The 143,793-nt window shown below is 42.4% G+C and overlaps 8 protein-coding genes and 4 long non-coding RNA genes across 12 annotated transcripts in view; 8 read left to right on the top strand and 4 right to left on the bottom strand.

The window, feature by feature from the left end:
• Positions 1-1,525, bottom strand: part of LOC139554638 (tapasin-like) — a 4,782-nt gene extending 3,257 nt beyond the window's left edge. The window contains exons 1-3 of the mRNA XM_071367600.1: positions 1,111-1,525; positions 415-600; positions 1-242 (exon numbers count right to left, since the gene is read on the bottom strand). The exon at positions 1-242 is cut by the window's left edge and continues 7 nt beyond it. Of these exons, the coding sequence (XP_071223701.1) occupies positions 1-242; positions 415-600; positions 1,111-1,171 (489 nt within the window). The 5' untranslated portion in view covers positions 1,172-1,525. The remainder of the gene's footprint in view (positions 243-414; positions 601-1,110) is intronic.
• On the top strand, positions 527-6,842 carry LOC139554639 (uncharacterized). The gene is made up of 2 exons (XR_011670868.1): positions 527-658; positions 6,371-6,842. It is a non-coding gene; the product is annotated as an uncharacterized lncRNA (long non-coding RNA).
• Positions 6,843-36,110: 29,268 nt separating this feature from the next.
• LOC139554634 (major histocompatibility complex class I-related gene protein-like) lies at positions 36,111-73,637 on the top strand. The gene is made up of 8 exons (XM_071367598.1): positions 36,111-36,269; positions 46,355-46,615; positions 70,434-70,712; positions 71,062-71,343; positions 71,578-71,679; positions 71,989-72,006; positions 72,361-72,436; positions 72,563-73,637. Exons 1-7 carry the CDS (start codon positions 36,200-36,202, stop codon positions 72,408-72,410), a joined length of 1,062 nt encoding a protein of 353 aa, XP_071223699.1. The 5' UTR covers positions 36,111-36,199; the 3' UTR covers positions 72,411-72,436; positions 72,563-73,637.
• LOC139554635 (uncharacterized) lies at positions 37,093-41,110 on the bottom strand. The gene is made up of 6 exons (XR_011670867.1): positions 39,319-41,110; positions 39,181-39,231; positions 38,860-38,937; positions 38,214-38,282; positions 38,066-38,112; positions 37,093-37,851 (listed from the first exon to the last, which is right to left on the bottom strand). It is a non-coding gene; the product is annotated as an uncharacterized lncRNA (long non-coding RNA).
• Positions 73,638-79,150: 5,513 nt separating the features above from the next.
• On the bottom strand, positions 79,151-85,390 carry LOC139554656 (proteasome subunit beta type-8-like). The gene is made up of 4 exons (XM_071367648.1): positions 85,373-85,390; positions 83,699-83,828; positions 83,304-83,508; positions 79,151-79,332 (listed from the first exon to the last, which is right to left on the bottom strand). Exons 2-4 carry the CDS (start codon positions 83,762-83,764, stop codon positions 79,244-79,246), a joined length of 360 nt encoding a protein of 119 aa, XP_071223749.1. The 5' UTR covers positions 83,765-83,828; positions 85,373-85,390; the 3' UTR covers positions 79,151-79,243.
• Positions 85,391-90,810: 5,420 nt separating this feature from the next.
• Positions 90,811-94,304, bottom strand: LOC139554652 (proteasome subunit beta type-7-like). Its single transcript, XM_071367645.1, has 8 exons — positions 94,167-94,304; positions 93,756-93,849; positions 92,467-92,564; positions 92,135-92,275; positions 91,912-92,027; positions 91,704-91,762; positions 91,363-91,514; positions 90,811-91,215 (listed from the first exon to the last, which is right to left on the bottom strand). Exons 1-8 carry the CDS (start codon positions 94,226-94,228, stop codon positions 91,104-91,106), a joined length of 834 nt encoding a protein of 277 aa, XP_071223746.1. The 5' UTR covers positions 94,229-94,304; the 3' UTR covers positions 90,811-91,103.
• On the top strand, positions 94,288-96,933 carry LOC139554654 (proteasome subunit beta type-6-B like protein-like). The gene is made up of 6 exons (XM_071367647.1): positions 94,288-94,426; positions 94,941-95,011; positions 95,274-95,405; positions 95,823-95,952; positions 96,052-96,196; positions 96,503-96,933. The coding sequence occupies exons 1-6, from the start codon at positions 94,379-94,381 to the stop codon at positions 96,628-96,630; spliced, it is 654 nt and encodes a 217-aa protein (XP_071223748.1). The 5' UTR covers positions 94,288-94,378; the 3' UTR covers positions 96,631-96,933.
• A 1,150-nt stretch (positions 96,934-98,083) lies between these two features.
• On the top strand, positions 98,084-100,688 carry LOC139554633 (proteasome subunit beta type-9). Its single transcript, XM_071367597.1, has 7 exons — positions 98,084-98,187; positions 98,342-98,481; positions 98,726-98,793; positions 98,918-99,049; positions 99,274-99,403; positions 99,950-100,091; positions 100,254-100,688. Exons 2-7 carry the CDS (start codon positions 98,428-98,430, stop codon positions 100,379-100,381), a joined length of 654 nt encoding a protein of 217 aa, XP_071223698.1. The 5' UTR covers positions 98,084-98,187; positions 98,342-98,427; the 3' UTR covers positions 100,382-100,688.
• An 864-nt stretch (positions 100,689-101,552) lies between these two features.
• LOC139554651 (antigen peptide transporter 2-like) lies at positions 101,553-107,440 on the top strand. The gene is made up of 11 exons (XM_071367644.1): positions 101,553-102,181; positions 102,438-102,552; positions 102,733-102,863; positions 103,123-103,328; positions 103,769-103,966; positions 104,100-104,228; positions 104,523-104,711; positions 104,840-105,013; positions 105,242-105,401; positions 106,629-106,765; positions 106,935-107,440. The coding sequence occupies exons 1-11, from the start codon at positions 101,665-101,667 to the stop codon at positions 107,139-107,141; spliced, it is 2,163 nt and encodes a 720-aa protein (XP_071223745.1). The 5' UTR covers positions 101,553-101,664; the 3' UTR covers positions 107,142-107,440.
• Positions 107,441-108,953: 1,513 nt separating this feature from the next.
• Positions 108,954-112,028, top strand: LOC139554657 (uncharacterized). Its single transcript, XR_011670872.1, has 2 exons — positions 108,954-109,087; positions 111,783-112,028. It is a non-coding gene; the product is annotated as an uncharacterized lncRNA (long non-coding RNA).
• Positions 112,029-126,744: 14,716 nt separating this feature from the next.
• Positions 126,745-132,296, top strand: LOC139554653 (proteasome subunit beta type-8-like). Its single transcript, XM_071367646.1, has 6 exons — positions 126,745-127,347; positions 127,891-128,044; positions 128,251-128,362; positions 131,332-131,461; positions 131,639-131,843; positions 131,959-132,296. The coding sequence occupies exons 1-6, from the start codon at positions 127,207-127,209 to the stop codon at positions 132,045-132,047; spliced, it is 831 nt and encodes a 276-aa protein (XP_071223747.1). The 5' UTR covers positions 126,745-127,206; the 3' UTR covers positions 132,048-132,296.
• Positions 132,297-142,775: 10,479 nt separating this feature from the next.
• On the top strand, positions 142,776-143,748 carry LOC139554650 (uncharacterized). Its single transcript, XR_011670871.1, has 3 exons — positions 142,776-142,869; positions 143,109-143,217; positions 143,505-143,748. It is a non-coding gene; the product is annotated as an uncharacterized lncRNA (long non-coding RNA).
• Positions 143,749-143,793: the final 45 nt, after the last annotated feature.

The following is a 143,793-nucleotide window of genomic DNA, read 5'->3' as shown; positions in this document are numbered from 1 at the left end:
TTCCTTGGTTGCCGTGGGAGCACGCATGACACTGGACAGGCCCAGCTGTCCGTCAAGGCCCTGCAAGGCTGCAGAGTACCAGTCAGCTTGCAGGTAGATAGGACTGTGGGCAGAGTCAGTGAGCGGGACTGCCCATTGAACGGTGGAGGGCTGGGGCATGAAGGGGTTTATCTCACACTGTGGTTTATGGACTGAGCCCTCTGGTGGGTGCAGAGAGGAACTGCAGAGGATGGCTGCTGGGTCTGATGAGAGAGAGGGAGATTTGTCTATAGAAGTTATCCTTTCAATGAAATAACTTTTTTTTTTTTTACCAAACTGACTGAGTGCACCTTTAACAGCGACTGGTTTGTCATTCAAATCCTACATCATTTCTAAAGAGATTGTCCTATATAATGTATAATAATAAGTACTGACCAGTGATGTAGTAGACTCTATCATGGTTAATGTCTGCAGATGGTCCCTGCTGTGACTTGGTTTCTGAGTCTGTATTGATATACAGTAGTGACTTCTCCTGAATCATTGCAGCAGGGAATCCACCACCTCGACCTGGTTTCTCCTGGACAAACCAGCACTCCAGAACTGGACAGCTTGTCCCATAGACTGGAAGAGAGAAGGATGAGAAAGTTGTGTGAATATGTGAGACCATCAATGTGGATAGGTGAGAAGATAAACTACTGTAGATTAGCTTGGTAAGAATAGATATGAAAAGGCAATCAAAAGAGCAAATGGAGATGCTTAGTATTCAGACAGTGAAAACCAAAATATTGTAAGTCCCTATTACTGTAAATCTCTATTATTGAACTGTAATCAATTTAAAAAACAATTGCATTCGTATGAATACATATTTGCTGTAAGGCTGTTTATGTGTGCTTGTCATTTCACACAATGATCTAAATTAATCAGCCAAGTGCAATGCATATACAAGCTACAAAGTAACAAAGTATCACAGATCAATACAGATTAAGTAGATACGGTAGCAGCAGTTGTTTCAAATTGTATCATATATTAAGTCATGTTCAATATTCTTCAATATATATATATTTTTTAAACTACAGCACAAATGCCGGAGAGTTGAAAGGAAATACAGTAAGAAAAAGTCGACCATTTTACCGTGTATGAAGCAAGTAAAGGCGAGAAACGATAGCTTGTAAATTGTTGAAATATTGTCCATGGTTGTCTTCGACAGTGTTATCGACTGTTTGTTATCGACTGTTCTGGTGTAGTTTGGAGTTGTTAACGCATGGAGAAATATTATGTTTTCTTCGGCCTTCCCCTGTGGCCTGCAGAAACTGCTTTCACTTTCATTTTTCAGACCGACATTTGCATAGCTAGACGAGGCATAGATAATGATATACCATCACGGTGTCCAATATTAGGTTAAGTCAATACACTGATTTTATGAGGCACAAATTGCATAAACATGTTGTGAAAAATATACTGTTTTACAAACTCAGAGAGCTTCGTGCACAACATGATTTGCCGCGCAAAGAAATACGACGACGTCAACGCATTGCAAAATGCACACTCAACACTAGATGGTGCACCAACACTGACGTTAATTTCAAACGTGCCCCAGAGTTGTCAAGATCACTCGATTTCTTTGAAACTGGAATCAGGGGACATGCACACCATTAGAGTTTATACCTGGCTGGCTGCTTCTGTTCGAAATTACGAACGTCACATGGATTTCGGTACAGTGGCATGAATTAATACATGATGGGTCATTATTTTATGAAAGAGTTAGCCCCTACCTGTCTTCTATTTCCAGTCAACAGGTGAAATCTGCTACCCTTTAAATATAAAATTAAATAGCTTGTTTTTCATTCTTCCTGAATTAGAATGTCACAGAGTTGCATGATTGTTTGCAGAATGCAGAGAAACAAGATGGCAAGAAGGAATAAGGTAATCTGATCCAAGATTTGTGGTGAGGCAATTTTTACTTTGATGTCGAGACGGAGTAGGGTGAAGTTGCCCTAAAACGCTGATCTTGGGTCAGATTTGCATTTTTCCTACTAATGGTTAAGTATTGGAATGGACGAGGGGAAGCTGATCCCATATCTGTTCCTAGAGGAATCTTTACCCCAGACCGACAGATACCCAAAAGTGATCATGTGATTTCTTTGAAACAGTAGTGAGGAGAGTTACAGTCTACATATAGATGGCACTGTGGCATCGTTTATCCTTCACTGTAGCCTATGCGGCGGCTGGTTTTTGACTCTTTTCAGGGACTTTCCATTCACAAACTGAACTCGCTTTGGTTATTCCCGTCACGCACATACCAGAACACACTGAGAGTGGGCAAGAATTCCAGAACACATTTTCATTGGGGAGAGAAAATGTGAAAATATGATCAAAGATTACCCTTGACTTTTTCCAAATGTTGTTACGTTACAGCCTTATTTTAAAATGGATTAAATAAAATAAAAAATCCTCATCAATCTACACACAATACCCCATAATGACAAAGGAAAAACTGATTTTTTTACATTTTAGCAAATCTATTCAAACTAAATAAACAGAAATACCTTATTTACATAAGTATTAGGGCCATTTGCTATGAGACTCGAAATTGAGCTCAGGTGCATCCTGTTTCCATTGATCATCCTTGAGATGTTTCTACAACTTGATTGGAGTCCAAATTCAATTGATTGGACATGATTTGGAAAGTCACACTCCTGTCTATATAAGGTCCCACAGTTGACAGTGTATGTCAGAGCAAAAACCAAGCCATGAGGTCAAAGGAATTGTCCGTAGAGCTCTGAGACAGGATTGTGTCGAGGCACAGGTCTGGTGAAAGGTACCACAACATTTCTGCAGCATTGAAGGTTCCCAAGAACACCTTGGCCTCCATCGTTCTTAAATGGAAGAAGTTTGGAACCACCAAGACTCTTCCTAGAGCTGGGCGCCCTGCCAAACTGAGCAATATGGGGAGAAGGACTTTGGTCAAGGAGGTGACCAAGAACCCGATGGTCACTCTGACAGAGCTCCAGAGTTCATCTGTGGAGATTAGAGAACCTTCCAGAAGGACAACCATCTCTACAGCACTCCACCAATCAAGCTTTTATGGCCACTCCTCAGTAAAAGGCACATGACACACATCTCTGGTCTGATTAAATATTGAACTCTTTGGCCTGAATGCCAAGCGTCACGTCTGGAGGAAACCTGGCACCATCCCTACAGGGAAGCATGGTAGTAGCAGCATCATGCCGTGGGGATGTTTTTCAGCGGCAGGGACTGGGACACTAGTCAGGATCGAGGGAAAGATGAACGGAGTACAGACAGATCCTTGATGAAAACCTGCTCCAGAGCGCTCAGGACCTCAGACTGGGGCGAAGGTTCACCTTCTAACAGGACAAAGACTCCTTAGCACACAGCCAAGATAACGCAGGAGTGGCTTCGGGACAAGTCTCTGAATGTCTTTGTGTGGCACAGCCAGAGCCCAGACTTGAACCCGAACGAACATCTCTGGAGAGACCTGAAAATAGCTGTGCAGCGACGCTCCCCATCCAACCTGACAGAGTTTGAGAGGATTTGCAGAGAAGAATGAGAGAAACTCCCCAAATACAGGAGTGCCACGCTTGTAGCGTCATACCCAAGAAGAGTCGAGTCTGTAATCGCTGCCAATGGTGCTTCAACAAAGTACTGAGTAAAGGGTCTAAATACTAATGGAAATGTTTGTTTTTTTGCCAAAAACAATCTAAAAACCTGTTTTTGCTTTGTCATTATGGGGTATTATGGGTAGATTGATGAGGGGATTTTAAAAAAAATACATTTTATGATAAGGGATTAATGTAACAAAATGTGAAAAACGTAAACGGGTGAAAAACGTAAGATAGGGAATTTTTACTTGGATTAAATGTCAGGAATTGTCAGGGATATCCTTGTCCCATCACACACTAGCGACTCCTGTGGCGGGCCGGGTGCAGTGCACGCTGACACGGTTGCCAGGTGTACGGTGTTTCCTCCGACACATTGGTGCGGCTGGCTTCCGGGTTAAGTGGCTATTGTGTCAAGAGGCAGTGCGGCTTGGTTGGGTTGTGTTTCGGAGGACACACGGCTCTCGAACCCATAGGGGAGTTGCAGCGATGAGACAAGACTGTAACTACCAATTGAATACCACGAAATTGGGGAGAAAAAAAGGGGGTAAAATTAAAAAAGGTATGTGTTACCTTTGAATGGTGATTCAGAACCACACTGTGTACTGTGTTATACGCGACCCTTTCAATTATGATTTTTTACCATTTCAACTGAGACTGAGTGCGTATGTTCGTCATAGAAGGCCAAAGTTCAAATTTGTGGGTTTTTCGGGAAGTTGTCCTTTCTCACTATTAGCAGCATAGAGCAAGCTTGTGTTAGCTCCCCCCCAACAACTGGCATTACTAGGCTTCCATTTGCTGTCTTGGCTACATGGGGTAAGGGGATTTGGGATGTGTTTATTATTGGGGGGTTTTGCAACGAAAACAAGAGTTTCTATTGCACAGATTCACTTACTAGTAAGTCCCTTTTTGCTTTCGCTTGGTTTTTCTTCTTCTTCCAGTGAGGTTTTATAGCGGACTACAACCCAAACAGATGTGTTACTGCCACCTACTGGATGCGCTGAATCCAAGGTGGTTTTATTTGGCCCCCCAAGTTTTCTGAGCAAAAATAAATAAAAAATACAAAACTGTATATTCTGAACAAAAATGAAGAAGCCGGATGTGGAGGTCCTGAGTTGGCGTGGTTACACGTGGTCTGCTGTTATGAGGCTTGTTGGACGTACTGCCAAATTCTCTAAAACAACGTAAATTCTCTGGCAACAGCTCTGGTGAACATTCCTGCGGTCAGCATTCCAATTGCAAGCTCCCTCAAAACTGTCATGTGGATGGATTATCTTGGCAAATGAGAAATGCTCACTAACAGGTATGTAAAAAAAATGGTGCCATTTTTTGTTGTTGAGAAATATGCTTTTTGTGCGTATGGGATATTTTATTTCAGCTCATGAAACATGGGACCAAGACGTTGTTTGTTGTTGTTGAATTTTCATTGTCGGACATATACGAACGAGTGTTAAAACACCAGTTGAATTTTCATTTTCGGACATAAAAGAGTGTTAAAACACCAGGAAATCAGCTCCAAGTGATGTTAATTTTGGAAATCTGTTCACAAATATTCCCATTCATAATACAGAGACATACTGTATGTGATCATATACAAATAATAATAATAAATAATAATTGATTGGATTTAAGTAGCGCTTTTCTACCAACTGAGGTCCTCAAAGCGCTTTACATAGTCGGGGGAAACTCACCTCATCCACCATCAATGTGTATCACCTGACCAGAACGCTTACCACACTATCAGGTGGAGAGGTGAGGAGTGATATCTGCCAATTAGGAATGAGGGGGATGATTAGGTGCCCATGATGGAATGTGGTCAGGTTGGGAATTTAGGGATTTTGAATGAACACAGAGAGTCAGGCCACCCATTTTGTTCACCCCAATTTCGTGGTATCCAATTGGTAGTAGTTACAGTCTTGTCTCATCACTGCAACTCCCATACGGACTCAGGAGAGGCGAAGGTCGAGAGCCATGCGTCCTCCGAAACATAACCCAACCACTGCTTCTTGACACAATGCACATCCAACCCGGAAGCCAGCTGCACCAATGTGTCGGAGGAAACACTGTACACCTGGCGATCATGTCAGCATGCACTGCGCCCGGCCCGCCACAGGAGTCGCTAGTGTGCGATGAGACAAGGATATCCCTGCCGGCCAAACCCTCCCTAACCCGGACGACGCTGGGCCAATTGTGCGTCGCCCCATGGACCTCCCGGTCGCGGCCGGCTGCGACAGAGCCTGGGCTCGAACCCAGAGTCTCTGGTGGCACAGCTAGCACTGAGGCCACCAATTTTAACGTTTTATTATGAATGACCACAGAGAGTGAGGCCACCCATTTTAACATTTTATTATGAATGACCACAGAGAGTCAGGCCACCCGTTTTAACGTTTTATATTGAATGACCACAGAGAGTCAGGCCACCCGTTTTAACGTTTCATTATGAATGATCACAGAGAGTCAGGCCACCCGTTTTAACGTTTTATTATGAATGACCACAGAGAGTCAGGCCACCCGTTTTAACGTTTTATTTTGTTCCAGCCCCATGAACATTCGCTTCAGAAAAAATTAGCCCGTGGCTGAATCTAGTTGATGATCCCTGCCCTAAATGTTGCATAATCCTTATCAAATGATTTGTGAAACATCAGAGACATATGGTGAATACCTTTTGAAAGTATTATTTTAAAGTGGACAGATTTGCTGGCTTCTTGCTTTCCTTGAGTTTGTGACCAACTATACGTATTTTATCTGATTCTTCATAACTGTCTTTGTTTCAGAATTATGCAACAACGCCCAAATGTATTGTGGGAAAGGAAATTCCATTGAGAGGCAAGACTCTGAGGCAAAAGAGGCCCATTGTCCCTCAATGCTGTACCTCCAGCTTTGAACCTCCTCAGGCCCAAAGAGAGGACTACGTCCGGCTACGAGTGATACCCAGACTACCAGTGCTCCGAGGAGAAAAGGGGAAACAGTGGCTGCATGGAGAGAGATGAGGGAAAAGCTGCACAAAATCCTTGTGGAGAACATGGCCCCCCCAGTAAAATCCATCTGCTCTGTGTGTGGGATCAAGACAGAGATAATATGGCGGTTCACTGACTGTGGGGCTGAGACAATATTTTGCTCTTGAATGTGTGGTGGCTACCCATAAAAACAAAAACATTGTCCACTACATGGAGATCTGGCGTGTAATTATCATTTGCAATGTTTGATCATGTGCTCAATTAACAAATAAACTAATTTCTCAAACATAAGTTTAGTTAAATGGTCATTGTCAGAGGCCTTCGCAGAGGTTTCTCCCACAAAGGATCACTGTCATCACCTTAAAAACAAGCATTTGTACTATTTGCAGTTACACTTAAACTGATCAACTAATTGTATTTGCTCTCTATCTCTGTCTCTATCTGTCTCTGTCTATCTGATACATATTTTCACCCACAACTTACTTATTTTCCCCAGGTCATGCTTTTTAGCCATGGCTAAATCATTGAAACCTCTTAACCAATACTCTTCCGCTTAAGGATGGTCAATTTGAAAGGACCCTTCCGTTTGCTTTCTAATGGCACTGAGGGCGGAGAGTTGGCCATAAGTGATCACTCTACCACAGTAGACTTCTGAGTGTATTTGATGACATTTGTTTAATAATATCTAACAGTAAACAAAAACCTTTCTCTACATAACATTTTTGGTGTTTTTCAAAATGTTGTTCTTACGTGACAAGTTCAAGGCAATTTTGTTTTCATTTTCGAATGATATTCACTGAGTATACAAAACATGCTCTTACCATGACATACTGTAGACTGCCCAGGTCAATCAAGGGGTGCTCTGAAATCAGTGTGGCATGATAGGATGATTACACAGAAGGATTACCACACAGGCCGGAGAGATAACGAGGCAACTTTATTTAATGTTGATCGCTTTTATTAGAATGTCTAAGAGCGAGCAGTGAAACAATTAATAAATAATGCCGAGAGAGGTTCCGGCAGTATCCGGCTCAAATGAAGCACCGCCAGAGACTATAAAAAGCAGGACTCAATGCGTCTCTACTTGGCACTCTGCATTAAACAGATAGATTTGGGGTAACACATTGCGATAGACTAGCGTCCTGTCCAGGTGTTATACTTGTATATCAAGTTGCCTCTTGCTACTGAAACAGGAGATTATGTTTACTACTGTATGTGAAACGCAAAGCTTTCTATGTTGTTGACCCCGACTTATTGTGAAACTGAAATCCCGACTGCGGATTGTGCCGTTACGCATCACAGATAAGTCAAAGAAAACAATTGATAATTGCAATGGAAAATGTGTAGTTTTTGCTCCATTCTGTTAACAGTTTATTTGTGTCTTTCTAATGGAACTTTTAATGACTAACTATTTTTCAGGCTGAGTGCATGATGTGCGGGTAGAGCTCTGCAAGTGTGAGCCAGAAGCAGTGTCATTGGTCAGGTGCATGCTTTGGCCTTGCACACCCCACCAGCCTCAGACTGAAGTTGTCTGCTCACTACTCAAGCGGATAACCAGCCTGCAGCTTGAGAGTGCTGTTTCACTAAGGGCCATATGCCTGAGTGTTGATGTCCTACTCTGATGGAATGTAGTAATGAATCAGAGTGTTGATGTCCTACTCTGATGGAATGTAGTAATGAATCAGAGTGTTGATGTCCTACTCTGATGGAATGTAGTAATGAATCAGAGTGTTGATGTCCTACTCTGATGGAATGTAGTAATGAATCAGAGTGTTGATGGCCTACTCTGATGGAATGTAGTAATGAATCAGAGAGTTGATGTCCTACTCTGATGGAATGTAGTAATGAATCAGAGTGTTGATGGCCTACTCTGATGGAATGTAGTAATGAATCAGAGAGTTGATGTCCTACTCTGATGGAATGTAGTAATGAATCAGAGTGTTGATGTCCTACTCTGATGGAATGTAGTAATGAATCAGAGTGTTGATGTCCTACTCTGATGGAATGTAGTAATGAATCAGAGTGTTGATGTCCTACTCTGATGGAATGTAGTAATGAATCAGAGAGTTGATGTCCTACTCTGATGGAATGTAGTAATGAATCAGAGTGTTGATGTCCTACTCTGATGGAATGTAGTAATGAATCAGAGTGTTGATGTCCTACTCTGATGGAATGTAGTAATGAATCAGAGTGTTGATGTCCTACTCTGATGGAATGTAGTAATGAATCAGAGTGTTGATGGCCTACTCTGATGGAATGTAGTAATGAATCAGAGAGTTGATGTCCTACTCTGATGGAATGTAGTAATGAATCAGAGTGTTGATGGCCTACTCTGATGGAATGTAGTAATGAATCAGAGAGTTGATGTCCTACTCTGATGGAATGTAGTAATGAATCAGAGTGTTGATGTCCTACTCTGATGGAATGTAGTAATGAATCAGAGTGTTGATGTCCTACTCTGATGGAATGTAGTAATGAATCAGAGTGTTGATGTCCTACTCTGATGGAATGTAGTAATGAATCAGAGAGTTGATGTCCTACTCTGATGGAATGTAGTAATGAATCAGAGAGTTGATGTCCTACTCTGATGGAATGTAGTAATGAATCAGAGTGTTGATGGCCTACTCTGATGGAATGTAGTAATGAATCAGAGAGTTGATGTCCTACTCTGATGGAATGTAGTAATGAATCAGAGTGTTAATGTCCTACTCTGATGGAATGCAGTAATGAATCAGAGTGTTGATGGCCTACTCTGATGGAATGTAGTAATGAATCAGAGTGTTGATGTCCTACTCTGATGGAATGTAGTAATGAATCAGAGAGTTGATGTCCTACTCTGATGGAATGTAGTAATGAATCAGAGTGTTGATGGCCTACTCTGATGGAATGTAGTAATGAATCAGAGTGTTGATGTCCTACTCTGATGGAATGTAGTAATGAATCAGAGTGTTGATGTCCTACTCTGATGGAATGTAGTAATGAATCAGAGTGTTGATGTCCTACTCTGATGGAATGTAGCAATGAATCAGAGTGTTGATGTCCTACTCTGATTGAATGCAGCAATGAATCAGAGTGTTGATGTCCTACTCTGATGGAATGCAGCAATGAATCAAAGTGTTGATGTCCTACTCTGATGGAATTCAGTAATTAATCAGAGTGTTGATGTCCTACTCTGATGGAATTCAGTAATGAATCAGAGTGTTGATGTCCTACTCTGATGGAATGCAGCAATGAATCAAAGTGTTGATGTCCTACTCTGATGGAATTCAGTAATGAATCAGAGTGTTGATGTCCTACTCTGATGGAATGCAGTAATGAATCAGAGTGTTGATGTCCTACTCTGTTGGAATGCAGCAATGCATCAGTGCCTTTAAGTGACTCTGCTTATTCTGCCCTGACAAATGAGGCCTATGAGGAGTTCTGTCATGCCGGAACTTGATATGTTGCGCCATCTGGCCCCAGAAACTGCAGATGGAACCCAGTGCCCACTCTCTCCCAAGGTTTGTTTTATTTTTTTGGCCAATTAAATGTTTAATCACCCTCAAAAAACACTTCAATGCATAATATCAATTCTGATGTGTCCCTCTTTTATAAACACAAATGATCTATTAGAAACATCTGTTACATTTTTGTCAAAAAGTTGCACAGACTAACAGACTTCAAGTCTTTCATTTTATTTGTTTATTGGGATCCCCACGATCTGTTACAAAGCAGAAGCTACTCTTCATGGGGTCCAAAAACTATAAAGTTGTATCCAAGTATATTTGACATGTCTTTACAGGACAATTGAACAGTGTTGGTAGCAGTGGATGGGCTTTTCGGTTTGCCTTGGAAAAAGTTGTCTGGATCAAGTTATGAGCCACCAAAACATGAGGAAAAGTACTTTGCAAACCAAGTTGATGTGGATTGATTCATTTGTAAGCCCATGCCACCAACAGGGGTAAAGTGGTAACAAAATGCCTGAATGTAATATGCACTGCATTTTAAGGATAACATGCATTGTTACCTTATGCACAACTTCCCTAGAAGGGAATGTGAACGAAATCTAGAATTATTTTAACTCATGATATCAAACATTGCTACTAATTCAAATGTAAATTATGCAGTTTTCCATCCACTTCATCTGTTTGACTCAGTGGTTTTATGGTTGGAGATGGTGTGTCGGTATTGCGTATGTTGAATGTAATATTATTGGATGTCTCAGGCAACATCTATTTAGGCACTGAACCTGGCACCACTGTGTTTGATCTGCTTCAGGCAACAGCTCAGTACGTTATACCTGTACTGTACTTGATATTTAAAAAAATATGTAGGGTTGTCAGGGATTTGAAGCAGGCAACGCGATCAGGTCCAAACCCAAAACAACGGAATTCGATGAGACAGGCGTGTTGGGAGTTTCCTGCGAGCATGAGCACCGCTTCACTTCCTGAACATGAAAAAGGGTGAAAGGTGGAATGCAGTAATAATGAGTTGTTTTTTTTCTTTTTCATTATTTTTTTCAGTGTTTGGTTAATTTAGTATGCAAATAAAGATGCATATCTTCAGTAGTTTGTCAAATGCAGTGTACCTGCTGCGAGAGGAGGGGATGAGAGGCAAGAACATCAATCTCATCTTCATGTATGACATTGTATGTAAGATGCAACCACATGTGCAAGTAATTCACCTTTTTTATTCAAGATCTCGTTTACTTTAACATTTGAATAGCAGTTTTCACCCAAAATATTATTTGACATTTACATTGTGTCCATCATTTTTAAAGAAACTTTCCTGAATTGAAGCTTGGGACCAAATTCATTGTGCCAGTTTTCCCTGCTGATGGACATGACTTGCCATGTCAGGTATTTGAACATGATCATTAATATGATCAGTAGGTATTTATTCATATTTTATAAGTTTTAACCAAATAACCCTTTTACTATGGTATTACATGATCTTTTATTTCTAACTGAAATTCAACACAAGATATGTGGAAGGTGCTGGACTGGCAGATGGGGAGCAGATGGAGAGGCTGTGGTCGTATCTGAGGTGCTTTGGGAATGTCACCAAAGGGATGTTGCTGTCCCATTGTATTGACCTCCTGATTGATGCCCTTCTCCACCATGGGAAAAAGATGCACCAGAGGCAATGTTAGTATTCAGGCAACACACTTGGAATTGTAGGCTGGACAATAGAACGAGTCACAATTCACCCAAGGCTGAAAAACGGCAAAAGAACTTTGGCTAAGCTGGAACACTAGCGCAAGCCCATAGCAAATGAATGGAATCAAGCTTTTGCCTGTTTTGACTGGAGTGATGCTTACAATTCAATTTTGCCTAAATGGCATAAAAAAATGTATCCCTTTTTATTTTACCACTACAATCTGTTCATCGGACGAATCTGTAAAAAAACTACTTGTGTAGAAAGTAAACATCCGCACCTCGATGGTGTCAACTGTGCTTATGTCTGTGTAATGAAAAAGTAGGGGGAAAATTAAAACTTCTGACTATTTCTGGTCTAGTGATCAATGAGAAACGAGCTCGCTGCCCAGACTTACATAATTACAAAGAGGAGATTCTCCTGATTTTAAAATGATGCCCGACGTAAAAAAATCTAAATATACACATTGGGAAATATTTGGCGAAATAGACCGGCATGCCTCTCCATTGGAAAACAATGGGGGGAGCTCAGCGTTCCAAGGGAAAAAAGTATTTTGGCGCTAACTGTCACACCCTGACCATAGTTTGCTTTGTATGTTTTATGTTTTGTTTGGTCAGGGTGTGATCTGAGTGGGCATTCTATGTTGTATGTCTGGTTTGTCTATTTCTATGTGTTTGGCCTGATATGGTTCTCAATCAGAGACAGGTGTTTTGCGTTGTCTCTAATTGGGAACCATATTTAGGTAGCCTGTTTTGTATTGTGGGTTGTGGGTTGTGGGTGATTGTCTATGTGTAGTGTTAGTGTCAGCACTATTGTTATTTAGCTTCACGGTTGTCACTTTGTTGTTTTTTGTAGTGTTCAGTTTCTTTCATTAAATAATGACGAACACTTACCTCGCTGCGTATTGGTCCTCCGATCCTTCTCGCCTCTCCTCGTCAGATGAGGAGGACGAAGACAGTCGTGACACTAGCATTTGATGACAAACGAGCTCGCTGCCCAGACTTACATAATTAGAAAGAGGAGATTCTCATGATTAAAATGGCGTCCGACTTGAAGAAATCTAAATGTACACATTGCGAGATATTTGGCGAAATAGACAGACATGCCTTAATTTCCCCTATAGGAAACAATGTGACGACCTCAGAGTTCCATGAGTGATTTTTTGCTGTTGTTTACATTTAACTATAAACAATGTGAGCAGGTCTGATTGTCGACAATAGCGAAGCAGGCATTGTGACGTAGAACAATAATCTGGGAATAGATTTTTCGGAAGGTGAGTTGGTGACACAGTGCTCAATAGAACTAATAGGAGCTGGCAGGGTGAAAAACGCCCTAAAATAAGGCCTGTTTTTTCGTGATCACTTCAAAACTCGACGGCAAGCAACTAGGAAATATGGTCATATTATGAAACTGGGCTCAACGGTGGATGCAATGAACTATCTTTTATCAGAAAAAAGTGTCCATGTCACGCCCTGACCTTAGAGATCCTTTTTATGTCTCTCTTTTGGTTTGGATAGGGGGTGAGTTGGGGTGGGTATTCTATGTTCTATTATTTGTATTTCTATGTTTTGGCCGGGTAGGGTTTTCAATCAGGGACAGCTGTCTATCGTTGTCTCTGATTGAGAACCATACTTAGGAAGCCCTTTTTCCCACCTGTCTTTGTGGGAAGTTGACTTTGTTTATGGCACTTAGCCTACAGCTTCACGGTTTGTTTTGTAGTGTCTATTGTTTTGTTCTGTGTTTTTTTCTAATAAAGAGAAAATGTACACTCACCACGCTGCACCTTGGTCCAGTTCTTTCAACGGCTGTGACAGTCCAACCTTCTACTAGTGATGTTCCTAACATTTCCTGTTCTGTTTTAGTGGACTCTCTGCCACAGAGGCTTTCCCAAGAAACAGAAATTGCAACAGAGGCTGAAAGGGAAATGTCAGATATTGCACAGTCTAACAGGTACGCCATTGTTTCAATTCTCTAAGCATAGAATTTCAGTATTGATTAGAATTTGTTGTCACATCTGTCAATGTTTTTATGTTTTAGAAACAACACTGGACACCATTGGGGATTGTGTCAGAAATGTCAGTGTCACACTTGAGAGGCAATATGTTGCAATTCTCCAGCAACATACAATTGCAACGTATGTAATTAATTTCAGATGACTGAACAGTTATTTTTTTACAGGCATCCATTTTTATTTTCAGGGCATAGCAGGAAGGTGGCAATGGAACTGCTGTTGGTCTGCTTGTGCAGATCAATAGGTACTTCCTCAGTTAGTTTGGAACAGTGCAATATTGTTAGATCAATGAATATAATTGATCTCCCTGGTAAAAGTATTTAGAACCTTTCTGATGACAGAAAAGGCGTGGAGAGGAAGAACAGCATCCTCCATCAATGGTCCCCCACCAGTAGTGGCTTCAACTCATATAGGCAAACACAATAATACATTTTACTTTTTGCTGTTTCTGAACTTGTTTCGGTTTCGGTAATGGTCTATTGTCAGATGGTAATAGAGTAATTGTATAGCAGCTCTTGTCATTTTTCTGGGGTTTTCCTTTGTCTGTGTGTTTCTTGGTTATTGAACATATCCATTCTGTTTTAATGTATGTCATTGTATTCCTGCCTTTTGTTTAAAATGTAAGCATCTGTGGGCATTTCTGTGTAATTGTTCGATGTGATCCTGGTATACTAATGGAATAGACAGGTTTGATTCATCCAAAGTATTATATTTTCATTGACCTGTTAGTTGTGGAGTTTGTAAAAATCAATTTAGATTATTTAAAAGAAAATTGTCATTCGTAACATCTATATCACCATTGTCATCTTTAAATAAAATAACTTCTACACCTGATCCTGCCTGCCTCCTGCAACATTTAACTGTCCAAAAATGGATTTAGAATCCTTAGTTGCTATCTTCAGGGGTTTAGTGTGTAGGCTACAGAGGGGGAAAAAAATAGAGTTAAAGCCTTGTAGACTTCTGATAAATTGACTTTCCTGGAGAGAGGAGACAGGAGGCCATGGTGTGATCAGTAGCACATGTAATAAATCATTATTCTGGGTACATGCATTTAGGGCCTACATTCAACATGCAAGAAACGCAAACAAGTTAATCCTACACCTTAGATGCAAGGGCATAGTACAAAATGAATAGCATGGCATTTCCATCTACAGTTGGGTGTCAAAAGCCGTGGCAAAAAATAATTGTATCCTTTAGTGTACACTGTTTAAGCAAACCACAGAAGAGGTTAGAACTACAATTCCGGCGCCATTTCCGGTCGCCGCCGCTGGACACGATGCAACGTGAAACAGGGAGTTGTAGTTCACAGAAAGCACAGCTGTATTCGAACCATTATACTTCCTAAGCACTGAAACATTTTTGGTTTTGGAATCACAATCATGGAACACGCCTTAAACATATTACATAATGTTCTCACTACAATTTAGGACTTATAGAGGAACTTAATTTTTTATAGATAGGCCTATAGGCTTTTAGCTAGGGTGTAATATACTCAGTAAACTTGGGAAACAGCTTGATTGTAAGACTATAGATGTTTAATGATAAGATTATGCACATATTTGATTGATCAGAGGGGTTATGTACACATGCCAAGCCAACAGGCTCTGGGCGAGAGCTTGAAACACAGAAGTTTTCACTCTCTGAACGCCTGAATCACTACATGGGCTAGGGCTGAATACTCATCATATAGGCCAGGCTACACATATTCATATACAGCATACATAGGCCTACAAGATGTAGGTCATACGAGTTTTCGATTTTAGGTCAGAGGTGTTGTGTCGTGAGGTGTTGCCTCACTTGAAGCTAACTGCTGCGTGCCTGAGTGACCCGAGATAGAAGGGAGTTCAGTATGACCATCTGAACTCTGACTCTCCTACTTTACCTGCTGATGATGAAACAGGTTTAAGGTTATTCAATCCGCATCGCTGAAGTTCAGCTTTACAGCGTGACTGAAATTTAAAGGAAATGTTCCCAAATTTTTATTGGTCACATACACATGGTTAGCAGATGTTAATGCGAGTGTAGCGAAATGCTTGTGCTTCTAGTTCCGACCGTGCAGTAATATCTAACAAGTAATCTAACAATTTCACAACAACTACCTTATACACACAAGTGTAAAGGAATGATTAAGAATATGTACATATAAATATACGAATGAGCGATGGCCGAACAACATAGGCAAGATGCAGTAGATGGTATAGAGTACAGTATATACATTTGAGATGAGTAATGTAGGGTATGTAAACGTTATATAAAGTGGCATTGTTTAAGTGACTAGTGATACATTTATTACATCCAATTATTAATTATTAAAGTGGCTAGATATTGAGTCTGTACGTTGGCAGCAGCCACTCAATGTTAGTGATGGCTGTTTAACAGTCTGATGGCCTTGAGATAGAAGCTGTTTTTCAGTCTCTCGGTCCCTGCCTTGATGCACCTGTACTGACCTCGCCTTCTGGATGATAGTGGGGTGAACAGGCAGTGGCTTGGGTGTTGTCCTTGATGATCTTTTTGGTCTTCCTGTGACATCGGGTGGTGTAGGTGTCCTGGAGGGCAGGTAGTTTGCCCCCGGTGATGCGTTGTGCAGACCTCACTACCCTCTGGAGAGCCTTACGGTTGTGGGCGGAGCAGTTGCCGTACCAGGTGGTGATACAGCCCGACAGGATGCTCTCGATTGTGCATCTGTAAAAGTTTGTGAGTGTTTTTGGTGACAAGCCACATTTCTTCAGCCTCCTGAGGTTGAAGAGGCGCTGTTGCGTCTTCTTCACCATGCTGTCTGTGTGGGTGGACCATTTCAGTTTGTCCGTGATGTGTACGTCGAGGAACTTAAAACTTTCCACCTTCTCCACTACTGTCCCGTCGATGTGGATAGGGGGGTGCTCCCTCTGCTGTTTCCTGAAGTCCACGATCATCTCCTTTGTTTTGTTGACGTTGAGCATGATGTTATTTTCCTGACACCACACTCCGAGGGCCCTCACCTCCTCCCTGTAGGCCGTCTCGTCGTTGTTGGTAATCAAGCCTACCACTGTAGTGTCGTCTGCAAACTTGATGATTGAGTTGGAGGCGTGCATGGCCACGCAGTCGTGGGTGAACAGGGAGTACAGGAGAGGGCTGAGAACGCATCCGCTTTCACGGTAAACGCTGCATATGTCAGCTCAATCTGAAATGACCTATTCATTTCTATCGCCTATGTCTCAGCAGTGATTCTATCTGCATTTTCTAATTCATCAATTCTAGTTGCTCCATCGTTCATCGTAATCTTTATTTAACTAGGCAAGTCAGTTAAGAGCCAAACCCGGACGACGCTGGGTCAAATGTGCGCCGCCCTATGGGACTCCTAATCACGGCTGGATGTGATACATCCTGGATTCAAACCAGGGACTGTAGTGATGCCTCTTGCAATGAGATGCAGTGCCTTAGACCACTGCGCCACCCGGGAGCCCAAAATCGTTTTGGTATTACGACGTTGGATCGTTTAAAAAAAATGTATGTATCAAATTGGCTAACAACTTACATTGCTACGGAGTTGTGAACTACAAATATGCCGCCATTTTGTAGTTTTCTTCCTAACCCTAGCTCGGTTGATCTTCTTTTTTTTTTTTTTTTTTTTTTTTTTTTTAATTTTATCCCCTTTTCTCCCCAATTTTTCGTGGTATCCAATCGCTAGTAATTACTATCTTGTCTCATCGCTACAACTCCCGTACGGGCTCGGGAGAGACGAAGGTCGAAAGTCATGCGTCCTCCGAAGCACAACCCAACCAGCCGCACTGCTTCTTAACACAGCGCGCCTCCAACCCGGAAGCCAGCCGCACCAATGTGTCGGAGGAAACACCGTGCACCCGCCCCCCTCAGTTAGCGCGCACTGCGCCCGGCCCGCCACAGGAGTCGCTGGAGCGCGATGAGACAAGGATATCCCTACCGGCCAAACCCTCCCTAACCCGGACGACGCTAAGCCAATTGTGCGTCGCCCCACGGACCTCCCGGTCGCGGCCGGCTGCGACAGAGCCTGGGCGCGAACCCAGACTCTGGTGGCGCAGCATAGCACTGCGATGCAGTGCCCTAGACCACTGCGCCACCCGGGAGGCCGGTTGATCTTCTTTATCAATATTTTCACCAATATCATTCCAATTGACGTGTAACATGAAATGTACCTTCATTAATACCTAAATAGAATTGTACCGCATCAACAGATGCAATTTCAAGGTTTTAAGTGGTGGACTTTTTAACATTTTTTGGTCATTAAAATTCAAGCTTGAAATGTGGGGCCGACATGATTTAATAACTGTCCCGTAGTGAACCTTCATGTGCAGCTACGCTATGATATGTCAATCTATTCATGATTTACAAATCATTAAAGTGTGGTTAAAATGTACCTTTGGGGTGCGCCACTGAGCCCCACATGTGCCCCAGAGTTATGGGGTCGGAAAATTATCCCAGAATCATCCCAAAGATGTATTTGTGCCAAACCCCAAGTCTGAGCTACAAAATACAAGAAAGTCTGTTTTTACATACATGACCAGATCTGGCTTGATAAACACATACGGTATTACCGCGTCAAAAGCTGAATAATAGATCAAACAAGTATATAAAACTAAAATGATATCGACAAACTAACAAAAATATATGATTTCTGTATTATATTATATTATATGTGTAGCCATTGAACCCCCTATAGCCTATACAGGCACATTATCATGTCTATTTACGATACTGCTTGACAATGATCCACTGAAGTGCCATGATATGTGTTTTAACTTTTGATGATGTTTGCCAAGGACAAGTAGGGCTCAAGCAGAAGGTCACGTTCTCCACGCGCATAAATTGCCTATATGCTGCAGCGCCATATGATGCAAGCAGCCTAGCACCATACATGTTAGACCATAGCCTATATTAAAACCATGCAAATAAGTACATGTTGACATGTAGGTCAATGTCCAGTAGTAGCCTATAGACTTAGAGCCTAAGCAGATAGATGCACCTGTCGTATCCTTGCACCTACAATAAACTCCACTAGAAAGATGTGCTTATTACCGCATAGGCCGATAGGCTATTATTGATAGGGTATTCTTTTTTGTGTTTTGTATGTAACACTTTCCATACCAAACAGGAGAAAACCAGGAAAAACACTCACAAAAAGACAAAAACACATGCAAAATGTAAGAAAAAAGACATTAGGCTGCATCCTGCCTCCTATTTTGGTCTGGCCACAGCACCTCATCTAAATCACAAGCGATGTTTGTAGGCCTCCTTGCTCGCACACGCTTTTTCAGTTCAGCCCACAAATTTTCTATAGGATTGAGGTCAGGGCTTTGTGATGGCCACTCCAATACCTTGACTTTGTTGTCCTTAAGCCATTTTGCTACAACTTTGGAAGTATGCTTGGGGTCATTGTCCATTTGGAAGACCCATTTGTGACCAAGCTTTAACTTCCTGACTGATGTCTTGAGATGTTGCTTCAATATATCCACATAATTTTCCATCCTCATGATGCCATCTATTTTGCGAAGTGCACCAGTCCCTCCTGCAGCAAAGCACCCCCACAACATGATGCTGCCACCCCGTGCTTCACGGTTGGGATAGTGTTCTTCGGCTTGCAAGCCTCCCCCTTTTTCCTCCAAACGTAACGATGGTCATTATGGCCAAACAGTTCTATTTTTGTTTCATCAGACCAGAGGACATTTCTCCAAAAAGTACGGTCTTTGTCCCCATGTGCAGTTTCAAACCGTAGTCTGGCTTTTTTATGGCAGTTTTGGAGCAGTGGCTTCTTCCTTGCTGAGCGGCCTTTCAGGTTATGTCGAAATAGGACTCGTTTTACTGTGGATATAGATACTTTCGTACCTGTTTCCTCCAGCATCTTCACAAGGTCCTTTGCTGTTGTTCTGGGATTGATTTGCACTTTTCGCACCAAAGTACGTTCATCTCTAGGAGACAGAACGTGTCTCCTTCCTGAGCGGTATGACGGCTGCGTGGTCCCATGGTGTTTATACTTGCGTACTATTGTTTGTACAGATGAACGTGGTACCTTCAGACGTTTGGAAATTGCTCCCAAGGATGAACCAGACTTATGGAGGTCTACACATTTGTTTCTGAGGTCTTGGCTGATTTCTTTAGATTTTCCCATGATGTCAAGCAAAGAGGCACTGAGTTTGAAGGTAGGCCTTGAAATACATCCTCAGGTACACCTCCAATTGACTCAAATTATGTTAATTAGCCTATCAGAAGCTTCTAAAGCCATGACATAATTTTCTGGAATTTTCCAAGCTGTTTAAAGGCACAGTCAACTTAGTGTATGTAAACTTCTGATCCACTGGAATTGTGATACAGTGAATTATAAGTGAAATTATCTGTCTGTAAACAATTGTTGGAAAAATTACTTGTGCGATGCACAAAGTAAATCTCCTGACCGACTTTCCAAAACTATAGAAACAAGAAAATCGTGGAGTTGTTGAAAAATGAGTTTTAATGACTCCAACCTAAGTGTATGTAAACTTCCGACTTCAACTGTATATCATACTTTTTATGTTTCTACTTACCAGACATACTGTCCATTTTCATTATGTGGTTCTCAAAATCTGTAGTCGACCAGTTTAAATGTCAAATCTATAGGTTTATCAAACATTTAAGTGATCATCAATAAAGAGCAGTCTGATTAAGTAATATTAAAATGTATTTTAACAAAAGAAGACAATCATATCAAAAGTAATGTGAACATGTATTGCAATGTGATTTTATTTTTTTTCTAGATGAAACTGATAAAAATTTGTGAAAAAGTGACAGTATGATTTTGTGTGTTGTACTTAGTCAATTGAAAATGTGCTTAGAGTTTTGAAACAACTGCCTTTTTGATTTTCTGTTTGGAGTTTTGTACTACAGATGTAGGATTGTCACACCCTGGCCTCTGTTATATTGATTTTCTTTATTAGTTTAGTTAGGTCAGGGTGTGACATGGGGGATGTTTGTGTGTTTTGTCTAGTTTAGGGTGTGTGTATTGTTTAAGGGGTTTTTAGTATGTATGGGGTTGTGTTCAGTGTAGGTGTTTAGGAAAGTCTATGGTTGCCTGATTTGGTTCTCAATCAGAGACAGCTGTTTATTGTTGTCTCTGATTGGGAGCCATATTTAAGGCAGCCATAGGCTTTAGGTGTTTGTGGGTAATTGTCTATGTTGAACGTTTGTAGCTTGTGTATCCACTTACGTTTGTAGCTTCACGGTTGTTTTGTTTTGTAAAAGTGTTCGTTTCGTCATCTTTAATAAAAGAAGACGTCTTCATATCCCGCTGCGCCTTGGTCCGCTTATTATGACGATCGTGACAAGGATCTTAATTTGATCACTCTTTTGCTGCTGCCGCGAAGTAGTGTATTTGAAAAAAAAAATATCTAAAGTTAGTAATTTCCACGTAAAAACTTCTGACTTGGTTTGTCCTAACGAAAAATGTATCGACCCATACAAAAAGTCCATTAATTATAATCCTCAAAATAATGTACAAATTACCACATGCTTGTGAAAATGGTGCCAAAATGATTGGGGAAAAAACAGTAGTTTGAGCGATCTTCACTGACCTCTGTCTGTCTGTCTTCATGGGGAAAGCACAGACAAGAGAAGAAAGATAGTAAACTGTTCTAGAATTTGAGTCAAAGTAATGTGCACCCAGACACAAAGACACATTTCTCTAAAACCGAACTATCTCATGATGTCTTATATAACTGCACAATTAAACTCTACAATGACAAAAGTCATGCTTTTACAGTAACTGGGTTTGATATTGGGGTTATTGTTATTTAAAATAGTTTGAAATTCAAAAACAGATGGGGTTTTAAAGGAGAAAAAAAAGTGTCATTTATTCACCTAAATCTGTTTCTATTGGTTTATTAACACTGTCTTGATGTATTTCTGTTTTTGATTCATTCTGATTTACATACTGTAAATAAATATCAGGATGTATCTTGTCTGTTGCGATGTGATGATGTCTCCCACATTTTGAACAGAGATGACAAGTTATGAAAACAATGCTGGAAAAAAAGGTTTCACTTTTGCTAGATGTTACAAACTAAGTGCTAAAGCTATGCTGTAAAACACTGTCAACACCCTGGGAAAAGGAGTAGCACTACTGTCCTAATGAAGACTATATGAATCACTTTGAGCTTTTTGGAGCTTTAGGATTTTATTTCTGCTATACAGGTATACCAATAAAAAAAAATGAAATCTGGAAATTGTTAACATCAATGTAAAACTAGTGATAAAACTTTAATGATGCCATTTTTTTAGGCTACAAATATATCCCTGGGTTTTTGTGATGCATACTCCATTGTGTCCAGTAATGCTCCGCTACATCATTGTATAGCCGTTTTAAATCAAATCAAATCAAAGTTTATTTGTCACGTGCGCCGAATACAACTGGTGTAAACCTTACAGTGAAATGCTTACTTACAGGCTCTAACCAATAGTGCAAAAAAGGTGTTAGGTAGGTAGGTAAAGAAATAAAACAACAGTAAAAAGACAGGCTATATACAGTACCGAGGCTACATACAGACACCGGTTAGTCAGGCTGATTGAGATAGTATCTACATGTAGATATGGTCAATGTGACTATGCATATATGATGAACAGAGAGTAGCAGTAGCGTAAAGGAGGGGTTGGCGGGTGGTGGGTGGGACACAATGCAGATAGCCCAGTTAGCCAATGTGCGGGAGCACTGGTTGGTCGGCCCAATTGAGGTAGTATGTACATGAATGTATAGTTAAAGTGACTATGCATATATGATAAACAGAGAGTAGCAGCAGCGTAAAAATAGGTGTTGGGGAGGTTGGGGGGGCACACAATGCAAATAGTCCGGATAGCCATTTGATTACCTGTTCAGGAGTCTTATGGCTTGGGGGTAAAAACTGTTGAGAAGCATTTTTGTCCTAGACTTGGCACTCCGGTACCGCTTGCCATGCGGTAGTAGAGAGAACAGTCTATGACTGGTGTGGCTGGGGTCTTTGACCATTTTTAGGGCATTCCTCTGACACCGCCTGGTGTAGAGGTCCTGGATGGCAGGCAGCTTAGCCTCAGTGATGTACTGGGCCGTAAGCACTACCATTTGTAGTGCCTTGCGGTCAGAGGTCGAGCAATTGCCGTACCAGGCAGTGATGCAACCAGTCAGGATGCTCTCGATGTTGCAGCTGTAGAACCATTTGAGGATCTCAGGACCCATGCCAAATCTTTTTAGTTTCCTGAGGGGGAATAGGTTTTGTCGTGCCCTCTTCACGACTGTCTTGGTATTTGGACCATTCTAGTTTGTTGTTGATGTGGACACCAAGGAACTTGAAGCTCTCAACCTGCTCCACTACAGCCCCGTCGATGAGAATGGGGGCGTGCTCGGTCCTTCTTTTCCTGTAGTCCACAATCATCTGCTTAGTCTTGGTTACCTTGAGGGATAGGTTGTTATTCTGGCACCACCCAGCCAGGTCTCTGACCTCCTCCCTATAGGCTGTCTTGTCGTTGTCGGTGATCAGGCCTACTACTGTTGTGTCGTCTGCAAACTTAATGATGGTGTTGGAGTCGTGCCTGGCCATGCAGTCGTGGGTGAACAGGGAGTACAGGAGGGGACTGAGCACGCACCCCTGGGGGGCTCCAGTGTTGAGGATCAGCTTGGCAGATGTGTTGCTACCTATCCTCACCACCTGGGGGCAGCCCGTCAGGAAGTCCAGGATCCAGTTGCAGAGGGAGGTGTTTAGTCCCAGGATCCTTAGCTTAGTGATGAGCTTTGAGGGCACTATGGTGTTGAATGCTGAGCTGTAGTCAGCTCAGCGTTCTCACATAAGTGTTTCTTTTGTCCAGGTGTGAAAGGGCAGTGTGGAGTGCAATAGAGATTGCATCATCTGTGGATCTGTTTGGGCGGTATGCAAATTGGAGTGGGTCTAGGGTTTCTGGGATAATGGTGTTGATGTGAGCCATTACCAACCTTTCAAAGCACTTCATGGCTACGGACGTGAGTGCTATGGGTCTGTAGGTTGCCTTTGTGTTCTTGGGCACAGGGACTATGGTGGTCTGCTTGAAACATGTTGGTATTACATACTCAACCAGGGACATGTTGAAAATGTCAGTGAAGACACCTGCCAGTTGGTCAGCACATGCCCGGAGCACACGTCCTGGTAATCCGTCTGGCCCCGCAGCCTTGTGTATGTTGACCTGTTTAAAGGTCTTACTCACGTCGGCTACGGAGAGCGTGATCACACAGTAGTCCGGAACAGCTGATGCTCTCATGCATGCCTCAGTGTTGCTTGCCTCGAAGCGAGCATAGAAGTGATTTAGCTCGTCTGGTAGGCTCGTGCCACTGAGCAGCTCGCGGCTGTGCTTCCCTTTGTAGTCTGTAATAGTTTGCAAGCCCTGCCACATAAGACGAGCGTCGGAGCCATTATTCTTAACAATGCTGTACAAATTATTTTCTCATATCGTTACAGTTTTATAACAGACACATTGGGGGTGGCCTGAGTGCCAGTAGGTTTGTGCTATCATGCCAAAGAGTTGGTAAGAGAGCAGAAACAGTACCCAGGCTATTTAAAAAATATATTTTGTGTGATTTATTTTTCTATGTAACTGTTAGGTTGAGGATTACAATCATAAATGTGTATATACGGTTGATTTACTATCTGATGACATCACACCTCATCAGATACCGTCCCCTTCATTCTCTGGTACACAGGCTATACTGTAGCCCTCACAGCTCATCTAGTTACTTGACCTTTGACCCCTCAGGCCAGTCACCAACATGGCTGTTACGACAAAGTTACTGCCATCACTAATCAGACATGTATGAAAAGAAAACACACAACTACAACCCTCATTATAGTTCACTCATGGGAACAAACATGGCAGACAAGGCAGACCTATGTAATAGACAGGATTTGAATGACCAGTTGTCTACTGGAGAAAGACTAGTGAACTGGTGTAGACTATGTAAGCATTATTGATGCCTACATATCAGTGGTTCTCAAACCTCTCCCCAGGAACCCTATAATTAAATGTATTCATCAGTATCACCATTAAAACATCTCAATAATCGATTACATTTACTTGCACTTTCTCTTTCAACTTATGTGTTATGCTGGTGAATGAGGACCCAAAAGCGACGTAATAGAAACAGAGTCTTTATTCCAGTATTAAACAAACAATGATTCTCCTGGATATTATCAAAGGTAAATCCAAAACAGGAAACTGAAATCCTCTCGTCAGAAGAGAGGAACGACTGGAGACGCGACCACAGACTGCAGGTCGCTTCAGGAAGGCACAGGCCGTAGCTGACATAGACACCTGCTCACACGCAGCATCTGAAGAAGGCAAAAACACGACAGGGCGGAACAAGGACACAGAACAGCAAACATCAAACAAGAATCCGACAAGGACAGAAGCGGAAAACAGAGGAAGAAATAGGGACTCTAATCAGAGGGCAAAATAGGGGACAGGTGTGAAAGAGTAAATGAGGTCGTTAGGAGAATGAGAAACAGCTGGGAGCAGGAACGGAACGATAGAGAGAGAGAGCGAGAGAGGGAGAGAGGGAGGGGGAGAGAGAGGGATAGAAAGAGGGAAAGAACCTAATAAGACCAGCAGAGGGAAGCACAGGGACAAGACATGATGATCAAAGACAAAACATGACATTATGTTTCTCAGTTCTGCCTGGTGCCTGATGACATTGTAATTCTTTCATCTCCTATTGGATCATAATTCCTCCACTGGTGTGTTTTCATGTCATCTACTGCATCATACTCAACAGTCACTCATTATTATGTTTTATGTGTGAAATAAAGATAACACCATAGCAAACATTTGGTGGCTGTATTGGCAAAAAATAGAAATGATACAGTATTGTAATGAAACAGGCAGCGAAACAGATCTCGAACCCTCGACCTTCTAGCCAGAAGTCCAGCGCGCTATCGACTTTGCCGCAAAAGCATGCTCGAACGGCAGAGCCGATATCCGCGCTTAAGGACCCAGGGTCGTTACACTATATATAATTAAGTGATCCTATTAAGCTTCTAATGTCATTCAAAATGTAATCTTGCTGAAATACTTTTACACATCCAATTAACAGAAGAAATCAGATGCCTTTTCAGTAGAAAATGGACCCTTTTTGGGGGGAGGGGAAGCTCATCCTAGATCTATAACTAGGGGAAACTTCACCTGACAGACACCCAAAAGTGAAGTGACTCATCATGTGATTTCTTTGAAACAGTAGTGAGGAGAGTTACAGTCTACATATAGATGGCACTGTGGCATCGTTTATCCTTCACTGTAGCCTATGCTGCAGCTGGTTTTTGACCCTTTTATTGTTCTTTCCAGGGACTTTCCATTCACAAACTGAACTTGATTTGGTTATTCCCATCACACACATACCAGAACACACTGTGGGAATGGACAAGAATTCCAGAACATGGTTCCATCTGGTAGAGAATGTGTAATTATTGGTGAACAATAAGATGAGACCTAGTTAGTGCTGTAGTTACTTTACAACATGGTCAAAGAGTTTACATCTATTATCTACTGCCACTGTATTTAATTTAGTATATACGTTTTACATAGAGTGAGACAAAAAACCCTTGTTGAATAGCAATATTGTATGTTCATGACAATAACAAACAAATCATATTTATCAATGCAAAGCATCCCAGTCAGCAGTATGGATATGTAAAACCATCCATGTATAGGCTACTAGAACTAGATGATGAGTCAGTGTCGGCCATCTTATGATTGAGGATAGACAGACACAAGATGGCTGCATGCTGACGTGCTTACTGGAAAGGGTGTGGGACTTACCTCAACACTGTTTGACTCCTCCCACCTCTGTATGTACAAGGTACTTACCATTGCATTTCTATGTTGTATTATTTTATTGCTGTGTTTTTCAATGTGATGATATAAAACCATTTCCTATCAAATGGAGCTGGATCCAACACAATGCACCTCCTTCAATGGGTTACATAAGTATGCCAAATAAACCTCCATGGACCATAGCCTGAGGCCGTGTCTAGACTTGACAGTTCATGGAGATTTATTATTCTGATCATAGAATTCAGAACGTGTCATGCTTCTACAACTACATTTAAATGTGTCTACCGTGTTCGGATTCCCTTTTCCCGCACTATATTCAAATGACAGTATGCATTCTACAAACGCTGGAATAGGCTAAATATGATACTAACACAACAACAACTGATGGCAGTAGCTAACTACTGTAGCTAACTAGCCAGCTAACCTCTGTAGCTAGCCAGCAAGCTAGCAAGCAACGCTAAAGGGATTGCAAACAGGTTAGGATAACTCTAGCCAAACAAAAAAGTGTTTTTTTTCTAAATATTAGCTTGCTGGCTAGCATTTATGAGGCCAGCTAACATGTTCCTCACACGCTAGGAACATATTTCCTCCAACGTTATAAGTTTTCTGGAGACTTGTGGGAGGAGTGCTGATCAGTAGCCTGATTGCATCCAGACTGAGGAGTAATCCGCACACAATGCATCCCTGACCACCTCCTGAAGTGGTCAGCCAGATCTGAACACAATCTGACCACAAAGCGATTTTTGTGCGTCTAGACCCGTCTTTTCGATGTGATCTTCGTATTCTGATAGCAGAAGTTGCATGTAAGTGTCAAGTGTAGACATGACCTAAGATAGCTCTATTGTGCAATCCTCCCAAACCACAAGTCCTCTGAGAATACTATAGGAAGAATACATTGTTTCTCCTCTTTCTCATCAAAGTCATCCTCCTCCCATGTTATTGATTTGAGTCAAGGCCATTGTAAGAACTAAACCTACAGCAGCAGATTGCTGGAAGACCTCCCTGTATGTAGGCCTACCACAATACACTTGCAGGTTATCTAGACTGGCTTGTCTTAGATTAGAAATATATTACTTTATTGTCAATTGTCACAGACTATTTGTCTTTTTCCTTTATCCCAATACCTCTGATATATGCCAAAGATGACCTGTCAACACTTTGTGGTACATTTTAGAGGTGGGGGCCTACAGTATAACTACATGAACTTGGCAAAGATCAAGATTACATTTTTTTCATTTTATTTCACCGTTATTTAACCAGGTAGGCCAGTTGAGAACAAGTTCTCATTTACAACTGCAACCTGGTCAAGATAAAGCAAAGCATTGCGACAAAAAACTGAGTTACACATGGAATAAACAAAAGTACAGTCAATTACACAATAGACAAATCTATATACAGTGTGTGGAAATGGAGTAAGGAGGTAAGGCAATAAATAGGCCAATAGTAGCAAAGTAATTACAATTTAGCAAATTAACACTGGAGTGATAAATGTGCAGATGATGATGTGCAAAAGAGCAAAAAAAAGCAAATAAAAACAATATGGGGATGAGGTAGGTAGTTGGATGGGCTATTTACAGATGGGCTGTGTACAGCTGCAGATATGGCTTCTCATTCACAAGTCTGCCCATAATACTGGTCATTCTAAAGAGTGTAAGGTCCTCTCAGTGAGGGGGTGGTCTTTTACTGTATGTTTCTGCATTAACGCCATATAACTATCATAGACTTAATTACATTATGACATCAGACATTCTCTTCTGTTTCAAATCAAATACAGCTTTACATTAGTTTGCTTGTCTTTATGTCTGTCCTCATTTTCCCCTGCAACACGTGCTGTGTTTTCATGACAAGTTGATACTGAAACCTACAAACTCATATCCGTGCTGGTGTGATGCTGTTTGGAACACTGCTCTGTTTAGATACATGATCTCAGTCTAACAGAAGGAGGAATAGAACAGAGATGAACAACAGCCTCAAACACTAGTGCAGATGACCATGACAATGAATCAGCATACTCTAATCTAGACTTCAGAGAGGCATGTGAGGTAATGACATAGATATTGACATAAATAATTATTAACATTATTGACGTTGGTCATTTATAGGCCTTTAGTTTGTCACTATATTTGAACCTGCATGCACTCTCTGGAGACACTGTTTTGGGCCTAATGGTTGATTGAAATTCATACAACTTACTTTCAGCTACGTAAAACATTGTATTTTTTTAATCAAGCTCTGCTGGTTGGTTCCACCCAGACTTTAGGCTACTGGTGCTTTAGCTAGCTCAATTGGAATTGGTTTAAAAATGAGATACAAGCTAATATCGTTTTTTTCTGATAATTTGTGCCTGATGCCTCAAGAGGGAAAGATTGGCAGATAAAACACATCAGGAATTCAGGGGCCAATGTTGAAATGAAGGGTTTTATTCTTCTGGGAATAGGTTAATGTAATAACATTGGTTAATAACTTTTCTATTTGTAATAACTTTTAGATTTTTTCTGTAATAAAACTGGTTAATTTAATAACTTGCTGGTTAACATAATAAAATGTTGAACCGCTAAATGCTAAATGTAATAAGTTATTAAATGTAATAAGTTATTACATTAACCGGTGATAATTACATGAACCGATGAGGAACAACTTTTGGGATGAATAATGTAATAACGTCCACCGAAATACCAAAACCAATGTTTTATGTACTACTTCCCTCAATATTATTCACATCCCACCACCCACTGCCAATCACAACACAAACAAACTCATGCACATCAAACAGGAATACTCATACATAGAGACACTCAAGGACACATTGAAATGTACACACATGCACAGTCATAGCCCCAAGGCTGGGAATTGCCAGAGACCTCATGATACGATATTATCATGATACTTAGGTGCCGATACGATACGTATTGAGATTCTCAAGATTGTTTATGTATTATGATTCGATACTGTGATTTTTCTGCGATTCGATGTTCCAAACATATTGCTCATCAAGCCTGCTGCAGAGGGACAAGAGAGATACATGATAATACAAGTTTTGACCAATAAAAGTGCTGAAGACGAATTGGCTCCCTATTTAAAAAGAAGATGAATGAAAAGCTATGAAGGAAAAATACTGGAGTTTTAGTGCAGGAACAACAAACTAGCGCAAAAATAAAATGATCCGATATATTGTAAAAAATATACTAAAATCCCGATATGTAACTGTATCATTTTTTCCCCCATCACTAACAGACACACAAAACACACACATTATCTCTCTCTCTGTCTCTCTCTTTCTCATGTGTCTATCTAGCCTCAATCAGAAGATGGCCTACACACTGAAGCATCATCTAGTTCTAGTATCACACACACACACACACACACACACACACACACACACACACACACACACACACACACACACACACACACACACACACACACACACACACACACACACACACACACACACACACACACACACACACACACACACACACACACACACACACACACACACACACACTCTTTATGTCTCATTCTGTTTCTTTCTTTCAGGCCAACAGTGACTGCCTGTCTTTATTCTGCTTCTGACGTCATCACTGAAACAGAAAGAAAATGCTTCATCTTGTAGTTGTTCATCATTTATCTTCTGACTTTGGATATATTGTGTTGGAATGAATCCATTTTAGAATGCGGTTGTGTCTGTTTTCCTTGTAGCTTCTGATGTTGGCTCCAACTCCTCCCACAACTCTGCTCCAAAGACAGAAGGTTTCTCTCTCACTAATCAAACAGGTCATTATCTCTCTGTGTGTCTTTGAAACACCAATGTTAACTTTCTCCCCAATCCCCTATTGATGTGATTGCATGTCATGATGCAAGTTTGAGTTATTGGTAGATATCTCAAGTTAGGATTTGGCCCGAGTCTTTTCAGTGGAATATATTGTATTAGTTTCAGTCATCTTCTTCACTGACCTCTGTTTGTCTGTCAGTCTGTCTGTCTGGCTGTCTTCACAGCAGAGAATCACAGGCAAGAGAAGAAAGACAGCAAACTCTTCTAGAATTTTGAGTCAAAGTAATGTGCACCCAGGCACAAAGATACATTTCACTAAAATGGCACTATCTGGTGATAACATCTTATAACTAATAACTGCACAACTAAAATCTACAATGACAAAAATCTTATTTTAACAGTAACTGGGTCTGAAATTGGGGTCATAGGTATATAAACTAGTTTGAAATGCAAAATGAGATCGGTTTTATTTGAAAACTATACAGGAAAAATGGTTTTCACTTTTACTAACCTGTAACACTGAAGTTGTTACAAACTAAGAATAAGGAGTATCATAATTGTCTTAATAAAGATAATATTAATAACTTCAAGCTTTTGGATTATCTTTCTGCTACACAGGTATACCAATCAGAAAATGGAAACCTGGAAAGTGATTACATCAATGTAAAACTAGTGATAAAACTAAAATGATGCCACATTTTAATCCTCTCAAAATATATCCCTGGGTTTTTGTGATACATACTCCATGGTGTCCAGCAATGCTCTGCTACATCATTGTATAGTTGTTTTACTCTTTACAATGCTGTACAAATTATTTTCTCAGCTCTTTACAATTTTATAACAGACATATTGGAGGTAGCCTGAGTGCCAGTATGTTGACTCTCTGATTTCAGAGGGCTTGGGTTAAATGCGGAAGACACATTTCAGTTGAAGGTACCGACTGGCACTCAGGCTATGTTGGAGGAGGTTATTTATTTTATATATTTTGTGTAATTACAATTTCTATAAATTGAATTCTTGGGTGGAGGATTGCAATCATAAATGTGTATATACGGTTTAATTTCAGAAATAAATGGTTGCTAACTTACTAAATGTGTTTGTGCTTCATATTGTTGTCAATGAGCTTTGAGGAGCTTCAATCAGCAGCCAAACAGAACATGCACCCTGGTCACATGATGTAGTTCTGAAAATACTTAATTCACTAGTGTTTGCTACTGGGAATGGACAGATATTACATACTGGACTTCATACCCCTTCATTCTCTGGTACATACTGTAGGCTATACTGTAGTCCTCTCATCTAGTTACTTGACCTTTGACCCCTCAGGCCAGTCACCAACAGGGCTGTTAAGGCACAGTTACTGTCATCACTAATCATACGTGTATGAAAAAGAAAACACAGATCTACAACCCTCATTATAGTTTACCCATGGAAACAAACATGGCAGACCAGCCAGACCTGTCATAGACAGGATTTGAATGACCAGTTACCTAATGGAGAAAGACTTGTGAACTGGTGTAGGCTATTAGTGAGGCCTATATATATATCACACAGATATTTATTGTATATAACTATAAACAATATATAATGTTATTTATTCACTAGTATCACCATTAAAACATCTCAATAATCAATGACATTTACTTGCACTTTCTATTTCAACTTACGTTTCTCAGTTCTGCCTGGTGCCTGATGACATCGTAATTCTTTAATCTCCTATTGGATCATAATTCCTCCATGGTGTGTTTTCATGTCACCTACAGCATCATACCCAGAAGTCACTCATTATTCCATAATGTTTTCTTTTTTATGTGTGAAATAACATCCACAACACCACAGCAAGCATTTGAACCGTAAAGACTTTATTGCTAAAACATGTTTTTTGTTATAATGAAGAGATCCTATTCAACTTCTAATGCCATTCGAACATTGCCTAGTATGTTTTATATATCCATTCAACAGATAAAATCAGCTAACTTTTGAATAGAAAATATCTTATTTTTCAGTCTTCCCGGGTCGGAATGTCACAGAATATACTGACTGTTTGCAGAATGCAGAGAAACAAGGTAACAAGAAGGATTCCATGACCTGATACTTTCATCTGATTAACAAGCTATGGCTTCTGCTCTGATGATCTTACTTCCTGGTGCATGTGCCAAATTCCAGTTCTCTGTTGACTCCCTTTGCCAGAGGGAGCCGATAGAAGTTTCCCCCAACCACTGATACAGTGTCAGATATTTTTTTCACCACCCATTTTTTTAGTTAAGATTGGAAGTAGGGTAATCTGATCCAAGATTTGTGATGAGAGGCAACTCCTACATTGAGCATGACCGAGACGGAGTAGGGTGAAGTTGCCCTAAGACGCTGATCTTGGGTCAGTTTAGCATTTTCCCCAATAATGGTTAAGGATTGGGGGAGGGGAAGCGGATCCTAGATCTGTACCTAGAGGAATCTTTACCCTGGAGCGACAAAGACACCCAAAAATCAAGTGACTCATCATGTGATTTCTTTGAAACAGTAGTGAGGAGAGTTACAGTCCACCTATAGATGGCACTGTGGCATTGTTTATCCTTCACTGTAGCCTATGTTACTGTTGGTTTGTCCCTTTTATTGTTCTTATCAGGGACTTTCCATTCACAGACTTATTAACTAACTGAACTTGATTTGGTTATCCCCTCCACATACATATCAGAACACACTGTGGGAGTGTTGAACAATTCCACAACACATTTTCATTGGGGAGAGAAAATGAGAAAATATGATCAACGATGACTTGGTTGGACCTGTAGTTACTGTAGTTATGATCAATGAGTTTTCAGCTAGTATCCACTGGCTGTTTAAAAGAAAATCAGTAGCCTAGTCTTGGTGAGACAAAAACACTTTTTAGATGAAAATAATGTAAGATAACAAACAAAGAATGTTTCAACGTAAAGCATCCCACTCAGCAGTTTGGTTATGTTAAACCATCCATGTATACTAGGACTAGATGATGCTTTAGTGTGTCGGCCATCTCATGATTGAGGATAGATAGACACAAGATGGCTGCATACTGACGGAAAAGGGTGTGGGACTTACCTTAACACTGTTTGACTCCACCTTCCACTGTATATACAAGGTACTTTCCATTGCATTTCTATGCTGTATTATTTTATTGCTGTGTTTTTCAATGTGATGATATAAAGCAATTTCCTATTAAATGGAGCTAGATCCAACACAATGCACCTCCTTCAATTGGTCACATAAAGTATGCCAAATAAACCTCCATAGACCTTACCCTGAGATAGCTCTAAAGTGCCATCCTTCAAACCACACATAGCCCATTGAGAATACTTTGCGCAGGCTATAGGCATAGTTTTTTTCTCTTTAACATCAAAGCATGTTATTGATTTGAGTCAAGACCATTGTAAGAACTAGGCCTACAGCAGTAGGTTGTTACCAGACCTCCCTGTATGTAGGCCTACCACAACATGCTTGCAGTATCTAGACTGGCTCGTCTTAAAAGTATTTATTGTCCGTTTTTTGTCAATTGTCAATTGTCACAGAGACACTGAGATTCTATTTTTCCTTTATCCCAATACATCTGATATACTGTTTGCCAAAGAAGGATCTGTCAAATTTCAGGGGTGGAGAATTACATCTACAAGAAACAGTCAAAGATCAAGCTGTCTTCCCATTTATAAGTCTAGTCATAAATAATACAGGGTCATTCTAACAAAGGGCTAGGACTTCTTACTGAGTCGATTAGGTGTGTTAGGAGTGATGCTGTTTGGGACACTGCTCTGTTTAGTTACATGATCTCAGTGTAACAGAGATACAGCACTAACAGAACAGAGATGAAGAAGAGCCTCATGCTCTCTAAGGCTCCCGAGTGGTGCAGTGGTCTAAGACACTGCATCTCAGTGCAAGAGGTGTCCCTGCAGTACCTTTTAAATTATAATTTTTTAAATTTCACCTTTATTTAACCTGGTAGGCCAGTTGAGAACAAGTTCTCATTTACAACTGCAACCTGGCCAAAATAAAGCAAGGCAGTGCGACAAAAACGACAACACAGAGTAACACATAAACAAACGTACAGTCAATAACACAAAAGAAAAGAAAAATAGAAAAATCTATGTACAGTGTGTGTAAACGTAGAAGGGTAGGGAGGTAGGCAATAAAACAATTCTGCACCTTGGGACAAAGATCATACTTTTTGGAAAATGTCCCCTGGTCTGATGAAACAAAAATAGAACTGTTTGGCCAATATGCCCATCGTTATGTTTGGAGGAAAAAGGGGGAGGCTTGCAAGCCAAAGAACACCATCCCAACCGCGAAGCACGGGGGTGGCAGCATCATGTTGTGGGGGTGCTTTGCTGCAGAAGGGACTGGTGCACTTCACAAAATCGATGGCATCATGAGGGTGGAAAATTATGTGGATATATTGAAACAACATCTCAATACATCAGTCAGGAAGTTAAAGCTTGATCGCAAATGGGTCTTCCAAATGGACAATGACCCCAAGCATACTTCCAAAGTCAAAATGGCTTAAGGACAACAAAGTCAAGGTATTGGAGTGGCCATCACAAAGGCCTGACCTCAATTCTATATAAAATGTGTGGGCAGAACTGAAAAAGCGTGTGCGAGCAAGGAGGCCTACAATCCTGATTCAGTTACAGCAGCTCTGTCAGGAGGAATGTGCCAAAATTCACCCAACTTATTGTGGGAAGCTTGTGGAAGGCTACCCGAAGCGTTTGACCCAAGTTAAACAATTTAAAGGCAATGCTACCAAATACGAATTGAGTGCATGTAAACTTCTGACCGACTGGGAATGTGATGAAAGAAACAAAAGCTGAAGTAAATCATTCTCTCTACTATTATTCTGACATTTCACATTCTTACAATAAAGAGATGATCCTAACTGACCTAAGACAGGGAATTTTTACTAGGATTAAATGTCAGGAATTGTGAAAAACTGAGTTTAAATGTATTTGGCTAAGGTGTATGTAAACTTCCGACTTCAACTGTATCAATGATGTCGCTCTTGCTGCTGGTGATTCTCTGATCCACCTCTACGCAGACGACACCATTCTGTATACATCTGGCCCTTCTTTGGACACTGTGCTAACAAACCTCCAAACGAGCTTCAACACCATACAACACTCCTTCCGTGGCCTCCAACTGCTTTTACATGCTAGTAAAACTAAGTGCATACTCTTCAACCGATTGCTGGGTAGGCCATCATTGCAAATCAGATTTTGTTCTTAACTGACTTGCCCGGTTAAATAAAGGTATAAAATAGTAGACTAAATGACCTGCATCACTCTCTAGAGATTCCATTTCAAGGGGAATGTGAGATCTTGTTAAAAGTTTACATAAATCTTTGATGCCCTATATGCACTGTAATATTAATGATTGCATAATTTTTGTCAAATTAAATTGAAAGTATACTTTGTAATCAAAAACATCTGCTATGTCAAATACATTTTTAATATATAGTATTATATAGTACATAAAGAAGAATTACAAAATGTGTACATTTTTCATTCATAGACCTTTTGTTTCTCAATATATTTGAACCTGAACACACTCTCTGGAGTCATACATGATCTTGAGTTGCAATAAACCATCAAAGTTTGTAGTGAAAATATCTAGGACCTTGCCCACTGAGAACAACACTTTTTTGGTCCTAATGGTTGACTAACAACACACAACTTACTTTCAGTTTCGTAAGTGAACCTTTGCTGCTTAGTTCCAACCGGATTCGAATGATGCTTGAGCTGGCTAAATTATCATTGGCTCAAAAAACGATATACACGCGCAATATAAATAAGTGCGAAATAAACGTCACCACATTCGTTCCTTACCGCCGAAGTGTGTAACAGTGTTAGAGAGAGCCTTCATTTAATATATACCGCTATTGGAGACACATACTTCGGAATTGATGAACGTCAACATGAAGGCTTTTGTCTTGCTGGTGCTGGGAATAGGCCTTCTTCATATAGCATCTGCTGGTCAGTATAAAGTTATTTTAGATTTGACAAAAATATATATATATTTGCTTATTTAGGTAATTTATTTAAGGCCTAGCGTTATGCTTAAATTAATAATACGGCTGGGCCAATTGTGCGCCGCCCTATGGAACTCCCGATCACGGCCGGTTGTGATACAGCCCGGGATAAAATCAGGCTCTGTATTTACAGCTCTAGCATTGAAATGCCGTGCCTTAGACCGGCTTCTTTGTTGAATTGTGTTGAATTTAGTTGTGCATAGCTATATGATTTTGTAGTCATACTATAACGCACTGGAATGTACAAACCTGAATATTTGCTGTCCATTAAGTTACATGACTCCCTTTCCTGCCTAGTAATACCTCGATATGACTGTTCCCACACCTAACTGATCAGATGATAGTGGGTTGGTACTCGAGAAAGTGTTCACCTGAATTAAATCACGTTTTACGTTAACTCGTAATAAGCATATAAGGGGTGCAATCATGGCTTGGGAATGTGTACTGTAATTCCAATATTTTTAAGTTACAGTATGTTAAGTTTCAGTTCCAATATTTTTGTAATGAAGGTGAAGATGTAGGATATTAAGAAAGTACTTCAATTTGGCCCAAGTACCCCTTACTGCAGTGTGCAGTTTGAGGCAGGGCTCAAATGTTTGACCTCGCCCACTTTTTTGTCGGGCTCCATGTGGGCGGAGTCAACCGTTTGACCCCGCCCACCGTTTTTTGGTCTGTCAGAGGTTTGACAGTCACACACTGAATACGAACACACGTTTGTGCAAGGCACACGTTGAATTCAAACCTATTTCATTTTTGAAGATTGTAAGAAATATTATATAAAGTGGTACTGTAACAGCACATGTGTTGTAACACTTTTTGTTTCATGCTGTATTTGAGACAAGCTACTGATATTGTTGCAGTGAACAACAGACTTGTTATGTATGTCATGTACTGTTAAAATTGTGTTGATAAATGTTATGACTTTGTAATTATATTATTTAATTGAGCATATATATATATATATATATATATATGCAGTTACTACCTATCCTGATTTATAATGCTATTTACTTTCCTCGTGAGAATGGAGACAGACTATACCATATAGACATAGTGACAAGCTGAATGTGCTTTTACATTAAGTTATACCAGCACCAGTAAAGAGATCAGAGACTTGGGTGACTTCTACGTCATCTTTACTAAACAACACAATTAACAATTAAAACAATTAACACAGCAGACAAAAACAAGGTTTGACCACTCCTCAAAAATGGCTTCACTCCTGCTCCCCAAAAGAGGCAAAGACAGTAATTGTCTTGTTGTCAACTGCCTCCACATAGAACATCTCATAATATCTCTGTAACTGGAACATGAACGGTTCCTTTATGAGAATATTTTTTCTTCATCCAGGCCATCATACAACCGTAGTTCTTTAAGGGTTGTAATGCGGTCTTCCCCATCCATCCCAATTACACTAGAGAGTGAAACGGTTCCTTTAAATGTTTGGCGTTCGCACGACCTTGTCGCACCACCTTGTCGCACCACCTTGCTGCCTCTAGGGTGTCCCTTAGAAGAACATCTGCTTCCTTGAAGAAAAAGGAAGAATAAATATTGAGAGTAGTGCCTCATTGGGTGATCAAGTCAAATTACACCCCACTTTCACAATACCACCATGCAAACAAAAGTCACTATTACTAAAGGGGGTTTTCAGTGATATCTATAACTACTCAACAAGTCATCACAAATATTATATCTTGCCATGCATCAAGTATTCAGCATTACACACAGTAAACTACATACCCAGTTCACAGCTCCCAGTTGGTCGTGCATATTGTTTTCAGTATCGTCTAGAAAGAAAACAGATTGTGGTCATTAAGTAATGTAAGGGAACCTCTAGGGATGTGTGTACAAGAATGCACATTACTTTAGCTAATAGCCTATACAGTACCTGACCCTGCAGAGCTGGATGCTGATGTGACATGCTGTGGCTTCTTGGGGGGGAGTCTTCTGCATCAACCTGAAATATATTGGCGGGGGGGTTAAGTCTTTTAACATTGGTTTAAGACTATACCACTCATCATATGAGAGGGGGGTTAAGTCTTTTAACATTGGTTTAAGACTATACCACTCATCATATGAGAGGGGGGGTTAAGTCTTTTAACATTGGTTTAAGACTATACCACTCATCATATGAGAGGGGGGGTTAAGCCTTTTAACATTGGTTTAAGACTATACCACTCATCATATGAGAGGGGGGGTTAAGTCTTTAAACATTGGTTTAAGACTATACCACTCATCATATGAGAGGGGGGGTTAAGTCTTTAAACATTGGTTTATTAAGACTATACCACTCATCATATGAGAGGGGGGGGGGTTAAGTCTTTTAACATTGGTTTAAGACTATACCGCTCATCATATGAGAGGGGGGGTTACGTCTTTAAACATTGGTTTAAAACTATACCACTCATCATATGAAAGTGGGGGGTTAAGTCTTTAAACATTGGTTTAAGACTATACCACTCATCATATGAAAGTGGGGGGTTAAGTCTTTAAACATTGGTTTAAGACTATACCACTCATCATATGACACCTACCTGTAGTGTGTTTTGTTTTCGCCTCCTTTTTCGATCTTTCAACTTCACTTCTTCAGACCTTCTTCAGACCTTCCACTTCTGATGAGAATTTCATAATTTATACATACCTCAGTGAAATCATACTGTGCTTCCATTGCAATGTACAGAGCGTACTGTAAGTTCCCAAATAGGTCCCAAAAAGTGTCAAGAATAATAAACAAGAAAAAGTATGTACAATAACAACAGTGTGTGTTGCATGCTGCAAGCACAGAAATAATAACTTTTCATATGTTATAACAGAAAAATGGACAAATATAATATACTGAATAACCAGCATCTTACCTTCAAAACAAACACCCCACAGTTGTTTGAGAAACCTTGCTTTGGTAGGCCCTGTGGTGTGAACAAGGTACAATTTTCAATAAAGGAATGACAATCAAATGGTACAGTTCAGTGGAATAATAAAAATAAATATTTAACCTGAACACCATCCACACAAAAAGTCCTCCAAGGTTCAGGGGACAAAAGCTGAGCAATGTTTCTGTGAACACAGTGTATGTGAAAGTAAAGAAAAAGTACAATCCAACAGCTTTTTATACTGAGGCATGCATAACAGTTTTGAACACAGTTGTAACTGAATTAGCCCAGAGGCTCGAACTCCAATTTTTTTGGGGGGGTCATAATGGATTCAAAGAGAACTGTCCCACTGATAATGGTTCTGTTTCCATCTGTTTAATGCACCGAATGGGAAATTATGTATCATACATGTAAGTACATACATATTTTACACATTACATTTTACCTTAAATAAAACAGAGCCATAGATACAAAAAAAAAATGGACAAGTGGTCTAAAACTGAACTACCACTATCCAGATGGAATGAAACCTGGTGCCCTAAAAACCTGAATGGTTGGGTGCGACTTTAATCTCTCCAGCCAGTGCCATGGAGGGGATCTAGAAATAAACACTCCCTAGCTTGTGGCCTCAGTATCTGTTAAATGTTTTCAAATATGAACAGACACATTTTGACATACAACTTTCAAACCTATGACTTTAAAGTTGTAGGATGTATACTGAAAACTAGAGGTAGTGGTTAATGAAACATAGCTATGACGCATTGTAATTCTAGCAAAGAATAAGATTGTCAATGAGCAACTTCATTTAAGGTAAACAAACAATAACAAAGGCAAAACTAGATTTACTTACACATATTGTCCAATGTTTTTATCCATGTATTGTTAGGTTTGATTAAGATTCGCTTTCGTTGATGTTGATACCTTTGACGTGAACCTCAACTTGGGTGACCTTGAAGGGGAAGGGAAGGGTTAAACGCGTTTGACTCCGCCCACATTGGGCCCGGCCCCTAAACTGCACACTGCATGCAGTCAGGGGCTTCTCATTTGGCCTGCAAGGAAAACAAGTTTGGCATGTTATTTTGCATTAACATCCTCAAGGTGGCAGTATAATACCAGAAACAAAGTTACTCTACTGTCTCTAATAGAAGCAAGCATCCCTTTGCCTATCTTGAAAAATGTGTAAAATGCACTGAATACAACAGTTGTAGACTTTACTGTGAAATGCTTACTTAAGAGCCCTTTCCCAACGATGCAGAGTTGGATTAAAATAATAATAGAAGTTAGATAAGAGCATTTTAAATAATAACACAAGAGAAATTAAATGCACAAGAATGAGTCTATTATACAGGGAGTACCAGTACCATGTCAATGTACAGAGAGAGGTACAAGGTATCTGAGGTAGTTATGTATATATAGGCAGGGTAAAGTGACTAGGCATCAGGATAGATAATAATACGGTATTTGAGGTAGACATGTACATATAGGCAGGGTAAAGTGACTAGGCATCAGGATAGATAATATTAAGGTATTTGAGGTAGATATGTACATGAAGGCAGGGTAAAGTGACTAGACATCAGGATAGATAATATTAAGGTATTTGAGGTAGATATGTACATGAAGGCAGGGTAAAGTGACTAGACATCAGGATAGATACTATTAAGGTATTTGAGGTAGATATGTACATGAAGGCAGGGTAAAGTGACTAGACATCAGGATAGATAATATTAAGGTATTTGAGGTAGATATGTACATGAAGGCAGGGTAAAGTGACTAGACATCAGGATAGATAATATTAAGGTATTTGAGGTAGATATGTAAATAAAGGCAGGGTAACGTGACTAGGCATCAGGATAGATAATAAGAGTAAGAAAAAATTCAATGGTAGCAGCAGCATATATGATGAGCATGAAAGTGTGTGTGTGTATGTGTCAGAGACCTGGGCAGAAAATAGTTTTATTTGGAAGGCTTATTTGAAAACTTCCAATACTCAAGGTAGTCAAATATAGTTTACATAGTTTCAACTAAAAGGCAACTATTTTCTTTGATTATATTTGATAGTATTTTGAATAACTCTCAGAAAACCATTTTAATATATGCAAGTTATTTGAAAACAAAAATATATATTTTTATTTCATGGCTGCCAAATATTTGATGAAGAACCAAAAAACTGCAACAGTTAGTTGAATTATTCTAAATATATGATCATAAGTACATGGTTTCGAGGGCTCTTGTATTTGGATTTGAATATAGCTTATAGCCTAGAATTAAATACATGAGGGACGTGGAATCACCTCAACATTAGAGTAGACCACTTTTGCAGCTTCAAAATGACTAACAATAATGTTTTTACAGTAACAGTTGACATCAAGTTCTTATACATGTGTAGTAACTTTGATTAATAGCAACATTGTTGTTACATAGGACTTTGGAAATTGCTTTATAATTCCATAATAATGAAGTTATTACATCAGTGGAATAAGGAACAGTCACTGTTCCTCTTTTGTACAGTACTTACAAACACTCAGCTCATTGCTATGCAATTAAAATGCAATTACCAAAGTATTATTTAACAACATGCTAATAAAATGTTGCTCTAAAAGTAATTTGTTTTATTACACAGGCATAAGAATAGTTTAATGTTCAGTGTTACTGAGAATGCCAAGAGTAACAAAATACTGCAGTTAGGCTAAGTCTCGAAAGGAAACTAAATATCCCAAAACTGCCTTGTATCCTCTACAGCCAAGATAGATGAAAAATCATGTTTGCTTGTATTCTGAGGAAACTATCCCTTTAAAGATGGAATAGAGTACATTTGAAACAAGAACTCTTACCCTCAGATGGACAAAGAGGTTCGAAGGTGTTTTTGCTAAGCATCCAACTTGCTGTTTGCAAATGGCTTTGAATTGCTCTTCAGTATTTTCAGATATCATACAATTAATTGCAGCTTTCAACCTTTTCAGTGGCATGTTGAAAGAGTCATACAGTAGTTGAGTGTTACAACTAATTTATATTTATCTGTACAAAATATAATTTGTTAATTGTTTTGACTTGAATATGTACATCTGGGGCAATGAACATTTAGGAGAATGGATATTTATAAAATGTTCAGATAGAAATGTATTGTATATATGATGAGTTTAAGTTACCTGTGATGAATGTTGAAAACAAAAACGAATTTCTATATGCAGGAAATCCTATTTTAATAATGGGTATGGTAATAATTTTTATTTTATTTAACTAGGCTTGTCAGTTAAGAACAAATTCTTATTTTCAATGAGGCCTAGGAACTGCCTTGTTCATTCATTGTACACTTTAACACTGTTTACCACTCCTGCTCCTGGCTATTTGCTCTGAGACTGGCATAATAATGTAATAAAACAAGCAGGTTTCGAACCCTCAACATTCTAGCCCCAAGTCGATCATGCTATCGACTGTGCCCAAATGTATTAATTGGGGTTGGGGCCGATTGTGGCAAAAAAAAACTTGATCAATTGGAATCTTTAACGTGGAAAAGGGGAAAAGTATTATTATTAGTTTTTCACAAGCGTAGCAGGATGGGCTATTAGCTGAACAATAGACTATTCAACCTTTACTAAAGAATTGTCTAATAGCCGAGCTAGGTGTGAAACCCCTCCCCAACTTGCAACAAATCATTTGCAGGATTATCTAGAAAAAGCAGCGGAGATGCGCATGAGGTTTCTAAGAGGCTATTCGTCACAATGTGTGGATGAAGCTCATAATTTCTTATTAGGGAAAACACGAGATGAACTGTTACAAAAAAGACCCGCTAAAGCTACAGAACACTCCGTAATGTTCACAACTACATATACTTTGAATTCGCGAAAAGTGGGAGATGTGGTCAAGAAACACTGGCATATTATATCATCGGACCCAGCTTTTGCCAGCTGAATTTAAGAATCCACCACTTATTGTATATAGGAGAGGTTGCAATTTACGCTATAAATTGGTTCATGACAACTGCCAGCCACTTAAGAAAATTAGCCAAGCTCTTTTACGCCCTCTACCAAATGGTAGCTATAAATGCAAAGGATGCGCACAGTGCAACAATATGATGAAGTGTGAATATTTCTGTCACCCACACACAGGAAAACGGTTCAAAATAAATGACATTATTACGTGCTCCATCACCCATGTTATCTACATTATTAAATGTCCATGTGGGTTGTGCTATGTAGGTAAAACCTCTAGTTCTCTCAGACAGAATTAGTGAACATAAAAGTTCAGTTAGGAGAAACAACAGTGATTATCCAGTCGCAGTACATTTTAATGACCTAAAACATGACATTTCTACCTTTAGATTTTGTGGCATAGAGAAAGTTAAGATATCAGACAGGGGAGGTGATATAAATAATACTCTGAGTAAAAGAGAATGTTTTTGGATTTTCACCCTCCAGACATTATTTCCTAAAGGTCTTAATGATGAAATGCCTATGTCTGTATGTTATGTTGTGAATTTGAACAGGAATTATGCTCATATTTCAGATTACTCTTGACGTTTTTCTGACATTTATGAAAACTTGCTTTGTAGGTCGATGTCCTCATTGTGGTTTTACAGACGTGTTTAATACGTTTTATGTAGACACTTTATTTGAATATTTATTAAATAAATATTGTTATATTTGGTAACACTTTTTTGTTTTTCCTTTGCCTCCAACCCCTTTCAATGCGTGGAATGGATGTGGGTGTGGCTAGGTCTACATAAGGGTGCTAATTTAAATTTAAAAAACTCACAAAAGCTCTGACGAAGGCCGTGAGGCCGATAGGTAAAGCTTATTAAAGATCAGTGATACGATCAAGAGCAGTGTGCGGGTTCCTTTTTCCTCATCTTATCCGGCTGTTGCCATGAACCTGCAAAAAAGATTGCTCAGATGTGCGAGTGCCTTTTAAAATTTGAATTTGACTTTACAAACAACAAGAGGGCTTAATTGGAGTCTTTTTTTTTGGAGCCTAGACCTATATAAAATAACTTAACTGGCTGAGGTAGGCTATGAGGCTTAACAGCCTAATAGAAGTAAGATTTTTTTTATTAGGCCTACTTACAATTGCAACTGGTCAAAAATGGAGCATCCTACATAAAACAATTATTTAAAGAAAATAAGTTTGTACGTTTCCTATTAGCAGGACAATAGACTTTTTATAGCCCAACTACTGTTGTGAAAATCCCTCAATTTGCAATATATTCGATGCTTAAGTACTCTAAAGTGTTACATTTCTAACTCAAAACAAAATTTCTTCAACATCTTTATGCTTTCGTTAATCTTCTTGATCTTTTTCCTTTTTTTCTGTATCAATTTTGAGCAAATTGCTCAAGGTCCACAGTTGATTTGTCTGTGAAGATGACATTATTGAATGTCTCGCCAGCTTTGATCCATGCCTGGGCCTGCAGCACGCAAAGTTCTTTGTTTGTCAGGCGAATCATTGGATCGAAACTACAGAACCGTACGAAACAAGCGAACACACATGGTTAATGTTTTGAGATGTAAAAAAAAAAAATATATATATATATACACATATATATTATATACATTTCTTACCGGGCCGTGATGCCCGCAGATTACAGATTTCCTTTGCCGATCGCTCATCATCTTCATTCATCAGTGAGTCGATGGCTTGAATAGTCATTGACTCACTCACGCGTTGAAAGGGCGAGGAACGAGATAGAGTCACAATCCATGCCAGGCACACCTGTGAGCTCTGGAACTCCACCTCCGACAGGCAGAGTCAACATAGTTGGCGGATTTGTCAGGTTTTTGGTTCACCCTGACATTTCTATTCCACTTCTGACAAAATAACTTGACCAACTGCTCACCAGCAAGGGTTATGCTGTTCTGCTATTCCAAGGATAAGGAACCGAAGAGAGATACCACGAGTGGGCACAGAATACATAGACTATTTTAGCACCTGAGGCAAGCATTGGGACTGATCTTGATAAATCAATGATATTTTTATTTTCACTTAATCTCCATTTGGGTATTGGTTAGACAAGAATTAGAAAATGAAGGTGCAGCAATGTTATGCTCTTAGTGTAACCTTTATTTAACTTGGCAAGTCAGTTAAGAACAAATTCTTATTTACAAGGACAGTCTACTCCTTCCTCGTAAATAGAGGAAGGAGTAGACTCCTTCCTCGTATTTCCTCGTAAATAGCCCAGTACTCTACTGCCGACTGTATTTTTCCGTTCCAGCAAGTACCAGTCAAAGGTTTGACACATCTACTCATTCCAGGATTTTTCAATATTTTTACTATTTTCTACTTTGTAGAATAATAGTGAAGACATAACAACTGTGAAATAACACATATGGAATCAGTTAAGAACAAATTCCTATTTACAAGGACAGCCTACTCCTTCCTCCCCAACAGGGATTTGAACACCGGTCTCCCATGTGCCCCGCATTCTGTAGTACAGACATGGCCTTCTCTCCCTTATGTAAGGAATTAGGCACTTTCCCATATTTACTACAGTATATATTGTGGACTGCACAATAGCCTAATAAACACATTTCGTTAATAAAATAAAGATAAAAAATACTCTTTCAAAATGCAGATGTTGATTTAGTTATGGATCCATAACGAATTACTATAGAAATAAATATCACTGATTTACAGAAATATTGGAACAAAGTTGTCTAATGAAAGCAAACAATTTAGAATCCTCCAATCCTGTAGCCTACTCCCGACCGTTATGTTGTACAGCGCCATATTTTCCATTCCATCCTAACGGAAACCCAGAGGGTTTCGTTTTTCTCGGAATAAAAACAACATAATATTAATCAAATTAATTAAGCCAAATTTCTTAAAATCAATTACATATACTATGTTATTAAAAAAAGGTTTTAAATTCTCTGGTTATGCCAATACGGAATACTATAAAATGCTTCTCAAAGATGCCCTCATAGTGGTCAAACTAGCAATAACTTGCAGTAACAGAAAAAATGGCTGAGAATTAAATGAGGTGCCACAGAATGCTGCGGCAGCACGCAAGGTGTGCCGCAACTTTTAAAGGAGGAATCACTGTATAAAAATCGTCCGATTAATCAGTATCAGCTTTTTTTGGTCCTCCAATAATCGGTATCGGTGTTGAAAAATCATAATCGGTCGACATCTAATCTTTTTAATGTATTTGTTCTCTCTGTTACAGTGACCCATTCCCTGCGCTACTTCTACACTGGCACCACAGGAATCCCAGACTTCCCTGAGTTTGTGGATGTGGGAGTGGTGAACGGTAAGGTCATCAGCTACTATGACAGCATCACAAAGAGGAAGGTCCCCAAGCAGAGCTGGATGGAGGAGAATCTCAACCAGCAGTACTGGAATGAAGGCACAGATCAATTGAAGGGCACAGAGCAATCCTTCAAAGCCAACATTCAAATAGCACAGACACGTTTCAATCAAACTGGAGGTGAGTTTCACAAAAATAATAACAAAATACAGAGTTACAATATTGCAATCACAAGCCTATTGGAACTGAATTATGGTTCAACCCTTGAATTCTGACACATTGAATTACCAGGCTTACGCTGCTGTCATTCAGCCGAACACATCAACATGTGGAGATGTCTCTCATGAGGTGGATTATGTGTGCGTGCGTGGATGAATGAATGTGTGTTATCCACATGGTCCAGCTGTGTGTTCCCCCTCTTGTCCCCCACAGTAGAGCTGTAGTCTCCTCAGCCTCCCTGAGTGTCTCTGATCTGATGAGACTGTAGAGCTGTAGTCTCCTCAGCCTCCCTGAGGGTCTCTGATCTGATGGGACTGTAGAGCTGTAGTCTCCTCAGCCTCCCTGAGTGTCTCTGATCTGATGGGACTGTAGAGCTGTAGTCTCCTCAGCCTCCCTGAGTGTCTCTGATCTGATGGGACTGTAGAGCTGTAGTCTCCTCAGCCTCCCTGAGTGTCTCTGGTCTGATGGGACTGTAGAGCTGTAGTCTCCTCAGCCTCCCTGAGTGTCTCTGATCTGATGGGACTGTAGAGCTGTAGTCTCCTCAGCCTCCCTGAGTGTCTCTGGTCTGATGGGACTGTAGAGCTGTAGTCTCCTCAGCCTCCCTGAGTGTCTCTGATCTGATGGGACTGTAGAGCTGTAGTCTCCTCAGCCTCCCTGAGTGTCTCTCTGATCTGATGGGACTGTAGAGCTGTAGTCTCCTCAGCCTCCCTCAGTGTCTCTGGTCTGATGGGACTGTAGAGCTGTAGTCTCCTCAGCCTCCCTGAGTGTCTCTCTGATCTGATGGGACTGTAGAGCTGTAGTCTCCTCAGCCTCCCTCAGTGTCTCTGATCTGATGGGACTGTAGAGCTGTAGTCTCCTCAGCCTCCCTGAGTGTCTCTGATCTGATGGGACTGTAGAGCTGTAGTCTCCTCAGCCTCCCTGAGTGTCTCTCTGATCTGATGGGACTGTATAGCTGTAGTCTCCTCAGCCTCCCTGAGTGTCTCTGGTCTGATGGGACAGTAGAGCTGTAGTCTCCTCAGCCTCCCTGAGTGTCTCTCTGATCTGATGGGACTGTAGAGCTGTAGTCTCCTCAGCCTCCCTGAGTGTCTCTGGTCTGATGGGACTGTAGAGCTGTAGTCTCCTCAGCCTCCCTGAGTGTCTCTGATCTGATGGGACTGTAGAGCTGTAGTCTCCTCAGCCTCCCTGAGTGTCTCTGGTCTGATGGGACTGTAGAGCTGTAGTCTCCTCAGCCTCCCTGAGTGTCTCTGATCTGATGGGACTGTAGAGCTGTAGTCTCCTCAGCCTCCCTGAGTGTCTCTGATCTGATGGGACTGTAGAGCTGTAGTCTCCTCAGCCTCCCTGAGTGTCTCTGATCTGATGGGACAGTAGAGCTGTAGTCTCCTCAGCCTCCCTGAGTGTCTCTGGTCTGATGGGACTGTAGAGCTGTAATCTCCTCAGCCTCCCTGAGTGTCTCTGATCTGATGGGACTGTAGAGCTGTAGTCTCCTCAGCCTCCCTGAGTGTCTCTGATCTGGTGGGACTGTAGAGCTGTAGTCTCCTCAGCCTCCCTGAGTGTCTCTCTGATCTGATGAGACTGTAGAGAGAAGCAGAGGAGCAGAACACGATGAGGATAGTTATGATGGTGATGATGATGATGGTGATAGTGATGATGATGATAGTGATGATGATGGTGATGTGTGTTTGGTCTTCTCTGCTCTAATGGACCAAAGCTCCCAGTGACTCCCTGTGGACTCTGCTGCTGGAGCTGATCAGCTCTCTCAGGAACTCTACTAGGGCTGACCCCATTTAGTCGACTGGTTGATTGTTTGGTCACTAGGCTGTTGGTCGACCGAGATTTCCTTAGTGAAGCAGTTGCAAATTGTTTGTTTGTTTACACGGTGCACACGCCACCTGTCTGATTGGCTCCTGTCTCAGTAGACTAATCCATTAAGGTGATGATGGCACAGTCCTTCAAAGACATGCTGCTGAAAAGGGATATGTTTCTATTATATAAGAATAACGGTGCAACACTAATAAAAAATTATATAATTTTATATCAAATGCGCTTTCACCCGCGTTGGTAGTTGTCGCTGTTCGCGGTTCTGAAAGATAATCTACAATGCGCCATTGAATTGTTGCCTTTCCCTATATGTTGCTATGTGCATAATAGCGAAGTTAACCAGCGTATTGGTGTTGAGAACAATGTGGCGGAGGCAGCATAGAAGTGAGGAGACGAGGAAACAGCCCTTGCCTTAATTGAGAAAGAAAGGTGAGGAGAGAGGAAACCCCAATTTAATAAGGTCTGTAATCAACAGCCCAACTGTTAAACGTTCCTGGCTATGTAAATCATCCATATATATCTACAGAAATAAGACCGATCCTGCTTGTGTTGCCTGGTTGAGTGTTTGTTTAATAGCCTACTGATTCCAAGCCTCGTGCAGCTGCAACATGTTGGATAAAACAGTTTCACAAATTCAGATGTTTTTAATATTTGCTATGCTGTAATAAAGGCTTGACTATATTTATCATTAGAAAAGACTGGTATTACTTATACTTGATTTAGTGTTGTTTACACTGCTCCAAACGGGCAGAGAAATGATATTGTGATCTAACAGCACCTGTTTTAACAGCACCTGTTTTGTCACACAATATGCACGCAGCTCTCACGCCTATACCCTCCTTTTTCTTGATCATCTCCTTCCTGTTATTATTAAAGTTATTATTATGATCACCATTCTAATAATAAGTAATGAAGTTATCATTAGTAGGCTTTGTAGAGTAAGTAGCCTTACATTTACATTTTACATTTTAGCCATTTAGCAGACGCTCTTATCCAGAGCGACTTACAGTAGAGTGCATACATTTTATTACATTTTACATACTGAGACAAGGCCTTGTATAACCAGCATTGAGCTGGAGGCCTAAGAGCACGTCCTGTTTATTCTTATTACCCTAACTTACTTACTGGCCAGTGTTTTAATATATAGGCTACTGTATCAATCGATCAATCGTTCGTTCATGTCATCACGCAGACGAGTCATTCATGCGTTGAAATGCAATCAAGCGTTTTAGTTTTAAAACAAAATAACAAAGGGAGAATTTAATAATTAGCCTAAACTGTGCATGCAGCTGTTTTTAGTCTTTGCTTTTGTAGTGTTGATTCCCTATGAACAGGCTCTGACACAGGAGAGAGCTGTCCATAACACGTCCACAAGAATCAGCTTTCCAAACGTAACTCTTTTTGGGTGAAGTTCCCATTTATTGCGCATATCAAGTATAAGTAGCTCTAATACACATGTTCCTGTAGAAAAGGTGCAGAGAGATGCTTCTATCAGCTGTATCTGTGATACGGTATCAACTGTATGTCCTCTCCTCTCTCCTGTACTAACCCTTCCTGGTCACCTGTGCTAGCTATATACACACACACGTGACCAGTGACCCATCACCCCAACATATAGTCCCCTCTAGTGTACAAAACAGGTTAAAATAACCCTTGACAGACAACATACACACAACACATAAACAGGACAAAGCGGCTCCTTCACACCGGCCCTAATTGTTCTCTGACTTAAGCAAGAAACAATTATACAAATGTAAAAAAAGGGGCCAACAGTGTTTGTGTGTTCATGGAGGGATGATCTGCAGGACCAGAGGGTGCTAGCACTTAGCCCCATCTCAGCCTATAACAAGTACAGTTCTGTAGGCACTTAGCCCCATCTCAGCCTATAACAAGTACAGTTCTGTAGGCACTTAGCCCCATCTCAGCCTATAACAAGTACAGTTCTGTAGGCACTTAGCCCCATCTCAGCCTATAACAAGTACAGCTCTGTAGTCGCTTAGCCCCATCTCAGCCTATATCAAGTACAGCTCTGTAGTCGCTTAGCCCCAGCTCAGCCTATAACAAGGTCAGCTCTGTAGTCGCTTAGCCCCAGCTCAGCCTATAACAAGTACAGCTCTGTAGTCGCATAACCCTATCTCAGCCTATAACAAGTACAGCTCTGTAGTCACTTAGCCCCATCTCAGCCTATAACAAGTACAGCTCTGTAGTCACTTAGCCCCATCTCAGCCTATAACAAGTACAGCTCTGTAGTCACTTAGCCCCATCTCAGCCTATAACAAGTACAGCTCTGTAGTCACTTAGCCCCATCTCAGCCTATAACAAGTACAGCTCTGTAGTCGCTTAGCCCCATCTCAGCCTATAACAAGTACAGCTCTGTAGTCGCTTAGCCCCATCTCAGCCTATAACAAGTACAGCTCTGTAGTCGCTTAGCCCCATCTCAGCCTATAACAAGTACAGCTCTGTAGTCGCTTAGCCCCATCTCAGCCTATAACAAGTACAGCTCTGTAGTCGCTTAGCCCCATCTCAGCCTATAACAAGTACAGCTCTGTAGTCGCTTAGCCCCATCTCAGCCTATAACAAGTACAGCTCTGTAGTCGCTTAGCCCCATCTCAGCCTATAACAAGTACAGCTCTGTAGTCGCTTAGCCCCATCTCAGCCTATAACAAGGTCAGCTCTGTAGTCGCTTAGCCCCAGCTCAGCCTATAACAAGTACAGCTCTGTAGTCGCTTAGCCCCATCTCAGCCTATAACAAGTACAGCTCTGTAGTCACTTAGCCCCATCTCAGCCTATAACAAGTACAGCTCTGTAGTCGCTTAGCTCCATCTCAGCCTATAACAAGTACAGCTCTGTAGTCGCTTAGCCCCATCTCAGCCTATAACAAGGTCAGCTCTGTAGTCGCTTAGCCCCAGCTCAGCCTATAACAAGTACAGCTCTGTAGTCGCTTAGCCCCATCTCAGCCTATAACAAGTACAGCTCTGTAGTCACTTAGCCCCATCTCAGCCTATAACAAGTACAGCTCTGTAGTCGCTTAGCCCCATCTCAGCCTATAACAAGTACAGCTCTGTAGTCGCTTAGCCCCATCTCAGCCTATAACAAGTACAGCTCTGTAGTCGCTTAGCCCCATCTCAGCCTATAACAAGTACAGCTCTATAGTCGCTTAGCCCCAGCTCAGCCTATAACAAGTACAGCTCTGTAGCCGCTTAGCCCCAGCTCAGCCTATATCAAGTACAGCTCTGTAGTCGCTTAGCCCCAGCTCAGCCTATAACAAGTACAGCTCTGTAGTCACTTAGCCCCAGCTTAGCCTATAACAAGGTCAGCTCTGTAGTCGCTTAGCCCCATCTCAGCCTATAACAAGTACAGCTCTGTAGTCGCTTAGCCCCAGCTCAGCCTATAACAAGTACAGCTCTGTAGTCGCTTAGCCCCATCTCAGGATATAACAAGTACATCTCTGTAGTCGCTTTGCCCCAGCTCAGCCTATAACAAGTACAGCTCTGTAGTCGCTTAGCCCCATCTCAGCCTATAACAAGGTCAGCTCTGTAGTCGCTTAGCCCCGTCTCAGCCTATATCAAGTACAGCTCTGTATTCGCTTAGCCCCATCTCAGCCTATATCAAGTACAGCTCTGTAGTCGCTTAGCCCCATCTCAACCTATAACAAGGTCAGCTCTGTAGTCGCTTAGCCCCATCTCAGCCTATATCAAGTACAGCTCTGTAGTCGCTTAGCCCCATCTCAGCCTATATCAAGTACAGCTCTGTAGTCGCTTAGCCCCATCTCAGCCTATATCAAGTACAGCTCTGTAGTCGCTTAGCCCCAGCTCAGCCTATAACAAGGTCAGCTCTGTAGGCACTTAGCCCCATCTCAGCCTATAACAAGTACAGCTCTGTAGTCGCTTAGCTCCATCTCAGCCTATAACAAGTACAGCTCTGTAGTCACTTAGCCCCAGCTCAGCCTATAACAAGTACAGCTCTGTAGTCGCTTAGCCCCACCTCAGCCTATATCAAGTACAGCTCTGTAGTCGCTTAGCCCCATCTCAGCCTATAACAAGGTCAGCTCTGTAGTCGCTTAGCCCCGTCTCAGCCTATATCAAGTACAGCTCTGTATTCGCTTAGCCCCATCTCAGCCTATATCAAGTACAGCTCTGTAGTCGCTTAGCCCCATCTCAACCTATAACAAGGTCAGCTCTGTAGTCGCTTAGCCCCATCTCAGCCTATATCAAGTACAGCTCTGTAGTCGCTTAGCCCCATCTCAGCCTCTAACAAGTACAGCTCTGTAGTCGCTTAGCCCCATCTCAGCCTATATCAAGTACAGCTCTGTAGTCGCTTAGCCCCATCTCAGCCTATATCAAGTACAGCTCTGTAGTCGCTTAGCCCCAGCTCAGCCTATATCAAGTACAGCTCTGTAGTCGCTTAGCCCCAGCTCAGCCTATAACAAGGTCAGCTCTGTAGGCACTTAGCCTCATCTCAGCCTATAACAAGTACAGCTCTGTAGTCGCTTAGCTCCATCTCAGCCTATAACAAGTACATCTCTGTAGTCGCTTAGCCCCATCTCAGCCTATATCAAGTACAGCTCTGTAGTCGCTTAGCCCCAGCTCAGCCTATAACAAGTACAGCTCTGTAGTCGCTTAGCCCCACCTCAGCCTATATCAAGTACAGCTCTGTAGTCGCTTAGCCCCAGCTCAGCCTATAACAAGGTCAGCTCTGTAGGCGCTTAGCCCCATCTCAGCCTATAACAAGTACAGCTCTGTAGTCGCTTAGCCCCATCTCAGCCTATATCAAGTACAGCTCTGTAGTCGCTTAGCCCCATCTCAGCCTATAACAAGTACAGCTCTGTAGTCGCTTAGCCCCATCTCAGCCTATAAAGATGTCAGCTCTGTAGTCGCTTAGCCCCAGCTCAGCCTATAACAAGTACCGCTCTGTAGTCGCTTAGCCCCATCTCAGCCTATAACAAGTACAGCTCTGTAGTCGCTTAGCCCCAGCTCAGCCTATAACAAGTACAGCTCTGTAGTCACTTAACCCCATCTCAGTCTATAACAAGGTCATCTCTGTAGTCGCTTAGCCCCATCTCAGCCTATATCAAGTACAGCTCTGTAGTCGCTTAGCCCCAGCTCAGCCTATAACAAGTACAGCTCTGTAGTCGCTTAGCCCCATCTCAGCCTATATCAAGTACAGCTCTGTAGTCGCTTAGCCCCAGCTCAGCCTATAACAAGTACAGCTCTGTAGTCACTTAGCCCCAGCTTAGCCTATATCAAGTACAGCTCTGTAGTCGCTTAGTCCCAGCTCAGCCTATATCAAGTACAGCTCTGTAGTCGCTTAGCCCCAGCTCAGCCTATAACAAGTACAGCTCTGTAGTCACTTAGCCCCAGCTCAGCCTATAACAAGTACAGCTCTGTAGTCGCTTAGCCCCATCTCAGCCTATAACAAGGTCAGCTCTGTAGTCGCTTAGCCCCAGCTCAGCCCATAACAAGTACAGCTCTGTAGTCGCTTAACCCTATCTCAGCCTATAACAAGTACAGCTCTGTAGTCGCTTAGCCCCATCTCAGCCTATAACAAGTACAGCTCTGTAGTTGCTTAGCTCCATCTCAGCCTATAACAAGTACAGCTCTGTAGTCGCTTAGCCCCAGCTTAGCCTATATCAAGTACAGCTCTGTAGTCGCTTAGTCCCAGCTCAGCCTATAACAAGTACAGCTCTGTAGTCGCTTAGTCCCAGCTCAGCCTATAACAAGTACAGCTCTGTAGTCGCTTAGCCCCATCTCAGCCTATAACAAGTACAGCTCTGTAGTCGCTTAGCTCCATCTCAGCCTATAACAAGTACAGCTCTGTAGTCGCTTAGACCCAGCTCAGCTTATAACAAGTACAGCTCTGTAGTCACTTAACCCCATCTCAGCCTATAACAAGTACAGCTCTGTAGTCGCTTAGCCCCATCTCAGCCTATAACAAGTACAGCTCTGTAGTCGCTTAGACCCAGCTCAGCTTATAACAAGTACAGCTCTGTAGTCACTTAACCCCATCTCAGCCTATAACAAGGTCAGCTCTGTAGTCGCTTAACCCCATCTCAGCCTATAACAAGTACAGCTCTGTAGTCACTTAGCTCCATCTCAGCCTATAACAAGTACAGGTCTGTAGTCGCTTAACCCCATCTCAGCCTATAACAAGTACAGCTCTGTAGTCGCTTAGCCCCATCTCAGCCTATAACAAGTACAGCTCTGTAGTCGCTTAGCCCCATCTCAGCCTATATCAAGTACAGCTCTGTAGTCGCTTAGCCCCATCTCAGCCTATAACAAGTACAGCTCTGTAGTCGCTTAGCCCCATCTCAGCCTATAACAAGTACAGCTCTGTAGTCGCTTAGCCCCATCTCAGCCTATAACAAGTACAGCTCTGTAGTCGCTTAGCCCCATCTCAGCCTATAACAAGTACAGCTCTGTAGTCGCTTAGCCCCATCTCAGCCTATAACAAGTACAGCTCTGTAGTCGCTTAGCCCCATCTCAGCCTATAACAAGTACAGCTCTGTAGTCGCTTAGCCCCATCTCAGCCTATAACAAGTACAGCTCTGAAGTCGTCCAAGGCAGAATCCTGTAGCACGGAGCGTGTCGTTCCTGCGTGTCTCATGTAGATGGGGTGGGCAGTAACAGCAGGGCAGTCAATCTGTCCCGGGTTGTCACCACCTTCTCCAAAGGGACCGCCGGAGACCCACACCAATCGGGTCCCAGCGGTGTGAGGTCCATCTCCAACACTCGTCATCAGCGGGGGCGATGGCCTGTGGAGCATCGCTGCCAATCAGCAACTGTTTCACACAGTCCACAATTTGAGTCGTTTTCCATTATACATCTGTCAATATCTTAAATGTTCTGCGGATATCTTCAGTAAACATTTTCTCAGAGCAGTTGTTCTCCACTTCCTTTACAGTCCGTCTTCATCTCACGCAGCCCATTCAGCAGAATGTTTATTCAATGACATGACGCCACTCTTTGCCTTTTCACCAGTGTTAAGGTAATACAGAGCCCAACACTCTGTTCTAATGTTCAGAAATGAAGCGTCAACATGTTGGATAGCATTTCCCTATGAAACACTGGCTCCACTTCCTATTCCACAACGCTACAATTAACAAAACAGTGTTCAACTTGCATCGCGCAGCACAAGAGTGAAGCGCACGTACCAATGTCCTTTGGTGAGCAACGGCGCGGGAGATTTGGCTCCTGGATTCTTCTCGTTTCTCCGGGAAATGTTTGCCACCATCCTTGTTCATTGTCATAGGCACAGCAGGAGTGATTCCAATAATCCTACATGTTGCATGCAAAGATCCATTTGTCCAATTTCCAACAAGAGTTAAGTTCTTACTTTTGTAGTGGTGATTCCCTATGATCAGCCTCTGACACAGGAGAGAGATGTCCATAACACGTCCACAAGAACAGCTTTCCCAAACGTAACTCTTTTAGGGTGAAGTTCCCATTTATTGAGCATATCAAGTATAAGTAGCTCTAATACACATGTTCCTGTAGAAAAGGTGCAGAGATGCTTCTATCAGCTGTATCTGTGATACGGTATCAACTGTATGTCCTCTCCTCTCTCCTGTACTAACCCTTCCTGGTCACCTGTGCTAGCTATATACACACACACACGTGACCAGTGACCCATGACCCCAACATAGTCCCCGCTAGTGTACAAAACAGGTTAAAATAATCCTTGACAGACAACATACACACAACACATAAACAGGACAAAACAGCTCCTACAGCTGTAATAAAGGCTTTATATATATATTCTATTTTATTCATTAGAACAGACTCTCTGGTACACTTATCATTTAATTAGTGTTGTTTACACTGTTCCACAAAAACATGATATTGTAATGTAACAGCACCTGTTTGTCACCCATCATACTCACACAGGGCATTCTCCTGTACACTCCTTTATCTGGATCTCCTGTACACTCCTTTATCTGGATCTCCTGTACACTCCTTTATCTGGATCTCCTGTACACTCCTTTATCTGGATCTCCTGTACACTCCTTTATCTGGATCTCCTGTACACTCCTTTATCTGGATCTCCTGTACACTCCTTTATCTGGATCTCCTGTACACTCCTTTATCTGGATCTCCTGTATACTCCTTTATCTGGATCTCCTGTACACTCCTTTATCTGGATCTCCTGTATACTCCTTTATCTGGATCTCCTGTATACTCCTTTATCTGGATCTCCTGTATACTCCTTTATCTGGATCTCCTGTACACTCCTTTATCTGGATCTCCTGTATACTCCTTTATCTGGATCTCCTGTACACTCCTTTATCTGGATCTCCTGTACACTCCTTTATCTGGATCTCCTGTACACTCCTTTATCTGGATCTCCTGTACACTCCTTTATCTGGATCTCCTGTATACTCCTTTATCTGGATCTCCTGTACACTCCTTTATCTGGATCTCCTGTACACTCCTTTATCTGGATCTCCTGTACACTCCTTTATCTGGATCTCCTGTACACTCCTTTATCTGGATCTCCTGTACACTCCTTTATCTGGATCTCCTGTACACTCCTTTATCTGGATCTCCTGTACACTCCTTTATCTGGATCTCCTGTACACTCCTTTATCTGGATCTCCTGTACACTCCTTTATCTGGATCTCCTGTAGTTTCCACAACTCAGTCAAATGTCTTCCACACGTCTGACTTCCTGTTTCCCTCCTGAGCAACCAGGAAACATGCCCCCGTTTCCAGTTTCTTTTTTACGTCCTCCGCATCCTTTTAGTTGTGTTGCGGTGTTGGGCGTTTGTTCTAACCAGTGTGTTGATGTGATAGGCTATAGATCCGGCCCTGTTGGTTACGTGCATGCGATGCATACACGTGTCACGTAAAGAGAGCGAGGGTTGAGGGAACGGGGAATGTTTTTCCTTAACAAATGAGGGATTTCGGAAACAACTTCTCAGTCCGAGAAACAAGTTAGAAACTACACGGCTGTCATTGTGTGGCAGCTTCAGCGCGGACAGCGGCGATAAACGCTTGCTGTGCTGTGGTGCCTGTTCGCTGCAGCGGGGAGGAGAGAGACGATGTGCGCCAGTCACAGGTCTCTTGAGTCATTTGTTTGTCTTCAGTATTTCATCAAACAGTCTATATGTAGAAAAATACACGTTTTGACAAAGAACAGACATCTCTCGGTCGACCAAGATTTTGTTTTGTCAGGGGGCAGCCCTACTCTACACACACACCCACACACTCAGGATCTGGGGATCACACACACACACATTGTATTGCTCCAGTAGACTCACATTATTGAGAGATCATCTTCCTCATGTGAGTCTCTCCGTCTCTCTCCTGTTATTCCTGACTGAACAGAGGATCCTCTCTCACTTCCTCTATTTATCTCTGACATCATCACTAGAGGACAGTCTTCATTTATCAACAGGGTTTTATTTGTTGACCCACCTCACTGAAAACTACAGTCTTCTACAACATCCATTAGTTAGAATAACACTACTGTACTGAACACAATGTGTATCTTCAACACAGTAGATAGAACCAAGCCAACATCAGCTGGTGTAGAATAGATCCACAGTCTGAGTTTCCTCATCAACTCTCTCTGTCTCTGTGGTGAAGGTGTGACGTCATCATCACACTGTAGAGGTCTGAGCTGATCTGTTTCATTCCAGTCTGGTTGAACAACTAACACATGATGATAGAGATCCCACTGGCAGACTGAATCTGGAGGACAGATGGAGCCGTTGATATACTGTGTGTGTGTGTGTGTGTGTGTGTGTGTGTGTGTGTTATCCACACGGCCCAGCTGTGTGCGCCTCCCCTACAGTGGTTCCTCGTTTAGAAGTAGCATCATACTGCAGCACAGCTTGCAGGACGCTGGGGTACGGTACAGCATGTTACAGTGCTTGACGTCAGAGTAATTTACTGTCAGCCATCGATGCCGTTAATGCTCGTTGAAACCACCAGCGGGCATCTTTGAGGGCGTCTTCATAAAGCTTTGCTTACTTCCCCAAGTAATCGTACAGAGGTACATGCAGGCCAGACGTTTTGATTGCTGTACCCTATCAGAGGTCCATGCAGGCCAGACGGTTTGATTGCTGTACCCTATCAGAGGTCCATGCAGGCCAGACGGTTTGATTGCTGTACCCTATCAGAGGTCCATGCAGGCCAGACGGTTTGATTGCTGTACCCTATCAGAGGTCCATGCAGGCCAGACGGTTTGATTGCTGTACCCTATCAGAGGTCCATGCAGGCCAGACGGTTTGATTGCTGTACCCTATCAGAGGTCCATGCAGGCCAGACGGTTTGATTGCTGTACCCTATCAGAGGTCCATGCAGGCCAGACGGTTTGATTGCTGTACCCTATCAGAGGTCCATGCAGGCCAGACGGTTTGATTGCTGTACCCTATCAGAGGTCCATGCAGGCCAGACGGTTTGATTGCTGTACCCTATCAGAGGTCCATGCAGGCCAGACGGTTTGATTGCTGTACCCTATCAGAGGTCCATGCAGGCCAGACGGTTTGATTGCTGTACCCTATCAGAGGTCCATGCAGGCCAGACGGTTTGATTGCTGTACCCTATCAGAGGTCCATGCAGGCCAGACGGTTTGATTGCTGTACCCTACCAGAGGTCCATGCAGACCAGACGGTTTGATTGCTGTACCCTATCAGAGGTCCATGCAGGCCAGACGGTTTGATTGCTGTACCCTATCAGAGGTCCATGCAGGCCAGACGGTTTGATTGCTGTACCCTATCAGAGGTCCATGCAGGCCAGACGGTTTGATTGCTGTACCCTGTCTGAAAGAGCATAACAACGTAATGAATTTCCTTGACATGAAGCAACCCATAGCTTCAGCTACTACAGCACAGAGAAATACTTCTTAAAACACGCTATTCTGTTGTTTTGAAATAAACAGTCTTAGTATCATGTTTAGTCTGTTATGATCTTTATCTTAATGTAGGTCTACTGCTAGAGTGTAAAATACACATATTTGGGTAAATTCAGGGACAGGTGGGTTCAAGGTTTTGATTGTAATGACATGGAGCTGTAGGAGTGTTTACTGCAGCTGTCTGAACATAACTTACATACCGGCCTGAAGGACAACTTCAATATACTGGATATCAATCAATCATTCATGGATTTGTGCGTGTCATTACCCCAGGTAGCACACATACTGGTCCCGCGTGGGATTCATACCCACAACCCTGGTGTTGCAAGCACCATGCTCTACCAACTGAGCTACACAGGACTGGACCAGGCTGTTAGTGATTTTGTTTGTGGGTAAAATGAAGAGAGAAGAGTCATGTTAATGTCTAGTTTATGAGGATGTTGCTACACCATCAAGTTGTTTAACAACTCCAGCACAGAGAAGAGAAAAGAGCCTTGAATAATAAAACGATAAATAGGAATGAATTCAACTGTTATTAATCTTGGCTTTACTAAAGACTTTAAAACCTTTTTTGTTAGAATAGACTATATGGGATTGATTCTAATTTGTTAGTAAATTATTCTTGTGGTTGTTGCGTTTCCACTGTTAGAAATGCTCAGAGAAAAGATGAATCATGCGTACTGTAATGAGCAGGCAGAGCTGGCTCCTCCTACCCTCCTTGATCTCCGTCTTCACGTCATTATCATTAGTAGATAAACATCCATTTAACATCCATAAATACATTTCAAATCCCTAAAAATAGAAATCAACTTGGCAAGAGTCTGTTGTCCTGCTAATGGCCCATCGTGGGTGGATGGATTGCTGCCTCTGCCTGTCGGAGGTGGAGTTCCAGAGCTCACTGGTGTGCCTGACATTGTGACTCCCATCTCGTTCCTCGCCCTCTTCAGCGCGTCATTCTCCGCCTGACTCTCCGTCAATGCCGCCTGGCTCTGGACCAATGCATCAGCTGTCACCCGTATCTCTGCCCTCATAGAATGTTTCTCTCTCTGCTGATCTGCCTTCAATGACTCCATCTCCGTCTTCAAAGTTTGAATCTGATCCGTGTGCACCTTCATCAGACGAGCGGAATGGTACGGCCCTGAGCCCCCATCCACTCCTCTACACACAAATGCTGGGTACAGAAACACATTTTAACAATCTAGCAAAACCCTCTTTCTTGGCAACCATGTGTTTTTGGGTGCGCCCCGTTGTCCAGCCCTTTGTCCACTGATCTCCACGGATGGTTGCTGGCATGGTTGTATGCTCTGCAAACACACGTTCACGTTTTTAGTGCACAATTATCGATTATATTACACAGTATGCCTACACATTGATAGGCTATTATTTTGTATCGAAAATGCACTGAAACCAAAATACCTTTAGTTTCAGCGATCCTCTCAGCCCCGGCTCATTTTCAAGTCCTCTGGTGGTTACAGTCCTAACCCTGGAGCGGGTAGCACCACAGAAAGAAGCTGGTGGTTACAGTCCTAACCCTGGAGCGGGTAGCACCACAGAAAGAAGCTGGTGGTTACGGTCCTAACCCTGGAGCGGGTAGCATCATAGAAAGAAGCTGGTGGTTACAGTCCTAACCCTGGAATGGGTAGCACCACAGAAAGAAGCTGGCTCGCTGAAAACTATGTCCGTTTGGTCTGTTCTCTTTGGCCGCAATGAGACAATAAACAGATGATTTTTGAATGGTAGCTGTGTTCAGGGTGGAGTTTGGGGCGGGGTGAGGAGTACAGGAAAGGTGTGACTCTAGGTTACAATAGGCCATCAGTCTACAGCAGACCTCCCACTGTCCTCACTGGGATGATGCTGTAACACATAATGTAGCATCACGACCAGGATCTCTATTCAGTTAAGTCAGCCGATGTGGGCTTTCAGGAGGAATGGAAACGTTTCCTAAATACTATTAGACTTGGGGGGGATTACGGTCACGGACAGTGCTATTCTCAAACACTATCGTCAGACTCCTGTGTTACATAGTCCAGTTACAGCTTCTTCTGACAAAGTAGAAACAAAAAATGTGTATTTTTTTGAGTATGCGCGCGGAACAGAGGAAGAGTAATTCTTACGCGGTTGTTTTTAAATTCAATCACTCTCTTCTTCTTCGTCCTCATCATTCAGTTCATTCAAATTCAATTATAATACATTTTGTCTCCCGTTCAACAACTCCAAATCACTTTGCATGTGCTCCGAAGGGATAGCTTTGACATAACAGGATATAGGTTCATGAAATAATCATCCCTCTACACACTCACCTGTCACCCTCAGGACCTGGGGTTCACACACGTATAGCTCCAGTAGGCTGACATTAGAGCCTATTCCCCTGAGAGAGAATGAAAGAAAGCGACCCGGCTCTACGTATTTTACTAGTTTGTGACTCACCGACTCCGCCCCCCGGTTCGAGGGGAATAGGGGACAGCCGAGGGTGACGGGGGAGTGTGTAGAGAGTTTCCCTGAGAGGCCTGATCAGCCAGATCCCACAGGGAGTCACTGCGAGCAGTCCAGGAGTTAACACACGGGAACTTCATTCACACACGGGAGAACATGAACATGGGGGTGAAATGTGGGAACGGTAGTGGTTCTGTAATGGACAGAAACAGAGGGAATGAATACCAACATTCCCAATGACTACAGCAGGGCACAAAGGCACAGATACAGAATGTTACAGAATATAGCAGTAATGACTGTATAGATTGCGTACGCCACCTGTAGAGTATTACACCACACAGTAAACTCAAGAGGGGCGACATGCAATGGACAACAGTAGTAACTAACTATGAAGAACAATATACACACGTCACACAACTCACTATGGGCAGCACTCCAACCCATCCAGAGATATGAGGGAGTCCAGTTGTTGACGGGCAGAGACAGAGATGTTGCTCTCTGACACTGCTTGAGGGAGACTGACAGTATTGTAGAGACAGAGATGTTGCTCTCTGACACTGCTTGAGGGAGACTGACAGTATTGTAGAGACAGACTGCTTGAGGGACACTGCCAGTATTGTAGAGACAGAGATGTTGCTCTCTGACACTGCTTGAGGGAGACTGACAGTATTGTAGAGACAGAGATGTTGCTCTTTACCACTGCTTGAGGGACACTGACAGTATTGTAGAGACAGAGATGTTGCTCTCTGACACTGCTTGAGGGAGACTGACAGTATTGTAGAGACAGAGATGTTACTCTCTGTAACTGCTTGAGGGAGACTGACAGTATTGTAGAGACAGACTGCTTGAGGGAGACTGACAGTATTGTAGAGACAGAGATGTTGCTCTCTGACACTGCTTGAGGGACACTGACAGTATTGTAGAGACAGAGATGTTGCTCTCTGACACTGCTTGAGGGAGACTGACAGTATTGTAGAGACAGAGATGTTGCTCTCTGACACTGCTTGAGGGAGACTGACAGTATTGTAGAGACAGAGATGTTGCTGTCTGACACTGCTTGAGGGAGACTGACAGTATTGTAGAGACAGAGATGTTGCTCTCTGACACTGCTTGAGGGAGACTGACAGTATTGTAGAGACAGAGATGTTGCTCTCTGACACTGCTTGAGGGAGACTGACAGTATTGTAGAGACAGAGATGTTGCTCTCTACCACTGCTTGAGGGACACTGACAGTATTGTAGAGACAGAGATGTTGCTCTCTGACACTGCTTGAGGGAGACTGACAGTATTGTTAGAGACAGAGATGTTGCTCTCTGACTGCTTGAGGGAGACTGACAGTATTGTAGAGACAGAGATGTTGCTCTCTGACACTGCTTGAGGGAGACTGACAGTATTGTAGAGACAGAGATGTTGCTCTCTGACACTGCTTGAGGGAGACTGACAGTATTGTAGAGACAGAGATGTTGCTCTCTGACACTGCTTGAGGGAGACTGACAGTATTGTAGAGACAGAGATGTTGCTCTCTGACACTGCTTGAGGGAGACTGACAGTATTGTAGAGACAGAGATGTTGCTCTCTGACACTGCTTGAGGGAGACTGACAGTATTGTAGAGACAGACTGCTTGAGGGACACTGACAGTATTGTAGAGACAGAGATGTTGCTGTCTGACACTGCTTGAGGGAGACTGACAGTATTGTAGAGACAGAGATGTTGCTCTCTGACACTGCTTGAGGGAGACTGACAGTATTGTAGAGACAGAGATGTTGCTCTCTGACACTGCTTGAGGGAGACTGACAGTATTATAGAGACAGAGATGTTGCTGTCTGACACTGCTTGAGGGAGACTGACAGTATTGTAGAGACAGAGATGTTGCTCTCTGACACTGCTTGAGGGAGACTGACAGTATTGTAGAGACAGACTGCTTGAGGGAGACTGACAGTATTGTAGAGACAGAGATGTTGCTCTCTGACACTGCTTGAGGGAGACTGACAGTATTGTAGAGACAGAGATGTTGCTCTCTGACTGCTTGAGGGAGACTGACAGTATTGTAGAGACAGACTGCTTGAGGGAGACTGACAGTATTGTAGAGACAGAGATGTTGCTCTCTGACACTGCTTGAGGGAGACTGACAGTATTGTAGAGACAGAGATGTTGCTCTCTGACACTGCTTGAGGGAGACTGACAGTATTGTAGAGACAGAGATGTTGCTCTCTGACACTGCTTGAGGGAGACTGACAGTATTGTAGAGACAGAGATGTTGCTCTCTGACACTGCTTGAGGGAGACTGACAGTATTGTAGAGACAGAGATGTTGCTCTCTGACACTGCTTGAGGGAGACTGACAGTATTGTAGAGACAGAGATGTTGCTCTCTGACACTGCTTGAGGGAGACTGACAGTATTGTAGAGACAGAGATGTTGCTCTCTGACACTGCTTGAGGGAGACTGACAGTATTGTGTGACCTGCAGAGTCAAGAGGACGGGGAGATGTCCAGCCCCCTAGTAACCTCCCTAGCAACCTATCAGGGCACAGGTCATTCAGGTCGGAGAGAGTTTGAGAGGCAGGTTTATGGTACCCTCTAGATCAGTGTTTCTCAGCTGGTTTTGCCCGGGGACCCAAAGTTGACCATGACAATTGAGTCGCGACCCAATATTATGGACTGTCGATGATTACCTTTTGTAATGTTGTATTGCAGCTGCCTTCTTGGGCAGGTTTCACTTGCAAAATAGACTGTCTCAATTCTGGTGGTAAAGAAAGTCATTACACAGCCATATTAACTGAGAAAACATTTACTATCAGTTCAGGAGAATGAGACATTTAATTAGGAGACCAGGTCAGGAGTGAAGTGTAATACATGATCAGACTCAGAACATCAAAACCAGTCCAATAATGTTAATGAACAGTAACACATACCAGTGTTTATAATAGAGAAAACAACAGTCGTTAGGAATTCTTAATCATCAGTTACCATGGGAATAGTTTCACCACCTTGAAATGTTGTTTTTAAAGGTGTACGTTTTTAACCAGTTCAATAAAATGTCATGAATGTCAGAGCTAATTAACCATAATAATTAACATAGTGAACAATAACTAATGAATCTGTTTATTTAGTGTGTGTGTGTGTGTGTGTGTGTGTGTGTGTGTGACCTATCGGTGGGAAAGCTGGGGGGGTTTTGTAGTTTGATAAGTTCACTGAAGTGGAGATGGTTGACAGGGCACCTTGGAGGTCATGCTGGCTGCCCAGTTTGTTTCTGCTTTTAGTTTTCAGCACGGCCATAGCAGAGGAGCCACGTTCACACAGACAGGTAGTGCTGAACGGTAGCAGGATTCATGACAGGCGAGAGCAGGATACTCTCCCATTACGCCGCAGCAGAACTGTGGTGGTGTGATTTCCCGGGAAGCGCATGCTCAGTCCACCATCAAATGACAGCTCCACCAGCAGATCCTTCTCGTTGCTCGGCAACGGGACGCTTCCCATCTCCACTCGAAAGGGGTCACTTGTCCAGTCATCTAGTCCCCTGTTCTACTCCGGGAAGTAGTAACAACTGCAGTTTGACCAGATGGTGTTTAAGGGTTTTTCTTCAGTGTGTCGCGGTGCGCTACGTTGATCAGATTCTGAATCTCTACACCAGCGTTGGCAAACATTGTCAATCCTTCCATTAGAAACATGACTTCCCCAAACCGTAAGCTTCATCTTGGAAGGCATCCACTTTGTCCCTCTGTTCAAATCGATTGCGCCCCCCTCCCTTGCATTGACACATTGAGAGAATTCAGATGATCAGAAATATCCGCCAGGTAGGCAACCTGCGCGAGCCGTTCCTCACAATGGAAATGTCCGAAGCTCATAAAAGCGACTCAACACTTGACCCCTGGAGAGCCAGCGGACCTCTGCATGATAAAGCACCTGCTGGTGCTCGCTCCCCATATCCCTGCAGACGGCCTGGAAACACCTGCTTAACGTGGAGCTCTTTTTGATATAGTTGACACTTGATCACATCATGGACGGTGGCGTGGAGCTCAGGCACCATGTCCTTCGCTGCCAAAGCCTCCCTGTGTAGGAAGCAGTGGTTCCCTGTCGCACTCGGTGAATCTCCAGGATCTGATTTACTACTCCGGTGTGTTGCCCCGTCACGGCAGCTGCCCCATCAGTGGTCACACCGACGCACCCATCCCAGCCAGTCCCACGGAGCTCAGGTACATATCCACTGTGTTAAAGACCGCCTCTGCAGTGGTGGTGGTGGGCAAATCAGCACTAAAAAGGAAGTGCTCCTCGAGGCTGTTATCCCACACGTGTCTGACAGACCATTAGAATGGCATGGTTAACCACATCTGTGGATTCATCTGGCTGCAGTGTGTAATGGCCATTTGCACTGATGCTCTCTGATGTCTGGCGCGTTTTGTCCTCAGACACGTTCTGGATTCTCTTCCTCGCGGTGTCATTGGATAGGGGTGTGGTTTGAAGTGTGTTGGCGGCTGACTCTCCCAAGGGTTCAGTGCACATATCAACCGCAGCAGGGAGAATGAGATCCTCTGTGCTGGTGTGGGCTTTTTTGCACTTAGCAATACGCTGGGCGACAAGGTATGATGCGCAAAGTGCTTTTTCTTGTACCGTTCATACGTTGTTCAATGAATCTCGTGAGGCCTCCAGATACTGACATTTCCTTTTTTTTAAGTCAGCTCTCTTATCTTTGTGGCTTGTATCCTGGTGCCCAGATGCCTTTTCATTTTGGAGGGTTTCATGCTCTCATTAGCTAACAGCTGGTTGCGTAGGACCCACTGCGGTCTACACTCACCCTGACTGTCTTCTATATATGTAAAACCATATTTGATGAAGTCGTGGCGGTGTTTTCTCTTCTGACGGGGACCGGTGTTGTCTGCCTTGTTGTTGACGTTGGACGCAGCAGTAGATGAAGAGGGAGCCTCATGTTTTAAAAATGTTACTCTGACAGAAAGCCTACATGAGTTGAATGACAGCTGACTATCCACATGTGCAGTGCCTGCAGAACACATCTGTATAGTTATCTGTCAATCAGGAGATCTGTATTGTCTGATTGGACGGGTCACATTTAAAACTAAACAATGTTGCAGAATGACATTTTTATTGGATCAGTGTGTCAAGTCAAATGTTTATTGGTCACATACACATATTTAGCGGATGTTATTGGGCGTGTAGAGAAATGCTTGTGTTTGTGTGTATGTGTGTGTGTGTCGAGAAATCTGAAATTTCATTAGATCAGTGTGTGTGGGGCGAGAACGTTACTGTATTGGTCAGTGAGTGAGAGCGGCGCGAAAACCCTCCGAGTCTGAACGTAGCTGATCGTTTCACCACTGTGGACGCACTGCATCTGTTAAGTCAGCAACAATAAGCGGTGCAGCGGTATCCTGTCAAAATAAAAGTTTTGGTGCGACGGTTAGCTTTCAAAATAATGTTTTTTTTATTTTATTATATTCTTGCATAATAAGTCTCGCGGCCCCTTAAAATCCTCCCATGGGGGTCACGACCCCCCAGTTGAGAATCACTGCTCTAGACTGTCAGGCTCTGGTTCTGGGGGATGGGGAGTGGAGTGTGGAGCTCAAGGTTGTGAGGTGCTGATAACAGTCACCAGCAGGGAATTAGTAACAGTTAATCTTCCCCGTGTGAGTCTCTCTATCTCTCTCCTGTTGTTCCTGACTGAACAGAGGATCCTCTCTCACTTCCTCTATTTATCTCTGACATCATCACTAAAGGACAGTCTTCATTTATCAACAGGGTTTTATTTGTTGACCCACCTCACTGAAAACTACAGTCTTATACAACATCCATTAGTTAAAATAACACTACTGTACTGAACACGATGTGTATCTTCAACACAGCAGATAGAACCAAGCCAACATCAGCTGGTGTAGAATAGATCCACAGTCTCTGAGTTTCCTCATCAACTCTCTCTGTCTCTGTGGTGAAGGTGTGACGTCATCATCACACTGTAGAGGTCTGAGCTGATCTGTTTTATTCTAGTATGGTTGAACAACTAACACATGATGATAGAGAGCCTCCCTGAGTTCTCTCTGATCTGATGGAACTGTAGAGCTGTAGTCTCCTCAGCCTCCCTGAGTGTCTCTGATCTGATGGAACTGTAGAGCTGTAGCCTCCTCAGCCTCCCTGAGTGTCTCTCTGATCTGATGGGACTGTAGAGCTGTAGTCTCCTCAGCCTCCCTGAGTGTCTCTGATCTGATGGAACTGTAGAGCTGTAGTCTCCTCAGCCTCCCTGAGTGTCTCTGATCTGATGGGACTGTAGAGCTGTAGTCTCCTCAGCCTCCCTGAGTGTCTCTGATCTGATGGGACTGTAGAGCTGTAGTCTCCTCAGCCTCCCTGAGTGTCTCTCTGATTAGATGGGACTGTAGAGCTGTAGTCTCCTCAGCCTCCCTGAGTGTCTCTCTGATCTGATGGGACTGTAGAGCTGTAGTCTCCTCAGCCTCCCTGAGTGTCTCTGATCTGATGGGACTGTAGAGCTGTAGTCTCCTCAGCCTCCCTGAGTATTTCTCTGATCTGATGGGACTGTAGAGCTGTAGTCTCCTCAGCCTCCCTGAGTATTTCTCTGATCTGATGGGACTGTAGAGCTGTAGTCTCCTCAGCCTCCCTGAGTGTCTCTCTGATCTGATGGGACTGTAGAGCTGTAGTCTCCTCAGCCTCCCTGAGTGTCTTTCTGATCTGATGGGACTGTAGAGCTGTAGTCTCCTTAGCCTCCCTGAGTGTCTCTCTGATCTGATGGGACTGTAGAGCTGTAGTCTCCTCAGCCTCCCAGAGTATTTCTCTGATCTGATGGGACTGTAGAGCTGTAGTCTCCTCAGCCTCCCTGAGTATTTCTCTGATCTGATGGGACTGTAGAGCTGTAGTCTCCTCAGCCTCCCTGAGTGTCTCTCTGGTCTGATGGGACTGTAGAGCTGTAGTCTCCTCAGCCTCCCTGAGTGTCTCTCTGATCTGATGGGACTGTAGAGCTGTAGTCTCCTCAGCCTCCCTGAGTGTCTTTCTGATCTGATGGGACTGTAGAGCTGTAGTCTCCTTAGCCTCCCTGAGTGTCTCTCTGATCTGATGGGACTGTAGAGCTGTAGTCTCCTCAGCCTCCCTGAGTATTTCTCTGATCTGATGGGACTGTAGAGCTGTAGTCTCCTCAGCCTCCCTGAGTATTTCTCTGATCTGATGGGACTGTAGAGCTGTAGTCTCCTCAGCCTCCCTGAGTGTCTCTCTGGTCTGATGGGACTGTAGAGCTGTAGTCTCCTCAGCCTCCCTGAGTGTCTCTCTGATCTGATGGGACTGTAGAGCTGTAGTCTCCTCAGCCTCCCTGAGTGTCTCTCTGATCTGATGGGACTGTAGAGCTGTAGTCTCCTCAGCCTCCCTGAGTATTTCTCTGATCTGATGGGACTGTAGAGCTGTAGTCTCCTCAGCCTCCCTGAGTGTCTCTCTGATCTGATGAGACAGTAGAGAGAAGCAGAGGAGCAGAACATGATGAGGATAGTGATGATGGTGATAGTGATGATGATGATGATGATAGTGATGTGTGTTTGGTCTTCTCTGCTCTAGTGGACCAAAGCTCCCAATGACTCCCTGTGGGCTCTGCTGCTGGAGCTGATCAGGCCTCTATGGGGAACTCTATACACTCACCTGTCACCCTCAGGATCTGGGATCACACACACACATATAGCTCCAGTAGGCTGACATTATTGAGATCATTTTCCTCATGTGAGTCTCTCCGTCTCTCTCCTGTTGTTCCTGACTGAACAGAGGATCCTCTCTCACTTCCTCTATTTATCTCTGACGTCATCACTAGAGGACAGTCTGAGGCGCCACTGCAGCCTGGGGTTCGATCCCAGGCTGTGTCACAACCGGCCGAGACCGGGAGCCCCATAGGACAGCGCACAATTGGCCCAGTGCAAGCTGACTTCGTGTGTCAGTCGAACAGTGTTTCCTCCGACACATTGGTGCGGCTGACATCCGGGGTAAGAAGTAGGCGTGTCATGTTTTCTGAGGGTGCATGACTCGACCTTTTCCTCTTCCAAGCCCACTTTTGTGGGTCGGGCCTGGTTAGTACTGCGACGGGAGACCACCTGGGAATACCAGGTGCCCTAAACTAAAAACATATATTTTTTAACTAGTGTCACACAACCCAACATAAGCTGGTGTAGACTAGATACACACACTGAGTGTCCACATTAAAAGGTCAAATGAGGTGCTTATATTTGTGTAGTGTGAAATGGAAGTATGTTTTTTACACTCCCCCTGAGTCAGAGCCAGGGATCAGCCATTGACAGCTACCCTGGAGCAATTAGGGTTAAATGTCTTGCTCAAGAGCAGATGGGCAGATTTTTCACCCGGTCAGCTCAGGGTTTTGAACGAGAAATCTTTCGGTTCCTGGCCCAACACTCTTAACCTGCCGCACTGTAGGCGATCTGCCACCCATTACTGTAACTTCCTGTGTCTCTGTGGTGAAGGTGTGACATCATCACACAGTAGGGTTCTGAGCTGGTTCTCTTTCTGTTTTGTTACAGTCTGGTTAAATCGTTTGGTTTTCTGTTTAAAGAACTAATAATAAATGATAACGGAGGTCTCACTGTCAGACTGAATCTGGGGAGCAGCCAGAAGAACGCACAGAGTTGGTCATTCTCTGTGTCTCTCGTTCTCATCCACTCTTTCTCTCAGGTGTGCACGTTTTCCAGAATATGTATGGATGTGAGTGGGATGATGAGTCTGGAGCCACAGAGGGGTTTTATCAGTTTGGATATGATGGAGAGGATTTCTTAGCATTTGACCTGAAAACAACGAAATGGATCGCCCCAACGCCGCAGGCAGTCATCACCAAACACAAGTGGGACAGTAACACAGCTGACAATGAGTACAAAAAAAACTACTTCACCCAGGAGTGCATTGATTGGCTGAAGAAGTATGTGGACTATGGGAAGAGCACTCTGATGAGGACAGGTACAGAGACACATGACATGATGTAACTCTGTGATGTTGCAGGATATAATATCATAATGTATTGTATTTCAAGTCATATAAAATTGTACTTTTGAAGAACCAAATTATTATCTTAATCGTTTTGTAATTGAATAGTTTTTTGTCATTGACCTTGCGTCCACAATGCTCTGTTATTTTCTCTCCCATCTCTATCTCTGTCTGTCTATTCCCCTCTCTATTTCATACACTACGCTCTTTCTCTTCCTCTCTCTTCTTTTTAACTCTCGTGTTCCCTCTTTTTCTCCCACCCGCTCTGTCATTTTCAATCCATCTCCGTGTGTCTGATTATTCCCTCCCCACTCCTCTCCAGTCCATCCCTCAGTGTCTCTGTTCCAGAAGACCCCCTCCTCTCCAGTGACCTGCCGCGCTACAGGTTTCTACCCCAGTGATGTCATGGTGTCCTGGCAGAAAGACGGACAAGATCACCATGAAGATGTGGAGTATGGAGAGACTCTCCCCAATGATGACGGAACCTTCCAGAAAAGCTCCCACCTGACAGTGACGCCTGAGGACAGGAAGAACAGCAAGTATCAGTGTCTGGTTCAAGTCAAGGGTATCAAGGAGGACTTCATCGGGGTTCTGCCTGGCCCAGGTAAGAGGAAGAGATTCAAATATACACTATACTCAACCCTCCTACTGAATGTGCCCAATATTCTTCATTTCTAAGTTCACTCATCTGCTCAGTGACACTACCTTTCTGACTGCATGTTCTCCTTGACCTCCTGACCTTTTATTGACATTGACAAGGATGCTGCTTACAGTTCATTTTTGATGAAAATGTACCATCTAGTACTATTGTCTGAATGCTCTGTTCTGATGATTACAGATGCCCCCAACTTTGTCCCCATCATTGGAGGGGTGGTAGCTCTCCTGGTCATCGTTGCTGTTGTTGTTGGGGTCGTCATTTGGAAGAAGAAGAGCAAGAAAGGTGAGTGAGGAGAGAAAGACCCCTTTTATTTTCCTATGTAGTCTGCACTGTCACCTCAGGTATTATCAGCAGTGTTTTAGTTAGTTTAGAAGTAGTTTACAATCAAGTGTTGTAGTTAGTGATGGTAGAGGAATGTTTGATTTAATCTGATTCATGTAAATAAAGAGTCCTGTTGTATGTGATGTCTGCAGTAGGATATGCAGTAGAGATACAGGATTCAGAATACTCTCAAACTGATGTTCTCTTGTAATATTCCACCAAACCAAGCTATCAGTCAATAACAACATCACTTACATCTCTGTGTTTCAGGCTTTGTTCCGGCCAGCAGTAAGTGCCTGCCTTCATGTTGTTCTCTATTCTGAAAAGATCACACTGATTTGTGTTGTGTTGGGACTGTATGACATCCATTTTAGACTCTGACTGAACACTCATTTCATCATCACGCAACCGTTTGATGCATGTTCACTTGCAGTCTGACTTGTCTTCAACCAAATTACACAGATCCCTTGTAGATTCTGATGCTGGTTCAAACTTAGATGTCAATTGATGTAGCTACCTAGTTAATATGGAAGGCTGTATTTAGTGTGAAACATGCATTAGGAACGAGTGAATTAACCTGAACTCATGGATTATCTTTCTATCCGTCTTTTTTTCTAACATTGGGGTTTATTTCTGTTTTAGCTTCCGACACTAGCTCTGAAAACTCTGGGAGAGCTGCCCAGATGACTTGAGACCTCTGCTCTTCTGTAACATCAGAGTAAGTCACTTAAGGTGTCCTCATATTAATGAGCAAGCTGATACAACCACTACCACACTGGTACACAGTCTGACTGTCTGTACTGTGTTTATGTGTGTGTAACCTCTCTCTTCTTATGTGTTTTAGGAAGGAGCTGAAGAGGAACTTCTCAAGAACATAACACACGTATACTTGCACACACACACACAACACAGGAGGTTGGTGTCACCTTAATTGGGTAGAGCGGGCTTGCGGAATGAGTGGAATGGTACCAAATACATCAACACATGGTTTGATCTACTCCGTTCCTACTCCATTCCAACCATTATTATGAGCTGTCCTCCCCTCTGAAGCCTCCTGTGACACACACACTGTAAACACAGATCCATACATCAACAAAAAAATCTGCTGTCAAGAATATTATTTGGTGATTTTCATTTGAACAGTTTTACTTTCATTTAATCTATGGTTTGGCTTTTTAAAGTGTTGTAATGTGTTTTTAATTGTTAAATGTTCTATTGCCACTTTGTGAGGTATATCTCATTCTTACAGGTATACTAGAATCAATGGAACACCATGAAAGTGTCTTTCTGGAAAGGATTAGATTGTTGTGAGATGTTAAATTAAGATTTTAACTCAGATTATTCTACAAATAAAAAATAAATTAGCTTGATTTTCTCTTAACTGAAGCCATAAAAACAACCACATTTAAAAGATATTGCTGTAAACCAGAAAAACATAATTATTTTGTGTAGTGTAGCTGCACATGTGTAGGTTTTAGTGGGATAACATATGTGTGTGTGACATGTTCGAACTTTGCTCACACTGTCTTGTTTAATTGTATGGCCATAAACCAGACAAGGCCTATCATCCACATGTTCCATTTGTAAATGTTTCTCTTTTAACGAAAGTGGCTTTATTGCTCTAGTTTTTATGATACGTTGGATTTCTGATATGTTTTGGGGGTAGTTGGTTGTGTAAAAATAAGTTGGTGATGGGGCAAGTTGAACAATTATTTTATTGCAACTGTTTGTGCTTTGTACATTGTGGATGCTATACACAGCAATGATCTACCAAATGTAATGCAAGTCCAGAAAACAGGATAGTAAATGTGATCCATTTAAGAGATACATAATGAAGCAGCGAAACAACAAATTAGAGACCAAATTCATGCGTTCTGTCAATGTTCTTACGCCTTTCAATAAAGTCTACAAAATGTTAATCAAAGTGTCATACTGGGCCTTTTAATAATGTTTGCAGTAAGATATGTTTTAAACCGCAAAGGATTTGAAGTGAAACGATATCATTTTGTATATAGGCTAAAGAAGAAGTCATATATATATTTTGATGATCTGTATGAAATATGATGGGGTGGCAGGTAGGCTAGTGGTGTAGAGTGTTGGGCCACTAGCTGACTAGGTAAAAATCTGTCTGTTCCCTTGAGCATGACACTTAACCCTTATTGATCCTGTAAATTGCTTTGGGTAACAGCGTCTGATGACTAAAATGTCAAATATAAATGTTTGAATAAAATACTTCTTAAAAAAGGGGGATAATCTACACTGTTTATTTTGTCATGAACATTATCATATGGTACAGATTAGGATAAATCACTGGTAGTTTTCATTTTCCATTATCTTCTAATCAGGGACTGAGTCAGACCTGGAAAACCAGGTGAGTGACCTTTGGCCAATGAATCTATGATATGTATTGATCAATAAACAGCCAGACAGAAAAGCTGAAGCAGTACAACTGCCTTCTAGGGCTGAAATGAATAGTGCTATAAAAACCTGTTGTACAGAATCCTGCCTGGCAACATGACATCAACATTGGGTTCATTTTAAAACAAGCTATGTTGAACTGTAAGACTTTTATGGATTGGTGTTGCTATATTGGCTGCAATTCTCTATAATAACACTGGGACCTTTAAGTCATTTAGCAGACGCTCTTATCCGGGACCTATACTACACTCTCCATGTAGCAACTTATCTACAGTGACTCATTTAAGCTGAGAAAATGTACAGGTTTTATGGCAAATTCATTCCAATAATTGAAGCACCTTATTAGTCCATGTCACAGTAAAACGTCCTCTGATAGCACAAACATTGTGTTTGTAGAATTTATTTTGTACAATTAATTACAAAACTAGGGTGTGACTTTATGGTATGGTGCCAATCAAAAGATACCTGTGTCCCGGGTAAACAGTTATGCTGTAAACAGTGCTTGATTTGGGAAGGAGCTCACTGGAGCTGAGTACCAGCACCTCAAATGTTCTACTGCTTGACCTCCTGTTCCTCTTATTGTAAACAAGCATTTTATTCAATCGTCTTTCATACAGGGCAAAAAAATATCTCAAATTTGATTTGTCACATACTGTCACGCCCTGACCATAGAGCGCTTTTATTCTCTATGTTGGTTAGGTCGGGGTGTGATTAGGGTGTGTCATCTAGGTGATTATATTTCTATGTTGGCCTGGTATGGTTCCCAATCAGAGGCAGCTGTTTATCGTTGTCTGATTGGGGATCATATTTAGGCAGCCATTTCCCCTTTGTGCTTTGTGGGATCTTGACTATGTATAGTTGCCTGTGAGCACTATTGTAGCGTCACGTTACGTTTTGTTCGTTTAGTTTTGAGGTTCACATAGCAATGAAGACGTGAAACCCAGATCACGCTGCGCTTTGGTCCAGTTATTATGACGATCGTGACACATACGCCGAATACAACAGGTGTAGACCTTACAAACCCTTAACCAACAATGCAGTTAAGAAAATACCTAAAAAAAGTAAGTGATAGGAATAACAAATAATTAAAGAGCAGCTGTAAAAAAAACAATAGCGGGGCTATACACAGGGGGTACCGGTACAGAGTCAATGTGCGGAGACACCGCTGTCGAGGTAATGGAGATAATATGTAGTACATGTAGGTAGATATTGTTACAATATAATAGGCTTTTATAAATAACATTTTAGATATTTTGTTGACCTGTATGAAAGACGTTTGAATAAAATGCTTATTAAAATGGGATAATCTCTGCACTGTCAATTTTGTCCTGAACATTATCATATGATACAGAGAATAGAATAAATCATGTTCTGTCTCTTCACGTGTCTGGAGGTCCACAGCACTGCTCCTTACCGCCTTCTAATCAGGGACTGATTCAGACCTGAGTGAACTCTGGACAATTTTTTATGATATGTATTGATCAATAAACTACCAGGGAGAACAGAGCAACCGTAGCAGTACTTCTGCCCTCTAGGGCTGAAATTCAATAGCCTATCATAGCGTCACGTTCTTCAAAATGAGCGGACCAAGGCGCAGCGTGCATTGAGTTCCACATCTCTTTAATACAAAGTGAAACAAAACTTACAAAGACCGTGACGACGTAGTGCCCTAACACAAACAATATCCCACAAAGCAGGTGGGAGATAGGGCTTCCTAAATATGATCCCCAATTAGAGGCAACGATTACCAGCTGCCTCTAATTGGGAAACATACAAAACCACCAACATAGAAATACACATTCTAGAACACCCCCCTAGTCACTCCCTGACCTAAACCACTATAGAGAATCCAAGGGCTTTCTATGGTCAGGGCGTGACACATAGGGTATTCACCAAGACCTGCACAGGATCCTGCCTGGCATTGGTAGACTTTTATGGAATGTAGGGTGCTATAGGGATGTAATTCTCTTTTTATAATAACATGCTGGGACCTACAGTATACTCCCCATGTAATGACTGCACACAATATTCCAATATTCATATCCACAGTGACTCATTTAAAAAGCTGAGAAAATAAACATAATATGGGAGAAATACCCTACTTCAGGTTTTATGGCAAATTCATTCCATTTAATCAAAACTTCCTTTGATAGCACAAACATTTTGTTTGTAACATTTAATTTGTCCAATGAACTCCTACACTAAGGTGGAAATGTACAGAATAGTGCTAACCAAAAGATACCCGGGCGAACACATCTGACTGGTTTGGGACATGTACTGTATTTGTGTTTCAGGAAACAGTTCGAGGCAGATACGCTAGATAAAATGATAAGGACTTTACTTCCTCCAACTGTTGGTTATGATATTGTTATTTGACCCTTTTGTATGCAAACATCTTTGCCTAATCCTCTTCAAGTCACAAAGTTGTCATGTCATAATTGATTTAACGTATATTTCACACGTCTCAACCGACTACAGAGAAAAAAAAGCAAGGTTTGTAGTATTGTATTAAACAGTACAACAAACCTTTTCCATTTGGGGGGCACTGGGAAATAACTGGTAGATTCTCATATACAGGAGTTCCCCAACTGGCATTCCACGGGGGATTTTTTATTTTTGGACATAAAATACTTTAAAAACACCAGCAAATCAGCTCCAAGTGATTTCAATTTGGGAAATCTGTTCCAAAGTATTTCCATGTATAATAGAGATAAACACAGTAGGAACACCTTTCTAATATTGAGTTACACTCCCTTTTGCCCTCAGAACAGCCTCAACTCTAGGTGTCGAAAGCATTCCACAGGGATGCTGGCCCATTTTGACTCTAATGCTTCCCACAATTGGACCATCCTGTGTTAGTGCAAAGGTTAAAATGTTGTGGAATTACTGGTCGTGCTCTAGATTGGTTTATAAATTACCTATCAAATCGTACACAATGTTTAATGGCGGATGGTTGTAAATCTGAGTCCATGGAGGTGTGCTCAGGTGTTCTGCAAGGTTCTATTTTGGGCCCACTGTTGTTCATTTTGTATATTAACAACATTGGGGATGTAACGATCATCTAATGGAGGAGACCAAAACGCAGCGTGGTAAGTGTTCATATTATAATTTAATTCAAAACTGAACACTAAACAAAATAACAACGAGAGTGAACGAAAACGAAACAGTTCTGTTAGGTGAAGACACACAAAACAGAAAACAACTACCCACAAACACAGGTGGGAAAAGGCTACCTAAGTATGGTTCTCAATCAGAGACAACGATAGACAGCTGCCTCTGATTGAGAACCACACCCGGCCAAACATATAGAACTAGACAACATAGAACACAACATAGAATGACCACCCCAACTCACGCCCTGACCAACCAAAATAGAGAAATAAAAAGGATCTCTAAGGTCAGGGCGTGACAGGGGATCTTATTGAAACAGCGGATATTCATTTTTATGCAGATGATACTATTCTTTATTCAAGTGGTAGTAGTTTATCTTTAGCTTTTGAAAGTGCCCAATGCATTTAACATCATACAACAGAATCTGTATGATTTAAAGCTGGTTCTAAATTCGGGTAAAGCAAAATGCATGGTATTTTCAAATGCCAGGCATGTTACTAATCATGTCATTGCTACATTGGCTGGACATACTATAGAGCAAGTTAAAGTGTACAAATATTTGGGTGTGTGGGTTGATGATAAACTGAGCTTCACTGTGCATGTAGAGAACTTGATAAGGAAGCTCAAGCTGAAAATAGTATTTTATTACCGGCATAAGGCTTGTTTTTCTCTGGAGGCCAGGAAGGAGCTGGTACAATGTACATTACTGGCGGTTTTAGATTTTAGTGATGTTATATATATGCAGGCCTCAGCCACTACCCTGAGAGCACTTGATTCAGTGTATCATGCAGCCCTCAGGTTCATTACAAATCAGAAACGTCTAACACATCATTGTGATCTCTACAGCGCTGTTGGCTGGTCGTCAATGACCTTGCGTAGGCTTAAACACGGGTATACACTGATTTATAAGGCCATATTGGGTAAAATGCTATTTTATCTCTGTTCTTTTTTAGTCAGATCAGTAAATAAATATAAATTACGGTCCCATTCTGATTTGCTTCTAACAGTACCAAAAATTAGAACAAGTCAGGGTAGAAATAGTTTTAGTTACCAAGCTCCGTGGTCCTGGAATTCTCTCCTGAACATTTAAAAATTTGAAAATCTAGTTTCGTTGGTGGAGTTTAAACACTTGATCAATTTATATATCATAGAAGAGTGTAATTGTTTTTAGGCCAGCTGTTTTTAGTCAAGACAAAGTGTTTTTGTTGTACTGTATGTGTGTTTATAGTTTTGTTTAATGTTGTGTTAGTGTATGTAAATTGTTTTGTCTGAAACATTGTTCCCCCTGCTGCTATTGGACCAGGTCTCTCGTGGAAAAGAGATGTTATCTCAATGAGAAAAACCTGTATAAATAAAGGTAAAATAAAATAAACAATTTAAAGAAATGTTGGCTGGATGTCTTTTGGGTGGTGGACCAATCTTGATAGACACAGGAAACACATACACAATGTGTCTTAATAGTCTCAAGGCTTAAGAATCCTTCTGTAACCTGTCTCCTCCTGTTCAGGTACACTGATTGAAGAGTACTTAACACGTGACATCAATAAGGGATCATAGCTTTCACCTGGATTCACCTGGTCAGTCTATGTCAGGGAAAGAGCAGGTGTTACGATGTTTTCTGAACAGTGTATGTGATCGTATACCGTATACCGTAAGCCAGGTTTGAAATTATTGTGTTTTAGTCAAATATATGTTTGGGCTTCTTGTGGTCAATTTGCAGTCTAAAAATGATTTGTAATTATGTTCCGGCCCCCTGATCATCTGCTCAGGAAAAAATCTAGTTGATAACCCCTGTCATATACTGTACATTTGACTCGGACTGTGAACAGTTGCAGCAATTTATTGTGACAATTTATTTTGACATAAATATTGTTAGGCATGTAAGACAATAGCGGCCAGAGTATTCAGTTTGAAAACGGTCTTTATTTGGAGCAGTGTTGGGATCAGTTGAGAGAGAACACAGTGTGTCTGTGTGGGTGTGGAAACTGATCTGGGATCAGAACATGCCTTTCCTGTAGCGGTGGATCAGCTCTGAAACGTCTTCCTTACACACCTTTATCCAGCCGTCCTCCTGCATGTGGTACACTGGACAAACACACAGTTACACATACATGCATTTGATTTAAAGGTATTGTTTACATTTTATGTTCCTATTGCTTCAACATGTCTACATTCTAATATGGACAAATCCTTAGGAGATAAGATAATAATTGAATATTTAGCTATAACCTCTTACATGGAATTCACACCTGGAATTTACACAACAAACACCTACAAGTGCATTCAGAAAGTATTCAGACCCCTTGACTTTTTCCACATTCTGCTACTTTACAGCCTTATTCTAAAAAAAAAAGAAAGTTTTTTAAAAATCCTCATCAATCTGCACACAATACTGTCACGTATACTCCCTCTCCGGCCTCTAGGTCACCAGGCTGCTCATTATTATGCACACCATCGTACAGCGCACCAGCGCCTCAGACTCACCTGGACTTCATCACCTACCTGATTAATTTCCATATATACAGTGGGGCAAAAAAGTATTGTCAGCCACCAATTGTGCAAGTTCTCCCACTTAAAAAGATGAGGCCTGTAATGTTCATCATAGGTACACTTCAACTATGACAGACAAAATGAGAGAAAAAATCCAGAAAATCACATTGTAGGATTTTTAATGAATTTATTTGCAAATTATGGTGGAAAATAAGTATTTGGTCACCTACAAATAAGCAAGATTTCTGGCTCTCACAGACCTGTAACTTCTTCTTTAAGAGGCTCCTCTGTCCTCCACTCGTTACCTGTATTAAATGGCACCTGTTTGAACTTGTTATCAGTATAAAAGACACCTGTCCACAACCTCAAACAGTCACACTCCAAACTCCACTATGGCCAAGACCAAAGAGCTGTCAAAGGACACCAGAAACAAAATTGTAGACCTGCACCAGGCTGGGAAGACTGAATCTGCAATAGGTAAGCAGCTTGGTTTGAAGAAATCAACTGTGGGAGCAGTTATTAGGAAATGGAAGACATACAAGACCACTGATAATCTCCCTCGATCTGGGGCTCCACGCAAGATCTCACCCCGTGGGGTCAAAATGATCACAAGAACGGTGAGCAAAAATCCCAGAACCACACGGGGGGGACCTAGTGAATGACCTGCAGAGAGCTGGGACCAAAGTAACAAAGCCTACCATCAGTAACACACTACGCCGCCAGGGACTCAAATCCTGCAGTGCCAGACGTGTCCCCCTGCTTAAGCCAGTACATGTCCAGGCCCGTCTGAAGTTTGCTAGAGAGCATTTGGATGATCCAGAAGAAGATTGGGAGAATGTCATATGGTCAGATGAAACCAAAATAGAACTTTTTGGTAAAACCTCAACTCGTCGTGTTTGGAGGACAAAGAATGCTGAGTTGCATCCAAAGAACACCATACCTACTGTGAAGCATGGGGGTGGAAAGATCATGCTTTGGGGCTGTTTTTCTGCAAAGGGACCAGGACGACTGATCTGTGTAAAGGACAGAATGAATGGGGCCATGTATTGTGAGATTGAGTGAAACCCTCCTTCCATCAGCAAGGGCATTGAAGATGAAACGTGGCTGGGTCTTTCAGCATGACAATGATCCCAAACACACCGCCCGGGCAACGAAGGAGTGGCTTCGTAAGAAGCATTTCAAGGTCCTGGAGTGGCCTAGCCAGTCTCCAGATCTCAACCCCATAGAAAATCTTTGGAGGGGGAGGGAGTTGAAAGTCCGTGTTGCCCAGCAACAGCCCCAAAACATCACTGCTCTAGAGGAGATCTGCATGGAGGAATGGGCCAAAATACCAGCAACAGTGTGTGAAAACCTTGTGAAAACATTTGACCTCTGTCATTGCCAACAAAGAGTATATAACAAAGTATTGAGATAAACTTTTGTTATTGACCAAATACTTATTTTCCACCATAATTTGCAAATAAATTCATTAAAAATCCTACAATGTGATTTTCTGGATTTTTTTTCTCATTTTGTCTGTCATAGTTGAAGTGTACCTATGATGAAAATTACAGGCCTCTCTCATCTTTTTAAGTGGGAGAACTTGCACAATTGGTGGCTGACTAAATACTTTTTTGCCCCACTATATGTCACTCCCTTTGGTTCCTTCCTGAGGCATTATTGTTTCTGTTTCAGTTTAATGTTTGTGCTTTGTTTAGTGTTTCTTGTTTTGTATTATGGTCGTTTATTTATTAAATTACTCACTCCCTGAACTTGTTTCCTAACTCCCAGCGCAAAAAACAGAAATACCTTATTTACATAATTATTCAGACCCTTTACTATGAGACTCGAAATTGAGCTCAGGTGCATCCTGTCTCCATTGATCATCCTTAAGATGTTTCTACAACTTGATTGGAGTCCACCTGTGGTAAATTCAATTGATTGGATATGATTTGGAAAGGCACACACCTGTCTATATAATTTCCCAGAGTTGACAGTGCATTTCAGAACAAAAACCAAGTCATGAGGTCGAAGGAATTGTCCGTAGCGCTCCAAGACAGAATTGTGCCGAGGCACAGATCTGGGGAAGCATACCAAAACATTTCTGCAGTATTGAATGTCCCCAAGAACACAGTGCCTTCCATCATTTTGAAATGGAAGAAGCTTGGAACCACCAAGACTCCTAGACTCCTAGAGCTGGCCGCCTGGCCAAACTGAGTAATTGAGGGTCAAGGGCCTTGGTCAGGGAGGTGACCAAGACCTTGATGGTCACTCTAACAGAGCTCCAGAGTTTCTCTGTGGAGATGGGAGAACTTTCCAGAAGGACAACCATCTCTGCAGCACTCCACCAATCAGGCCTTTATGGTAGAGTGCCCAGACGGAAGCCACTCCTCAGTAAAAGGCACATGACAGCCTGCTTGGAGTTTGCCAAAAGGCACCTAAAGACTCTCAGACCATGAGAAACAAGATTCTCTGGTCTGATGAAACCAAGATTGAACTCTTTGGCCTGAATGCCAAGCGTCACGTCTGGAGGAAACCTGGCACCATCCCTACGGTGAAGCATGGTTGTGGCAGCATCATGCTGTGGGGATGTTTTTCAGCGGCAGGGATTGGGAGACTAGTCAGGACCGAGGGAAAGATGAACGGAGCAAAGTACACAGAGATCCTTGATGAAAACCTGCTCGAAAGCATTCAGGACCTAAGACCTCGGCGAACACTCACCTTCCAACAGGACAATGACCCTAAGCACACAGCCAAGACAACGCCGGAGTGGCTTCGGGACAAGTCTCTGTCTTTGAGTGGCCCAGCAAGAGCCCGGACTTGAACCTGAATCGAACATCTCTGGAGACCTGAAAATAGCTGTGCAGCAACGCTCCCTATCCAACCTGACAGAGCTTGCGAGGATCTGCAGAGAAGAATGGGAGAAACTCCCCAAATACAAGTGTGCCAAGCTTGTAGCTGTGAGGATTGACACTGGAGACAGGAAGCAGGTACAGGGAGTACATTTCATTAACGCAGACATGAAACAGGACAGGAAAAGCATCTGGACAGGGGTCAAAATAACAACATCAATGCAGACATAGGGAACTACTGGGGGAGCAGACAATTATCGACGGGGCAATAAACAACAAGAAGGAGTCCAGGTGCTTCTGCGCGTAATGACGATAACAGGTGTGCGTAATGAAGGGCAGCCTTGCGCCCTCGAGTGCCAGAGAGGGAGAGCGGGAGCAGGCGTGACAGTAGCGTCATACCCAAGAAGACTCGAGGCTGTAATCTCTACCAAAGGTGATTCAACAAAGTACTGAGTAAAGGGTCTAAATACCTATGTAAATGTAATATTTTAGTAGTTTTTTCAACAACAAAAAAAATGTGCGTTGTCATTATGAGGTATTGTGTGTAGCTTTATGAGGAAAAAATATATTTAATCAATTTTAGAATAAGGCTTCAAAGTTACAAAATGTGGAAAAAGTCAAGGGGTCTGAATGCTTTCCGAATGGACTGTATCTATGCTTCACATGGTCTCACATGAACTGCCTTAGTGAAATCAAAATTGTTACGGAGTATAGGTTTAGCACAAGGTCACTCACGGTTGACCACTCGTCCTGAGTAGGCGTCTCTGTGTGTGGTGTGGGTGATACCGCGGCGGCCCAGCTCGTACGCCTCCTCTACCGTCATGTCCTCACGGTAGCCGCTGTCAACCACTCCGTACGCATAGCTGCTACCACAACCAGTAGAGAACATATGACCAGAGAGACGTGTGGCGTTGTCATCCACATAGTGCAAACCAGGGCCCTGTACAGCAAGACACAAATCAATTAAAGCTCATCAACAGACGTGACAATTGGAGGCACTCCAATGACTCAAACATGTTGTGGACCATAAGGGTGAAAATGTAGGCTTTGAAATAAACACCCACACTCACACACAGACACACACATTCGACACACACAAACATACATTCCACTCCTCACCCACCCTGTACCTTATTGTCCCAGCCAACGATCATGCTGCCCATGGAGAGGCCCATGCCTCTGTAGCCCAGCATCATGTTACACAGCAGCTTAGAGGCTGCAGACACTGAGATCCTCTGCTTGTTCCTCAGTTTGTACAGCCTGAGACACAAAGAGATGGAGGGTCAGTCACTGTATGAGACAAGGCAGTCAGAGTGCTAACACACTGGTTTACTTCGATACATTTTAACACCCCAGATACGTCAAGGGTCAAGGCATTAATGTCGCTTAGAAGCAGACCAAGAAGACTAAGATAGGGAGAGAGTAACCACAAAGTCAATGGTTGATACCGATATGGTTGTAAGGTGATAACTTTATGTCCCATGCATTTGTTATGAGTGTAAGGAAACTGATTTGTACATTTTCACTTCATTCAACCCATGCCTATAAACCTGACTTACACAGACAGGCATTGATGATTGTGATATTAACACCATGTAACTGTATAGGGGGACTCAATCCCACAATGACATCTGGACATAGTCCCCAGCAGGTAAGGGTTGATTGCTGTTACCTTGTTAGCCTCCTTTGACACTACATGGAAAGATAAATGCATGGCAAAGGGGTTAGAGAAGGATTGCTTTATGTTTGGTTATAGGCATGTAAATCTCTCATGGCTCAAAGTGGAGGAGAGATTGACTATATCACTACTTGTTTTTGTAAGAAGTGTTGACATGCTGAATGCACCGAGGTGTCTGTTTAAACTACTGGCACACAGCTCAGACACCCATGCATACCCTACAAGACATGCCACCAGAGGTCTCTTCACAATCCCCATGTCCAGAACAGACTATGGGAAACACACAGTACTACATAGAGCCATGACTACATGGAACTCTATTCCACATCAGGTAACTGATGCAGGCAGTAAAATCAGATTTAAAAAAACAAATAAAAAAACACTTTATGGACAGCGAGACTGTGAAGAGACAGAGGCACAGACACATACACATGATAAGACACGCACTCTACACACAGGTACACATGGATGTTGTATTGTAAATATGTGATAGTGGAATAGTGGCCTGAGGGAACACACTTCATGTGTTGGGTAAAGTGTTATGAAATGTAATGTAATATTTTAAATTGTATATAACTGCCTTAATGTTGCTGGACCCCAGGAAGAGTAGCTGCTGCCTTGGCATGGGGATCCTTAATAAATATAAATACCAATAGATCTCTGGGAGACTGACATTAATTCTACATCTGTTGGTGTCGGATGTGTCTACGACTGCTCCTGGAACAGAAATCTAATGGACCAACTCAAAGCTGATCACATCAACCTTCCAAGGTATATCACATCAAAATGGATGATCTTACAATCGCCACTTGTAGATTTGGTTTAGTACCACAATACAGTGGTATACAGCAATGCAGGTGTAGAAACACGGTGGCTAGGAAAAACTCCCTAGAAAGGCCAAAACCTAGGAAGAAACCTAGAGAGGAACCAGGCTATGAGGGGTGGCCAGTCCTCTTCTGGCTGTGCCGGGTGGAGATTATAACAGAACATGGCCAAGATGTTCAAATAAATGACCAGCATGGTCAAATAATAATAATCACAGTAGTTGTCGAGGGTGCAGCAAGTCAGCACCTCAGGAGTAAATGTCAGTTGGCTTTTCATAGCCGATCATTAAGAGTATCCCTACCGCTCCTGCGGTCTCTAGAGAGTTGAAAACAGCAGGTCTGGAACAGGTAGCATGTCCGGTGAACAGGTCAGGGTTCCATAGCCGCAGGCAGAACAGTTGAAACTGGAGCAGCAGCACGGCCAGGTGGACCGGGGACAGCAAAGAGTCATCATGCCAGGTAGTCCTGACGCATGGTCCTAGGGCTCAGGTCCTCCGAGAGAGAAAGAAAGAGAGAGAGAGAGAGAATTAGAGAGAGCATACTTAAATTCACACAGGACACCGGATAAGACAGGAGAAGTACTCCAGATATAACAAACTGACCCTAGCCCCCCGACACAAACTACTGCAGCATAAATACTGGAGGCTGAGAAAGGAGGGGTCAGGAGACACTGTGGCCCCATCCGATGATATCCCCAGACAGGGCCAAACAGGAAGGATATAACCCCACCCACTTTGCCAAAGCACAGCCCCCACACCACTAGCGGGATATCTTCAACCACCAACTTACCATCCTGAGACAAGGCCGAGTATAGCCCACAAAGATCTCCGCCACAGCACAAACCAAGGGGGGAGGCACCAACCCAGACAGGAAGATCATGTCAGTGACTCAACCCACTCAAGTGACGTACCCCTCCTAGGGACGGCATGAAAGAGCACCAGTAAGCCAGTGACTCAGCCCCTGTAATAGGGTTAGAGGCAGAGAATCCCAGTGGAGAGAGGGGAACCGGCCAGGCAGAGACAGCAAGGGCGGTTCGTTGCTCCAGAGCCTTTTCGTTCACCTTCACACTCCTGGGCCAGACTACACTCAATCATATGACCCACTGAAGAGATAAGTCTTCAGTAAAGACTTAAAGGTTGAGACCGAGTCTGCGTCTCTCACATGGGTAGGCAGACCATTCCATAAAAATGGAGATCTATAGGAGAAAGCCCTGCCTCCAGCTGTTTGCTTAGAAATTCTTGGGACAATTAGGAGGCCTGCGTCTTGTGACCTTAGCGTACGTATAGGTATGTACGGCAGGACCAACTCGAAAAGATAGGTAGGAGCAAGCCCATGTAACGCTTTGTAGGTTAACAGTAAAACCTTGAAATCAGCCCTTGCCTTAACAGGAAGCGTGTAAGGAGGCTAGCACTGGAGTAATATGATCAAATTATTTGGTTCTAGTCAGGATTCTAGCAGCCGTATTTAGCACTAACTGAAGTTTATTTAGTGTTTTATCCGGGTAGCCGGAAAGTAGAGCATTGCAGTAGTCTAACCTAGAAGTAACAAAAGCATGGATACATTTTTCTGCATCAGTTTTGGACAGAACATTTCTGATTTTTGCAATGTTTCGTAGATGGAAAAAAGCTGTCCTTGAAACAGTCTTGATATGTTCGTCAAAAGAGAGATCAGGGTCCAGAGTAACGCCGAGGTCCTTCACAGTTTTATTTGAGACGACTTTACAACCATCAAGATTAATTGTCAGATTCAACAGAAGATCTCTGTTTCTTGGGACCTAGAACATGTATCTCTGTTTAGTCCGAGTTTAAAAGTAGAAAGTTTTCAGCCATCCACTTCCTTATGTCTGAAACACAGGCTTCTAGCGAGGGCAATTTTGGGGCTTCACCATGTTTCATTGAAACGTACAGCTGTGGGTCATCCGCATAGCAGTGAAAGTTAACATTATGTTTTCGAATGACATCCCCAAGAGGTAAAATATATATAGTGAAAACAATAGTGGTCCTAAAACGGAACCTTGAGGAACACCGAAATGTACAGTTGATTTGTCAGAGGACAAACCATTCACAGAAACTGATATCTTTCCGACATATAAGATCTAAACTAGGCCAGAACTTGTCCGTGTAGACCAATTTGGGGTTCCAATCTCTCCAAAAGAATGTGGTGATCGATGGTATCAAAGGCAGCACTAAGGTCTAGTAGCACGAGGACAGATGCAGAGCCTCGGTCTGACACCATTAAAAGGTAATTTACCACCTTCACAAGTGCAGTCTCAGTGCTATGATGGGGGCTAAAACCAGACTGAAGCATTTCGTATACATTGTTTGTCTTCAGGAAGGCAGTGAGTTGCTGTGCAACAGCTTTTTCTACAATTTTTGAGAGGAATGGAAGATTCGATATAGGCCGATAGTTTTTTAAATATTTTCTGGGTCAAGGTTTGGCTTTTTCAAGAGAGGCTTTATTACTGCCACTTTTAGTGAGTTTGGTACACATCCGGTGGATAGAGAGCCGTTTATTAAATTCAACATAGGAGAGCCAAGCACAGGAAGTGCTATAGTACTAAAACACTTGAGTGTCTCTCTTGATCCTAGGTCCTGGCAGAGTTGTGCAGACTCAGGACAGCTGAGCTTTGGAGGAATACGCAGATTTAAAGAGGAGTCCGTAATTTGCTTTCTAATGATCATGATCTTTTCCTCAAAGAAGTTCATGAATTTATTACTGCTGAAGTGAAAGCCATCCTCACTTGAGGAATGCTGAATTTTAGTTAGCTTTGCGACAGTATCAAAAATAAATGTTTGATTGTTCTTATTTTCCTCAATTAAGTTGGAAAAATAGGATGATCGAGCAGCAGTGAGGGCTCTTCGATACTGCACGGTACTGTCTTTCCAAGCTAGTCGGAAGACATCCAGTTTGGTGTGGCGCCTTTTCCCGTTCCAATTTTCTGGAAGCTTGCTTCAGAGCTCGGGTATTTTCTGTATACCAGGGAGCTAGTTTCTTATGACAAATGTTTTTAGTTTTTAGGGGTGGAACTGCATCTAGGGTATTGCGCAAGGTTAAATTTAGTTCCTCAGTTAGGTGGTTAACTGATTTTTGTCCTCTGACATCCTTGGGTAGGCAGAAGGAGTCTGGAAGGGCATCAAGGAATCTTTGTGTTGTCTGAGAATTTATAGCATGACTTTTGATGCTCCTTGGTTGGGGTCTGAGCAGATTATTTGTTGCGATTGCAAACGTAATAAAATGGTGGTCCGATAGTCCAGGATTATGAGGAAAAACATCTACAACATTTATTCCATGGGACAAAACTAGGTCCAGAGTATGACTGTGGCAGTGAGTAGGTCCAGAGACATGTTGGACAAAACCCACTGAGTCGATGATGGCTCCGAAAGCCTTTTGGAGTGGGTCTGTGGACTTTTCCATGTGAATATTAAAATCACCAAAAATTAGAATATTATCTGCTATGACTACAAGGTCCGATAGGAATTCAGGGAACTCAGTGAGGAACGCTGTATATGGCCCAGGAGGCCTGTAAACAGTAGCTATAAAAAGTGATTGAGTAGGCTGCATAGATTTCATGACTAGAAGCGCAAAAGACGAAAACATCATTTTTTTTTTTGTAAATTGAAATTTGCTATCGTAAATGTTAGCAACACCGCCGCCTTTGCGGGATGCACGGGGGATATGGTCACTAGTGTAACCAGGAGGTGAGGCCTCATTTAACACAGTAAATTCATCAGGCTTAAGCCATGTTTCAGTCAGGCCAATCACATCAAGATTATGATCGGTGATTAGTTCATTGACTATAACTGCCTTTGAAGTGAGGGATCTACCATTAAGTAGCCCTATTTTGAGATGTGAGGTATCACGATCTCTTTCAATAATGGCAGGAATGGAGGAGGTCTTTATCCTAGTGAGATTGCTAAGGCGAACACCGCCATGTTTAGTTTTGCCCAACCTAGGTCGAGGCACAGACACAGTCTCAATGAGGATAGCTGAGCTGACTACACTGACTATGCTAGTGGCAGACTCCACTAAGCTGGCAGGCTGACTAACTGCCTGCTGCCTGGCCTGCACCCTATTTTATTGTGGAGCTAGACAGTTAGAGCCCTGTCTATGTTGGTAGATAAGATGAGAGCACCCCTCCAGCTAGGATGGAGTCCGTCACTCCTCAGCAGGCCAGGCTTGGTCCTGTTTGTGGGTGAGTCCCAGAAAGAGGGCCAATTATCTACAAATTCTATCTTTTGGGAGGGGCAGAAAACAGTTTTCAACCAGCGATTGAGTTGTGAGACTGCTGTAGAGCTCATCACTCCCCCTAACTGGGAGGGGGACAGAGACAAGTACTCGATGCCGACACATCTTTCTAGCTGATTTACACGCTGAAGCTATGTTGCGCTTGGTGACCTCTGACTGTTTCATCCTAACATCGTTGGTGCCGACGTGGATGACAATATCTCTATACTCTCTACACTCGCCAGATTTGCCAGATTTAGCTTTAGCCAGCACCATCTTTAGATTAGCCTTAACGTCGGTAGCCCTGCCCCCTGGTAAACAGTGTATGATCGCTGGATGATTCGTTTTAAGTCTAATACTGCGGGTAATGGAGTCGCCAATGACTAGGGTTTTCAATTTGTCAGAGCTAATGGTGGGAAGCTTCGGCGTCTCAGACCCCGTGACGGGAGGGGTAGAGACAAGAGAAGGCTCGGCCTCAGACTCCGACTCGCTGCTTAATGGGGAAAACCGGTTGAAAGTTTTTGTCGGCTGAATGAGCGACACCGGTTGAGCATTCCTCCAGCATTTCCCTCCAGAAGCCATGAGAAAGTTGTCCGGCTGCGGGGACTGTGCGAGGGGATTTATACTACTATCTGTACTTACTGGTGGCACAGACGCTGTTTCATCCTTTCATACACTGAAATTACCCTTGCCTAACGATTGCGTCTGAAGCTGGGCTTGCAGCATAACTATCCTCGCCGTAAGGCGATCGTTCTCCTGTATATTATGAGCACAGCGACTGCAATTAGAAGGCATCATGTTAATGTTACTACTTAGCTTCGGCTGTTGAAGGTGCTGACGAACCATGTCCAGATAAAGCGTCCGGAGTGAAAAAGTTGAATGAAAAAAAGTTGAGGGAAAAACTTAAAAATATAAACGGTCATTAAAAAATAAAAACCGTAAAGTTGTCAGGTAGCAAAGTAAGGTTGGCAACAAGACGCACAGCAACACGTCTGCAAGTTCAAGAGGAAGTGACGGTGCAGAGTAGGAATAATTGTAAGGATCCTATTTCTCAGTTGCATTGAGCAACCATAAGCAACAATCTGTTGCTTATATGCGTAATTGAGCATTCTGAATACTATTTTACAATAGCATAGCCACGCGTAATCATATGGATAAACAATTGTTAATAGTCATTACGTTTTTACATAGTTTATCACAATATACAGTAAATTGACTGAAAACCTATCACACGCTTGTCCAATCGCAGAGGATAATTTGTTATGTCATCAGTAAATATGAAGATTTACCTGTAGAGGTTTTGCATGACCAAGGAGTCACTCACAAGGAGTCACGGGGAGAGTACTAAATGTTATGCTCTATTACATTTTAAATATCTAAATCCCCTGGAAAGTAATAGCAGGCACGGTGAACCATGGAAAGAATATAAAAACATATTTAAAAATGAAGATGCTGTGAGCTGAAACTGTGTTAAAAGGGAAAGCTAAAAGTGAGGAGGGAAAACTCAAAACACTTGTTCATGAAAAAGAATTAGACTTTTTATTCAATCAATCACTTTCCAATATTTCACCCACTGCATATAGGCACAGCTATAGCCTAGGCCTACTATACCTGTTCAAAATGTATCACTGACTACAGTTCATTCAACTAAAATCTTTATGTCACAAGGTTTTTATGGCTTTGCATTGTAGTGTCAGCTAGTAGTCAAGTCTTTACATTATTAAGTGCATTGTATTAATTGATTTTATGTCTGAATATTGTGATAAGCCTCTGTGTGACTGTTTCTCTGTCGTTTGGGAGTGGTCAGGTTCAGGCCGTATCCATCCGCTGGACTATCTCCTGCACTACCTCCAGCTCCAGAGGGACTATTTTCTCTGTCAAAATAGACGTTGTACCTGGGCGATACTTGTATCTCCTCTGCCTGAGCGAAAGAAAGAGAAAAGAGAGAGACAATAACAAAAAGAGAGAGAAGATAAATGAATCACTGTTCTGTCAAAGAACAATAGTTTTTGAAAATATGCTGTCTAGACTAATACTAGCAGAAGCTGAGGATGGTGACATAATTTACCTCTTATCTTTGTACTCTGACTCCTGGTATGGCCTGATGTAGTCCACCCCCTGTTTAGTGATGACACAGATATCTATGTTGTTTCCTGAGCCCAGGTCACTCATGATTCCAGAGTGGATGGCATCCCTGACCAACTCCTTAGCCTCCTCTATCTAGTAGGACACAGGGAGTGGGAGTGAGGGGAGGTAGGTCTACAATACATACAGCTTAATGTAAACAAATCTGATGCCTTCTTTATGGGGAGTCCAATGACTAAACTCTTTAGACTTTAACTTTATTGATGCAAAGGCATATAAACTAAATGTATGACAACCCATAGCCTGCCTAAGGAAGTCTCTTACCTCCATATTAGGTTTGAACTTATCCTCCAGAATCCCCAGAGCGGCCAAGTCACCAGACCCTACACAAAACACAATTCAATGTCAAACACAAATAGGAATCAACTGAATGTAATTATGTAATTATTTGATTTATTGACTAAAATGGCCCAAACTATAACAGTATATGGGTGTATGCTTATGTATGCTTGACACAGTAGCAGTCCCTCACCCATTGCAAGGTATGGCACATTGTCTATGCTCCCATAGGGCCCCACTTTGTAGAGGTGATTACCAGTGCAGTCCACCCCTCCTAGGATTAGACTGGCCCCTATCTGACCCCGGTACCTATGAGAGACATAAGAGACATTATAACCACATATTTTGAATCAAGTGAATTATCCACATAGAATGTAGCTAGTGAAAATGCATTCATCCTCTGTCACCACACACACCTGAAAAGCATGTCCTGCAGAATGTTTACTGCCATCACGACACGTGGGTTCCTGCCGCTGTCCATAGAAAAGATGGTGAGGTTGGAGGAGAGCAGGTCGGTGGTCTTCTCTGTATCCGCTGCAGTTCCTGCACCACAGCAGCTGACAGAGGGAGTAGGCAGGAGAGAGGACGGAAAATGGATCCAGCTATGAATATCTCAAATAGAAGTGACAGTTTGTGTTGTGGGAAAAGCCCCCAATTTTGTACTTATTATTCACTTGTTTCTTACAACCAATTGTGTTCCACAACTAAGCCACACCACACTACCCATTACAGGTGTAGGCCTACTCACTATATATTGGGGGAGATGTAGTGGATCTTGGCACACATCTTATCAGCCACCACTTCACCAGAGGTGGCCCGTGTGTCTGCTCCCAGTACCACTCCATTCTGCACAAATGAACAGCATACACATAAATATACTGAACAAAAATATAAACGCAGCATGCAACAATTTAAAAGATTTTACTGAGTTACAGTTCATATAAGGAAATCAGTCAATTTAAATTAATTCATTAGGCCCTAATCCATGGATTTCACATGACTGGAAATACAGATTCGCATCTGTTGGTCACAGATACTTAAAAAAAACTGTAGAGGCATGGATCAAAAAAACAGTCAGTATCTGGTGTGACCATTTGACTCATGCAGCATAGAGTTGATCAGGCTGTTAATTGTGGCCTGTGGAATGTTGTCCCACTCCTCTTCAATGGCTGTGCGAAGTTGCTGGATATTGGCAGGAACTGGAACACGCTGTCGTACATGTCGGTCCAGAGCATCCCAAACATGCTCAATGGATGACATGTCTGGTGGGTATGCAGGCTATGGAAGAACTGGGACATTGTCAGCTTCCAGGAATTGTGTACAGATCCTTGCGACATGGGGCCGTGCATTATCAGGATCGGGTCACGGTATCTCTGTGCATTTAAATTGCCATAAATAAAATGCAATTGTGTACATTGTCTGTAGCTTATGCCTGCCCAACACCATAACCCCACCGCCACCATGAGGCAGTCTGTTCACAACGTTGACATCAGCAAACCGTTTGCCCACATGCACGTAGTCTGTAGTTGTGAGGCCGGTTGGACGTACTGAAAAATTCTCTAAATGACGTTGGAGGCAGCTTATGGTAGAGAAATTAAACTTAAGACATCTGTGGTATTGTGACAAAACTGCACATTTTAGAGTGGCCTTCTATTGTCTCCAGCACAAGGTGCACCTGTGTAATGATCATACTGTTTAATCAGCTTCTTGATATGTCACACCTGTCAGGTGGATGGATGATCTTGGCAAAGGAGAAATGCTCACTAACAGGGATGCAAACAAATTTGTGCACAAAATTTGAGAGGAATAAGCTTTTTGCACATATGGACATTTCTGGGATCTTTTATTTCAGTTCAGGAAAACATGGAACCAACACTTTACATGTTGCATTTATATTTTGGTGAAGTGTAATTAGAATACACTTCACCCATTATTGCAGACACAATATGGATATTAATTCAAACAATTGAATAAAAAATTAAAGCAGAATACATTAAATGAGACCATTATCCCATCGTCAATGTGAATCATTTGTACCTTACACAAAACTCCAGCTATGGTGGTCCCAGTCTTCATCGGTTTAGGTGCCTTGGTCTGTCCTCCCTGAAGCAGACCCTCCAGAGCAACATTTCTAATTGATAAAGCCAAGATTAAGTTTATTTATCATACACACTGAAATACAATGTCAGTACCAACAGCATCACTAGAACAGATAAATACAAAAATGCAATCAGCTGAAAAACACATATACTTTCATTTGAATGAAGGTAGCCTATTTAAAACAATATAGTTTTATTGACAAAAGTATATATATTTAGACTTTCCGAGAGAGAATTACTTTCACTTTCGATATAGGCTTGGTATAAGGGATAAATAATTGCGAAGTTTCACTATTTACAAGAAATAACAACATTATTATTCTGCTCAAAGATTCAAGGGAAATCATACCTGGAGACGTTCTCAAAATTAAATCCCGATGCGGGTGTTTCGACAACATTTGATAGCGCCATATCTGGAGACGGTTACTTTGGACTCGTGAGATTTTGACTTCCCATCGATTCTGTATTTCAAATCGCTTGAGGTCGCTCTTTTCTTGATCCGATGTTTGTGACTGAGGGACGCAGTTTTATCTCTCATTTTTCTATCCGTGTTTTCCAACAATGGAAAAACGTTTTATGGACTCTCAAATCAAAGGAGTTAGTACAGGCGTAAGTAATTTGTTTTTCATATTTTGTACCCAATATTGTTACAACTTTTTTTCTAAATTGAAGCTGTGATAGACAATGCATTTTGCGACCAATTTACCTGAATTTGATGTGTGATTGATTTTAATTCTAACGTTAGCCTGCCTTGATGTTAATTAATTAAAGCCTAGAGCTGAAATTCAGGGAAACGTTTAGACATTTAAGTTTATATTAATAATGAGAACTTTACTTCGTACATTTCCTACGAACAAAGTGCTGAATTTACTTTCGTTTTCGAGTCATTCATGTCCAACTCAAGCTCAGCGTAGAAGACACTTTGCAACTGATTTAAAATCAGTTTAGCCTCCCCAAATCCCAACCATATACAAAAGGAGGAAACACTGACCTCAGATAATATATAATAAAAAAGTAATAAATATATTATATCAGCTATATATTATATTGTTTGTTCTATCCCTATCTAAATGATGATACATGTATTGATAGGTTTTGATGCTCTGCATGTGATCTCCTACAGACCACCATCTTGGCGGTGACGTTCAATGGAGGGGTTATCATCGGCTCAGATTCCAGGGCGTCCATTGGAGGGTGAGTAGCTTCAACACCTGGAATCAAGTTATTAATATTGCCCCTCCTTTCCTCTAGACATGTCTTTATGATAGTTCTACTGTCAAATACAAGTCTGTGACACGCAGCATATGAAATATATATGGCCGTCATTGTAAATAAGAATGTGTTTTTAACTGACTTGTATAGTTAAATAAAGGTAAAATAACATATAGCAATATATACATTGGAATGTGTCACCAGGAGTCTATCTAGTGTGTCTCTGTCTCCACTTCCCCCACAGGTACTACGTGTCCTCTAAGACCATCAACAAGCTGATCCAGGTTCATGACAGGATATTCTGCTGCATCGCCGGCTCCCTGGCAGACGCTCAGGCCGTCACCAAGGCTGCCAAGTTCCAGATCTCCTTCCACAGGTATAGACCACCCTGTCCCTTTCCCTATCTCTGTCCCTGGCCCTGGCTGGTTCAACATAGCTCAGGATGGTTTATATCAAACTAATTAGGCTTGAATGATGTGTGATTGATTTGAATTATTATTACCAATAGGGGGACCTCCATTTTAGAGGTGGTCTTAGTAGTAATGTGCAGCCTACGTTGACATTTTAGTCATTTAGCAGACACTCTTATCCTGAGCAACTTACAGTAACAATTAGGGTTAAGTGCCATGCTCAAGGGCACATTGACAGATTTTTTTTTGGTTACTGGTCCGAAGCTCTTAACCGCTAGTCTACTGCCTCTTGAACTACAATAGACATAGAAACAAACTGTGGAATAATCCTGATGCTAAATGATGACACCCATGTCTTCTCTGTGTCTGCTCTGTGTTGTAAGTATCCAGATGGAGTCCCCTCCTCTGGTGAAGGCAGCAGCGTCCATGTTGAAGGAGCTGTGCTACAACAACAAGGAGGAGCTGCAGGCCGGCTTCATCACTGCAGGCTGGGACAGGAAGAAAGGGCCACAGGTGAAGCCCTGGGGCATAACAAACAGTCAAACAGACAAATAGAATGGAACACAAAAGAATAGAACATTACACCATTTCTGACTGTTATCTCACCCGTAGGTTTACACAGTGGCCCTGGGCGGTATGTTACTCAGTCAGCCGTTCACCATCGGAGGATCAGGCAGCACATACATCTACGGTTACGCCGACGCCAAATACAAACCTGACATGAGCAAAGAGGAGTGCCTACAGTTTGCTACAAATGGTAAAAGTTGATTTTCCCTTTAGGCTTCCTTGTTTTATCCGAATGGCACTGTTTTTATACAGGATAAAAGACGTCAGATATTGAATAATATATATATATATTTTTGGAAAACATCTTCCAGTGGAGTGGGACAGGAGAGTGATTGTAGGATGGGTTTGCTATGGCATTATTGGCACTGGAACACAATAGACCTGTTTCCTGAAAATGTGGAAAGATATGGTCTCATACCCATCTCTGCCTGCCGTCTGACCTATTTTCCTCTCTTTCCTCCCTCCCCCTTCTTTTTCTCCTGCTCACCCCACCTAGCTCTTGCCCTGGCTATGGGCAGAGACAATGTCAGCGGGGGCGTGGCACACCTGGTAGTGATCACGGAGGAGGGGGTGGAGCATATTGTCATCCCTGGAGACAAGCTGCCCAAGTTCCACGACGAGTAGTGACACTTCAATCAGCCAATCGAATGTGACACTCTGTGAGATTAATTTGGAACCTTCACCCAACCATTCACTGTTGTTCATACTGTACATGTCGAATTTGGTGTTCATAGGCCTAACTATTCACATCAGTTTTGGGACTGTGGTTAGAAATAAACACTAATGATATCCAAGAGTCCAATGTGAGAATCTTCTCTGCTCCTGCCTATGTGTTTTCTAATCCACACTGTGTCCACTCTGTTTCTGTGCTTTATATATTTTTTTATCTAATGACCTTTGTATGGAATTAATAAAATCAAAGTAAAATATATCTACACTGCGTGTAAGTAAGTGTGTTTGATTAGAAATGTGTCAATCTGACAGTCCCCACTATAATTGAATAGGCTATTTCTGAGGGAATACGCCCCATTTACTTTGAGGCATCATTAGCAATAGATTAGTAAATATGTTCAAATCAAATTTTATTTGTCACATGCGCTGAATACATCAGGTGTAGTAGGCCTTACAGTGAAATGCTTACTTACAAGCCTTTAACCAACAATGCAGTTTTAAGAAAAATAATAGTTAAGAAAATATTTACTAAATAAACATATGTAAAAAATGTAGATAAAAGAGCAACAATATAATAGCAATAACGAGGCTATATACAGGGGGTGCCAGTTCCTGAGTCAATGTACAGGGCTACAGGTTAGTCGAGGTAATAGAGGTAATATGTACACGTAGGTAGGAGTAAAGTGAACCTGTTATAACTAATGCGTACTTAAACCCGTGTTTACATGACAGCATACAAATCATTACAATTAGTAAATATTGGTACAACTTAAAACTGTTATATGATGAGTGAGGCGCACAACCCAACATGATACCCCCAAGACATGCTAACCTCTCACCATTACAACAACGGGAGATGATCGTTTTATATTTATGCTTCTGTAACTTTCTCACTCATCATTATTCACGATTCTTTCAAGACTATCGGTAATCATGGAAGCATCCACATTTAATGTAGAAGTGTTTAGAAACATATTATATTCTTATTTACAATAAAAGTGACTCCAAAATGACACAATACATTATTTACCATTCCTTTCTATTGGGCACAAAATAATCTGAAACGCATCCAAAACAAACACCAAATGCATCCAACAACTTTGTAGAGTCACAAGTGTGATGTAGTCATTGCGTGCTAGGAATATGGGACCACACTACTTAATTTTAGACTACTCTACTACACATATAACTTAATCTGTCCCGATACTTCTGTTCCCCTAAAATGGAGGGACTATGTACACAAAGTGCTGTAATTTCTAAACGGTTCACCCGATATGGATGAAAATACCCTTAAATTAAAGCGGGAAGCCTACACTTTAACCTCATAGTCATAGTATCATTTCAAATCCAAAGTGTTGAAGTACAGAGCCAAAACAACAACAAAAATATTTTCTCTGACCCTGTACTTTTGGAGCTCTGTATGTTTCTTGTGAAATGATTTCAGCCTCTCACCGACAATCTAACTTTCACTTTCACTTTCTTCTGGAAAATGGTGGACCAGACAGAAAGGTATGACGGCTCCTTTCTCAAATATCTTTAGTAGTTGATTCTAAATACAACATTCTAGTTTAATAGCAATCGTTCGCGTATGTCCTAAATGAGGCGTCGTTTGGTTTTAAATTGCATGTTTTCTTTTTCTTTCCATTTCGCGTTGAGTCAATAGGCTTCTCACACACCGTGCTCACTGAACAGGTATCAACGCGACCAGCCACTTACTATCTATCGTGCGCAAAAATAAGGTGCTTCAAGATGTTAGAAGAATCATCAGAGCCAGGGTGGCTATCTGAAGAAGTAAAAACTGGGGTGAGTATAATTTGATGACATGTATGGAGGTGGAAATGATATCAGCCTATAATGTTGGGGTGTTCATTCTGTTTTTGCTTATTTATTTGTATGAATGTATAAATATAATCTATTGCCTTTTCCAAATGTGAGTCAGTCTCAAAGTGAACTTAGCAGTGTTGAGTCATTCAATTGAGTCATTTAATTATGCCCTCAAGACAGGTTGGAAAGCGCTTCATCAATATTGTGTCTGTTTTCCTTTCAGACCACCATCATTGCTATTGAGTTTGATGGAGGGGTGGTGCTGGGCTCTGACTCTCGAGTGTCTGCTGGGTAAGTAGCTGTTCCGAGTCTTTGAAAGCCAATCATTTATTATGAACATTCAAAAAGTGATGGTCCTCCCTAAACCCTCTGTTTTTCCTCCATCCATCCTCCCTCTTCTCTCCATCCCTCACAGGGAGACTGTGGTGAACCGGGTGATGAACAAGCTCTCTCTCCTCCATGACAAGATCTACTGCGCCCTGTCAGGCTCGGCTGCGGACGCCCAGACCATCGCTGAGATGGTCAACTACCAGCTGGATGTGCACAGGTATTACCCGTGTTACCCGCAGCATGGCTATTTATTGTGGTCGACAATAGCTCTAGTGCTATGTATAACACATTTGGTTGAGTTAAATGTATGGAAAAGGTTAATAGGCCTTCACTGCGCATTTTCTCATGTTCTCATGGGGGTTTGCCTTTATACAGTAGATGCAGTTAAACAATTCTGCTATTGAGCTGTGGCTTATGTGACTTGTGACCTCTTTAACTCAGCATTGAGGTTGGAGAGGATCCTCAAGTTCGTTCAGCTGCCACTCTGGTGAAAAACATCTCATACAAGTACAAAGAAGAGCTGTCAGCGCATCTCATTGTTGCCGGGTGGGACAAGAGAGGAGGGGGACAGGTCAGTCATTATATAGAAATGCCACATTTATAAACACTAGTGGTGCAGTGATCTAAGTCACTGCATCTCAGTGCAAGAGGTGTCAATGCAGTCCCTGGTTCAAATCCAGGCTGCATCACATCCGGCTGTGATTGGGAGTCCAGTAGGGCGGCGCACAATTGGCCCAACGTCGTCTGGGTTTGGCTGGGGTAGGCCGTCAATTGTAAATAAGAATTTGTTCTTAACTGACTTGCCTAGTTAAATAAAGGTTCAATTTAAAGAAATCTGTATTTATTTCTTTATTGTGTCTATTTCAGAAAATGTTCTTGTATCTGGAACATTTTAACTGATCCCTGAAGCTCAGAAGAGGTCATTTTGAATTCAATTGACAATTTTGTAATAGTTTAGAGTATACGCTCAAATGATATTTTAGTACAATTAGTACATAATCAAACTCACAGTTGCATCAAACTCACAGTTGTTCACTAACTTGCATAATATTTTTCCTACTTCAGAGTTTGCAAGGTTACTGTGCTCAAGCATTCCCCACTCATTGTCCCCTCCCAGGTGTATGTGACCCTGAATGGCTTGTTGTCCAGACAACCCTTTGCGGTCGGCGGCTCTGGAAGCTCCTACGTCTATGGGTTTGTTGATGCAGAGTACCGGAAGGCCATGAGCAAAGAGGACTGCCAACAGTTTGTTGTCAACAGTGAGTATACTTTAAATAAAAAAATTAAAGTATACTTTTAAAATACTCATATGTATTGATATACCTGTATGATCTAAACAGCATGAATTAGACGCTATTAAGATGTTGTGTCATTTGTCAATAATATACTCTCCCTCTTTCTTCATATCTCCTCTCGTTTAGCACTTTCATTGGCTATGAGTCGAGATGGTTCCAGCGGAGGTGTGGCCTACCTTGTCACTATCGATGAAAAGGGTGCAGAGGATAAATGCATTCTGGGCAATGAGTTGCCTACTTTTTATGATCAGTGAAAACTGGGTTGTGAAAACAGTAACACTCAAGTTGTTATAAAACAGTGAATGAACATATGGCCACCTTACAAACAAACAGTACTATTCAATCTACACAGGAAATAGAATGTTTGGATAGGGGTATGAATCATGCTGGCACAATGTTAAATATTCTCATCCCCACATCACTACACATACAATTTCAAAATTATTCATAATAGTTACGCCCTCTGTTGAAGACACTGATTTTATTTTGGGTACCCGGGGACGTCATGCTGGACTGTGTCTTTGGGTGATTCACAAGTCAATAAACCATCTCTCAATTAAACTTTCTTTGGATATTTCTCCGTATGTTTTTTTCAACCCCAAAACAACTATTCAAGAAGTGTTCTGCCATCATCAAAAGTTATGGTAATTTTTGTTATTACCCGTATATAAGCCATGCACTGGTAAGGCCATGGAAATATTTGTAGCAAATTGTATTCAGTTTAGGTGATCATGAGTCATCAGTTACCAAGTGGATATGAAGCCAGAAGGTTTTATTTATCAACTCATTGTTGACTTTTGTGTTCATTAAAATTGGACATTTAGGGTCTAGTCTATGACAGACCTACATTAGCCTACTTAGGTTCTCCTAGTTAGTGATCAAGATCAAATAATAGACAATATATCAGCCATATCTACGGTGTTAATCAGGTCACAGACATGGCCAAGTATATCTGTGGACTGTGGGAACTGTTACCTCACCTGAACACCAAATTGCGCCAAAGTGGGGAGCGCTCAAGAGACCACATGTATACACTCTTAGAAAAAAGGGTTCCAAATGGGTTCTACGGTTGTTCCCATAGGATAACCAGGTATAACCTTTTTTGGTCCCAGGAAGTACTCTTTTGGGTTCCATGTAGAACCCTCTGTGGAAAGGAATCTACATGGAACCCAAAATGGTTTTACCTGGAACCAAAAAAGGTTCTTAGAAGGGTTCTCCTATGGGGAGAGCCCTTTTAGATTCAAGATCACACTTTTTTAAAGAGTGCAGGATAAAGCTAAGTGTGCGAGCATTATTGTCTGGATTTTATTATGGCACAGAATACAAGCTAAATGGAAAAGTGCATAATATTGTGGAATAGAATTCCCCCTCTGGTTAGGGCTTATCGGAAATTGAAACTGAAACTAAAACGTAGCCTCTGAAAACAACTGAAAAAGTTATTTCAGTGGAAAGGATCTTCGCGAATTCGGGGACTTGCCATCTCTCACCTTTTAATTCATAAGTTATTGATTAAAACAAATTTTAGACTATAAAAATTATGTTTAGAACGTGCGCGTTCGCTATGGCTGTAGGTCTATGCATTGACATAACCACATTGGCTTTCGGCGCATCTATTTCCAAAACTGAACCAAGAACTTTTGATACTTTCGGAAATGTGGTGCGTCTCTGGGTTGTAGCGGGGATTCGATTAGTTCTACTACTCGGTTTATCACTACTCACACTAGGATCGATAAAACCCGCATACAAGCGCTGGTTAGCGGTGCACTGTTTCCTTGCCCCGGTCTATGAGACTGGGCGACTGATGCTGTATGGAGGTTCACCGGAGAGCGCGTATGGATCGTTGGGGGGTCCAAGTTTGTGGCTATTGTGTACCGTGGCAGCAGCTGCAGCAGCCTTGTTTTGGGAGACAACTTTCCCTGACAGCAATGGAGAAAGTAACGGGAAAGAGAAGACGCAAAAGGCACGAGTGCTGTTCATGAGAGTCCTCATCTTCTACAGACCTGACACCCTCCTTTTGGTTGGGGCATTTATATTCCTGTCACTGGCAGTCCTTTGTAAGTATTTCATTGTTGTTTTGACAAAATTACTGAGTATCATATTGTAATGAAAAAGGCCTCGAACCCTCGACCTTCTAGCCCGAAGTCCAGCGCGCTATCGACTGTGCCGCAAAAGCATGCTCGAGCGGTACAATCGATATCCGCGCTTATAAACCCTGGGTCGTAGTAATATGATGATGATGGTGAGTATGATGAAGATGGTGATTATGAAGATTACAATGATAATGATGGTGGTAGTGGTGTGTGTTTTCAGGTGAGATGTTCATCCCATTCTACACTGGAAAGGTGATTGACATCTTGGGTACCCAGTACAAGTGGAATAACTTTCTCACAGCTATCATCCTCATGGGGCTTTACTCTTTGGGAAGGTAAGCAGATACAACAGAGAGCTTCTGTTTTTCACCACTACGGTCTTTATCAATTTTGCACATTGCATATTGTAGTATGTATAATGTATGTATGTAAAGGTTATTGAATACACTGATTTCGCTGCTGCAAGTTAACATTATTTAAACACTGCTGTAGCTTATGGTGTATGTTTGTTTCAGCTCTTTCAGTGCAGGCTGCCGAGGAGGCCTCTTCATGTGTGCCATCAACAGCTTCACCTCTCGAATGAAAGTAGAACTGTTTGGGGCCCTGGTGAAGCAGGACATTGGCTTCTTTGAGACCATCAAGACAGGTAGAGACACGTGTATGATTATCCCAAACAGTAACTAATGATCAGTATGCAATCTGTTGTCTTGCTTGAATGTGTGGCACCCTTTTTTGTTCATGAAATTACTGTAATTGAAATGCACTTTCTATTTAACTTATTTTGTCGTCCAATGGACTGTACTCTTATGCGTGGCTGAACGTCTCTTGAAGACCCCACTTGTTTGTTCTTCTATGTGCCTTGGTTATTCAACGAAGTTGTAACTTTCACCTCTGAACTCTCGTAGGTGACATCACGTCCAGGCTGTCCACAGACACAACTCTGATGGCTCGGGCGGTGGCCCTAAATGTCAATGTCCTACTGAGAACCCTCATTAAGACCGTGGGTATGCTGTCGCTCATGATGAGCCTGTCCTGGAAGCTCACTCTGCTCATGATGATGGAGACACCCATCACTGGCCTGTTGCAAAGTGTCCATGACAACTATTACCTGGTATGGTACACTGTATCTGTAACCTAAAAGGGTTATTCGGCTGTCGCCATAGGATAACCATTTGAAGAACCATTTTTAGTTCCTTTTAGAACCCCTTTGGTTCCAGGTAGAACCTTTTCTACGGAGGTTCTACCTGGAACCCAAAAGGGTTCTACCTGGAACTGAAAAGGGTTTTACCTTGAACCAAAAAGGGTTATTCTATGGGGACAGCAGAAGAACCCTTTAGGAATCCTTTTTTCTAAGAGTTGTTTGTGTCCAGATCAGAAGGTCCTGAAATGATATATTGGTCCCTACAATGATTTGCTGAAATGATCTAATGCAGAAGGCCCTGACATTTTTGGTGTGAATATACAGTACATGAGAAGGTGACTGCTAAATGTACTGGGTAACCGTATAAAATAGAGTCTAGTAAATGTTATTGTGGATTGACTGTTCCTCAGAGGCTCTCTAAGGAGGTTCAGGACTCTATAGCCAGGGCGAACGAGGCAGCGGGGGAAACAGTTGGCGGAATCCGGACCGTCCGAAGCTTCAGAACTGAACAGCATGAGGCTGGTCGCTATAACGACAGGTTGATGGACACCCACAATCTCAAGACCAGGCGGGATACCGTCAGGGCAGTCTACCTGCTCCTGAGAAGAGTGAGTATGCAGGGATCACTCCCTGTCCCCTTATGCTCAGAAGCAAGAATAATCAAGATCAAGAATAAGGCAAACTGCCAGTCAACAGTTCTTGTGATCTTCAGTGCACGTACTGTGTATTTGTGTGTTACAGCTAACAGCGCTGGTAATGCAAGTGGCCATGCTGTACTATGGCAGACTGTTTATTCAGCGAGGTCAGATGAGCACTGGCAACCTGGTCTCTTTCATCCTCTACCAGTCTGATCTGGCAGACAATATCAGGGTACGCTAATGCTACTTTATCTATGTGTCTCAGCCCCAGCGAGGCAAATGTCTTATCAACAACCGTTAACGTTCCATCGACCCTTTAGAGGTGAATAAATATTACAAGTTTAATGGCAATGCATTTATTACTAAGTACATCATGTAAAGGTTGCTATAGAGATGAGAAATATCAATGTTAGGGAATACAAAACACATATTTTTAATAGTGTAGAAACTGTTAGTCCAAAGACCAACATGTATTGAGTTACGATGACACAATTATGTACAATAAATCTGCCCTCTGCCCTCTCAGACTTTGATTTACATTTTCGGCGACATGCTGAATTCAGTGGGGGCAGCTGGTAAGGTGTTTGAGTACCTGGACAGAGAGCCCCAGGTCAGCACCAAGGGGACCCTCCAACCAGAGGCCCTGACTGGACACGTCCACTTCAACAACATCTCCTTCTCCTACCCCAACCGCCAGGAACGTAAAGTACTGCAGGTAAAGCTCACCTGGGAGGAGGGTAAAACACAAGGCAATCCTAACGGGCAGTTTCATCATCACCATATTTTTGCCTTTCCTTGTGCCATTGCTGAGGTAGTGTGTCATTGGCTCTCTGCTTGTGTTAGGGCTTCTCTCTGGAGTTGAGGCCAGGTCAGCTGACTGCTCTGGTGGGGCCGTCAGGAGGGGGGAAGAGCACCTGTGTCAGTCTGCTGGAGAGGTTCTACCAGCCTCAGCATGGAGAGATCCTATTGGACGGACTGCCACTGCAGAGCTACCAGCACCACTACTTACACAGGAAGGTAATATAGACAGCAACCAGCACCACGAGCAACACACCTGAACAGCAAAGTCATAAGACTATACCTACACAGATATAGCCACTTTTACATCTCTAGAGAAAGCATAGCAGTCAACATAACTAACTTTACTGTGCCTTTATGGCTACCAACTTTACAAGAATTTTCGCAGGAGATGAAACACTGCATTTGTTTTGATTGGCTGATTGGTGATTGGTTTTGCCCTACCAGGTGGCCATGGTGGGCCAGGAACCTGTTCTGTTCTCTGGGTCCATCAAGGACAACATTGCCTACGGTCTGGCAGACTGCTCTCTGGAGAGGGTACAGGAAGCTGCTCGCAGAGCCAATGCCCACAGCTTCATCAGCCAACTGGAGAAAGGTTATGACACAGGTACACTGGCCCATGATCAATGACAAATAGGAATATTACATACAGTACCAGTCAAAAGTTTGGACACACCTACTCAATCAAGGGTTTTTCTTTATTTGACTATTTTCTACATTGGAGAATAATAGTGAAGACATCAAAACTATGAAATAACACATATGGAATCACGTAGTAACCAAAAAAGTGTTAAACAAATCAAAATATATTTCAGATTTTAGATTCTTCAAAGTAGCCACCCTTTGCCTTGATGACAGCTTTGCACACTCTTGGCATTCTCTCAACCAGCTTCACCTGGAATGCTTTTCCAGCCGTCTTAAAGGAGTTCTTACATATTCTGAGTAGTTGTTGGCTGCTTTTCCTTCACTCTGCGGTCCAACTCATCCCAAACCATCTCAATTGGGTTGAGGTCAGGTGATTGTGGAGGCCAGGTCACCTGATGCAGCACTCCATCACTCTCCTTCTTGGTCAAATAGACCTTACACAGCCAGGAGGTGTGTTGGGTAATTGTGCTGTTGAAAAACAAATGATAGTCCCACTAAGCGCAAACCAAATGGGACGGCGTATTGCTGCAGAATGCTGTGGTAGCCATGTTGGTTATGTGCCTTGAATTCTATATAAATCACTGACAGTGTCACCAGTCAAGCACCCCCACACCATCACACTTCCTCCTCCATGCTTCACAGTAGGAACCACACATGCGGAGATCATCCGTTCACCTACTCTGCGTCTCACAAAGACACAGCGGTTGGAACCAAAAATCTAAAATTTTAACTCATCAGACCAAAGGACAGATTTCCACCGGTCTAATGTCCATTGCTCGTGTTTCTTGTCCCAACCAAGTCTCTTCTTCTTATTGGTGTCCTTTAGTAATGGTTTCTTTGCAGCAATGTGACCATGAAGACCTGGTTCACACAGTCTCCTCTGAACAGTTGATGTTGAGATGTGTCTGTTACTTGAACTATGTGAAGCATTTATTTGAGCTGCAATCTGACGGTGCAACTAATGAACTTATCCTCTGCAGCAGAGGTAACTCTGGGTCTCCCTTTCCTGTGGCAATTATTTCATAGTTTTGATGTCTTCACTATTATTCTACAATGTAGAAAATAGTAAAAATAAAGAAAAACTCAAATGAGTAGGTGTGTCCAAACTTTTGACTGGTACTGTATATCACTGCTGGATGACCACAAGGAGAGACTCGATAAATGTATTGTCTGTCTGTCTATCTACTAGATGTAGGAGAGCGGGGAGGTCAGCTGTCCGGCGGTGAGAAGCAGCGTATCGCCATCGCCAGAGCTCTGATCAGAGAGCCACAGGTCCTCATCCTGGACGAGGTCACTAGTGCACTGGACACGGAGAGCGAACACATGGTACGGCATCCCTCACATGAACCATATAGCTTTAGCCTTCCATCGTTCATACTCTCAATATGGTTAGTGCTATTGGTTTCATGTACATACTACGTAGATATAGCTAGCATTTACATTCTCAATAGGGTTAGCGCTAGCTAGCAGTTTCACTCAGTTCCCTCTATCTCAGGTCCAGGAGGCCCTGGCTAGCTGCCCCTCGCAGACCCTGCTGGTGATTGCTCACAGGCTGAAGACCATTGAGAGGGCAGATCAGATCATTCTGATTGACCAGGGGACTGTCCAGGAGCAGGGCACTCACCAGGAGTTGATGGACAGGAAGGGGAGCTACTACAAACTAAGAGAGAGACTGTTCACGGAAGACGACATGTCACATTGACCAAAACAATGCTACTGTTTGAACTGTAAATAGTGATGTCATTTACTGACTCTCTCTCTCTGACCAATACTCACTACCTCTCAATATACTGTAAATTGCAATTCGATGTAAATATTGGATATCGTTATAGATTGTCTTTTTCATAAAAGATGGGCACTTCTGTTGGTGATATTTTGAGTTGTTTTGATTTCATTTATTGTCTCGTTCTTCCTTTCACTTTATTTGATTTTGGAAAAAAAGAAAAGGAGATGTTTGATGAATAAATAGAGGGGCAGTGAGTGACCCTCGTTATAAAACCATGATGTTCTGAAGCAAAGGTCTATTATATTCAAATCGAATCAAATGTATTTATATAGCCCTTCTTACATCAGCTGATACCTCAAAGTGCTATACAGAAACCCAGCCTAAAACCCCAAACAGCAAGCAATGCAGGTGTAGAAGCACGGTGGCTAGGAAAAACTCCCTAGAAAGGCTAAAACCTAGGAAGAAACCTAGAGAGGAACCAGGCTATGAGGGGTGGCCAGTCCTCTTCTGGCAGTGCCGGGTGGAGATTATAACAGAACATGGCCAAGATGTTCAAATGTTCATAACTGACCAGCATGGTCAAATAATAATAATCACAGTAGTTGTCGAGGGTGCAACAAGTCAGAACCTCAGGAGTAAATGTCAGTTGGCTTTTCATAGCCGATCATTCAGAGTATCTCTACCGCTCCTGCTGTCTCGAGAGAGAGTCCTGAGGCATGGTCCTAGGGCTCAGGTCCTCCGAGAGAGAGAAAGAAAGAGAGAGAGAGAATTAGAGAGAGCATACTTAAATTCACACAGGACACCGGATAAGACAGGAGAAATACTCCAGATGTAACAGACTGACCCTAGCCCCCCGACACATGAACTACTGCAGCATAAATACTGGAGGCTGAAACAGGAGGGGTCAGGAGACACTGTGGCCCCATCCGATGATACCCCTGAACAGGCAGGATATAACCCCACCCACTTTGCCAAAGCACAGCCCCCACACCACGAGAGGGATATCTCCTATCCAAGAGAAGAAATCATCTATTAAACATTTTAACCTCTCGCTAAACCACCTCTAATTTAATCTGACACTCGTTTTACATTTCCTGTACACATCCATATCCATTGTTGTGAATGCTTTTGTCTAAGTGTAGTATCAGTGTGACAGACTTGCCGGCAGCCATTTTGTGGCGAAGTGTAACCTAAGCATTGGTTTAGAGATAAAATGTTTGCTGGCATTTTTATTGTGCATGAGCTTTTGTCTTCTTTTTGTGGGTTGTCTGATCCACATGAGTGTGTATATGAGCACATTTTATTGTGGTATGGGATGAATATTTGTTATTTTACCACACAGAGCGCAAAGTCTTGGAAAGTCCCCAGAGGCCCGTCCCTTTTTATTTTTTCAGATGTTTTTGGCAGGCTGCCTGGCTGCACCATGGCTAAAGCCACAACACGATGTCAGTACTCCACCTCCCCCTACCAGAGGCTAATAACACATAGACCTTATGCGATACTGGCAACCATTTTATGACCAGATCTGTGACTAGTACACATCACCATGAAATGGCGGCAGTGGAGTCTCGTACAAATATTGAACATTTCCTTTTGAGAATCCTTAACACTAATCTGGAAAACACTTGCAGGTGTTTTCAAGTATTCACTTAGTCAGTGTCTGCATTGTCAGTTAGCCATACAGTATTGTCTTCTCTCCCTTTAGGTTGGTGCCTTATTAACAACAATCCACCTACCCACTGCCAAGGAGGGAGGGAGGGAGGGAGAGAGAGCACAATGGGGAAATACCAGCAGCCATTTCATCTCAAGACCTCCTGGCATCTCAAAATGGCCGACATCTTGATCTATATCTGACATGGGTGAAGTGGCAATTGTGTAACCACTCCATACCGAATCCGTTGGCTTGCAATCACACCACGTTGGTAAGTCCCTTCTGCCTTTGCTTTCTCTTTCACATTAGTACACATCACCAAGAAAAACCAAGCCAAGCCCCGGGTCTTGTGACTGCTTATCTGGTTGTACACAGACTTGCTCTGGTGTAGTCATTTGAGAATAGTCTTAGCAAATGAAGCACAACTTCCTAGCCTCATCGCTAGCATCACTTTAGGTAACTCATGTTGATGGTGAGTCACCACGTTGACCTGACAGAGGAGAGGATATCAAACATAGTGGCGGTAAATGAATAGCAGAGGTAAACTGTTATGAAAGATGAAACTAGAGTAACCAGTTTGCAGACACAGAGGTGGCACACACCGAACCAAACTAGGCAGATGATCTAAGATCTCTTAAACTAGACTGTACCATTTACTGAATTTGTTGTACATGCAGCAGCCAAAGTCCATTTCAATATCCAATAATACTTATACAGTATATTGATGTTGGAAGTGTAATAATCATGAGATACATGACATTCGTGAGATAACTGTGATGTAGCCACATTCATCAATTTCAACGATTTTACTGAGTTACAGTTCTTATAAGGAAATCGGTCAATTGAAATAAATAAATTAGGTCCTAAACTATGGATTTCACATGACTGAGCAGAGGCACAGCCATGCCCACCCACTTGGGAGCCAGGCCCAGCCAATCAGAAGGGCTTTATTACAGACAGAAATACTACTCAGTTTTGCATGCGCCCTCAAAACTTGAGACATCTGTGGCATTGTGTTGTGTGACAAAACTGCACATTTTAGAGTGGCCTTTTATTGTCCCCAGCACAACGTGCACCTGTGTAATGATCATGCTGTTTAATCAGCTTCTTGATATGCCACACCTGTCAGGTGGATGGATTAACTTAGCAAAGGAGAAATGCTCACTAACAGGGATGTAAACAAATTTGTGTACAAAATTTGAGATAAATAAGCTTTTTGTATGTATGGAACAGTTCTGGGATCTTTAATTTCAGCTCATGAAACATGGGACCAACACTTTACATGTTGCGTTTATATTTTTGTTCAGTATATTTTTTATGTAATATATATCTAAAATATATATTTTCTCAAGTTTGCATTGTCAGTAAGACATACAGTGTTGTCCCCTCTCCTGTCCCATAAGTTTGGTGACTTATCGACAACAATCCACGTACCAACTGACTATATGGGTACCAACAATGAGGGAGGGAGCAGGGAGGGAGGGAGGGGACAAAGAGGAAATACTATCTCACATACAGGAGGTGCATGCCATGCATACACATACAACATACATAAGTCCCCTTGCACAAAAGTTTCAAGACAATTCAGTCGACAAAAGTAGAGGCTGAAGACTGCGACTACCATCAGTCCACACTGAAATACATCACTGTCCTACCTTCAAATCAGCAGTGTATATGATTGAACCTAATTAAGGCAAGTTTAGAACCTGTCTTGCTCTGTTGTGTTGGTTTGTGACCGTTGGTGTCCCTGAAACCTAGAGAGAGGTTCCCTCTCCTACAGATGCTGTGGAGCTAGTGTAACAGATGGAGAAAAAAAAGCTCACTCTACAGCAAGCTTGAAATGTCACGGCTGGGGCCACTCAAGCACGGCTGGGGCCACTCAAACAGGACATCTTAAGTGGCTTAATCAGTTGGTAACGTTGTCAAGCAGGGTGGTCACGTGTGTTGCGACGCAGAACCTCCTTGGTTCAAGCCAGCAGTTACACAGCAGGGAGGGTGACCGTTAGCAGCACACTGACCTGTGAAACTGGCACTGAGGTGATACAGAGAAGACCATTGATACAGTATGCTGCACTCAAATCTGGCCCTGCAATCCCCGGTTCATCAATGAATGCTGCATGTTATGGGACTTTACTTTCAGGTGACCCTCTAGTCTACATCATAATGTTTTGTCTGACCGAGGTTGATCTTATTAGCGAAGGGAAAAAATTTACCTCTGAACGCACCAGTGGGTGTTATTGTTATGCAGTGTTTAATGCTAATTGATTTGAGTCAGCTTCCATTTACAGAAGTGTACGTCTCTGGCTGCTGTTGAAAATGTTGCATTTGGGTTCAAAAGACACTGTGATAAACTGTTCCTTGTCTACCATTCACTAAAAGAACAGGACAGAGAAAACAATTGATCTATTAGGCTTCTTAACCATGTCAGTCTATTTTGGAGTGCAGGCACAGCGGTCAGAACAGTGCCATGCTGCTTTTGGTGGAGTAGACTGCACCAGCCCACATATCTTCACAGTGGGCCCCTTTGGCTCAGTCAACAAGGCCCCATTCACCACTATGGGTTTGTCTTAATCTTCACTATTATTCTTATCAATTTGTATGCTTTCCCTGTGACATTGAGGAGTTGTTAGATACACGAAGATGGTATTGTGTTTTACATAATGTAGTATGTAAACATAATTCCCTCCTCCTCTGCGCTCCCTGTGTCTGAGTTTGAATGAAGACAATTGTAGAGTGAGGACATCTTGGTAGATGAAAGATAAAGTAACATGTCTGGATATATTTGTATGGTTAGTATGATTTTGTTCAGTTCAGGATCTGGTGACCTTGCAGCATTGGCTGTTTTCGAAGATCGTTATAAACCTAATATGAACGTAACTTTACCTATATCTATTCACGGGAGAATAACATTAATAGTGTAAATGTAGGCCAACTAACTCCTTTTGTGCCTGTGTTTATTTTGTTAGGAGGAGGAGGCAAGCAGTTTGTGCGGGACGCCATAACATCTGGTATCATGAACCAGCTGGCATCATGAACGACCTGGGCTCTGGAAGTAACGTGGACCTGTGTCATCAAACATGATGGAACTTTTTGAGACCTCCAGAAGCCAGAGGTGGCCCCCACTACTACTACACTCTTTTCTCACTATTTAGATAAAGCATCCATAACTGGTTACCAGTTGCTGTAATTCAAACACTGCAAATGGTCATTATTTTTTTATTTTTTTATTTTACCGTTATTTTACCAGGTAAGTTGACTGAGAACACGTTCTCATTTGCAGCAACGACCTGGGGAATAGTTACAGGGGAGAGGAGGGGGGATGAATGAGCCAATTGTAAACTGGGGATTATTAGGTGACCATGATGGTTTGAGGGCCAGATTGGGAATTTAGCCAGGACACCGGGGTTAACACCCCTACTCTTACGATAAGTGCCATGGGATCTTTAATGACCTCAGAGAGTCAGGACACCCGTTTAACGTCCCATCCGAAAGACGGCACCCTACACAGGGCAGTGTCCCCAATCACTGCCCTGGGGCATTGGGATATTTTTTTAGACCAGAGGAAAGAGTGCCTCCTACTGGCCCTCCAACACCACTTCCAGCAGCATCTGGTCTCCCATCCAGGGACTGACCAGGACCAACCCTGCTTAGCTTCAGAAGCAAGCCAGCAGTGGTATGCACTGAAGAAAAATATAAATGCAGCATGTAAAGTGTTGGTCCCATGTTTCATGAGCTGAAATAAAAGATCCCGGAAATGTTTGTTACTCGGATAAACTGTCTGAGTCTGTTCAGCCAGTTGGGTTCTCAGTTCATCGCGCAGACAGAAGTAAATATCTCTCTGGGAAGAAGGGCAGGGGCGTGTTTCATGATTAACTACTCATGGTGTGATTGTGATAACATACACGAACTCAAGTCCTTTTGTTCACCCGACCTAGAATACCTCACAATCAAATGCCAACCGAATTACCTCCCAAGAGAATTCTCTTCGGTTATAGTCATAGCCGTGTATATACCCCCTCAAGCCGATACCATGACGGCCCTCAAAAATTTCACTGGACTTTATGCAAACTGGAAACCACATATGCTGAGGCGGAATTTCTTGTAGCTGGCGATTTTAACAAAGCAAATTTGAGGAAAACGTTACCGAATTTTTATCAACACATTGACTATAGTACACGCGCTGCTAAAAAACTCGACCACTGCTACTCCAACTTCCGCGATGACTACAAGGCCCTCTCCCGCCCTCCCTTCTGCAAATCTGATCACGAATCGATTTTTCTCCTCCCTTCCTACAAGCAGAAACTCAAACAGGAAGTACCCGTACTAAGGACAATTCAACGCTGGTCTGACCAATCGGAATCCACGCTTCAAGATTGTTTTGATCACGCGGACTGGGATATGTTCCGGGTAGCCTCAGAGAACAACATAGACGAATATACTGATACGGTGACTGAGGTTATCAGGAAGGCTATAGGAGATGTTGTACCCACTGTGTCGATTAAACCTACCCTAACCAGAAATCATGGATAGATGGCAGCATTCGCGCAAAACTGAAAGCACGAACCATCGCATTTAACCATGGCAAGGTGACTGGGAATAAGGCCGAATACAAACAGTGTAGTTATTCCCTCTGTAAGGCAATCAAACAGGAAAAACGTCAGTATAGAGACAAAGTGGAATCGCAATTCAACGGCTTAGACACGAGACCCATGTGGCAGGGTTGACAGACAATCACGAACTACAACGGGAATACCAGCCACGTCGCAGACACCGACGTCTTGCTACCGGACAAGCTAAACAACTTCTTCGTCCGCTTTGAGGATAACACAGTGCCACCAACGTGGCCCGCTACAAAGGACTGTGGGCTCTCCTTCTCCATGGCCTACGTAAGTAAGACATTTAAGCGTGTTAACCCTCGCAAGGCTGCCGGCCCAAACGACATCCCTAGCCGCGTCCTCAGAGCATGCGCAGACCAGCTGGCTGGAGTGTTTACGGACATCTCTCCCTATCCCAGTCTGTTGTCCCCACATGCTTCAAGATGTCCACCATTGTTCCTGTGCCCAAGAAAGCAAAGGTAACTACACTAAATGACTATCAAATCAAACTTTATTTGCCACATGCGCCAAATACAACAAGTGTAGACTTTACCGTGAAATGCTTACTTACAAGCCCTTAACCAACAGTGCAGTTCAAGTAGAAGAAAATATTTTCCAAGTAGGCTAAAATAAAAAGTAATAATAAAAAGTAACACAATAGCCTCCCGGGGGGCGCAGTGGTCTAGGGCACTGCATCGCAGTGCTAACTGCGCCACCAGAGTCTCTGGGTTCGCGCCCAGGCTCTGTCGCAGCCGGCCGCGACCGGGAGGTCCGTGGGGCGACGCACAATTGGCATAGCGTCGTCCGGGTTAGGGAGGGTTTGGCCAGTAGGGATATCCTTGTCTCATCGCGCTCCAGCGACTCCTGTGGCGGGCCGGGCGCAGTGCGTGCTAACCAAGGGGGCCAGGTACACGGTGTTTCCTCCGACACATTGGTGCGGCTGGCTTCCGGGTTGGAGGCGCGCTGTGTTAAGAAGCAGTGCGGCTTGGTTGGGTTGCGCTTCGGAGGACGCATGGCTTTCGACCTTCGTCTCTCCCGAGCCCGTACGGGAGTTGTAGCGATGAGACAAGATAGTAATTACTAGTGATTGGATACCACGAAAATTGGGGAGAAAATGGGATAAAATTAAAAAATATATAAAAAAAAAAAGTAACACAATAAGAATAACGATAATGAGGCTATATACCAGGGGTGTAGCCAGAATTGTTTTTTGGGATACACCTAGAAAAATTTGGATAGGCATTTTTTCTACTTGTTTATTACATTTATTTTGCGATGTGCACCGTATATTATTTCGTAATACAATCGTTTTATACTAGTGCATAGTACTTGGAGCAACCTCGTTACATATACAAATAATTACCTATCCCAGCATATTAAAATAAGACAGTAACTTTAGACCAGTTGCCAACTTGCCAACAACATAAAACTCATCTTCAGGCGCACTTTAATCTCGATGGGCAAACAAGCCTATATTTGTTGTTACCGTTTATACCACGGCGGGCAGTAGTACTATAAAAAGGTACCTTACCTTTAGTAGATGTATCATAAGGCGTGACCTACATCACAAGGCGCAGACGGCGAGGCTTTGAGTTGAATGATGATTTCATCATAATCCAATTTATCTGTCAGTTCACGCTCAAAAGACAGCAAACTGAAGTGGTTTAGCCGGGCACTTGTCATTGATGTGTGAAAACGATTTTTTATCCTAGTTGTTGAGAAAAGTCTCTCCACACTGCATGATGTCATTGGAAGTGTGACAATGATCCTTAAAGGAGAGTTTATATTAGGGAAAATATCATCAGGGCAGCTGTCAAGTACACTCATTATGGAGGAAAAGTCACTCTTTCCCATGTTCATTTTGCGACTCAACTGCTGAATAAAAACAGTGAATTCAGCATCCTCAATTGATATTGCATAATGATCGCATGTGGTCTTCAGCTGCTCTTTAAGGCCGCAGGTTTGGGATTCTTTGGAAAAGGAGGCTGCCGCTTGCATGATCCCATATGTGTCTTTTTGAAATCTTGAGTTTAACTCAGCAATCTGTGTGTCTAGAATATTGTTCCAAAGTTGCCTCAGGTCACTGTCACTCTTGATACTGGATGTTTCCCTAATGAAGTTGTGACTCAACTGTCTGCCAATTTTACAGGCAGTTTTCGCTGCCGTGATGCGCTCACATCCCAATTACTAATATCATGCTTAATCATCATCTCTTCAGTTAGCTTGAGAACTTTATCAAAGTCTCCCCCTGAGTTATCTCTGAACGTAGAAAAGCTGCTTTTGAGGATTTCAATTAAACCAATACAGTCCGTCACAGATAATGTAGAGCTTTGTAATCCCTTCGTAGCAAGATCACTAGTGTCAAACAATTTACTAAACGGGACTAACAGGAATAAAAACTTCTTGTTCTGGTTTTGTTGTAAGAGGGCATCGGCTTCTAATTTGGTTTGTCCACAAGCCTCTGAAAAATCTGCAAGAACGTCTAAAATGACATCTAGTAGTAACAGCACTTTACTCACAGACACTGATTTTGAACTCCAACATACATCCGTGGATCTTTCTAGCTCGATTAATGATCTATCGGGATGCAACTCTTTCTGTACTTATATGAATCCAGCATGTCTGTGGGATCCACTCATAAATGTGTGCAGCTGGTTTACTGTGTCCAAAAAAGTACTGACATGTCCAGACACTTTTGCCGCGGTGCACAGAACCAAATTCAAACGGGGGAGTTGCAATGCACATACACCGCTTGCTTAAATGTTTGCTTTAGTAGGACATGTACCCCTCCTCTGTTCCCTGACATGACTGAAGCGCCATCGAAACAAAAACCCACACACGGAGTGGGATCCAACTCCAGGGGTTGAAACACTTCAAGTATTTTCCGAGAAATTCCTTGTGCAGACTAATCAGCGGTTTCCATAAACCCAACAGTTCTTTCTTTATTCATTCCAGCATGAATGTGTTGGATGCACCCAGCAATAAGTTCTCGTTTAGATTGATCTTTATATTCATCTGCTAGTATGGCAAAATACGTGGAAGGTGCAGAATGAACTTCATCTTTTATCCTCCACATTAACAATGATGGTGCACACTCCAGCAACTCGTTCTGGATTTCGGGGCTCATAAGCCTGGCATTGTGAGGTAGCTCATTAAGCCTGTTTTGTATTTCTGAGTCATACTTTGAGACGAAATTGAAGATTTCTAAAAAGTTACCTTTGTTGATTGCCTCATCGGTTTCTATATGCCCTCTGAGTTGAATATCCTGCTTTGCACACATTAGAACAATATCTATGACCACTTTAACATGTGCACGGTTTCTTTCTATAAAATCCATGTTTGCATCACCATGTATTTGGTTCAACACAGTCCCATGACTTCTAGGCCCATGGGTTGCCTTGTAGGATTCAAATTTTGCAAGAGCACTAGCATGTGATTTGCTATTCTCGTGTTTGCAGAAAATATTTATTGAGAGTTTCCAGTTTTTAAATCCATCTCGAACAAATCTGAATTCGACATTCGCCCCAGGAAAGTGCCTACAAAACTTACAATAAATTGCATATTTTGCTTTACCATACTCAATCCACACGAACTGGTCATACCACCTTGAAGAGAAGCAGCGTGATTTGCCATTTATCATACTTGAAGGAAACTTTGCTAGCTTTGGTTGACAGGCTGGTTCATCAACGGCAGACACATCTGTCGGTGGACCTACTGCAGGTTTACCCCCGCCCGCAGCATCAAGAACGAGAGGAGACGGTGGGGTAGGCAAGCATGTCTGGCTCAACGTGGCATTGGCGGTTGTGGTGGTGATTGTGGTTGTTTCTATCCTGGCGCCAACTATTAATGTCTCATTCTGGAAGCTATTGGTAGATTGATCCGAATTATTTTCTGGCACACGCTCTTTTTCCTCCAGACGTCTATTTTTGAAAAACCTAGCGATCGACATTTGGTTTGCCATTGCTCGAACTACTAAATTACCTTAGCTGCTTAGTCAATTCGAGTAAACTAGCGCGGTAGAAATTGCTAGCTTATGCACTACAAAGTTTATCCACGTGACGTTGCCAGGTTGTTCAGGTAAATCACCGTATGATTAAAAAAAAGAAATTTAACCAATAGTCGGAAGCCAACTTGATTGTCGCAGACTATTTCTTTGTTACATTATATTAAAATTACCCATAGAAAATAAATCTCACATGCATTTCTTTTAAAAATGTAATAAAATAAATACAAATAAAAATGTATATTGAATAATAATAATAATAATAATAACTTTTTGGGGGTATAGGCCTGAGATAAAACCAGGCCTACCCGTGGCTACGCCGCTGCTATATACAGGGGGCACCGGTAGCGAGTCAGTGTGCAGGGGTACAGGCTAGTTGAGGTAATCAACTACATGTAGGTGGGGGTGAAGTGACTATGCTTAGGTAACAAACAAATAGCAAGTAGCAGCAGTGTACAAAAGGGAGGGGGGGTCAATGTAAATTGTCCGGTGGCGATTTTTATGAATTGTTCAGCAGTCTAATGGCTTGTGGGTAGAAGTTGTTGAGGAGCCTTTTGGTCCTAGACTTGGCGCTCCGGTACCGCTTGCCGTGCGGTAGCAGAGACAACGGTCTATGACTTGGGTGACTGGAGTCTCTGACAATTTTATGGGCTTTCCTCTGACACCGTCTATTATATAGGTCCTGGATGGCAGGAAGCTTGGACCCAGTGATGTACTGGGCCGTTCGCACTACCCTCTGTAGTGCCTCACGGTCAGATGCTGAGTAGTTGCCATACCAGGCGGTGATGCAACCGGTCAGGATGCTCTCAATAGTGTAGCTGTAAAACCTTTTGAGAATCTGGGGACCCCTGCCAATCTTTTCAGTCCCCTGAGGGGGGAAAGGTTTTGTCGTGCCCTCTTCACAACTGTCTTGGTATGTTTGGACCATGATCGTTCGTTGATGATGTGGACACCATGGAACTTGAAACTCTCGACCCGCTCCACTACAGCCCCGTCGATGTAAATGGAGGCCTGTTCGGCCTGCCTTTTCCTGTAGTCCACGATCAGCTCCTTTGTCTTGCTCACATTGCGGGAGAGGATGTTGTCCTGGCACCACACTGCCAGTTCTCAGACCTCCTCCCTATATGCCGTCTCATCGTTGTCGGTGATCAGGCCTACCACGGTTGTGTCATCAGCAAACTTAATGATGGTGTTGGAGTCGTGTTTGGCCACACAGTCGTGGGCGAAAAGGGAACACAGGAGGGGACTAAGTACACACCCCTGAGGGGCCGCAGTGTTAAGGATCAGCGAAGCAGACGTGTTGTTGCCTACCCTTACCACCTGCGGGCGGCCTGTCAGGAAGTCCAGGATCCAGTTGCAGAGGGAAGTGTTTAGTCCCAGAGTCCTAAGCTTAATGATGAGCTTCGTGGGCACTATGGTGTTTAACGCTGCACTGTAGTCAATGAACAGCATTCTCACATAGGTGTTCCTTTTGTCCAGGTTAGAAAGGGCAGTGTGGAGTGCGATTGAGATTGCGTCATCTGTGGATCTGTTGGGGCGGTATACAAATTGGAGTGGGTCTAGAGTGTTCGGGAGGATGCTGTTGTGAGCCATGACCAGCCTTTCAAAGCACTTCATGGCTACCGACGTGAGTGCCACGGGGCGGTCATCATTTAGGCAGGTTACCTTCGCTTCCTTGGGCACAGGGACTATGGTGGTCTGCTTGAAACATGTAGGTATTACAGACTCGGTCAGGGAAAGGTTGAAAATGTCAGTGAAGACACTTGACAGTTGGTCCGCGCATGCTTTGAGTACACGTCCTGGTAATCCGTCTGGCCCAGCGGCTTTGTGAATGTTGACCTGTTTAAAGGTTTTGTTCACATCGGCTACCGAGAGCGTTAAAAAGGCATTTAGCTCGTCTGGTAGGCTCACGTCACTGGGCACCTCGCGTCTGGGTTTCTCTTTGTAGTCCGTAATAGTTTTCAAGCCCTGTCACATCCGACGAGCGCCAGAGCCATTGTAGTAGGATGCAATCTTAATCCTGTATTGACGCTTTGCTTGTTTGGTGGTTCGTCTGAGGGCATAGCGAGATTTCTTATAAGCTTCCGGATTAGTCTCTCGCTCCTTGAAAGCGGCAGCTCTAGCCCTTTAGCTTGATGCGGATGTTGCCTGTAATCCATGGCTTCTGGTTGGGATATGTATGTACAGTCACTGTGGGGACGACGTCATCGATGCACTTATTGATTAAGCCAATGACTGAGGTGGTGTATTCCTCAATGGCATTGGATAAATCCCGGAACATATTCCAGTCTGTGCTAGCAAAACAGTTCTGTAGTGTAGCATCCGCGTCATCTGACCACTTCCGTATTGAGCGAGTCACTGGTACTTCCTGCTTTAGTTTTTGCTTTAAAGCTGGAATCAGGAGGATAGAATTATGGTCAGATTTGCCAAATGGAGAGTGGGGGAGAGCTTTGTATGCATCTCTGTGTGTGGCGTAAAGGTGGTCTAGGATTCTTTTTTCCTGGTTGCACATGTGACATGCTGGTAAAAATTTGGTAAAACTGATTTAAGTTTGCCGGCATTAAAGTCCCCGGCAACTAGGAGCGCCTTTTCTGGGTGAGCATTTTCTTCTTTGCTTATGGCCTTATAGAGTTGGTTGAGAGCAGTCTTAGTGACAGTTTTGTTTTGTAGTGGTAAATAGACGGCAATGAATAATACAGATGAGAACTCTCTTGGTAGATAATGTGGTCTGCAGCTTATTATAAGGTACTCAGGCGAGCAGTACCTCGAGACTTCTTTAATATTAGACATTGCGCACCAGCTGTTATTGACAAAAAGTTACACCCCCACCCCTCGTCTTACCAGAGGTAGTGTCTCTATTCTGCCGGTGCATGGAAAATCCCGCTTGCTCTATATTGTCCGTATCTTCGTTCAGCCACGTCTCGGTGAAACATAAGATGTTACAGTTTTTAATGTCCCGTTGGTAGGATAATCTTAATAGTAGGTCATACATTTTATTTTCCAATGATTGCATGTTAGCAAGAAGAATGGAAAGCATTGGGAATTTACTCGCTCGGATTCTCAGAAGGATCCCCGATCTGTGTCCCCTTTTCCGGCATCTTTTCTTCACACAAAGGCGTGGAGCTGGGCCTGTTCCAGTGAAAGCAGGATATCCTTATTTTCGGACTCGTTAAAGGAAAACGTTTCTTCCAGTCTGCGGTGAGTAATTGCTTTTCTGATGTCCAGAAGTTATTTTCGGTCATAAGAGATGGTAGCAGCAACATTATGTACACAATAAGTAAAAAAAATAAGTCACACAAAACGCAAAAAAAACAACAAAATAGCACAATTGGTTGGGAAAATGTAAAACGTCAGCCATGTTCTTCGGCGCCATCGCCCCTTAGAACTCAATTCTGTCATCGTGAAGTGCTTTGAGAGACTAGTCAAGGATCATATCACCTCTACCTTACCTGACACCCTAGACCCACTTTAATTTGCTTACCGCCCCAACAGATCCACAGACGATGCAATCGCCATCGCACTGCAAACTGCCCTATCCCATCTGGACAAGAGGAATATGTAAGAATGCTGTTCATTGACTATAGCTCAGCATTCAACACCATAGTACCCTCCAAGCTCATCATTAAGCTTGAGGCCGTGGGTCTGAATGGCGCCCTGTGCAACTGGGTCCTGGACATTCTGACGGGCCGCCCCCAGATGGTGAAGGTAGGAAACAACACCTCCACTTCGCTGATCCTCAACACTGGGGCCCCACAAGGATGCATGCTCAGCCCCCTCCTGTACTCCCTGTTCACCCATGACTGCGTGGCCACGCACGCCTCCAACTCAATCATCAAGTTTGCAGACGACACAACAGTACTAGTCCTGATTACCAACAATGATGAGACAGCCTACAGGGAGGAGTTGAGGACCCTGGGAGTAAACAAAGGAGCTGATCGTGGACTTCAGGAAACAGCAGAGGGAGCACCCCCCTTTCCACATGGATGGAACCGCCCGCAACTGCAGTGGAGAAGGTGAAAAGCTTCAAGTTCCTCGGCGTACACATCACTGACAAACTGAAATGGTCCACCCACACAGACAGTGTGGTGAAGAAGGCGCAACAGCGCTTCTTCAACCTCAGGAGGCTGAAGAAATTTGGCTTGGGACCTAAAACCCTCACAAACTTTTACAGATGCACAATTGAGAGCATCCTGTCGGGCTGTATCACTGCACCGCCCGCAACTGCACCGCCCGCAACCGCAGGGCTCTCTAGAGGGTGGTGCGGTCTGCCCAACAAATCATCGGGGGCAAACTACATGCCCTCCAAGATACCTTCAACACCCGATGCCACAGGAAGGACAAAAAGATAATCAAGGACAATAACCTCCCGAACCACTGCTTGTTCACCCCACTATCATCCAGAAGGCGAGGTCAGAACAGGTGGATCAAAGCTGGGACCGAGAGACTGAAAAACATCTTCTATTTCAAGGCCATCAGACTGTTATTTAGCCTTCACTAGCACATTAGAGGCTGCTGCACTATATACATAGACTTGAAATCACTGGCCACTTCAATAATTGGAACACTAGTCACTTTAATAATGTTGACATATTTTGCATTATTCATCACATATGTATATACTGTATTCTGTCCTATTCTACTGTATCTTAGTCTATGTCGCTCTGACATTGCTTGTCCAAATATTTATATATTCTTAATTCCATTCCTTTACTTTAGATTGTGTGTATTGTTAGATATTACATGTTAGATATTACTGCATTGTTGGAGCTAGAAACACAAGCATTTCGCTACACCCGCAATAACATCTGCTAAACACGTGATTAGATTTTTACTCACAAAAAGCTTATTTCTCAAATTTGGTGCACAAATTTGTTTACATCCCTGTTAGTGAGCATGTCACCTTTGCCAAGATGATCCATCCTCCTGACAGGTGTGGCATATCAAGAAGCTGATTAAACAGCATGATCATTACACATGTGTACCTTGTGCTGGCGACAATAAAAGGCCACTCTAAAATGTGCCGTTTTGTCACACAACACAATGCTACAGATGTCTCAAGTTTTGAGGGAGCATGCAATTGGCATGCTGACTTCAGGAATGTTCACCAGAGCTGTTGCCAGATAAATAAATGTTAATTTCTCTACCATAAGCTGCTTCCAACGTTGTTTGAGAATTTGGCAGTACGTCCAACCGGCCGCACAACTGCAGACCACGTGTAACCACGCCAGCCCAAGACTTCCACATCTGGCGGGGTTATGATATGGGCATGCATAAGCTACGGACAACAAATACAATTGCATTTTATTGATGGCAATTTGAATGCACAGAGATACTGTGATGAGATCCTGAGGCCCTAGTAACTAACTATACTGAACAACCGGTGCAGTATAGTGTGTATACCAGGATTTCTTAAATGAAGAAACAATATTGGTGTATTTCAGGCATACAATTGTTGTTATGCAGTAATGGTAATAGTGGCTACACAGTATGGGACAACTGCCTGGAGAAAGTGTCTGATTTTGGCTAAATAAAACGCATTCACTTGAAAAAAAAATTCTGAACATTCGAGACGTGTAGTCCACTTGTCATTCCAATCTCCTTTGCATTAGCGTAGCCTCTTCTGTAGCCTGTCAACTATGTGTCTGTCTATCCCTGTTCTCTCCTCTCTGCACAGACCATACAAACGCTTCACACCGCGTGGCCGCTGCTACTCTAACCTGGTGGTCCCAGCGCGCACGACCCACGTGGAGTTCCAGGTCTCAGGCAGCCTCTGGAACTGCCAATCTGCGGCCAACAAGGCAGAGTTCATCTCAGCCTATGCTTCCCTCCAGTCCCTCGACTTCTTGGCACTGACGGAAACATGGATTACCACTGATAACACTGCTACTCCTACTGCTCTCTCCTCGTCTGCCCACGTGTTCTCGCACACCCCGAGAGCTTCTGGTCAGCGGGGTGGTGGCACTGGGATCCTCATCTCTCCCAAGTGGACATTCTCTCTTTCTCCCCTGACCCATCTGTCTATCGCCTCCTTTGAATTCCATGCTGTCACAGTTACCAGCCCTTTCAAGCTTAACATCCTTATCATTTATCGCCCTCCAGGTTCCCTTGGAGAGTTCATCAATGAGCTTGACGCCCTGATAAGTTCCTTTCCTGAGGATGGCTCACCTCTCACAGTTCTGGGTGACTTTAACCTCCCCACGTCTACCTTTGACTCATTCCTCTCTGCCTCCTTCTTTCCACTCCTCTCCTCTTTTGACCTCACCCTCTCACCTTCCCCCCCTACTCACAAGGCAGGCAATACGCTTGACCTCATCTTTACTAGATGCTGTTCTTCCACTAATCTCATTGCAACTCCCCTCCAAGTCTCCGACCACTACCTTGTATCCTTTTCCCTCTCGCTCTCATCCAACACTTCCCACACTGCCCCTACTCGGATGGTATCGCGCCGTCCCAACCTTCGCTCTCTCTCCCCCGCTACTCTCTCCTCTTCCATCCTATCATCTCTTCCCTCTGCTCAAACCTTCTCCAACCTATCTCCTGATTCTGCCTCCTCAACCCTCCTCTCCTCCCTTTCTGCATCCTTTGACTCTCTATGTCCCCTATCCTCCAGGCCGGCTCGGTCCTCCCCTCCTGCTCCGTGGCTCGACGACTCATTGCGAGCTCACAGAACAGGGCTCCGGGCAGCCGAGCGGAAATGGAGGAAAACTCGCCTCCCTGCGGACCTGGCATCCTTTCACTCCCTCCTCTCTACATTCTCCTCTTCTGTCTCTGCTGCTAAAGCCAATTTCTACCACTCTAAATTCCAAGCATCTGCCTCTAACCCTAGGAAGCTCTTTGCCACCTTCTCCTCCCTCCTGAATCCTCCTCCCCCTCCTCCCCCTCCTCCCTCTCTGCTGATGACTTCGTCAACCATTTTGAAAAGAAGGTCGACGACATCCGATTCTCGTTTGCTAAGTCAAACGACACCGCTGGTTCTGCTCACACTGCCCTACCCTGTGCTTTGACCTCTTTCTCCCCTCTCTCTCCAGATGAAATCTCGCGTCTTGTGACGGCCGGCCGCCCAACAACCTGCCCGCTTGACCCTATCCCCTCCTCTCTTCTCCAGACCATTTCCGGAGACCTTCTCCCTTACCTCACCTCGCTCATCAACTCATCCTTGACCGCTGGCTACGTCCCTTCCGTCTTCAAGAGAGCGAGAGTTGCACCCCTTCTGAAAAAACCTACACTCGATCCCTCCGATGTCAACAACTACAGACCAGTATCCCTTCTTTCTTTTCTCTCCAAAACTCTTGAACGTGCCGTCCTTGGCCAGCTCTCCTGCTATCTCTCTCAGAATGACCTTCTTGATCCAAATCAGTCAGGTTTCAAGACTAGTCATTCAACTGAGACTGCTCTTCTCTGTGTCACGGAGGTGCTCCGCACTGCTAAAGCTAACTCTCTCTCCTCTGCTCTCATCCTTCTAGACCTATCGGCTGCCTTTGATACTGTGAACCATCAGATCCTCCTCTCCACCCTCTCCGAGCTGGGCATCTCCGGCGCGGCCCACGCTTGGATTGCGTCCTACCTGACAGGTCGCTCCTACCAGGTGGCGTGGCGAGAATCTGTCTCCGCACCACGTGCTCTCACCACTGGTGTCCCCCAGGGCTCTGTTCTAGGCCCTCTCCTATTCTCGCTATACACCAAGTCACTTGGCTCTGTCATATCCTCACATGGTCTCTCCTATCATTGCTATGCAGACGACACACAATTAATCTTCTCCTTTCCCCCCTCTGATAACCAGGTGGTGAATCGCATCTCTGCATGTCTGGCAGACATATCAGTGTGGATGACGGATCACCACCTCAAGCTGAACCTCGGCAAGACGGAGCTGCTCTTCCTCCCGGGGAAGGACTGCCCGTTCCATGATCTCGCCATCACGGTTGACAACTCCATTGTGTCCTCCTCCCAGAGTGCTAAGAACCTTGGCGTGATCCTGGACAACACCCTGTCGTTCTCAACTAACATCAAGGCGGTGACCCGTTCCTGTAGGTTCATGCTCTACAACATTCGCAGAGTACGACCCTGCCTCACGCAGGAAGCGGCGCAGGTCCTAATCCAGGCACTTGTCATCTCCCGTCTGGATTACTGCAACTCGCTGTTGGCTGGGCTCCCTGCCTGTGCCATTAAACCCCTACAACTCATCCAGAACGCCGCAGCCCGTCTGGTGTTCAACTTTCCCAAGTTCTCTCACGTCACCCCGCTCCTCCGCTCTCTCCACTGGCTTCCAGTTGAAGCTCGCATCCGCTACAAGACCATGGTGCTTGCCTACGGAGCTGTGAGGGGAACGGCACCTCCGTACCTTCAGGCTCTGATCAGGCCCTACACCCAAACAAGGGCACTGCGTTCATCCACCTCTGGCCTGCTCGCCTCCCTACCTCTGAGGAAGTACAGTTCCCGCTCAGCCCAGTCAAAACTGTTCGCTGCTCTGGCACCCCAATGGTGGAACAAACTCCCTCACGACGCCAGGTCAGCGGAGTCAATCACCACCTTCCGGAGACACCTGAAACCCCACCTCTTTAAGGAATACCTAGGATAGGAGAAAGTAATCCTTCTAACCCCCCCCCCCTTAAAAGAGTTAGATGCACTATTGTAAAGTGGTTGTTCCACTGGATATCATAAGGTGAATGCACCAATTTGTAAGTCGCTCTGGATAAGAGCGTCTGCTAAATGACTTAAATGTAAATGTAAATGTAAAATAGTACTAAGCCACTGAATCAACATGGGAACCACAACCCTGTATGACAACATATGACATCATACAAAAGTAAATTTCTGGTTGGTTAGAAAATGTGATCCTTTACCTGAGTAAATCAATGGTTACTGGAAAGATAAAATCATTGGACTGGTTAATCTGTGATTGCTTTATAGTTGTTTTGCCAGTCACACCTTGCCTGACAGGTTCTTCTATAACTGCCATATAGGCAAGTCCCATTTTGGAGGCAGTGCAACTTCCAACACTCAAACAGCCGTTGTCCTTTATTGTGTTTTATTCTATACATGTTGACTAGACATATCCCTGCCATAATTGAGAAGGGATAGGGAAGGGAATAATTATGAAGGCATAGGCTGTTGTTTTTTATGGTGCTAATATTAGGTTTTATCAACACATATTTATAATTATGAAAACAATAAAATCACTTGCACCCCTCCCCTCCATCACTACCACTCCAGAGACATTTTTTTAAATTATAATGTGTTGTTTAAGACAACTTTATGCCACCACACCACCCTATTGATGGGATGTTAAAAGTAAATTGTTACAGGTAGGTAACCTGAATGGCAGTGATCTGCCTAGCAACGTCTAGGTATTGGCATAGGCCAGAGCACACGTCGGGTAGGTATGGAAATGGGGTGAATGGGCACTGTCCCGTGGGAGAAGTCAAATCCTAGCCAACATAGTTAGTCTATGATTAACCACTATAGTGCAGCTCTCAAATAAGATTTGAAATATAGCCAAGAAAAATGCATTGCATCTATAAAATACGTAGGTTGTAATTCAATCTCTTTCTAATTTGAGATTTACTTTACGCATTATTGTTACGATTTAACAAGAACAAGCCATTTGGAGACCCATTATTGTTACGATTTAACAAGAACAAGCCATTTGGAGACCTGTCATTTGGAGACCAAGGCATAACAAAGTACCGTTGCGCGTATGCTCATTTCATGGTGTTAATAGCCTAGCAGTAACATTTCAGTTTCGATTTCAAAGCGGAGGAACAGTGAAACTCAGTAGCTTCAGAATACTACAAAATGGCTCTTCTCGACGTTTGCGGGATATCAGATTGGGTTAAAGAGGACGGATTCAACGCGGAACGAGCGTCGGTGGATAAAGCCAATCACTTCAATTTCGCTTCTCAGACACCAGAGTTGGCGGTACCCGTTGGAGTTGATGTAAGTAACACCTGATTATTCGCGTGTGGGATTTGTCACCTCAGCTGTTTCCTATGGTGATGGTTGAGTTTACAAGATAACATAATTTTGAATAACCAATTGGCTTACCTGGCAGTTCTTTACATCTGTCAAAGTAATTGGAAGCAGATGTTTCATTCATTCATGTAGTAGTAGTAATGTAATAGAGTGGCAGGGAGGCGAACACCATACACATCGCGCCAATAACGTTTAACGTGACCCACTTGATGGGAGATGGAACAACATGGCTCATATAGCAATGAGCGGTTCTGTGATTGTTTTTCACCAGTGGTTCTGGGATTGTAAGCTTGGTCAAATATGTAGGTTTACTGTTAGACTAATGACCATGCATGATAGAAAAAATGGCAATAGAAAATATTGAAACAAGTTTATAAAAGGCCTAGACCTTCTGCTGGATTAGCTACTTCAATCGGAATATGCGAGTCAGCCCTATGTGTGCATTACAATGACAATATCTAGTAGCTTTTGACTACAAAATCTACTTTGTCAACTGTGTTTCCACAGCCAGCAGAGTTTCTTAGGCCTCTGGTTGACAGTGAGGAAGGGGTGGATGGGGTGAAGATCAACCTGGAGCATGGCACTACTACTCTGGCGTTCAAGTTCCAGCATGGGGTGATGGTGGCTGTTGACTCCAGAGCATCTGCAGGATCTTACGTCAGTAAGTGATACACACACACAGACAAGCACACACACTTGGATATAAGTTTTAAAACATTTTAGTTGGATGGAGTGATTGATAGAGGGAGGGAGGGGGTAGAACATTGAGTATGGAAGAGAGAGATGGTCAAATACAATAAAGAACAAGTATGTTTTGTGAATCTACTGTGGCATATGTGTAATGAATAACCCCCCTTTGTGTTTAAGGCACTCAGATGTTTAAGAAGGTGATCGAGATAAACCCCTTTCTACTTGGGACAATGTCAGGCAGTGCTGCCGACTGTGTCTATTGGGAGAGAGTCTTGGCCAAGGAATGCAGGTGAGAGAAGATGGTCACGTTATAGTGATGGCTTACTCCAAAATCAAAGCTTGTTAGACATTTTTAAACATCAAAACTCAACTGTGTTCTAGTATTGAGTCCATGTCCCATGTTTTGTTAATCAAACTATATCCCTCAATCCCAAAACAATGGGAAAGATGGGTGCTGTCTAATTTCCTTTTATTTGGTACCTATCTTTTCCATCCTACACTCTTAGAAAAAAGGGTTCTTCGGCTGTCCCCATAGGAGAACCCTTTTTGGTTCTAGGTAGAAGGCTATTTGTTGCCAGGTGGAACTCTGTAAAGCAGGGATGATCAACTAGATTCAGCCACAGGCCTATTTTATGTTGAACATATATAATATTTTATATTATATTTGAATAAAACATAGTCATTTCAAACATTGCATTTGTATACCATCACGTGTTTCTCTATTATGCTTGGGAATACTTGGGAACAGATTTCCAAATTTAAATCACTTGTAGCTAATTTCCTGGTGTTTTTACAATCTTTTATGTGAAACAATGAAAATTCTATATCAGTGTTGATCGGTGCTGTTTAAGATTAGGGAGTACGATTTTTTTTTTACTAGCATGGCCTTATTTCTATTACAGTATATTGGATGACTGTCATTCATATTCCATTCACCCAGTTCAATGTGCACAGGTATATATAAATGTGAATAATCAAGGTGACAGACATTGACACATTCAATACCGCCTTGCACAATCTTGCCTGCATCTAGCTTATCTAGAGAGTCATCTTTAGTCCAACAGTTGCAAACTAGAGTTTCTATTGGACAAATTCAGGTATGTTTATCCCTGTTTCGTTCCGTTTGCTTCCATTTAAGTTTTTCTTTCAACAGAACTGGCAGAATGAATACACCCCTGATCACACGCAAACACAGTTCTCTTTCATAGTAGCCACAAACAAAACAGCATGATCCCTTTAATCGTTGGATAATTCCTTCACACATCTACTCACTCTCCTCCTCTCACCTTTTCCCTTCGCTTGTGGATTTCAGCGCACAACACATCAACTGTCTGTGACCAGGCGACAAAACCTTTCCAAGCCAAACCTTCATATCATAACCGCTACCCACAGCCTACATTGTTGTTACCATATTAGCTAACGTCAATTCAACATAGCTACTAGAACGAACGCGTCACTAAACCTGCTACAATCATGTATATAGTGTACAGTTAGCAAGCAGTTTATCAGTTACACCGGCAGGCCCCGGTGGGAATAAATTAATAAAACCAAAAGCTTACCCTGACTTGGAGTTCCAGTGGTGGATAAACATAGCCAGCTAGCTAACAGAGCATCCCTGTCTGTTTGAGCAGGGTGTTTGAGTAAGCTAAACTAGCTAGCTGACTTCCCTAGCTAAGTAAGTGAAAGAGAAAAAAATGAAATATAGCTATCTCTTTTTTTCTCTCTTGCTTCCCCTTATTTATTTAAGAAATTAATTTGTTCAAAACTGTTCAACTATTGTCTTTCTCTGAGTCAACCACTCACCACATTTATGCACTGCAGTGCTATCTAGCTGTAGCTTATGCTTTCGGTACTAGATTAATTCCCTGATACTTTGATTGGGTGGACAACATGTCAGTTCATGCTCTGATAGGTTGGAGGACGTCCTCCGGAAGTTGTCATAATTACTGTGTAAGTCTATGGAAGGGGGTGAGAACCATGAGCCCCCTAGGTTTTGTATTTAAGTCAATGTACCCAGAGAAGGACGGAAACTAGCTGTCTTCCAGCTACAACATGGTAAAGGGGATACCTAGTCAGTTGTACAACTGAATGCCTTCAACTGAAATGTGTCTTCTTTAAACAATGCCACTTAATATAATGTTTACATACCCTACATTACCCATCTCATATGTATATACTGTACTCTATATCATCTACTGCATCTTGCCATCTTTATGTAATACATGTACCACTAGCCACTTTAAACTATGCCACTTTATGTTTGCATACCCTACAGTACTCATCTCATATGTATATACCGTACTCTATACCATCTACTGTATCTTGCCTATGCCGTTCTGTACCACCACTCATTCATATATCTTTATGTACATATTCTTTATCCCTTTACACTTGTGTGTGTATAAGGTAGTAGTTGTGGAATTGTTAGGTTAGATTACTTGTTGGTTATTACTGCATTGTCGGAACTAGAAGCACAAGCATTTCGCTACACTCGCATTAACATCTGCTAACCATGTGTATGTGACTAATAGAATTTGATTTGATTTGGATTTGGATTTGCATTTAACCCAACCCCTCTGAATCAGAGAGGTGCGGGGGGCTGCCATAATCAACATCCACATCTTCGGCGCTATGGGAACAGTTGGTTAACTGCCTTGTTCAGGGGCAGAATGACAGAATTTTACCTTGTCAGAGCTGAGATTTGATTCAGCAACCTTTCGGTTACTAGCCCAACGCTCTAACCACTAGGCTACCTGCCGCCATAGTGCTACCCTACAGAGTGCTGTTGAGGCTACTGTAGACCTTCATTGCAAAACAGGGTGTTTTAATAAATGATTTGGTGATATGAATATATTTTGTATAGTTCACTTTTTTTTAAATGTTTCACAAAAAAAATTCTGAAACTCACTGAGGAGGATGGTCCTCCCCTTCCAATTCTGAGAAGCCTCCACTGTTCTATGTAGAATATATATCTGTTTAATTTTTGCTAAGAAAATTAGGGGGGCAAATAAAACCACCCGTGGGCCTGCTTGTTGGGGAACCCTGATGTAAAAAGCTACATGGAACTTAAAAGTGTTTTACCTGGAATTAAAAGTGTTTTACCTTGAACTAAAAGGATTTTACCTGGAAACAAAAAGGGTTCTTCAAAGGGTTCTCCTGTGGGAACAGCCAAAGAATTCTTTGAGGTTCTAGATAGCACCTTTTTTTTCTAGGAGTGTATATTTTTCAATTTTCCCTCAACCCTTCACTTCATTTAAGGATATACAAGCTGAGGAACAAGGAGAGGATCTCTGTATCTGCTGCCTCTAAGCTCCTTGCCAACATGGTGGTCAACTACAGAGGGATGGGTCTCTCCATGGGCACAATGATATGTGGCTGGGACAAGAAGGCAAGTTAAAGTTAGGCCTTTCAGGTTGCTAGGTTTGTGTACCCCAGTGTTAGATGTTTTGACTACGAAGTTTTCTCTTTTAGTGGGTAATTAACAAACACTCATTAGTTGAAATTGTATTGTCAGCCTGCTACTAATAGACATTCATGATTATTATTATTGTTTTTATGATTGCAGGGTCCTGGGCTGTATTACGTTGATGACAATGGCCTGAGACTGTGTGGAAACATGTTCTCCACTGGGTCTGGTAACACCTATGCCTATGGTGTGATGGACAGTGGCTACCGTTATGACTTGTCTGTTCCAGAAGCCTATGAATTGGCACAGAGGGCCATCTTTCATGCTACACACAGGGATGCTTACTCTGGGGGAACAGTCAACAGTAAGTCTGAGCTTGTTACCTGTTTTATAATGGTGGTGATGGTGGTGTGTGTGTGTGTGTGTGTGTGTGCGTGGGTGGGTGTGTGTGTGTTTGACTTTGTCTTTGTTCTTTGCAGTGTATCACATGAGAGAGACTGGTTGGATTAAAGTTTCTCAAGAGGATGTTGGTGACCTGTACCACCGCTTTTCCAATGAGAAGAAGTGAATCTGGCCCATTCTAACTATATTCACAGTCACATCAATACCATACAATACATCATGAACATAGTCAAATAAGTATGTAAAATAATAAGTATGTATGGATGCCATGACCTTCTCTCAGGCAACATATGGCAGTCAATGTCTTCAATAAAATACTTTTTTTTAGAGAACTGTCATAGGAATTTTTTATTGTGGTTATGTGTATAAGACAATTATTTTCTTTCAAATATTGAAATAAATTAAATCTTTCAAATTGTCTTTCAAATACATGTTCACATTTAGAATACATTTTCTTCTGGCACAGAACTTAATATAATTTTTTAAATAATAAACTCTTTGGCACTTACAGATATTTGGAAAAAACAGGGCTGACATGACATTTTTGTTCCTCCATAGGTCTAATAACCTTTTCATACTACTGAGCTGAACCAAACTGAGCTGAACTGCACTGGCCTAGTTATGCATCTGGTTACGCATCCACCATAGATGCTGGAACCATTCTGAAAAGGACAATGTGAAAAGAAAATATCTGAGCCTAAACAGTTCAGGTCGGCATGATAGTATGAAAAGGGTACGTGACACAGGCAAAGCCATACATTTATGAGAACTGATGTTATGGTTCTGATATAGTATATGTACCTATTCTGTAATCTACTAGCATTGTATGTTCATCCAAGATCCTGTGGCGTACACCAGTGTCCTGGTTTTCATTGAATATTGGAATCTGGCATGAGCAATAAGAAGAACATGGACACTAGTTAAGCAGGATGGACAGATACTGGAGATAAGGAATCGGCTATTAATTATTACAGTAAACTAATAGATCCGACAGAAGTGAGTAAAGACTCCCAAGACTCAGCTGCTGTTCATGTCTGATAAAGCCTCTCCTTTTTCTAATGTTTTCTTTACATTCCTAAAAATACTCCTCAGTGTCCCTATCCAGTTTTTGGGGGGGTTTTGTATTTGTTTATTTCTTTGCTTTATTATTATTGAATACATTTTTGGGGTCTCCAGTGTTTTCAGAGTAAACTGAGTTCTTGAGCTGAGATGGACATTTCCATCCTCATTTCAATCTACCTGGCAGTGCCATTGTGTGATTGTCTGGCATCAATCCCCTTGCCTACTGGGGAGAGGAAGGCAGCCATATCAAAAATACTCACATTAAAATATGAAGGAAACTTGAACTGGTTCAATCGGAAGCTTTTAATGTTATCTAATAAATAAAGTTGAATGGTTGAGTGTCATGTAAATGCATCATAATGTAGAAACTTCAACCATAGATACATACCATTCTATATCTATGGGCACTAATCTCTAAATAAATGGCTCTTGAGGCAACCAAATCTCATTTACGGCACGCAAGAATTAGAGGCGGGTCCGGTCCACAATATATTATGGTCCGGGATTAATGTTTCTTATTTTACTACACAGAAAGTCCCTGGAGGCCCGTCCCTTGTTCTTTGTCTATGTTTTTGGCAGTCTGCCTGGCTGCACCACTGCTAAAGCCACAAGACATCAGTACTCCACCTCCCCCTACCGGAGAACATTCACCTATCGATATAGACCTTAGGTGATACTGGCAACCATTTCATGACCAGATCTGTGACTAGTACACATCACCACGAAATGGCCGCGGTCGAGTCTCATACAAATATTGAGCATTTCCTTTTGAGAATCCTTAACACTGATCTGGAAAACACTTTGTGCATTTACCTTGCAGGTGTTTTGAAGTATTCACTTGGTCAGTGTCTTGTGAGTTTTCTGCTCACCTTTACTGTTTGTGCATCTGCAGCACTGGTGTAGACATACATCATCTAGTCATCCAAATCCTCAACTCAAACTATTGATAAGAAGTAAATGCATAAATGTGTTTATTTTGGGGCTGCTATGATTTCAACACAGGACATTCGTGAGATAAGTGTCATGTGGCAACATTCATCAACTCAATTATTTTCTCAGTAGAAGTTTGCATTGTCAGTTCGACATATACAGTATATTTTCCTGTCCCTTTAGGTTGGTGACATATCAACAACAATCCACCTACCCACTGCCAACGGATACCGATAAGAAGGGATGGAGGGAGAGCACAAAGGGAAAATATCAGCGGCCATCTCACCTCAAGACCTTCTGGCATCACAAAATGGCCGACAATAACTTGATCTGTCTGGGTGAAGCGCCAACTGTAACCACTCCATGCCAAATCAGTTGGCTTGCAATCCCACCACGTTGCAAGTACTTTCTGCCTTTACTTTCACTTTCATTTCAGTATACTTCACCAAGCAAAACAAGCCAACGCCAAATCCTGTGTCTTGTGACTGCTATTTAGTCTTTGATACTCAATGCTGCTGTTAAACAAGGACGCTGGCTGACGTATTCAGTTTTACTAAAATATGTGCCACTCCAATTAGTATATGTTACTTTACGTTAGGTAACATTACATTGACTTACCAATGTAATAGCGGTCGTACAATATAAGACTAATTGTAGGACGTATAGTATCGAGTGTCTGGCTTGATTTTGACCCGTTTAGTATGATATATTACGTTCAACAGCTTTAGTCTGATATGATACGTTCTGTTTGGATTTAGGGTTAGGAGTTATGTTAAAGCGTTAGCTAACATGCTAAGTAGTTGCAAAGTAGCTAAAAAGTAGTAAGTAGTTGCAAAAGTTGAACCTGATGAGATTTGAACACGCAACCTTTGGGTTGGTCAACGTTTGCATAACACCCTCCATTAATTTTTTTTCCTTAAGTAACCTACTGTCTGAAGAATTGCAATATTTGCCTAGAACTAACCCTGCAGATAGCAAATACTGGGTGATTTGAAAAGCCATAGTCATTGGTGAGATTTTGGGGCTGCTTCTTTGCGATTTTGGGGCTCTTTCTTGGCAATGTCTCACATGGAATAGCCTTCATTTCTCAGAACAAGAATAGACTGACGAGTTTCAGAAGAAATGTATTTTTTTCTGGTCATATTGAGCCTGTAATCGAACCCACAAATGCTGATGCTCCAGATACTCAACTAGTCTAAAGAAGGCCAGTTTTATTGCATCTTTAATCAGCAAAACAGTTTTCAGCTATGCTAACATAATTGCAAAAGGGTTTTCTAATGATCAATTAGCCTTTTAAAATGATGAACTTGGATTAGCTAACACAACGTGCCATTGGAACACAGGAGTGATGGTTGCTGATAATGGGCCTCTGTATGCCTATGTAGATACAGTGGGGCAAAAAAGTATTTAGTCAGCCACCAATTGTGCAAGTTCTCCCACTTAAAAAGATGAGAGAGGCCTGTAATGTTCATCATAGGTACACTTCAACTATGACAGACAAAATGAGAAAAAAAAATCCAGAAAATCACATTGTAGGATTTTTAATGAATTTATTTGCAAATTATGGTGGAAAATAAGTATTTGGTCACCTACAAACAAGCAAGATTTCTGGCTCTCACAGACCTGTAACTTCTTCTTTAAGAGGCTCCTCTGTCCTCCACTCGTTACCTGTATTAATGGCACCTGTTTGAACTTGTTATCAGTATAAAATACACCTGTCCACAACCTCAAACAGTCACACTCCAAACTCCACTATGGCCAAGACCAAAGAGCTGTCAAAGGACACCAGAAACAAAATTGTAGACCTGCACCAGGCTGGGAAGACTGAATCTGCAATAGGTAAGCAGCTTGGTTTGAAGAAATCAACTGTGGGAGCAATTATTAGGAAATGGAAGACATACAAGACCACTGATAATCTCCCTCGATCTGGGGCTCCACGCAAGATCTCACCCCGTGGGGTCAAAATGATCACAAGAACGGTGAGCAAAAATCCCAGAACCACACGGGGGGACCTAGTGAATGACCTGCAGAGAGCTGGGACTAAAGTAACAGAGCCTACCATCAGTAACACACTACGCCGCCAGGGACTCAAATCCTGCAGTGCCAGATGTGTCCCTCTGCTTAAGCCAGTACATGTCCAGGCCCGTCTGAAGTTTGCTAGAGAGCATTTGGATGATCCAGAAGTAGATTGGGAGAATGTCATATGGTCAGATGAAACCAAAATATAACTTTTTGGTAAAAACTCGTCGTGTTTGGAGGACAAAGAACAAAGGACAAAGAATGCTGAGTTGCATCCAAAGAACACCATACCTACTGTGAAGCATGGGGGTGGAAACATCATGCTTTGGGGCTGCTTTTCTGCAAAGGGACCAGGACGACTGATCCGTGTAAAGGAAAGAATGAATGGGGCCATGTATTGTGAGATTTTGAGTGAAAATCTCCTTCCATCAGCAAGGGCATTGAAGATGAAACGTGGCTGGGTCTTTCAGTATAACAATGATCCCAAACACACCGCCCGGGCAACGAAGGAGTGGCTTCGTAAGAAGCATTTCAAGGTCCTGGAGTGGCCTAGCCAGTCTCCAGATCTCAACCCCATAGAAAATCTTTGGAGGGAGTTGAATGTCCGTGTTGCCCAGCAACAGCCCCAAAACATCACTGCTCTAGAGGAGATCTGCATGGAGGAATGGGCCAAAATACCAGCAACAGTGTGTGAAAACCTTGTGAAGACTTACAGAAAACGATTGACCTCTGTCATTGCCAACAAAGGGTATATAACAAAGTATTGAGATAAACTTTTGTTACTGACCAATTACTTATTTTCCACCATCATTTGCAAATAAATTCATAAAAAATCCTACAATGTGATTTTCTGGATTTTTTTTCTAATTTTGTCTGTCATAGTTGAAGTGTACCTATGATGAAAATTACAGGCCTCTCTCATCTTTTTAAGTGGGAGAACTTGCACAATTGGTGGCTGACTAAATACTTTTTTGCCCCACTGTATTCCATTAAAAATCAGACGTTTCCAGCTACAATAGTCATTTACAACATTAACAATGTCTACACTCTATTTCTGATCAATTTGATGTTTATTTAATTGACAAAAAATGTTGCTTTTCTTTCAAAAACAAGGACATTTCTAAGTGACCCCAAACTTTTGAACGGTAGTGTATATTATTTTACACTAATACAATTGCTAAGAGAAATATATTTTGTTTAACAACTAATATTTTTTTCTTCTTAAAAAGATAGGGGTCAAAATTATTGCCACGCCTGTTTTCAATATCTTTCAATACCTCACCTTCCAAGGTTAATCGCACTGAGCCTTTTTCAAAAATGTTTTATGAAAATGGAGAACACATTGGCAGGGATCTCAGACCATACCTCCGTACAGAATCTTTCCAGATCCTTGACCACCTTCGTCTGAGTTTATGGACTGCCCTCTTTAATTCAAACAACAGGTTTTCAATGGGGTTGAAGTCCGGAGACTGAGACGCCCATTTTGTTAATGTTGATTTTGTTGTCAATTAAACATTTTAACTTCCAGGCTATCTGCCCCTTCCAGACCCTGCTGGTGATTGCTCACAGGCTGAAGACCATTGAGAGGGTGGATCAGATCATTCTGATTGACCAGGGGACTGTCCAGGAGCAGGGCACTCACCAGGAGTTGATGGACAGGAAGGGGAGCTACTACAAACTAAGAGAGAGACGTTTCACGGAAGACGACATGTCCCATTGACAAAACAATGCTACTGTTTGAACTGTAAATAGTGATGTCATTTACTGACTCTGACCAATACTCACTACCTCCTAATATACTGTAAACCACATGTACATCACAAATTCATGTAAATATTGAATATAGTTAGATTTTGGGGGTTTTCATAAGAGATGGACACTTCTGTTGGTGACATTTTGTTATCTCGTATGAGTGGTTTTGATTTTATTTTATTGTATTGTATTCTTCCTATTCTATTTCTTAATGTTTGAATAATACATAGAGGGGCAGTGAGTGACCCATGTTCTAAAAACATTTATGATCTTCTGGAGCAAAAGTCTATTACGTTGCCTACCCAAGAGAATAAATAATCTATTAAACATTTAAATCTTTTGCTAAACCACAGCATTTTATCTGACGCTTATTTTACATTTCCTGTATAGATCCATACCCATTGTTGTGAATGATGTTGTCTAAGTGTTTTATCGGTGTGACAGACTTGTCTGCAGCCATTTTTGTGGTGAAGTGTAGCCTAAGCAATGTTTGCCGGTATTTGTATTGTGCATGAGCTTTTGTCATACTTTTTAGTGTTGTCTGGTCCACTTGAGTGTGTACATGAGCACATTTGATTCTGGTACGGAATAATTGTTATTTTATCACACAGAGCACTAAGTCTTGGAAAGTCCCTGGAGGACCGTCCCTTGTTCTTTGCCAATGTTTTTGGCAGTCTGCCTGTCTCCACTACGGCTAAGCCACAACAAAATGTCAGTGCTCCAACACCCCCTACCGGAGAACAATAACACATAGACACAGACCTCAGGAGAGATACTGGCACCCATTTTAATGACCAGATCTGACTAGTGCACATCACCATGAAAAGGCGGCAGTCGACTGTCATACAAATATTGAGCGTTTCTTTTTGAGAATCCTTAACACTGATCAGGGGAAAAAAAACTGCTACAATGTGTATTGCAGGTGTTTTGAAGTATTCACTTGGCCAGTGTCTTGTGAGTTTTCTGCTCACCTTTACTGTTTGTGCATCTGCAGCACTGGTGTAGACATACATCATCTAGTCATCAAAATCATCAACTTAATCAAAGTAGTGATAAGAAGTACCGGAGTTTGTTTATTTTGGGGCTGCTATGATTTGAGCTCAGGACATTCGTGAGATAAGTGTCATGTGGCAACATTCATCAACTCAATTATTTTCTCAGTAGAAGTTTGCATTGTCAGTTCGACATATACAGTATATTTTCCTGTCCCTTTAGGTTGGTGACATATCAACAACAATCCACCTACCCACTGCCAACGGATACCAACAAGAAGGAAGGGAGGGAGAGCACAAAGGGGGATATACCAGTGGCCATCTCATCTCAAGACCTGGCATCACAAAATGGCTGACAATAACTTGATCTGTCTGGGTGAAGCGCCAATTGTGTAACCACTCCATGCCGAATAAGTTGGCTTGCAATCACACCACGTTGCAAGTCTTTTCTGCCTTTGCTTTCACTTTTATTTCAGTATACTTCACCAAGCAAAACAAGCCAACGCCAAACCTTGGGTCTTGTGACCGCTATTGAGTCTTTGATACTCAATGCTGCTGTTAAACAAGGACGCTGGCTGACATATTCTATTTTACTCAAATCTGTGCCACTCCATTTAGTACAGTATATGTTACTTTACGTTAGGTAACATTACATTGGCCTACCAATGTAGTAGCTTTCATACAATATAAAACAATTGTAGGACGTATAGTATCCTACGTCTGGCTTGCATTTGACCTGTTTAGTATGATATATTACGTTCAACAGCTTTAGTATTGTATGCTACGTTATGTTAGTGGTTAAGTTTAGGGTTAGGAGTTATGTTAAAGCACAGGTGTCAAACTCATTCCACGGGGGGCCGAGTGTCTGCGGGTTTTCGCTCCTCCCTTATACTTGATTGATGAATTAACATCACTAATTAGTTAGGAACTCCCCACACCTGGTTGTCTAGGGCTTTATTGAAAGGAAAAACCAGAAACCTGCAGACACTAGGCCCTCCGTGGAATGAGTTTGACACCCCTGTGTTAAAGGGTTAGGGGAAGGGTTAGCGAACATGCTAAGTAGTTGCAAAGTAGCTAAAAAGTAGTAAGTAGTTGCAAAAGTTGACCGTGAGGAGATTTGAACAAGCAACCTTTGGGTTGCTTGACGTTCGCATGTCACCAACTTCCTTTAGTTTTTGCCTTAAGTAACATACTGTCCATACCAAACGTAGCATATCATACTAATTTGAGTGTCCCAAATTTACATTTGCTATGTTATGTCTCGTCAATGTTATGTAACCTAAGGTAAAGTAACATATCATACAAAATGGAATGTTTTGCTCTGAGACCAAGTTGGGACACCTAATCTTGGTTGTAATAAACAATAGGTTGCATTAGATTACATGTCCAAAATTATTGTATGCCCCTCAAAAATGGGAAAATTATATTATTTTATACTAACACAATTGCTCAGAGAAATAGATATTGTTTAACAACAAATATTATTTCCTTCTTAAAAAGATAGTGGTCAAAATTATTGCCGCCCCTATTTTCAATACCTTTCAATACCTCACCTTGCAAGGATAACAGCACTGAGCCTTTTTCAAAAATGTTTTATGGGAATGGAGAACACACTGGGAGGGATCTTAGACCATACCTCCGTACAGAATCTTTCCAGATCCTTCACCACCTTCGTCTGGGTTTATGGACTGCCCTCTTTAATTCAAACAACAGGTTTTCAATGGGGTTGAAGTCCGGAGACTGAGACGGCCATTTTGTTCATGTTGATTTTGTTGTCAATTAAACATTTAAAGGTCCAGGCTATCTGCCCCTTCCAGACCCTGCTGGTGATTGCTCACAAGCTGAAGAGGGTGGATCAGATCATTCTGATTGATCAGGGGACTGTCCAGGAGCAGGGCACTCACCAGGAGTTGATGGACAGGAAGGGGAGCTACTACAAACTAAGAGAGAGACTGTTCACGGAAGACGACATGCCACATTGACAAAACAATGCTACTGTTTTAACTGTAAATAGTGATGTCATTATCTCACTCTCACTCTGACCAATACTCACTACCTCCTAATATACTGTAAACCACATGTACATCAGGACAGTGACTTGTATAAAGCCAAATTGATGTAAATATTGAATGTAGTTCGAGATCGGCAAGTTGCCTATTGGTTAGAGAGTTGAGCCAGTTAGCGAAAGGTCTCTGGCTCAAATAACCGACCTAACAAGCTGAAAAAAACATGTCAATGTACCCCAATTACTACTGTAAGTCGCTCTGAATAAGAGTGTCTGCTAAATGTAAGATACTTTTACATCAGTGATGGAAACTTCATTTTTTTTGGTATGAGTTGTTTTGATTTTGATGTATTGTATTGTACTGTATTCTTTCATTCCCTTCATTTTGAGTGGCCCACGCTTTCTATTGTTCTTCTGTGACCCCAGTTGACTGTAAAACCATTTATGGAGCAAAGGTCTATCATGTTACCTATCCAAGAGAAAGAACTATTGTAGTGATTCTGCAATTGTGTAACCACTCCCTGCCAAATCTGATGCTATGTATTGGCTATTGAGAGGCTTTGAAGGCACTCCCCAGTAAGAGCAGTCCTCCAACAAATGGAATTCTGCAGTATTTCAATGAAATGTTTCAAGGACAAAATGACTTAAGTAATGTATTTAAGTATGTTTGTTGTTGTAGTGGGAAAGTAACATTAGTAATCCCTGAAAATGATACTTTAAGGAAGCTGACTTTAAGCTTCTGGGGCTCGTAGAGTGTTTGTGAGAGTCTCGTCTTTCCATTGAGGGGTCATAATAGTTTGTTGTACCTGCAGCAGCCACATTTGCCAAAGTCTATTTCAGTAACCAAGATAACTGAAAAGGGTTTCCAATGTATGATTCTATCATGATCTCATATGATATAGTGGATCCCCCCTCCCAGGGAAGCAGTGCTCCACAGGAATGAATGAAATTCTACAATATTTCAATAAAATGTTTCAAGGACAAAATTACATGTATTTAAGTATTTTTGTTGTGGTAGGGACAGTAACATTAGTAATTCCTAAAAATGATACTTTTTATATATTTTTTATTTTATCATTTTTATGTTTAGCTCATATAATATAATTTAAAATTATGCATGAAGGCATCTGTAATAGAATGCATGTGGCAAAAATAAATGTGAACATTAATACATACATTTCTATAGATTCAAAAAAAATATGTTTACGATAGTGGGAGAATGCCAAGATGGAGGCACGGTGGCTTCAACACATTGCCCCCTATCAGTCATCTAGTGTATATATAAAATATTGGTTTGCGCCCCACAGGCGTACAATATCTCAGCACACTGCCCCCACCACATGATTTCAAATAATTTAAACTCAGATCTGGAATTAGGTCACTAATATGGGTGACGAGAATTGGAGGGAACTGGTACAATAACAAAATTGAGGACAATCACAAGGGATAGTCAACTGCTGTGTTGGCTACTCAACTGCTGTGTTGGCTACATGCAAGAATGGTTTGGCTTCAGAAGTTTCCGTAGTTGGCGGTTTCCTTACTTACTGGCTCATCAGAACCTGATCCTCCCTAGTTTGCCTAGTAACTGATTATGTATTGGCAGTCAAATCATAGTTGGGAACTCTCAAAATTACTGCAAGGAGTTAAGAGAATTGAGGTATAAAATCATGGTTACTGATACCCTTGGGATGTCCCTACCAGAAACTCTAATCCTAACCTTAACCCCTAGCCTTACCCTAAACCTTAACCAGGACCCTTACCTAACCCTACCTTAACTCTTACCTTACCCGTTTTAAATGTCAACTTCAATGGGGTGACTTCAGAGTTGGAACATCTCAAGAATCCCACTTAGACATTTGCCAGAAAATAATGGTTATAAGGCACTAATAGATGGCCTTTGCTGCTGTCTAGTCAGTGGATGAAATTGGAGTTAGGCAAACAACCACATTATTGGCCAAATTTGGTTACTTTTTGTGACACAAATTCTAAAATAATCATAGAAACCCCATTTTATTTAACAGAAAACACATTTTATATCATAGAAAACACATTTCACATTTTGAAATGGTGAAGACGTACAGGGCTTTGTGGTCTGTGGGGAAAGTACAGGAAGCCACAGGTGAAGAGAGGAAAGGCGAGGCAGTACCGATGTGGCTATTATCTTAGGTCACACACATTCCTCATGGCAGCTTTCAAAATAACTCATTGTTGACTTGAAGACTCACAGGGTGAGCTACACTCTTATTTAGATTGATGGGGCAGCGGTAGAGACTGTAGATAGTTTCAAATGCCTGTATATTCAGATCTCTGTGTAGGCCTATAGTTACTCTATGCATACCAAGGGACGAATGAGCTGAATATCCAACTCCTCCTGTAAATGTAATTTATCTTGATGCCATATTAGATGATGTATATATCTTTTGCATCCTATATTTTTCAATTCTCCCCAACCCCCATTTTATTTAAGGATATACAAGCTGAGGAACTAAGAAAGGATCTCAGTATCTGCTGCTTCTAAGCTCCTTGCCAACATGGTGGTCTCCATGGGCACAATGATATGTGGCTGTGACAAGTAGGCAAGTTAAAGTTAGGCCCTTCAGGTTGCTTGGTTTGTGTATCTCACTGGTAGAATAGATTGTCTAGTCTAGTCTTTTATTAACAAATGATCAATGATATAGTCAATCATTTGATAATGTCAATATTCAATAGTATCATCAGTCAGATGGGTTTGTTTTGTATACGGTTTGACTATGAAGTTTTCTCTTTTAGTGGGTAATTAACAAACACTCATTAGTTGAAATTGTATTGTCAGCCTGCTACTAAAAGACATTCATGATTATTATTATTGTTATTATGATTACAGGGTCCTGGGCTGTATTACGTTGATGACAATGGTCTGAGACTGTGGAAACATGTTCTCCACTGGGTCTGGTAACACCTATGCCTATGGTGTGATGGACAGCGGCTACCGTTATGACTTGTCTGTTCCAGAAGCCTATGATTTGGCACAGAGGGCGATCTTTCATGCTACACACAGAGATGCTTACTCTGGGGGAACAGTCAACAGTAAGTCTGAGCTTGTTACCTGGTTTATAATGGTGGTGATGGTGGTGATGGTGGTGTGTGTGCGTGTGTGCGTGTGTGCGTGTGTG

Source organism: Salvelinus alpinus, chromosome 26 (genome assembly GCF_045679555.1).
Source record: "Salvelinus alpinus chromosome 26, SLU_Salpinus.1, whole genome shotgun sequence".
Taxonomy (NCBI): domain Eukaryota; kingdom Metazoa; phylum Chordata; class Actinopteri; order Salmoniformes; family Salmonidae; genus Salvelinus; species Salvelinus alpinus.
Note: the sequence above shows the minus strand (reverse complement) of the source record. Positions and strands in the feature narration are given on the sequence as shown.

Coding starts and splice junctions, on each gene's coding strand:
- LOC139554634 (XM_071367598.1), top strand. CDS start 36,200: ATGAACGTCAACATGAAGGCTTTTGTCTTGCTGGTGCTGGGAATAGGC. Junction 36,270..46,354: donor TCTTCATATAGCATCTGCTG/GTCAGTATAAAG, acceptor TCTCTGTTACAG/TGACCCATTCCCTGCGCTAC. Junction 71,344..71,577: donor CGGGGTTCTGCCTGGCCCAG/GTAAGAGGAAGA, acceptor TGATGATTACAG/ATGCCCCCAACTTTGTCCCC.
- LOC139554656 (XM_071367648.1), bottom strand. CDS start 83,764: ATGATGCTGGGCTACAGAGGCATGGGCCTCTCCATGGGCAGCATGATC. Junction 83,509..83,698: donor TCGTTGGCTGGGACAATAAG/GTACAGGGTGGG, acceptor CTTGCTGTACAG/GGCCCTGGTTTGCACTATGT. Junction 79,333..83,303: donor CTCAGGACGAGTGGTCAACC/GTGAGTGACCTT, acceptor GTGTTTGTCCAG/TGTACCACATGCAGGAGGAC.
- LOC139554652 (XM_071367645.1), bottom strand. CDS start 94,228: ATGGCGCTATCAAATGTTGTCGAAACACCCGCATCGGGATTTAATTTT. Junction 93,850..94,166: donor AATTTTGAGAACGTCTCCAG/GTATGATTTCCC, acceptor TTTATCAATTAG/AAATGTTGCTCTGGAGGGTC. Junction 92,276..92,466: donor TACATCTCCCCCAATATATA/GTGAGTAGGCCT, acceptor TCCCTCTGTCAG/CTGCTGTGGTGCAGGAACTG.
- LOC139554654 (XM_071367647.1), top strand. CDS start 94,379: ATGGAAAAACGTTTTATGGACTCTCAAATCAAAGGAGTTAGTACAGGC. Junction 94,427..94,940: donor TCAAAGGAGTTAGTACAGGC/GTAAGTAATTTG, acceptor GATCTCCTACAG/ACCACCATCTTGGCGGTGAC. Junction 95,012..95,273: donor TCCAGGGCGTCCATTGGAGG/GTGAGTAGCTTC, acceptor CTTCCCCCACAG/GTACTACGTGTCCTCTAAGA.
- LOC139554633 (XM_071367597.1), top strand. CDS start 98,428: ATGTTAGAAGAATCATCAGAGCCAGGGTGGCTATCTGAAGAAGTAAAA. Junction 99,050..99,273: donor TACCAGCTGGATGTGCACAG/GTATTACCCGTG, acceptor TCTTTAACTCAG/CATTGAGGTTGGAGAGGATC. Junction 100,092..100,253: donor CCAACAGTTTGTTGTCAACA/GTGAGTATACTT, acceptor CCTCTCGTTTAG/CACTTTCATTGGCTATGAGT.
- LOC139554651 (XM_071367644.1), top strand. CDS start 101,665: ATGTTTAGAACGTGCGCGTTCGCTATGGCTGTAGGTCTATGCATTGAC. Junction 102,553..102,732: donor GGGCTTTACTCTTTGGGAAG/GTAAGCAGATAC, acceptor TGTTTGTTTCAG/CTCTTTCAGTGCAGGCTGCC. Junction 105,402..106,628: donor GGAGAAAGGTTATGACACAG/GTACACTGGCCC, acceptor TCTATCTACTAG/ATGTAGGAGAGCGGGGAGGT.
- LOC139554653 (XM_071367646.1), top strand. CDS start 127,207: ATGGCTCTTCTCGACGTTTGCGGGATATCAGATTGGGTTAAAGAGGAC. Junction 128,045..128,250: donor ATCTGCAGGATCTTACGTCA/GTAAGTGATACA, acceptor TTTGTGTTTAAG/GCACTCAGATGTTTAAGAAG. Junction 128,363..131,331: donor GTCTTGGCCAAGGAATGCAG/GTGAGAGAAGAT, acceptor ACTTCATTTAAG/GATATACAAGCTGAGGAACA.